This window comes from Vigna angularis, chromosome 4 (genome assembly GCF_016808095.1).
Source record: "Vigna angularis cultivar LongXiaoDou No.4 chromosome 4, ASM1680809v1, whole genome shotgun sequence".
Classification (NCBI taxonomy): Eukaryota; Viridiplantae; Streptophyta; class Magnoliopsida; order Fabales; family Fabaceae; genus Vigna; species Vigna angularis.
In genome coordinates, this window is record NC_068973.1 from 29,151,055 (window position 1) to 29,289,384 (window position 138,330).

Below are 138,330 nucleotides of genomic sequence, written 5' to 3' on the forward strand. Positions count from 1 at the left end.
CTCAAGAAGGCAATTTCAATAAAAAAACAACTATAAATCAAGCATGCTTGCTCATCTCGGAAAGAACACTAAAGAGATTGTGTGGCCTTAGCAAGTCAAACTTCAACTATGATGCTCACAAATAAAAGATTATAAGATAGATGCAATAATTTTTTGAGGGATCAACTTACATTGAAAAATTCTTTTCTTAATCCCATGGAACCATTCATCATCAAATAAGTGTTTCACTTAAGGTCACTAGTGTATAAGGATGTATGTCATTCTCTCTACCATTACAATGTCACACAAATCAACTTTGCCCTTTGTTTCGACCATAATAAACATATTCACAAGCAAGTTAACATCATAAGGAGTTTTATGACTTGTATTGTGACTAGGCTAAGAAGGAAAATTGGTTTTTCTAAATCATAAAAGCACCTTGAGTTAATAGAGCAAATATATTAAAACAAGGTATAACGTAAGTCTCTCTTTTACTTCAAAATTGAATAAATCACTTCTCAACTTATTTCCCAACTTTCATTCATTGAACTCATTTTTCTTTCTCTTCTTCTTCTTTCTTTTTTGTTTCTTTTTGTTATAATTCTCAATACTCCCTTATGAGGTGAATTCCCCTAAACTTTAAACCATTATTATGAACCTGAAATGTATGTTCTTCTCAACTCAAGGTAAGGAGGTAAAAAATATTTCATTAAACTTAAGGTTCTAAGAATGAGAAAGCTTTACTTTAAGGTTCAAAGAGTTTGCATTGACTTATTTGGCTCAAAGTGAAGAAAATGTAGAAGAAAAAGATGACCTTGATCATATGTAGCAAGCAAGTGAATGATTCAAAAAGAGAAACTCAAACAAAATCTATTGTGACTCTAAAGTGGTAGCATTCAATAAAAATTCAGAGGCACAACATCTCACAGGTTTACTTAGGGTTCAAAAATTTGTTAAACACAATGCCAAGAATAGTGACCACAATTAAAACCAACCGTCTATCTAAACAAATGAGAGCAACCATAGTTTATGCTCAACAAGCTCAACCAACATCATCTCAATTAGATTTTCAAAGTAATTCACATAGACAAAGAGCAAACACAAGAGATTTTCATTCAAGTCAAGCACAAAAATGATTCATTCAAGTCAATCACAAAAATGATTCACTCAAATCGCCAAATTATTTGCAAAAGAACTATCTAACTAGACAAGTTCAAAATTAAAAACTAGAACTAAAACTAGAATTGAGAGACTAAAAGCAAATAAATAATGACTTTTAAACTCAGGACTATCCATAAAAGGAGTCTTGCAAAAGATTGGCACTTTGCAGCTCTAGTGCTCATGGAACATTATCTTCACTTCCATCTGAGGCATCCTTCTCTTTACAGCAACCACTGCTCCACCTCCCTTATCAGTAGGGGCTTGGCCCCTAGGCCATGCGACTTGAGCAACAAATTCTTCATGTGATAGGGTGCTCAGCTCTGGCATGACTTAATGGCTGGCCAACAATGGTTTTGAATCTTTTAAACACTAAGAAAGATGTAATCCTGCAAATAGTAAGCTCAAAGTAAAAGCAACATCCCATGGTTAGCAATTAGAGAGAAAGGCCAACTAAGACACTAAAAGGAGTATGTATAAGAGTGCAGAGCAAAGAAAAACTCAAAACTGTCAGAGCGGCAGCAGCGGAATGGTTAGCGTGGAATAACAAACCAAGAGGGGGGGTGAATTGGTTCTTACTAAAAACGTGTGCCTTAAAAATTTCTACTCAATTAAACTTACTTAGCAGATAATAAAGACAATAAAGTAGAGTAAGGTTGAGAGAAATTTGCACAGATGATTTTATCCTGGTTCGGATCTTACCAATCCTACGTCCAGTCGCTTATCTCAAAACAAGATAAACACTTCACTAATCACAAAACTATTACAAACTACAATCACACAGATACAATTTGTAAAAGTTTAGAAAACACCTCTCTTGAAGCCACAAGAGATGAAACAACACCTCCTTTGAATCTTCACAAAGGATGAAACACTTCCTCCGAATACTTCACGAAGGATGAATTCCTCTTCCAAACACTTCCTTAGATGCACTAAGGATGAACCAGCTATTCCTCTATCACCGTAGCAGTATTTCACCAACTCTACAGACAGAGTTTCCTTAGCTGAGCAAGAGCACACAATTCTCAAGAGTTTCAGAGTATTTGAGCACAAGGGAAGAGTTGTTGTGTTGAGAGGAAATGAGAGTCTATTTATAGACTCATCCAAAGACTCTTCCATTTTTCGTTTTCAGCCTTTCTCACTGTGTTAATCGATTAGCTACAGTGGTTAATCGATTAGCACCCCAACGGATAGTCCAACGGCTCTTAAAACGGCTAGTTTTTCAAACGGTCCCTGTGTTAATCGATTAACAGCCCTTGTTAATCGATTAACGTTAATCGATTAACACCCTCTGTTAATCGATTAACACTGCAATGCTGGGCTTCTTCACGGCGCACTGGAACAATCGATTAACACCCTCTGTTAATCGATTAGCACTGCACAGTTTTGGCTTTTTGGTTTATTTTTACATCACTTTTGAATGCATACATAAAACTACTAATTTTCCTATGTTCATACAATTATTACAAAAGGTTACAAGTCTTCAAAGATCATTCTTCATGAGTCTTGTTTGTTCTTGACTTGATTTGGACATCATCAAAACTTCATCTTTTATCATTTTGCTAACAATCTCCCCCTTTTTGATGATGATCAAAACCTTCTTTTTGATTTAAAGCTTTTGGTAATAATCTGTATATAAAACACAACTTAAGGAAGAAACAGTTGTTAGTGTACTTAGAAATAAGTTTAAGGCTTTAAATATTTCTCCCCCTTTTTGATCATTATTAAAAAGTGATGTATAATTGCTCCCCCTAAAGATATTAGAAATTATACTCCCCCTTAATAAAAGCATGTATGCATAGAAATAATAAGGAAAAAACAACATACATTTTATTGAATTTAAAGAGGTAAGCATACTAGGAAATATAAAAGGGCACACACTACTAAAAACATAGAAACATAAAGTACCCCTTTAGATATGCCTCTAATTTTGTAATGATAATCCTCTAGGTTGTTTCCACATTTTGTTTAGATCTTCATCTTGAGGATTGTCATCATACTTCACTTTTTGTCTTCTACAAATCTTGATCATTGCCTGCATGTAATTCAAATGACTCAAGAGGTTTTGCCTCAAGGTCTACAATTTCATCAAAGACAACATGCTCACAATCTTCTATTTCAAATGTTTTCCGTTTGAAAACTATATATGCTTTGTATATTAAAAAATTGTTCCATATTCTTTGAAATAAAAATTTCTTAATTCTTCTTTTCAAATATTTAAAACAAAAACAATTTTAAAAAATTTTTCTTAAATATTGTTTTAAAGAAATTCTAAATTTTAAACAATAGGTACCCAACTATTTTGTATGGGTCCTTTGGGTTAGTTTGAAAATTTGAAATAATTTTACAACCCAAATATATCTACCACTTGGAACACCATAATGCTTAATTTTACATTTGTTAGATGTATGACCCTTTTTCATACAATAAAAGCATGATACAACATTTGTGTTCCTATAAGTTGTTCCTTTTTCTATCCAAGTTCTACGGGTTCTATGATTATGTTTATTTTTAATTCTAGGAACATACTTATTTTTAACAACCTTATTTTCATTAGTTTTACTACATTCTCCTGAGGTTGTTTGTTCTAGTAGTTTCTTAAAATTTTCACAAGAAGCACATTCATCACTACTAGTAAATTTACCCTTTTCAAGAAATAAAACTCTATTTTTCAAAGTTTTATTTTCATCAATAATAGTTTCAAAATTTGTTTTTAAATTTTGATTTTCTTCAAGAGTATTTTCAAAATTCAATTTTAACTCTTTGAAATCCTTTTTCAATTTCTGATGGGCTTTATCTAATTTTTCAGATTCTACTATTAAAGCAGCATAAATTTCATGCAATTCATTTTCACTAATTTGACTAGAATTATCAGAATCGCTGGATGTACTTACTTGGCTTCCAGCGTCGTCATTCACCACTAAACAGATGTTTGCTTCTTCATCTGAGTAGCTTGAATCTGAAATGGTCTCATTGTCGTCTTCCCATGCAATGTATGCCTTCTTTTTCTTGAAGAATTTCTTTTCTTCACCCTTCTTTTGATTTGGGCAGTCTGCTTTTAGATGCCCCTTTTCTCCGCAACCATAGCATCGGTAATTTGAGAAAGATACTAGATTATCTTTCTTTTCGTATCTAAATTTTCCTTTACCTTTAGACTTCATGAACTTGTTGAGCCTTTTTACCATGAGTCTCAAAAATTCTTCTTCTTCGTCTGAGTCTTCATCTTCCGATTTACCTTTGCTTCTTTCAACCTCAGATTTCAAGGCTAGACTCTTTTTCTTAGTTTTTGCTTTTGCTTCTTCTTCATCTAGTCTTCCGAGGTCAAGTTCATGTTCTCTCAATTTTCCAAAAAGTGCCGCCATAGTCATGGTGTTGAGATTTTGTGACTCAGAAATTGCAGTCACTTTTGGTTGCCAAGACCTGTCTAAAGATTTCAAAATTTTTATATTAAGCTCATCAGTATCGAAAGACTTACCTAATCCAATAAGATGATTTACTATGTTGGTGAAGCGTTTCTGAACATCTACTATTGTTTCGCCTTGCTTCATCCTGAACATTTCGTATTCCTGGATTAAGGTATTCTTTCTAGCTCTCTTAACATCATCTGTACCTTCATGGGTTACTCTTAGTACTTCCCACATTTCTTGTGCAGTTTTACAAATAGAAATCCTGTAAAACTCATCAACAGTTAAAGCAGATGAAATAATATTACGAGCTTTTACATCATTACCAATTTTTTTTTTATCTTGAGCAGTCCATTGGTCACGGGGCTTTGGTTCCTGCATATTGTTAGTTGGAACAAAAGGACCAAATGCAACAGCATCCCAAATATCTATATCAATAGATTCCATAAAAATTTGCATTCTGACCTTCCAAAATGCGTAATTTTCACCTGTGAATAATGGTGGTCTATTGATAGATGCACCCTCTGCAAAGGTTTGATGTGATCCTGCCATTTGAATGACTATCAAAGCAAGCTCTGATACCAATTGTCAGAGCGGCAGCAGCGGAATGGTTAGTGTGGAATAACAAACCAAGAGGGGGGGTGAATTGGTTCTTACTAAAAACGTGTGCCTTAAAAATTTCTACTCAATTAAACTTACTTAGCAGATAATAAAGACAATAAAGTAGAGTAAGGTTGAGAGAAATTTGCACAGATGATTTTATCCTGGTTCGGATCTTACCAATCCTACGTCCAGTCGCTTATCTCAAAACAAGATAAACACTTCACTAATCACAAAACTATTACAAACTACAATCACACAGATACAATTTGTAAAAGTTTAGAAAACACCTCTCTTGAAGCCACAAGAGATGAAACAACACCTCCTTTGAATCTTCACAAAGGATGAAACACTTCCTCCGAATACTTCACGAAGGATGAATTCCTCTTCCAAACACTTCCTTAGATGCACTAAGGATGAACCAGCTATTCCTCTATCACCGTAGTAGTATTTCACCAACTCTACAGACAGAGTTTCCTTAGCTGAGCAAGAGCACACAATTCTCAAGAGTTTCAGAGTATTTGAGCACAAGGGAAGAGTTGTTGTGTTGAGAGGAAATGAGAGTCTATTTATAGACTCATCCAAAGACTCTTCCATTTTTCGTTTTCAGCCTTTCTCACTGTGTTAATCGATTAGCTACAGTGGTTAATCGATTAGCACCCCAACGGATAGTCCAACGGCTCTTAAAACGGCTAGTTTTTCAAACGGTCCCTGTGTTAATCGATTAACAGCCCTTGTTAATCGATTAACGTTAATCGATTAACACCCTCTGTTAATCGATTAACACTGCAATGCTGGGCTTCTTCACGGCGCACTGGAACAATCGATTAACACCCTCTGTTAATCGATTAGCACTGCACAGTTTTGGCTTTTTGGTTTATTTTTACATCACTTTTGAATGCATACATAAAACTACTAATTTTCCTATGTTCATACAATTATTACAAAAGGTTACAAGTCTTCAAAGATCATTCTTCATGAGTCTTGTTTGTTCTTGACTTGATTTGGACATCATCAAAACTTCATCTTTTATCATTTTGCTAACAAAAACAAACAACAAAAGTGTGTCAAGCCAAATTTTCCTCTATAATGCTGGCGTTCATACTACCGCTGCACAATATATCAGAAAAAACAAACAAAAACACAAGTTTTTGGTATGACACTCAACATCAAGTACCCACCGTAGGGTGATGGAGCTCTAGAGGCCAATTTTTGTGCCTGACACAAGGCGAAACAGGGTGTGACTGAACGAGCGTCCTTCAGAGTGTATGATTTTCAAAGTTTTGGCCTCTCAAACTATGACCAAAGGAACACAACACTAGACACATGCCCTAAAACTAAAAGCAAGCAAAAACTAACATAAAACACACATAAAACCACAATTACAAGACCACAAAATCATGCAATACATGAATACAAACAAAATTACAAACACTTATTATACAAGTCACAAATGCACATACAAACACAAACATCAAAGAACAACTAAAATAAAGAAACAGAAGGGTTTAGAATTGGGTTCCCTTCTAGAAAGCGCTTGTTTAACGTCACGAGCCTGACGAATGAGGCAATGAAGCATGATTGTAGTTGTTACTATGCTCCTTACTTCCCACCAACACATCTTGAACCACCTTTAGTCACCAACTTAGCTCTCCTAGAATAAAGAGTCTCTATTTCAACTATTGCACCAGCTTTGATGTCTTTAGACGCCCACAACCTATAATAAATCAACATTGACTTGCAAGGCATGAGTTTGTTGCTTCCCATCAAAGAGTGATGGTGACTAGACATTCTCAATTGATTCTCCCTCTCCACTAACTTTTTCAAAGCACACCAGAAGCATTAGCCATAGAAGGGAGAAATAGGGACAACTTGTTGTGCTCAAGCTTTTTGTCTCCTTGTGTTACTATCATTCCTTCTCTCAGGATCTACAATAATGGTTTTGAGGACATAATCCTTCTTGTGTGGATATTACCCTGTATACACTTAGAGAACAATAAGGCTAAAGCCACAAGTCAGCCCAAAATGTGAATATCTATGTACAAGAAAAAGAGTAAGCTATGTACAAAAAGAATAAAGTCTTAATAGGTTAGAAACTGTACAATAGTCTAGTATTTACCATGAGTCCCCGAAAATGACGCCAAAAACTTGTCAACTCTTTGACAAACGTACCAAATTGTTCAAGTAATATAAAATAGTAAGATCAAGTATCGTTTTCCAAGAGACTCGTGCAATACTAAATAATTGTATGCTTAACAACTCATCTAGACTAAGGAATAATACATTAATTTACAACTATGTGCAAGAAGATAAATTTACAAAGAATAAAGGGTGAACTTTAGTAGTTGGAGACACTTAGGAGAGAAAAAAGGTTACAAATGGTATGGATCAACACTGTTGGGTTTAGATTTCACCGGTTTCACTCACGTGCATACATAAAATCATACTTTACATAAGATGCCTATATATAGAGCTTAAAAGTAACTAACTTAAATATCGTGAATCATGTCACGTATCACATAAAAAGAAATTTGTGATGCATGTAACTGTACATAGGATATTTTGAATTTCAATACAAGCAACTAGTAATACAAGTAACTAGGTATACAAGACACTCTCTCATTTCAAGATACACTTCAAAAAATGATACAATCCTTGTTAAAAGACGAGACTTTCCTAACAAATTTATGATCAGTTGCTCTTGATTTGACACATTTTTTACTGTCAGTAAAATCTGTCAATAGATATCTCGATTAGGATTTTTTCTTCCCTTTCATATTCATCTTCCTTTTTCCTCTTTTTTTCTCTTCTTCTTTTACATCTCATCCTCCTCCTCTCCTTGTCGTGCCTCCATTGCTACCATCGTCGTCATTGCCATCGTGTTTGTTGCCACCACCTTAAACCCTTCCCTCTCCTATTTTTTCTCTTATTTTTCCTTTTCTTTTTCTTCCTTCTCATTTTCCTCCTTCTCCAACTCCGACCATCATCGTTGTCATTGCACCACTATCACTTATGCCTTTCTTCCTTCTCCTCCCCTCCTCATTCTCTTCTTTTTTTTTTCTTTTCATCCATCGCTCCTTAATATATAAAAAAGTCTCATTAAACTTAATAGGAAATTAACCACTCATTTTATTGACCAAAAAGTTTGACGATAATAGAAATTGCAAATTAATATTGAAATTTATTAACGGAATAAAGCATCAAATACATTATCAAATAAAATATTCGTTGGTAATTAAAGTATAATTTATTTATGGATCTTACAAACTAATTTTAATGATGGATAATTATCGATGAAAATATTCATTGGTAATTTAAATTCTAAAAGTCTTTTACAGACTCTAGAGATGTCAAAATGAGTTGTGGCTCGCGGGCCAACCCACCAACCCATTTTGACACAGCTCACCTAGCCCGCTAAATTGGCAAGCCAAAGATAGGTCAGTCCACTCCTAATTCATTAGTCTGTTTTGTTTTTTAATATTTTTAACATAAAAACTAAATTAAAAAGATTAATTTTTCTATATTAAAATATAAATATGCAATACTACTATAATTTAAATTATTAACATTTACCAATTGAATTCAAATTATTAGTTATAATAGAGTAATATAAAATGTAAATGTAATAACTATTTTAATTTATCTAATAAAAAATATTAATTAATAAATTGAAATCTTAGAAAATATTTATATGATTAAATATATTTTAAATATTTATTTATAAGTATATATATAAATAAAAATTGAATTTTTTTAAAAAAATTAAAAAATTAGACAAGGTGAATCCACGAACGGGACAAGTTGTAATTCCTGACACATTTTATTTTTCCACTCCTAACAAAATCCAAATGATAACTTGGGTTTACTAAAAAAAATCATTTTTAATTACAAAAATTCTTCTATTCACATATAAATGCATATTAATTATATCTAGGTAGTAAAAACCTTTTTAGAGCTTTTAAAATTTATAACTATGATTTTTTAAAAATTACAAAATAAAGTATCTTTCAATTAAATCCACTTTAATCAAATAGTTTTTAGTTGACTTCTATTAGGATATTATTAACTTTGATCAAAGTATCATATATTACATGATGTTAAAAAGTGAACTTTAAACCTAATTTAATTCTTATAAAACTAACTTGTAAGATGAGATTTGCATCCACTTATATATTATAATTTGGTCTTATCTTTAGTCGATGTGGGATTTCCAACACATGAAAGTACAACTTCTTACTCAGATTTTGATTTCAACCCTCATGAAAACTAAGAAATTAATTCTCTTTTTATATTGGACTAGAATCTCCAATTTATCCTTATTTCATCACATTTGTTATTTAGTAAAGTGGTGACGTGTGGTTTTGGAACTTTATCATTGGATTTGGATTTATGTATATATACATGTGTATTTGCATGGTTTAACAGAATCAATACATCGACTATTGTATTTAGTAGGGACATTCTACCAAATTTTCGGTAGCTCACATTATTTTTTAAATTTGTGTTTTGATATTGTATTAGGTTGATAAGGCCAAATAAATTATAGTTATATGCGCCACTCATAATTTAAGTATGGATCGTGACATTTGGTGAAACATTTAAATGATATGACTTTTCTTCCATCACAGCTAACTTTAAAGAGAGGACTCTTCAAGAGCTTAAATGCTTATCATTTGAATCATTATGAAGCATTGGTGAATGTGAACCTTAAGATGTTATAACTCTTCAAGCATCTACAGTAGCAGGGCATATCTAATAGAATAGTTAAGTAGTTTGATTGTCCACCCTACATAAAATAGCTTTAAAAACTGGGGTTTTGAAGTAATTGAGAATATAAGGGAGAATGCCCACAAAAGTCCACACGGAAGAAATGTCTACAAAAGTAAAAAACGCCCCCTTTGAAAAAAAAAGTCTACAAGACTTTTTCATTAAAAAAAAGTCTAGGATAAAAATGTCCGCTGCTAAGACCAATACAAATAGGTTTGTCAACCTTCAGTCAAACTAATTAGCATTGCATTTACCTTCAATGCATGATCATCTATCTCGATCTTCTATCTGAGTTGAGATAGATTTAACCGAATTCGACCAAATTTTGATCGGAATCAACTAAGTTGAATTTGGTCAAATTTTAGTCGGGAATGAATCGGTTAAATTTGGCCAAATTATAGTCGAGGCCCACTTAGTGGAATTCGACTAGGGCCAATTCAGTCGAATATCAGTTGTGACCCTTCGTCAAATTAGGTCGAATTTTGGTTAGGGACGATTTGATCGAATTCAACCAAATTTCGATTGTGGCCGACTTAGAAGAATTCGACCAGAGCCAAATTAGTCGAATTCGATCGAATTTAGGTTGAGGTTGACTTAGTTAAATTCGACCAAATTTCGGTCGTGGCTACTCAACCGAATTAAGCCTAATTTCAGCCATGGCTTACTCCGCTGAAATTTGCTCGAGATCGACTTCGCCAAATTCGACCATATTTTGGTAGTGGTTGACTAGGTTGAATTCAGTCAAATTTCGGCTTGGACCAACAAGGTCAAATTCACTCTAATTTTGACTTGGAATTCAATGAAATTTCTACAAGGGCCGACAAGATCGAATTTAGCCAAATTTCTGTCAAGGCCAACTCAATCCAATTCTAGTTGTGTTGACTCGATTGAATTCAAGCAAATTTTGATTGTGGCCAAATTAGGCCAAATTTATATCGTGGCTCAAGCCAGCCCATCACACCTTTTGGCTTGGGTAAGTCTGTGTCAACCTTTGACTCTGGTCGATCCATCTTAACCTTTAGTTTGTACTAACCAATCTCGACCTTCGACCCATGCCAAACTAACCTGTCTCGACCTTTGCTTGGGCCGACATGTCTCAACTTTCGGCCTGGCCTGCCCGACTTGACCTTTGGCCCTAGCCAACACATCTCAACTTTCAATCTAGACCAACTCTTCTTGACCTTCAGCCTAGTTCGACGTATCTCAATTGTTAACTTGTCTCAACCGACCCATTTCGATCCTCAATCCAAGATAACTCATCTTCATGATGGTCCATTTCAAATTTCCGTTCAAAATGATCCCTTTTGACCTTCGGTTTAGTGTACCCTGTCAAAGGCTAAGAGACAACAACGCAGCTTGATTTTTAACTCAAACTCAATATATTTTTTTTAGGAGTTAATTAAAGTTTTTTTTTAATGAAATCAAATGCAGCTTAGTCTTGACCTTAACCGTTTGAAAAGAGACCAGAGGGTGGGGTCATTTTTGGGCTCTCATTTTAGAACCCCTAAAAGGAAACTTATGATTATGCATAGGGCATTGACTAAATTGACATCTCTACACGTTATATTTGTCCCTTTTTTTTTTCTGAAAATTTTGAAATTAAAAAATATTTGCTAGCTTAAACATAAAGATCACCATTACTTTGTGCCTTTGTCCTCCTCCACCCATGTTAGATAAAATGAAAATGTCGTTATTAGATTAAGATTGTAAGTTAGTGTGTACATGTGGAGAAGCAAGCAAAGACTAGAATAGAAATATCAGAAGTATTCTACACACTAAACAAGCAAGCAAACACTACATTACCAGTACTACAATAAGTACATAGTTCATTATCTTGGTAACTTCCATGCCGAAGCAACGATCAAGTTTTTGTCTTCCCAACCAAAGTGAAGTGCACCCATTTCCTCCTTAATCTTGTACCTGTCACAATACATCACCTTAATGAGGTTTCTGATTTCATCAGTCACATTTGTGCTCATTGGAGATGAAGTGAAGCCAGCCATTGTGATCCTTGCTCTCCATTTTCCTGCCACTTCATATCGTTCTATCCTATCCTCACCCTCACATGCAACAACATTGACAATGTCTCTGGCCAAGCATTGCCTTTCAACATTCATCCTGTCCTGGCTTTCTCTTGGAAGGGTAACATCAAGTGACTCAAACACAGCAGAGTAGTAATTGTAGGCTTCAACAAATCTAGGCAAGAAGGGGGTAGTGTTTGTGTTCACATCTTGCTCCACAACTGTCACAAGCTTTGGATTCAAGCTCTTCACCAAACGAAGAAGTTGGTCCCGTTCGTTTACTGTTGAAACACTCTCATCAGGCATGTGGTGAAGCTGGAATGCAAAGTTCACCACAAGTGCTTCCCCAGGACTACAGTTGAGCATTGATGGGGTGACAATGGAAGTCCTTGATGCCACTGCTCGGAACTCAAATGGCAGACCAAGTGCCTCTGCCAGTTTTTCTAGTCTTTGTCCTATGTTCTTTAGGCCTCCAACAGATCGCTGCACGGACTCAGGATCATCAACCCCAGTCAATCTAACATAGGGTGGCTTACTTGACCTTGAAGCAAGTGTTTGGATTAGATTAATGTACTGACTTCCTTGGTTGATGTCAAAGTCTATGATATGAATGTTCATGTCATCTTTCACTGCTTCTGTAATTGCATTGTTAGCAGCAATAAATCCAAATTTGAAACATGGGCAAACCTCAAACAGTATCTGCATGGCTGCTAGACGATCTGAAGAAGGTGGTTCCTTGCATCTCAGAGCTTTGTAAATACTTTTGCCGGATTCCGCTAGGCGAGCTGCTAGCCCCTCAACCATATAGGCTGCAATTCTTTGAGAAGGCTCTCCTTGAATTGACACCATCTGTCTGAGATTGTTTATCATGGATGATCCTTCCTCTTCGTTTCCTTCTGAAAGTGCAATAGCACATTCATAAAGCAGCTGCCTTGGGGTCTGAGAAATTTGTGATATTTCTTTGGTGCTGCTGATGATGCTGCTGATGCTGGAATCTGAAGAAGAGTACTCCTTTGGTGAATCATGGAGGACCATATTCTGCATGGAATCAGACCACTCTGCAATGTCTGGATCAATTTCCATGCTTTGAACAGCCTCAAATATGTCTTCCTCTTCAAGCTCCTCCTCCTCAGCCTCACTGTCATCAAGCAATGCCCTCTCTAATGCTTGTAGTTTTAAACTCATTAGACCATCATTTTCACGGGAATCGAGGCTTCCATTCTCCATCAAATCTGATCCATAGTTTGCCTCATAAACATCGTGTGTAACTGTGGACATGAAAGAACAATCAAATGGGTTATTGGCAACCACAGAAGCTTCTGAACTGGCCGTAAGCTGGTAAGAAGAGGCCACATCAGGGGGGATTGAACTTTCAGAGATGCTGGAGTTAGATGGTTCTATCAGTTCTTCTGTTTGAGAGTCATTGAAGTACTTCTCATAACTCTCGCTGGAGTAAGAATCTGTCATGTACATGCTCCTATGCTTATCAGGACCAAAAATTTGAGAGGACAAGCCTGGTCTAACATCAGCAGACCTAACTAATGACATGATTCGCCTGTCATACAATTCAAGCAGAATTTTAGGCTTATAGAAACATAAATAATGAGCCAGTAAAATTCTTTGAAATCTGTAGTAAATAAGAACTATAAATATATATTTTTCCTTCCACACCTTGAGAAATAGTACAGCAGGCAGAGTTGCTCAGTGATGTAATCTTGTTGAACCTTCTAAGATGACTATAATCTGGTAAGAGAAACAAAAGAATAAGAAAAAAAAAGCAGGTGAACTTTCAGGCAGAACTATTAATCTATGTGAATAGGAAAAAGAAAAAGAAATACTAGAAACACTGGTGAGTTTTGTTGCCTCAGTCAACAAATATAGTAAAGTCATCATAAATCAGTTGGATGATTCATCCTGTTCAAATTCACATAAGTTTTTTACATGAAAAAAATCGTGTTCCAGATTAAGAATATCTCTCACATATAACTTGTGCAAGTATCTTTTCTCATCTGTAAAATTGAATCAGTCATATCAGTGTGGCAATGAAAATTTGGTGCTACTTGATTCTCGAATGAATCACCATGGTTGAAATTGTTCAAGTACTGAATATTATCCTACTCGGCCAACCACGAGATTTCAAATGTGTTTTTAAAAATAAAAGTTACTGGATCCAGTCAAACATGAGTTGACATGACAGGTAAAATTCCACCTTAACATAGCAAATACCATTATACCTATCATATTGGCCTCCTCTGTATTTGGAAAAGTAAAATAAATATTAAAAACCTCTTCTTTGCTTTATCATTTAAACTATGATCTTCTATCTGCAATCTGCAGATTCTAGAATCCGATCCACATAAAAATAAAAACACACTCTTGAAATCAACTCACATGCTCCGGAAACCAAAAGAAAAAACTACAAAATTGTTCGATGATTCTTTACACGTTCAAATTGAAGAGATACGCAACATGATATATGTTGACTCAAGCCAGAAATCAAATTGAAATGAAATTCCTACTGCAAATACTAACTCTCTTGATAGCATCTATATCTTTATTTGTCTTTAGCTGGGAGAATCACCGGCCTCAAAATCCACTGTATCCAGTGAGGATCCACAGCATATTTTGTAAGACAACTCGTTTGAAATTGTAGCCCAGTATACGAGTAGATAGATCAAGTGACAGTAACAGAAAAGACTTAACAAAACATGGGACCAGAGACATGTACAAGGAAAAGTTAAAAACTTTCTTAGAAGATTGAATTTTAACAAATATCATCTAAGAGGAAGGACTACAGCCTTCTTTCACATTTTTTTTTTGCAATCACATGCATGCATCACTCTATATAACACGTATCATCTGCTGCTGCAGATTGAAATCAGTTTACTAGGACTGCAACAGATAGTACCATTCATCAGAAGGAGCAATAAGTTTCAGTATTTAAAACACATGATATAGATTTTGTTGATGGAAATTAAGATGAATCACCACAGGGAGGAAGGGTACCTGTGGAATTAGAAAGCAAGAAGCAGACAGACCATAGCAGTCTTCCTACCCTGCCACTGTGTACAGAGACAGATGAGTATGAATCTCAGAACTGTGTTTAGAAAGAGAAGAGAGGTTAGAATAGGTCTTTGACTAGTGTCATAGAGATATAGCCAAGCCAAATAGCAATAACACAGTTTAACAGTTTTCTACAGAAGAAAGTTGGTGGATTAGGAGTTCAGGTTGGTGGAATCGCAACAAATAAGACAAATGCCAAGATTAACAAGTGGGAGCTTTGAGAACCTATATATACTGTTAAGTAACTGTTTAGAACTGAAGGAAAAACCTTTGAAACTCATAATGATTGGACCAAAATATGGAAGGAATTCAACAACCTTAATAGAAAAACAGTGGAAATTACATTACATGTTTCTTTAAGGATGCGTTCAAATAATTTCAAAAATGAAAAAAAAAAAAGAAAACTTCTCTTTAGAAAGATAAATGCTACTAAAATCACTTAATTAGAATTACTTTTCATTTTAGTCATTTTTACTGTTATTCGTTGTTGATCTCCGCGATTAATATAGACTTTAAAAAGCTGAACAAAGTTTAACATACACCTTTGGAGACTTTATCTAAACTTTTTATTTCAATTTTGAAGTTATAACATAGATAATAACACAGGAAAATCTTGGGAAGAGAAATTAGTCATATTCATTCACACTAATTAATTAAGAGGTAACAGGTTATCTTGACAGACCTGGAACCACTTCTGTCACTACGACACCTGTTTCTGCAACACTCTTACAGTAATAACATCTCTAATTTTTTTTATTTTATATTTTTCTCTTACTACATTGTATTATTTATCATTCTTATACTTTTATTTATTCTCTTTCTGCATTCGGGGAACTCCTCAAAAAGATTTAGAAGAAAGAGAAATAGAATAAAATTCTCTGCGAATTTAAATTAATTTATTCACAAATTAAAAAATTACACAATTTTTTTTTTACAAATTAACACACATGTAGATAAGTTATTTTTTTTCTTTTCACTTTTTCATCTGAAAGTTATTCTCTAAATACTGTTTCTTTCTTCATGGTTTGCTGAATATTTTAACATAAGTAAAAAAGGGTAATAAAGATATTCTTTTGATATAGCAAATATTTTTATGAGTATTTTTTTTAAAAGATTATTTCTTGATTCTTTGACCAGTCTCTTTATGAACAGAACTCTGATATGTAATTTACTCTAAGAAAAGCCGAGCTTCTGGAATTTGGTAGTGGCAAGCAAGTGGAAAACTCATGAAAGACTTCCATTAAAAAGTAACAAGACTTGGATGCATTTTGCACAATGTTGCTTCTCCTTTACCCCTACGTTTCTTTCATTCTAAATAAGTCTTAATGTTAATACTGACTTCAAATCTTCCATACATAAACAATAGATGAAATTCTCACTCAATCATCAAGTATATGGTACAAATAAGTCTCTCGGTAGAGATTCATTTATTTTACTGTGCGTATTGACGTAGGGTCTCACGTCATACAACGTCACTGCTCCATTTTCAGGCGTGGAATGTGATGGAAGGGAATGTTGCAACTTTCATTTTTATAATAGCTAAAACATTGAAAATAGTAACGTGAAATGAGCAAGATTTTGTACTTGTTGACAGAGTCAGAGTTAGGAGGGTCCTCTTCTTTCCCAACTTTGGACTTTACTTCCTGCATATAGCAAGACTTTGATTTTCCTTAAATACATTTTTTAGAAGAGAAGACCAATCTTAAATTAAAGTGCTGTTTAGTTATAATGGTTACAATTAAATGAAAATTACATATTGGTGGGAAAAGGGTACTGGGTGAGAATATATAACTAAATAAAATGGTTAGAATATAAGTTTACCTTTTGAAAGATATTTCTTAATTTTGCTAAATTTTTAAACTTGTATTTTAATATTTTAAAAAATGAAAAATAAAGAAAATGGGTCGATGCAGTTGTTAGTAAGCTCTTGTATGAAAAGAATCAAATGAGGCATCAATGGAGAAGTTAATATAATTAACTGAGAATCATTATATAGTTGAAATTGCAGAATGGCTCCAACGAGTAGTACCCACTAGCTTTACTTTTAATAATATGAAGTCCTAATCATTCGGCCCCATCTTATCCAAATAAACCAAATCAGGGGACTTGGATTGTGGGATAAGCAAATAGCAATAACTCACTAAAATTAAATACTCATTCATCATTTTCTCTTTCCATCATCATCATCATCAGATGGATCCATCATCAAACATCCACACATGTTGTTCATTTCATGTGTTTAAGGAGAGTTTCTGGTTCATTGGTCTGGGTGGTTTTGGTTATGCAAGGTTGATGATACTGAAATTTCTATTATTAATTCAGTGTTTTGTCTGTATTTTAATTTTAGAAAATTGAGGTGGGAACAGAGAATTTGAGCAGTATTCAGCATAAGCAGCTATTAACAACAAAATAACCATTCAAAACCTTAGTCTTCATCAAAATTCAATATTTGGGTTGTACCAAACCAACCATATATTTGAACTTAAACGAAGCATTGGCATTTTTTAGGAATTGAAATCGATCAGGCCAACTTTCAGGACCTATGGCTTCAATAACTAAAGCTCTAGTCTAACTCGTTTATAAGAAATAACTTATTTAATTTTTTAAAATCCTTTTAACTTAGAAGATTATGTTTTATAGGTTTAGGGAAAGCATGTTAGAGCAGACAACAATCATGTTTACGCAATAATAGTAATATATCTTTAATGTAATAGTACATATTTTGTAAATATAACATATATATCTTTAACTATTAATATTAATTTTACATTAAAAAATATTATAAATTTAAAATTTAAAAGTGCTGGACATATGAATATATGATTGATCAATTGTACACATGCATGTCACAAGAAAAGCAAAATACATATTTAGAGAATTAAGAAAAGTGAAATAAAAAATATAAGTTGAAATAATACATACATTTTTTTAATAATATTATTTAATTATAAATTATTATTAGTATAAATTTTAAGATAATTATGATAAATATAAAGCTCGCTACTTCAAGTCAAGTTTATTACATCATATTTTTTAATTTATAAAAGTTGAATTTCATTATAGGTCATAAATTCAAACTCAAGTTTATTTGAAATTTGTTAGTTGTTATATTTTTTTATTAAATAATAAGATTATTTTTTTAATATTAAATTTTTAATTTTAGGAGAAAACATACAGGTTAATAGCTATAAAGCTACAAATGTTTAACGATATTAATTGACATAGTTTATTGTTTAATTATTTTAGCTTATACAACTTTTTCTTATTTTTTATTCTATGACAAGATAAGTAGTTAGCGATATTTTGTGGATCTGTTAACTTTTAATATAATGGCTTCTTTTTTTCTCATTTAATATTAGTAATTGAAAATAAAAAATAATTTATATAATAATTAATATCTATTATCCTTTTAGATTTGTTAACTTAGTTAAATTTATTTGTTTATCTATAACTTTTTTTCTTATAAAAACAAGCTACTAACATTTTTTTCTGGTCAAATCACACTTGTAAACTGGTTAAAGTCAAACTATGTAATAAATAAATAAACAAGCCAGATCCAAACTTAATAATAATAACTAATAATAAAAATAATTATAACAGTAATAATAATTAATAATGATGATGATAATAAATACATAGCAGATAATGTCTAATATGTTTCCTTTCTTTTCACACTGTTTATAATAAAAAGTCTTCGCGACAAAGAAAGAAAGCACATAGAAATTAGGTTGTCTCTGACCATCAACCGCTGTATATTTTGCACACATTGGTGAGTTAGTCACAATGATAAGCACTGATCCAAAATATACCATTTTTGTCAAAAAAAAAGTTCAACAAAGTCTAAAGTGAACGCGTCAAAAGTTGTATATTTTGAACAGTGTTCGATTATTAATATATCTTAGAAAGCTAACGTCGAATTAAAAACACGATGGACAAACAAAACAAAGAATAGGCGAAATACATGTATGGTTTTGCCGTTTCCCTATTTTGTTTTTTGTTATTAATAGGGGACAAATTTCAAAGTTGTACAGGTTTAAAGTTCAACAATTGTAGCCTAATTATTCTTCCTCTGACATGCAATGTCTTTTAGCAGTCAGTTTCTTCCCGTATTTAAAAGAAAATTATTTTGTTAATATGAAATCACTTTCATAAAAATAACTTTCAAATTAAACTATTTTTAATTTTTAAATACCTATAAAAAAATTGATTTTAAAATGAACAAAATTTCTTAATAATATTTAAAATCTGTAACAAAATTTTTATATAAATTTTGTCATAGTTATATGTAATAAATTTGTCAATAAAATTTGTCGATAATTAATGACAGAAAAATATGTTAATAAATATTATGATTTGGTTCATTTTTTATCTTTTTTTTACTTTTTTTAGTTTTTTCCAATTTTTTTCTTTTTCTCTCACGTTTTTTTTTTTCAGTTTTACTCATAACACTCAATTAAGTAAGATCAGTGTGATTATTGAAGCAAACTCTTTACTTTGAAAAAGCCACAAAATATTAAATATTAGCGAGTTTTCAATGAGCAAGGAACCATAAGTAAAGGAAACGACTTTGACATGCAATCACCTTGTTCACTTACCCTCTACATCACCAACCGCCATGAGAACCTCTCGTGCTAGACCCTTACCAAGTTGGGTATTACTTGTTGTGAACCTTATTTGTTGTAGTTGCCAGTACAAGTGTCTCTAAGCTCATCATGATTTGTTGTGATTGGTCTCGTTGTTGTTGGTGTTCGCTACCTCATCAGAATAAATCATTGTGCACCGCTCTCACCTTAACCTAGTTGTTTCTCCTCTCGACTTCCCTTAATAAAGCTGCCACACATAACTTCCATAAACCTTCAACTTCTAGAAACCATTCCATTGCATCTCGCCCTTCGGCACTTCCCAAAACCTTAACTACCTTAACTTGTTCTGGTAATTTGGAAACTAACTTGTATTTTTGTTTTGATTTTTGTAAAAGAGATGTATTTAGTTTGCTTTATTTCTCTTGATTCAACCTGTGTGAGGATTCTCTATTATTGTGTTTGTATTTTATGGAGCCAGTGGAATTGTTATGTTTGTTTGCAATATTTTATCATTCCTAATTTTTTGTTTTCATTGTTGTGTTCATGTTTCATGCTCGTGAGTCCCGTTTTGAGGGAAGTGTTATCTGTGAAAAAAATTCAAAATTAAAAGAAGAAATTAATTCTAATTTTTGAGGAATGAAAATGTTGGACAAAAAATTTGTTGTTCTTTTTATCGATAAATTTATCAACAATAAGAATTTTAAATTATCAACAAATTTTATTAACATAAAAATTTGTCGATAATAAAAATCTTTATTACTAATAAATTTGTCTAACAGATTTTTAACCGTTTCTTTTCACCAGTGCTAACTCTATGCAGGGACGTTCGACACACACACATATACACATAGATCTCCACACTAGTAAAATATATTTTGCTTTGGGCCAAATCCTCACGAATTTGCAAACAAAGGACTATGGTTCTCTTTCACGATCCATGGTCACAACACGGTCACCACACTGAGCATCTCTTGCTCTCCACCTCTCATTTATCATGGAGGGACGTACTTAACTGAGCCCGGTCACCAGCCCTGAACCATGGGCTCTGATACCATGTGTAGGGAGGTTTGACACACAAACACATACATATAGATCTCCACATTGGTAAGATATTATTCGCTTTGGGCCAAACCCTCACAGATTTGCTTTTGGTACCACTCCAAAAGGCCTTTTACCAATAGAGGTATTTTATGTATATATAAATCGATGTCCATCTCTTATTTTATCTGATGTGGGACTTTGTTTGTACCCAACATCCTCCCCTCAAACAAAGAACTATGGTTCTCCACCTCCACCTCCCCTACAACAGAGTCTTTTTCTTATCCTCGAGTACATCATGATTAACATTGAGCACGACAAGTATGGCCATTATGGTCAACATTGAACACATATTTGGTATTTAATAATTATAACGTATATTTATTAAAAAAATTAATGTTAATATATAATTAATTATGAAGGGAGTCTTTTAAACATGTGTATAATCATATTGACCATCAATACTATTCAAAGAAAACTATTGAATTAAAGATGTTATATTAAAACTAAAGTTTTTTTTTTGTTATTGTGATAAAAACAAAATATGTACTTGTTGTATTAAATTGAATATTTATCCAAACATGTAACTTTCCTGTTATATTCATAGTCATTTTGTATCTCATCACGTAAAGTCACAAATAAGTCTACCAACGAAATTCCTACTTTCACTTAAGGTCTCCTAGAAATTGAATTAATTAAAACCAAACTCATCATTATAAAATAAAGAAAGGTTAAAACCACGACTAAGAGGACTGAATTGGTTTTCAAAACCAATATATCTCATAATCTTTAATAGATTCCTTTAAAAAGGTAAATATAATGGAGTGATTAAGGATTACCAATAACTAAAAGAATTGAAGATGAAAAGAAAAAGAGACATACAATGGATCAATTCTATTTGAATTTACATCTAATTAATTTAAAAAATCTTAGCTAGGTTTTTCACTAAAAATCTTGAATTAACTCTTATGTAATTAAACAAGAAATATACAAATCACGAAAAATCTTTTAAGAATATATACAAATCTAATAAAAACACTCAATTACCTATTATTACAATCACACCATCACTAGTACACAGTTATCAATATAATTAAGAAAAAAAGGAAAAATACCACTTAGATTGTTAGACTTAAATTAAAAACTTATATATCCACTACTCAATATTGACTAGTGGATATTATTAATATTCACTACATATCTCTTCCAGCTCTATTACTACATAAATAATTATCATTCTAATTAATCACATTTAATAAAATTTAAGATAACATTTCAGTGCATATAAATCCATTCAATAACATAATATACATTTTATAAAATTAATTAATTTATGATGAAAAGGTAAATATAAATTACAATGTAATCGCAACTATTTTAAAAAAAATAATATTTACTACATATTTATCTCTTATAGTTAGAAACAAATAAATAAAACCTAAAGTATCGTATAAAATTTAGGGGTATTTAAAAATAGATATATTAAAAAAATAAAAAAATTTATTTTTCTTTGAATTTATTTTTTCTTAAATTGAACTATTAGCTTGAATTTTAGATTGAAAAATCAAGAATCGAATCAAACTGAACAAAACTATTTATTGCATTTAAATAGGTTATTATATGTTCATGATTAATTAAAATTTAATAAACATTGGTAAGTATGTATCTTGGAGATTATTTTATAATTGTATAGTTTACTTACAATATGTTTACACCTATTAAAAAAATTATTTTAATTTTAATCTATAAGATCAAGTAATTTGTTTAAATATATGAGAAAAAATTGAAACTATGATTATAGCAACGAAAATCATAAAAAAAAAATATGTCTTTCTATTGGACCATTTTGTAATATAAAATATTTAACATTTTTATGATAACACATGTGAAAATCTATTGAAACATAACCACATTAGTTTGGTTTGATCTTAAATTTACATTAAATTTAAATTGAACCTAACTAAATAGAATTCTATATTTATATTTAGTTTAAAGGACATTTTAATAAAATAAAATAAAAACAAATTAAGGTGCAACAAACCCTACTTCCAGGAATGAATCATGACTGTAACATCTCTATTAAAAATCTACAAAGAGCAAATCTACAATAGAACACAATTAAGTAAAAGTATTGAATACGCTGAAATGGTGGATTCAATGTTTTTTTTTATATAAGATTATAAACGTTGAAGCACAATTATTCATGTTTCTGCAGAACCCGATGTATGCTTGTGATTTTTGGACGGTTCAATCTTTATAGCTTCTGTCTTTGGTTTGTTCAATCTCATGGGTCTTTTGTTTGTCCAATACTATTCGGACGACATAGGTAGAAGGTACTCTAATAACTCAATCATATTTTGATTAACATTAATTAGTTTACGTGTAATTATGATTGACTAAGTGTTAATATAACCTTTCATTAGTACAAATTTTACTTTTGAAATCACCTTATATACTTCAATTTTATAGCAAATAAAGCATATAAAAATACAATAATATTTTAGTAATTTTTGTGAATTTTTTTAAGCTTTGGGGGTTGTTGGGGAATTGAAACATACATCATTCATGTTTTGGTTGCATAGGAACCAAAACCTAATAATTTACCAAATTTAAAAAATTGTCACTAAACTCAACCTTTTAGGCTTCAATTATTAGTAAAATTGAAGCATAGGTTTGGTTTTTCTAATAATTGAAGCCTAAAGGTTTGTCCAAACTTAATTTTTGGGAAAATTGTAGAGGTGTCAACTTTAATTTTGCAATTTTCTCCTTCTTTCCTCCACAACGAACCAAGTGTGCACCCTTTGTAGTCACTAAATGTCTTTCATTTCATGAACTTCTCCAACGAAACTCACTGCACTTTCGCAAACGCCATAGCTTCCACTGAAGCTTCCTCCGCCTCCGTCTATGCTCTATCATGACATTGAAGAGGTCTCTGCTATCCGTTGTCATAGTTGAAGGAGTTCTCGAGGACCTCCATTTTGTCATTAAAGCCAACTTGATGACCATCTTCATTCTCGCCTCCGCTCAGTGTCACTAGTGAGTGGTTCTTTTTTTTCTTTTTTGGTTTTTGGTTAAGTTCTACATGTTTCGTATACATTGACATCTTGTTGGAAAACTTGTGTACCTATTGATTGATCTTGGTCCTTATAGTCACCGTAACCATGTAAATCGAGTGCAACAATGTGATATCTATAGGAAGAACAATGGAAGAACAATATCACTAGTGAGTGATTTTTGTTTATATTTATTATTTATTAATGGTGAGTAATGCATGTTCGAAATTTTAATACATTTTGGTCCTCAAACTTTAAGTGAATGAATATAGTCATTTTAACCTAATGACATTTATTGATAGGGGGAGCCTAGACTCCACATATATTGGTTATTTATGATTAATAGTTTTAAATGATTAGAAATAGTTTTAATCTTTCTTGGACAACAAAATGGCATAACAAGTGTTTAAATCATTAACATGTTAGTGCTAGAAGTATCAATCATTTCTTGATTAGTGAAATAGGCCTAAACAGATTGAAAATCTAAGTTTCTCATAATAATCGATTACATAAGTAATATAATCTATTAAACTAAGCCAGAACACTTAGAAAGAAAAACAAGGGCAAAACACTATGTTATAATTGATTACATTAGTTACATAATCAATTAAAACAGAGAGAAATGCATACTTTGTTATATAGATAACTTAATCTGTTAAGAAAAGCAAATGAATGATTAACAAAGCTAAGTGGAAAATAATCGATTATATAAGTTCCAAAATCGATTCAATGGTAGAGGTCTAATTGAAGAAATTTTGCAAAAATAAAAACTCAATTGAAACGAAAAAAACTAAAAGACCTATTTAAGATTTTCAACCCAAATAAGGACTTGGAAAATAAACCTTAATATCACTTACAATAACATTTTTCTCAACATTTTTTTCACTAAATTTTAAACCTTATTATAACTTGATGCATTTAACTTTCAAAAATTTAACAAAGCTAAAGTATTTCCTTCGTGTTAGTTTGTAAGCCGAGTCTGTTAGTTAGTTGGCCAGGACAGCTGTTGATTAACTGTCCTTGGTAGTTGCTTTTTCTTTAATAAATACCGAACTTTTGTGTGTAAAACTGAGTTGATTTTTGAGATCATTTCATAATACAATTTTAGTGTGTTCGAGTTTTACTTTCCTTTCTTTGCTCACCTTCATTACATCTTGTTGGGTCGTTCTCGATCGCCCGTACTGCAGTTGCATGTTCGTAACATTCGGTGCAGGAGCTTTGTCGTTCAGTCAGTCGCGTATGGCCCTGATGCCGATCGGTTGTGACGCACGGTGTAAACCCTCGGTTTTCTCTTGGTTCTAACAGTGGTATTCGGAGCTTCAGGTTCGTGACTAGGAGCTTCTATCCATCTAGGGCTTGGCGGAGGCTTGGCGGAAAGGTGATTGAAGCATAAAGAAGATCAAGACTGTGTTTCTTGGTGGAAGATCATGGGTGTAAAGAATGGCCAGTAGAGATATGTCTGTTAATCTACCTGTTCTCACAGAGAAGAAATAGAGCAGATGGAGCACACAGATGCGTGTCTTGTTTCGTGTTCAAGATGTCATCAGCGTGATGGAAGGAGTGATTTCTGCGTTTGATTTGCGCGGCATAGAGAAAGAGGAGTTTAAGAGGAAAGATGATAGGGCCTTGTTGATTATTCATCAGTGTGTGGACGATATGCATTTTGAGAAGATACAAAATGCGATTTCAGCAAGAGAAGCTTGGAACATTTTGGTGGGCTGCCATGCCGGAGGTGAAAAAGTGAAGAAGGTAAAGCTTTAGTCGTTGAGGAGACAGTACGAGCACCTACTGATGGAGGATGGTGATAAGGTGAGTGAGTTTTTCACTAAAATACTCCCAATTGTTAACTAGATGAAAAGTTGTGGTGACACTGTTACTGATCTCATGGTGATTGAGAAAATCATGCAGTCACTGCCCCCGACGTTTGATCATATTGTGGTGGCAATAGAGGAGTCGAGAGATCTTGAAAAACTAAAAATAGAGGAACTGCAAAGCTCTCTTGAGGCGTATGAAATGAGGATGCGGGAAAGAAATCCCATCAAACGCGAGGAGCAGGTGTTGAAGGTTCAACACGAAGAGAAGAAGACAACCAAGAAATGGAAAGGGAAACACGGTAAAGGAAAGTGGAGAAAAGATAGGAACAAAGATGACCAGAATGAGTCTTCAACAGAGGATGAAGGAAAATCTGAGAAGAATTTCGAGAAGAAGGACAAAAGGAATATTGAGTGTTTTAACAGTCACAAGTATGGGCATTACACTAGGGAGTGCTATGCTGAAAAAGAAGAGCAAAAGAAGCGTCATGGAAAGGAGGCCTACGCAGCTCAAGTGGAGTCTGATTCTGAAGAACCCATCATATTAATGACAACTACATCTATAGTAAGTTCACACTCTCAAGACAAATTGTGGTATTTGGATTTGGGATGTTCGAATCATATGACCTGCAACAGAGATTGGTTGGTAAATTTTGCTGAGACCGAGAGGAGCATGGTGAAATTTGCTGATGAGAGCACCTCGAAGGTAGAGAGAGTTGGTGATGTGGTTATCAGAAGGAAGAATGGCTCGCGTGTCATTCTAACTAGTGTGTTGTTTGTGCCTGCGATAAGGTACAATCTTCTGAGTATTGGCCAGTTAATTCAAAAAGGTTTTATGGTAGTAATGGGAGACTTCAATAAGGTTGAAGTGTTTGATAAAAAGAAAAACCTGATCTTGAGGAGCAAGATCTCGAAGGATAAAACATTTTAGATCCACTTAGTGAAGTCTGCAATGAGTGAAGAATCTGGCGAGATCATTATTGATACACGAACTAGTGACGAGGAAGGTTTGGAGCATGTAGCTATGTTTGCATTCACAAACCCGATCGGTCAAATCGAGGATGAAGATATGTTTGCATGCGCAGAACCGATCGATCAAACCGAGGCCTTGAAGAAGTCCGTATGGAAGGAGAAAAGCGTTGAAGTGAATGCTACCAAAGAAGCATGGAGAGTCGGTGTCACTGGTGAACCGAGACATGGAGAACACCGTTCGGTCACGTCTTTCAGTCTGGGAATCATGGGAGAACCGAGACATGGCGAACACCGTTCGTTCAAGTCATTCAGCCACACCCGACCTCAACATTCATTCAACCGAGCAAGGCGTCACTCAAGAGCGTCAAACTGGAAACCGCACTCAAACCGGTCAGTCATGTCACTCAGTCGCTCTTTCGAACCGTTCGGCCTTGGCCGCACAGCTCGCACAAGTTGGCATCCGCCTTCGTCACGTAATCGACAGGAACACAACGTTTGATCATCTCAACGTGGTGCGCGAGATAGGCTGGCAAGGATGGGTGCTACCTCCCTAAGTGCTCGGCTTAGAGGGGTGTGTTAGTTTGTAAGCCAAGTCTATTAGTTAGTTGGCCAGGACAGCTGTTGATTAACTATCCTTGGCAATTGCTTTTTCTTTAATAAATACCGGACTTCTGTGTGTAAAACTGAGTTGATTTTTTAGATCATTTCATAATGCAATTTCAGTGTGTTTGAGTTTTACTTCTTCATTACATCTTGCTGGGTCGTTCTCGGTCGCCCGTACTACAGTTGCGTGTTCATAATGTTCGGTGTAGGAGCTTTGTCGTTCGGTCAGTCACGTACGACCTTGATACTGATCGGTTGTGATACTCGATACAAACTCTCAGTTTTCTCTTGGTTCTAACACTTCGAACTTTTCAACAAAAAGTTTCATGAGTTTGTAATAAAGTAAAATGTGTCAGATTAAGATAAAAAATAACTTGAAAATTTGTGTATAAGTAAAACTATATGGTTTATAATAAACAACAATTACACTATAAATATTTGACCTCTAATATATTATAATCATTCATGTTGTAATGGTTATTTATTAAGTAAAAAGTAATTGTATTGTTAGAACTTTTGTGATATTAAATAATTCTATTTCAACACACCTTAAGTAAATATTTTATAAAACATTTCTTTTATACATTATACTCATCTCCTTGTTGTTTGATAAATATTACGCTAAATTCTCCATTCGGAACAGTTGTTGTAAAAGTGGAAAAATATTGAGTAATTTTATTCAACCTTGTAAAACAGTTAGTGTAGTTTACTAAAAGGTTTAATACCTCTTTTGGTCCCTCGAAAGGGGGCCAAAATTCAATTCGGTCCTACCTTTTTTTAGAAGTTCAATGTGGTCCCAACTTTTGTAAAAAGTGTGCAATCAAGTCCTTTTTGGAAACGGCGTTGAGTTTTTAACGGAGCAGCTGACAGGGTGGACTGAAGTTATCTACGTGGCTGTGTGTGGATAATACGTGGCTGTGAGAGGGTGACACGTGGCTGTGAGAGGGTAAATGTGATAATATTACTGAGGTTAAGAAATCAGAAGTTAGGTTTTGAAGAGTTGCAGAGAAATTGGTAATTTGGGATTTATCATCGTGAAGGAAGTGTGTTTATCAAACACCAATTTCTCTATCAGACCGAATAACACTCTCACTCTGACTAGAGCTACTTGGACTTGCCGTGACCTCAGGTTTCTGCTTGCTATTTGAGCTTGATCCTGAAGCCTTTCCCAATTTATCATGAGGGTCCAAGATTTGTTGCTTCATCCTTTTCGCGCGCAATTCACTTAGAACATCTCCCTTGGAGGCCGTCCTCTCAGCATTTCTAGCCGATGAATGAACCTTGGCAGATGATGGATGATAAGATGAATTTGCTGCAGAACCAATCTTTGCACTTGCATTTTTGTTTTCCCTCTTCGATCTCATTTTCTCTTTGAATTCCTTTTCACATTTTTTGGTTGCTCTATCAGACAAAATCATCTCCCTTTCAAGTTCTGTCATATTTGCGAGCTTTTGTTTGTCGTCTTCGTTCTTGTAGAGATCACTTCCAACATCAGATTCTTAACTGCTGCCACCATCTCTATCGGGAACTCCATCCTCCAAGTCAGCCCCATCATGCTCATTACGATTACTATTATTACTACTTCTTCTGCTGACGTCTAATCTCTTCTTTAGTGGAACATGGGATGAATACCTCTGTGGTTTCTTGTTTGCACCCTCATCAGAGTCTTCTTCTCTAGAATGACTTCCACCATCGGAGAATGCCGCACCACCATCAGAGTCTTCTTCTCTAGTCACAGTGCAGAGAAATTGGTAATTTGGGATTTATCAAACACCAATTTCTCTGCAACTCCTCAAACCCTAACTTTTGATTTATCACATTTACCCTCTTACAGCCACGTGTCATCCTCTCACAACCACGTATCACCCTCTCACAGCCACGTATTACCCACACACAGCCACATAGCTAACTTCAGTCCACCCTGTCAGCTGCTCCGTTAAAAACTCAACGCCGTTTCCAAAAAGGACTTGATTGTACACTTTTTACAAAAGTTGGGACCACATTCAACTTCTAAAAAAAGGTATGACCGAATTGAACTTTGGCCCTCTTTCGAGGGACCAAAAGAGGTATTAAACCTTTACTAAAACTGGTAGAAAGTAAGACAACCATAGTTATAATTTAAAGTTACTTAAATGTTTATTATATTTCAAAATAAGTATTAGAAAGTGGGACTTCCAACAATAAGTTTACTTGAATCTATTTTAAAGCATGCAATGTATTTCAAAAATGTTTTTTGATAAAATATATTTTTTAAGGTTATTAATTTCGTGTTTTATATCTTCCAAAAAAAAATATTTTAGGAAATATCTTGTAAAGACTTCTAAAAATGGAGAATGCTCGTTTAACCAAAATTGGTGTTTGCCCCATTTTTTTCATTTATATTCAAGCGATTTTCTTTTATAAATAAATATCTTACTTATCAGTTTTTAAAAATAATATAAATTAAACACTTAATATGACTTCTTACTCAAACCTTTATTTTTTCAGACCTCCAATTTTTATTATACCTTTAATATGCGTAAAATAGAATTTTAATTAAATTATAAACCCTAAATTTTGATTAGAATTTGTAATTGTGCTAAGTAAAATCTAGAATCCTTATTATGTGTAGCAAAACATATGCTATAAATATGACAAAACTTCAATTCCGTAGTACTGTAACACCAAGACATTTTTATTCTTTTTAATAAAAGTGGGCCCTATGGCCCAGATATCTTTGACATAATGAAACCCAAACTTTTGACGAGGTTAATCCAAAAGATAATGGACTTGGGTTTAAAACTGATGATAAAATCCAAATTATAAAGAAAGGCTTAAGTACATGTTCCCAAATTCCTAAGATATTAAATACATTTCTAATTCTTTTTACATAAATTTTACTTTTAAAAATCAAAACATACTTTTAAATTTCATCTAAAATTTTAACATATTTATAAATAAAAGTATGGTTAGAAACGTATGCGAATAAATTAATTTATAAAATAATTACATTATAATATAAACTATGCATATTAAGTTTATATTAATCAAAGAGTATTTAACATAGATTAAAATTAAAGTAATATAATTTCTTTGAAATACACTTAGATGTTTAAGTCTAACAAATCTAATAGAAAAAGTAAAGATAATATAAAGTTATAATAATTTAGTGATTGAATTGATAAACATTATTTATTGATAGAGATATAATCTCATAATAGTTGATAAAGATTATACTGTATACTTTGATAAAAATGACAAAAATATGTTGTATTTTTTATGAATTTTATTTTTTAAAATTATTTTAGTAGGTGCTAAACTATTGAATTTTTTTTAATTACGTCTCTGAACTAATTAATTTTAATTGAATCGATGAACTTATATTTATTTTTAATTACGTTCAGGAATGTAGTTGTGACATCCCAAAAATACAGTATTAAACCATAAAATCAGAAAATCACATTTAATAATAATTCAATACAGTATTCCAACTAAAAACAAAATGAAGAAATTAAAATTTAGAACGAACGAACGCTCAAGGACGAACGTCCTTGAGTACTGTTTCAATATTACAGAACGGACGCGCAAAGCCGCACGTCTTCAGAGTTACAAATGAAAAAGCCGAACGTACACGAAACTTGACCGAACGGTTTACACGGCACAAATACCGAACGGTCTATCAGAATAAAATAACAAGATAAGATGGTCGAACGACCACTCTAACACAGGCTACACAACTGGCCGAGTGTCTCACTGCTCGGTCTTCACTTCGACATCAACCAGGTTCTCTTCATTCAGCGCCTCTTCCAAACGCTCGTCTCCCTCTGCTCACATCCACACGGATGATCATTGCAATGACAAGACGGACGTACAAGGACAAAGGACAACACAAGGAAACGAAAGGGTAAGCTTACTTAATTTAACTCATGTATCAGTCATACAATTCATTACATAATTCATCACACATCAAGGCATTATAACGCACGCACAAAATAAGACTCAACACGACTGACTGTCCGGACTGTATGAAATCTGCGTAGTTACAAGCGTTCGCGCACCCGGGTGGTGTGGTAAATGGCATCTTCATCAGCTGCCATCCGAGGTTAGTACGCTCGTCCAAAGTACCTCTAAGGACGACGACCTCCTGTCGTTCCCACGCATGACGTGCGTCCTCTACTTGAGGACGAGCACTCACGGAACATCAGGATCGAACAGCCAACATTAACTTCCCACAGTCATACTTTACAATTTCAACATTCATCTGAGTCGTTCCTACCTGGAACGCTCGTTCAATAATCATAACTTCATTTTCATCTCATATACTGTCCATCATTCGCCATTCATCAATTCATATCCATTTTCATCATTAATTAGGAGGTTACCAAAAACCGAACGTTCTCTCCCCAATAAGACCGAGGACGAACGCTGAAACCGAGCCCCAAAAGACGCTCGTTCAAGTCAGAGTACGAACGGCAGAATTTGAGTTACGTTCAGGAATGTCTGAATACTGTACTGTTCACTGGACGAACGTAATTACCTTGAGAATCAGTTTAAGGAACTGACGCTCGTGAATATACCAGGAATAATTTAAGTGTAGAGGCCCTAGGCCGAATACATCAGATGCGAACGTTTCAAGACTTCAAGGAAACGTTTATAAGGCTTCTCAATCTGGAATCCACTTCCAGTCAATGACCGAACGTAGCAAATATGAAGTTGGACGTACGCTACTTTGAAATAAGAGTACGAGCACTCGAAGTAATACCGAGCGTTATTCAGGACGAACGCTCAGCATAAGACCGAGCCCCATTTTGAGCGAGCGCTCAATATAAGACTGAGCACCATTAGGACGAGCGTTCAGTATAAAACCGAATACCCTTTAGGACGAACGCTCAGTTCAAAACCGAGCACCATTTGGACGAACGCTCAGTTCAACCGAGCACCATTAGGACGAACGTTCAGTTCAAAACCGAGCACCATTTGGACGAACGCTCAGTTCAAAACCGAGCATCATTAGGACGAACGCTCAGTTCAAAACCGAGCACCATTTGGACGAACGCTCAAGCAAAGAATTTTAGTGTGAGGACGCTCGTCCTCGACCAGGATTCTACCCAGATCTAGATGACAGAATCCCATTTCCATGATTTTTGCCAAGAAAACCGAACGGTCAATGACCGTTCAGTAGCGAACGCATACTATCAAAGGGGAAATTTTCTCATTTCATACCATATATCTTCCAGTTCCTTTTTCATCCAATTCTCATAATTTCATACGTTCATATTAACATCCACTTCCATATTTCATACAGGCCAATCTCATGCAAATTCATATACCTCACTTCACCCAAAAATAACGAACGTTCGTGCATCTTCAAACACAGTAACCTCATGCATTATACTCATCCAGCAAATAACGATCGTTCATACAATTCATACGTATCATACATCATGCATCAATTTCATGCAGTAATTTAACGAACGTTCATACAAACATACCACACGAATTAAATCAATTAAGCTTCCCTTACCTGGAATGACCGAACGTCCACTGACGCACACAATTACTCCTTTCCACTACAAATCCTCCGCTCGTCAACGCTCGTTAAACCAAGCTACAATGAACGAGCCCCAACCAAATCAGACTACTCTACTTTAAGAAATATGACGAACGCAGAACTCAGAATTGAGTTTGCATGCATAGAAAACGAACGTCCAGAGAGTGGGAAAAGACTTACCTGCTCAGTCTGAAACGAACGTCTTCTCTGGAAGCCTTGGATGTCGTGCGTCCTTCAAGGTTGCCGGAATACTGGTTGGAGAAGATGAATTGGGTGGTTTCCTTAGAGAGAAGGCAGAGAGTGTAGAGAGAAGGAGGAGAGAATTTGGGATATCAGAAATCAGAAAGAGAGGGTCGAGTAGAGTGAGTGGGGAATATGTTCAGAATTCCCACTCGACACCGAACGCACGTCCACTGTGGCAGCTGCGTTGGCATCGCACTTCACCGCCTCTCTGACAGCCCATAACGGACGGTCGACCACTATGCAGTTGCCACGCGTCTTCCACTACCGCTGATCGCACGTTCGTTCTGACAGTCCATGCCGGACGTCCACTCTTAGAAGGACACGTGTACTCCACTACTGTCGGGCGCACGTTCACAACCTGGCAGCCGGCGCTCCACTGATGCTGCTGACTCACCTCAACGTGCGACAGTCTGGTGTCCGTCAGTGGGTGCGTCAGACGCTGCTGCCTCCATGTGCGCTGCTGAGGTGGCGCGTTCGCCGCTTGCCACGTGGACTCCATGACGCTTGTCAATTAATAATAATAATAAATTTTTTTTTTTTTTTTTGAAACCTCACGGTAGTCATAGACCAATTGAAAAACAAATATAAATTTAAGAATTAAATTAAAAGAATAACTTTCATACTTAATTAAATATTTTAATTATTTCATGGAAACGTTAATTAGATAAATATTATATATATATATATATATGAAAAATCAATTATATGCGGACACTGAATAAATATTTATTTGACATCCTTGACCTCTTTTATCTACATCATCAATCTCAAGTAATTTTTTTCTGTGTTCCTCCTGACCAAGGATAGTTTCGCCATCAAACCACTGTAACTTTTTTCGAAAAAGATCACTAGTTCACTTTATAATATCATGAATTGTCAAAGTCTATGCAGCTATTGTTATGATTATGCTCTTCGTGTCCTCTTCAATTTTGGCACATATACAAAGCTGATGTTCTTAAAGTATCGCTTTCAAGGTTTTGAAGCAAATAAAAATTATGAAATTTAACATGAAATAGTGACAGCTATTGATAAATACTGTAAGGACCTTAAAACTGAAAATAAATTCCCAGAACAACTAGTTTTGACAGAAAACCAGCAAACTATTGCTTTGTCCCATTAACCTGTTCTTAATTGCTCCATCTGCCAATTTACCGAAAATGATTAGACAGACATATGACTCAGCAGAAATAATCAAATATGAGATTAACCGATATCCATTCAGCAAGTGGGAGGTTGATTAAAGAGTTTTATGAACACATACATACAATATTTATCAAAGCTCACTCTGCGTACATTAATGATGTCAGAAGAGAACTATGTTTTGATTTGCGTTCTTAAAAGGGTGGTTCTCAGAATCGGTAGGTAAGACGTCACTCTATTCAACACAATAACATAACATCATAATACTAATCTATTTAACAGTATAAAATCTTTACACTGTTAATATTACACATAGCAGTCTATTATTCAGTGAAAAAGGAGACTGTGAATGTATAAATATTTTTTTTTTCTCAATATTTTTATTACAATACTATATCTGTTTGCCCTGATTTTGAGAAAAAACAAAAAGATGAGTGCAAGAATAATTTGTGATTTAATTTTTCTGTGCCAAGTTGACAGCAAGAAAAGGCATTAAGCATGCCTGGTGTTTCTAGTAACCAACCAATACTAAAAAATTGTTCAATCAAATGATAAAGTAGTATCCTTAGTTCTACACAATGACGGCAAATGGTACAAGTCTTCACCGACTTTGATTTGAACATCCCATCACGTTCTAAAGCACACACCACTGTATCTGGATTAGGTTCCCTACAGAGAACGGATAACTAAAACAAAAAGAGTAATATCTCTACTAAATTTCACATAATTTTATCATATAATTACAAGACAAGATATTTTATTTAATTAATAAAGAGATAAAATACATGAAAAAATGAGCAAAAAATAATTAAAACGTTATGAAGCATGGTGAAGGGTTCGTGTAGGAACGGGACCGGAAAACCCTAATGTTTATGGGCTTGTGGTTGCTAATGAAAGCCCATGGGTTGCACTTGCACATATATTGTTTGAGGAATTGACTCTAAGCATATGTTGGACTAACATTAGTTCATAATTAGTTTAGGGAATTTAAGCGTTGATAAAGTAAAAACGGACAACGAACAGGGTAGCTGTGTAGGTAGGTGAAGTGTCATTGTCTGATGCCACTAATTATACATTTTGGAGGTTTATCACAGCGCAGAATGGGGACGTCGCTTTGGCTGAAACTGCGAGACATTCAAGAAACAACACCACTAATTTGCCAACGAACCGTACCTCAGTGGGCCTATAATAATAAAATAAAATTCCACACTCAATATTTATAATAATAATAAATAATATATGTACAATAATTAATTCAGACTGGTATAATATATATACATATATTGTATGCCTACGAGAGCAAGAAACTGAAGTCTATGACAAAAGTACATTCTTGTGGGTTACTTCACTCATGTCGGATTACACGGCAAAGTGTTCCATGAACCTGTTGATGTATGGCTGCAGGAGTGAATTCAGATTGAACCAGCTATTTCTTCATGCAAGAAAACATGTAAAAACAAATAGATAGGTCCAAGAGAAGGGGAGAGAAAAAATATATTGGAGTTTGGTATGGTTATTTAAGGGTATGATTTCATTTTATTTCTATATATACTTTATGTTATTTATTTTTTAACTCTATACCTTCTTGAGTTTATAAAAAGTCCAATGGGGGGTGTGCTGAACTTTGGCATACTATTTCTGCAACATTTGAATTAATGAAGCCAGCGTGGTTGTAACAGAATATATTTAATGAGAATGACAAAAAGGGGAAGCTGAGGAAGGTTAGGGTCTGCAAGCTGCAGAAAAATGAGTCTATCTCTATATATGTATATGATGATATATGTTATTATTATACAGAGAGAGAGAGAGAGAGGTATGTGGTATCTATATTGATAAATGAGTAGAAAAAAGAGTTGGATGGGAAGAGTCAAAGTAGTTTGTTGAGGATTTTGAGGGAGTGTTGATGTGAAATTTAGGGTGTGGGTTATGATTATGAAAATGGTAGGTTGCTTAGGTTACGTGGGAAGGTGAGTGAGAAAGAAAAGGTGTTATGGTTTTCATACAGAGACAGTTGAAGGAAATGGATGTTTGCCTATGCAAGTTTGCATTCACTGTTTGAAAGCTATTTCAAACCCTTCTATTCCTGCTTCTCCCCACACTCCCACCACGCATGGAGAAAAGAGATAGATGTAGAACTGCTACCATCATTTTAACGGTCTATTTCTCTCTTGTTGTGGCACATATTTTGCTTTGAATCAAGCAACAATATATATATATATATATATTGACAAAACAATTCATGAAAACAATGTTACCTTCTTATGATTCCTTTAACAAACAGCTTCTCTGAAAGACCTGGTGCACAAATTAAAGTTAACTTTTACAACATGTTGCACGATAGTACGTTCTACCTTCTTAACATGACATTTACAACATTCAACCACAAAGTTTATTTGATTGAATATGCTTGTCGGATTAATTATTTAATAAATAGTTTTACAGTGTAAATTGAAATGAAGCCAATTCTCAAAGTTGGCTCCCCCTTGTTTTGAAGTTGATATATATACTGTCGATGACAGCTAACAAAAGTATTACTAAAAATCTTCCTATACTACTATATCTGTTAAATCATCAATGCGAAGTAGAACAAGCACACAACATGAGTAAATATTAATTAAGATTATTTTGGGAAACCAAGGTTTGTCGTGTAACCACCTTTAATTAACTCCATCCCCTTTTTATGGTGGTTTAAGAATGCATTTCATTCATGAGGGTTCAACCTTCAAGGGTTCTGTTGTAGTCACTTTCAAATTTGAGAGACCACCTCAACTTAATTTCCACTTTCTTCTTTCTTAAAACTTTGCTTAGCTAACATTACCACACCCCTTTAATTTAGATGGGTCATCTTTAAATATGCCATTAGGTTTGATTTTATTATCTTTGTTGAGCAGCAAAATATAGACTATTATTAAGACGTCTTCAACTGTAAAAGAAAAAAAATAAATAAACTACTCATTCAAGATTGCATGCACCAAGAAATGTTTGAGTTGAAGAGTCTTCAGGTATATATATATGCAAGAATCCTATTGGTGAAAGGGGTCAATTTTTTTGCTTTGACAGTCTGATCTTCATGAAAAGTCGCGTTAGGCTACAAAAAGGATTAATTTATAATTATTATATGTTAAAAGTTTGCAGGATTATTACATTATGACTGGTATTATTAATACATTGTGACTGGACTTGTTCTTACTTGTGACCAGGCAAAAGCTATTACTAGTTAGTTATGTGCAGCATTTCAATTCGTAATAATGACAGAGGAAGACCAAAATCATTTTTCTAAGATTTTTATTGAAAATAATTGCTTGTAGCTAGGATTTCTATTAAATAATTTATTCTCCCTTTACAGTTACCATTTTTCTTCGTCAAAATCAACCGGTAATTTCCATACCATAGTCCAAAAATAGTTTTTATAATGAGTTAATTATATATTTTTTCGCATGTACAATTACTTGAAGCATTTTTATAATTTATTTTTCTATTATATCTCATTTTATTTTGGTATCTATTCTATCTCATAATTTTCGCCATTTTCTTTTTTTCTCCCTCTTAGTTATAAAAACAGTAATAAAAAAAAAGTGATGAGTAAAACTTCTCAGCAATCCATATCCATGGTTTACACTATAAGCTTTATTGTTTTGGGAGATGTGTGGTATCAAGGGTAGATATATAACAATTTTGCAATTTATAAATCAATCTGAAAAAACAACTGTTTCAAGTAAAACAATATTAGTAATATATCGATCCTTCAGAGATCTAACATTTATTTACCACTACTGCATATGCTTTCCCATCTCAGTTTTTAATGTTTTGGTTGGTGAAAATACAGCTTTTATATATGTTTTATTTTTTAAAAATAAATTTACACAAACCATAATTTAAAAATACGAGAGTTTGGTTGAAAATTTATGTAAACTATATACAAACATGAGATAACGAAAACATCCAACGAGATTTCGATTTATACAATAAAAATCTTCACTTCCAACACGTAGTAAACCCTAAGAAGCAATTGAATGAGTGTCTTCAATTGAGTACACCTTGTGCTCAACTCAGTAATTTTATCATTAAAGAATATGTTAATTTAACTGATAATAAAAAATAATATGTTGGGGGAAAATAGTCAATAGCCTTTCCAAAACTCAAACCTGATATGATTAAGTTAAGACAGAACTATTTAGGGTTTAGGATTCAGTGAATTTATTGAGCTCTATTTCATCCTTTGAGGGTTGAACTAATCCCTAGGTTTTTCAGATGAAATGTTCAGATGAAATGTGTTGCTATCGAAGTGTTCCATTGTTTATATTTATGTATACGCTATAGTTGAATTATTAGAAAGAAGACAATTTGGTTAAGATACAATTCATCTGTTGGATGGATAGACCTAACAATTACAACTGTGAGGTAATTTTATCTTCAAAACACACACACAAATATATATATATATATATATATATATATATATATATATATATATATATATATATATATATATATATATTTTGATGTTTATGGACAAACTGTATTCATATTTTGATGGGAAGATAAGTGTTTGATTTCGTGGGGTATGAAATCTCAATCGGTTAAGAAACACATTAGAATAATAGTTACTTCACTATATGTTTCAATGTTTCATTTGACTTGCCATCTGCATGGAATTGAAGAATGAAAAACAAAGGCAGACGGTTTGGAAGTACTTTTCTTGATGCTATACTTACACGCCATTTGAATTAATCCTTAAGATTAAAAACTGATTTTGACACCTCTCTCACTCTCTAATGCCCTTAAAATCACTACCAATTCACAAAATTCTGGTCGTCTTCACCAGCTTTTGCTCTATCTTCTTCTTATAATCAATCAATTTTAATTAATTAGAGCATCGTTAAACCAGTTAACTTCGTGTGTGTTTGCTTTCAAAACAATTTTTCAAACAATCTTACATCAAAGGGAGATATTTGGATTTGAAACGTTTATTAGACTGTCTTAAGCTGAGCATTTAGCAGATAATAAGGAATAAAATGTGCGGATTTAAATCAACTACGCAAATTCATTCCTCTCCATTTCTCTCTTCTTCTTGTCCGTTGGCCTTCACGTGCGTTTTTAATTTCTGGGACTGCTTTATTGATAAGTCCTCTCTTCAACTCGAAAAAATGGAAACATATTCTTTCCATTTATGGCTGTACTTTAAACGATGCAAAAAGAGAATTAATGGACGCATGAAAATAGGTTTTAATCTGTCAACTTGGTTGTTCTCGTACACATAAAAATGGTTTTCAAAATCAATATACTCTTCCAAGGTCAGATTTATTGAGGTTTCAAGAACTTAAGATCAGTTTGTGAAACCTAACGGTGAAAAACTTGAACCAACTCAAAAAGAAACCTATTCAATATCGACTTTTAATGTAAAATTGCTGCAATACTATAAATGGGCATAAGCAACGCTCCTCTCCCAAAATGGTTGCTGTGACAGCTCTTTCATCTTTCTTTCTTCAATATTTCGATCCAAATCTTTTTAATGTTCTTATACGACACGACGTGTGCAGAATTCAGATTACGAAGTTTAGTAAGAGACCCTTTGAACAATTAATCGCGAAGAAAGACGAGGAAAATGAAAATTTCGATTATAATGTACAACTATTAATCAATGCTAATTAAGGGGCAGTTATCTTAATTTACAGTCTAGGGTTTTCATTGGATTATAACAACGAGCTTAGATGACTTAAAATGTTCAGGACTTGCATAAGAAAAAAAGTATTTACTTGTCTGGTCGATTTTTTCTTAATTCATTATCTAGAGTATCTCTTCTTCAAACACGAGAATTAAACTTCGATAAAGATTTAATGAATATTGAGTGATCATTTTCCAAATTAAATTTTCTGCATTTACAAAAATAAAAAGTAAAAAATAAAAACAAAAATCCAAGAATCAAAGTCCAAAATTTGTGAGTTCTTCGTCGTTCACATTAACTCAAGTTTGTAATAATTTCCCTTTTTTAGTTTATGTATATAATGGCAACGAATTGAAATATTAATACTTGTGTGTTTTATTCTACAAAAATTGATCATCTTGGCTTCAAGAAAGTTGTCCACTTACCAATATGATGAAAGAGGTATTTTAATGAGTTTATTGGAACTTATAATAACATAGACTCATTTTAAGTTATTTTTTATTTTCTTTCATTAATTAAACTTTGCTTGAATGATGAGATTTTTGCTTTCTAACGTCATGTTTGTCTCTTTTTTCTACATGTATAAAAATGACTTATTATACGCAGAATGAATTTAATATTATATGCTTGGTAATTTAAATACTATAGAGGAACAATTATGTTAAATTTTTTTTAGGGGTTTATAGACAACATATGCTTGGTAATTCTTCTGATTTTTTTTATAATGTGTGTTTTATCCCTCAAAATTGATAAAGTGTTAAAAGAAAATTGCTTACCTACCAATATGAGGCAAGTATTTCAAAGTGTTTAATTCAACATATTATTACTGTATACATGCTGCAAGTTAATTTTTACCTTATTTTATTAAACTTTATCGACCTCATCATTTCAGTTTCATTGTTTAATTTATAAGTAAACTCTTAATAAAATCTTGTCAACTAAATACTTAATTGATCTGTTCATCTAAATTCCAACCATACTAAATGTGCATGTCTTTTGTCTTTGATATATATATATATATATAAATAATATGTGTGTATATTTTTCAATGTTAATTTTTAGACTAATTTTTGGCCTTGATTATATTTTTAGTTTTAAGTCCCATTTGAGTCTTCTAGAAACAACTCGTAGAAAATATAGTTCTTCTGTTACTTTTAAAAATATAATTATCAATCAATGGACATGGTATTTCTTATCATATATCATTAACTTTAGTCTAACAGACATATAACTTTAGTCTAACATAGAAATTTAAAGGTATTAAAGTATTTTTAACTAAAAATACTCAATTAAAACTTAAAATATAAACAAGAGGTAAAAATATATTAAGCAGAAAGGAATTCTTTTTCTTTTCAATTAGATATTTTAAAATTCAGTAAGTCTTGATTGATAGTTAAACTTTACTTCTTTTATAAATATATACCTTAAACTATATATTTTTTCAATTAATTTTACATTTAATCTCCTTTTACTAATAAAGACATTAATTATAATTTTATCTCATGTAATCCTTAAAATTTATCATTTACAAATTTAATATTGTTTTTTTTATTAAACCATATAAAGTAACAAAAGGAAAATTTTCAATCGTTTATTTATTTAAATCCCAATAATTTATTTATTTTATATTTATATGAGATCACTTTTCCAAGCATTACAATATAATAGATTCAGAAATAAATAAAACAGACTTTTTTATTTTTTATAAATTCATATTTTTTGTATATTCCACATATGAGAAAAATAAACGGTACCAAAAGGATTAATGATAGGTATTTAATACAAATAATTTAGCTGTAACACAATAAAAGAATACCTATAGGAAAGAAAAACGAATTTGAATGCAGTTTAAGTTCAAGGTATTTATTTATGGAAAAATATGAAATGTAAGGATCAGTTAAAATGAATTTGAAGTTCATAAATCTAATGAATGTGATAAAATTTTGATAAGTTTAAAATATCTATTTATACCAAATTTAAGAGATATGAATACTCTTTACTTTATTTTTTTTTTTAATGAAGTACAAAATCAATAAGTTGGTAACTGATAATATTTTAGGATACACAGAAATATGCAACTCATCATGTAGAATACAAGACACAGAAAAAGGTGCGCAGATGTTTTCTGTATGAGCATTTATTATAGATAGAAATATTTTGGAAGGATTTTATTTTGCATATATAATAATATTTGATGTAAGAATGATAAAATTTCCAACAACTTAGTCTATCGATATTGCTTAGAAACTGCTTCATTTTATGAATGATGTGGGAAATCAACCACAGTCTTCGATCAAGGAGAGACGTCCCTTTAGTAAGAACTATACGGTAACCAAACAAGTGGATTTGATTATTAACGTGGTGAAATGGTTTATATAATAATTGAGGGAATTTGAAAAGGAACGGCAATAGGAATTTCCATTTTTTTTTGTTTTGTTTTTTTTTTTTGTTTTTCTTGTTAAAAGCAAAGAGGATTTTGATAAGGTCTCTATTTAAGTACATGTACACAGGGCACAATCTGTCGTGTGAAGACAACAAAAGTGACTTACCATCCACAACCCTAAACCAACCCCTCCTTCCTCCACTTATATATCTTCTTCCTCACTTCTCTTTTCTGTGCTTGATGTTCAAGATTTCTCGCCGCTACCTTCACCATAATATCTCCACCCTCAACCTCCATCCACAGTAGCCGTCTCCCTTCCTCATTCCATGGAGGATTCTTCAGCAGGTGAAGACCCTAAGACTTGTCCCCGAGGCCACTGGAGACCTGCTGAGGATGAAAACCTTAGACAACTTGTTGAACAATACGGTGCTCAAAACTGGAATTCAATTGCTGAGAAGCTCCAAGGAAGATCAGGTATATATCATATCATATATCATATCATTCATGTATATATATATCTCAATCTCTCATAAGTCTGATTGATTTATCATCAATTTAATTAAAAATCTTAGTTAACACTGGAAGATCTAATTCAAGGGTTTACTATTGATTACCTTTAATTAATACTACTGCACCTGGCTAGAGCCAACTTGATTCATTCCTTAAGCACTTTATATTTAATATCTGTATACATATATAGATAAAGTTGTTAATTATCTTCATAAAAATTGTGCATGTCTCTGTGTCTGTGATTCATAATAAACCTTAATCATATGATCATGTTTTGGTTCCTTAGGGAAAAGTTGCAGATTAAGGTGGTTCAATCAGCTTGATCCAAGAATTAACAGAAGACCGTTCACGGAAGAGGAAGAAGAGAGGTTACTCGCAGCTCATCGAATTCACGGGAACAAGTGGGCTCTCATAGCGAGGCTTTTCCCTGGCCGAACTGATAATGCTGTGAAGAACCACTGGCACGTTATAATGGCGAGAAAGCAAAGGGAACAGTCCAAGTTATGTGGGAAAAGAAGTTTCCAAGATGTTTACAACGATTCCAACACGTTCCTCGAGAAGAGAACACCACACTCTCGTCAAGACCTTTTGTTTGGTACGAGATTTGGGTTTGAGAATGGAAGATTCTTTGACTTTCGGAGCCTCGATAATAATAAGGATAATAACAATAATACGACTGCTAATAATAGGATAGTTGCAGATGCTACTCCCTCTGGTTCTCTGGCGTCTTGGAATTTTGCTTCTGTGCCAACCACCATAAACGGCTCTACTGTAGTGGATAGAAAAGGAGGGAGAGAATATTTCAACAGTTCTTCTTGCTCTTCTAGTGTTTATCTCTCAGAATGTTCCAGAAACTCAGATAGATCGTTTCTTTACAGAATTTATCCAAATCCTGCATTCTCTCTTCCCAACTACAAGAGGGTCGTTCCAACAAGTCCTTTTAGTTTCCTTGATTCTGATAATGATGGAAGGATAAAGAGAAACCTTTTGATGAGTTTTTGCGACAACAACTCATCCACATTCACCAAGTTGAAGGCTTCCACAGAGAAAGATCACCAACAACAAACACCTGAAGATGAGACCAATATCGAACCCAAAGAAGTTCCTTTCATTGATTTTCTTGGTGTGGGTGTCTCTTCATCATAATGACCATTAGATGGTTTAATTATTTAACCTCGTATGATACATCTATGATTGTAGTTTAATTAGATTTCTAGTATTCACCCTCCATTATGAATTCTAGCATTTAGCAAATAGCAATTCTAGTTTATAGTTTTGCAAAAGGCCATCGTAATTATGATGAGGCCTTTCATCATCAGGTTGTGTTTAGAGTGAAAATTTTCCAACTTTTTTTTATGTTTATAACTTTAATGTTATTTCCTTTTCCCCGTCTGAAGAATAAAGCTTTGAGTGTTGATGATCTGATTAAGGGTAGTGATTAGTGTGAGACGCACGTTTGCTGCGCGAGGCTTGGGGTAAATATACCCAGTAAGTGAATATGGTATTCAAAATTGCAGACATTGATCACTAAAATGTCTTGTCTCTATTTTTGCAATGGCAACTTCGATTCAAAGCTCACTAAGAATAAAAGTAGTGGCAGATGCAGGTATCTTTTATGCCCATATGTATACACACACATACTAATTGCGAGATTGTGATCAAATGTAGGTGTATCTTCTTAATGAATGCAATGCATGCATTAACTCTTCCTTGCTCAACAATTCACGAGATTGTTGATGATGATGCCTGAATCTTAGTCATTGATGCTTTGTGTTTATTGTAGAATCTCTTATAGGAAAGTAAGTAGGTCAATGAAATTAAATTTGGTATAGCGAAGCTGACTTTTTATGGTTTTTTTTTTGTAATTTCTGTTATTATTATTTTTGTGTATGAGAACCACTGATAATAGTTAGGTTAATTATAACTACACTGAATTAATGATTTTAATGATATCGCTTTAGTTGTTTTATCAGTATGTTAAAACACCCGGAGTGCTTTCAAAATTATTATTCTATTTTTCATGAGACTATTTTTGGTATGTATAAACACGCAATAGTTGAAAATTAATTCATAATAGGATTAAGAAACTGCTAGATATATTGTTTTATTGATATTCTTGCAAGACTTCTACCTAGATAACTATCCTAAGCGCAGTTATCAAATTCGTTTGTTTTGTAGGCCGGATCCATCATATTGTTATTTATTGCAATATTATTTTATATCACTTAGAAAAATAATATTATAATTGTAAATGGTTCTGTAATTTGGTGGACAGGAAATAGCTTGGTTATAGATAGTATGTGTCCTTGGAACATGCAACAACCGAAATATTCTTTTCCTATTCTTGACATACTTATTCTGACGTAAAATGGTGACTGAAATTAAACAATGACGTCACAACTATCAATTTGGACACGTGCCAATAAAATATAAGGCAGAGGAGGAGTATAAATGATGTGTAATAGGGCATGAATAATTTAAACAATATTTTTATAGTGGGTGTATTGTTAAGAAGTTTAAATTAAAACCATGTTTCAAGATGTCAATAAGCTTTTGCTTTATTGCAAAACGTGCAAGCAATATTGATGATATCTATTTCACAACTAAATTTGTGCAAAATATGTAAATGGTGTGTGTGGGAGAATATGTTCTTTCGTTTCTTACATATCTTTGTAGAAATTCTTCGACAAACAAATTGTTAACCTAGTTTTGATTTATAATTCAAAATTTATTTGGTGGGACTTACTTCCCACTTTCATATGTGATTTGAATTTCCTAAAAGTAATTTCTGACTTTCATTTTTACTTAATCTTTTTTTTTAATCTTCGCATATATATATATATATATATATATATATATATATTCTTTTGTGATTGTTGATTTACTTTTCAACAGCAGTCTTAAAAATTTAACAAAATTAATATATATCAGTAAGGGGAAATCACATTTGGACATCCACTAATCGCTTGACAATTTACTTTTAAAAATATATGGTATCAAAACAACGAATTTTATATTTACAGATATAAAAAGTGGATGGAAAGTAAAATAATAAATGTGAAAATTTATTGAATGTGAAAGTGTACTCCATCAGAAAAGTAAGCATCCTTATTGATGTTAAAGCTTTCAGGTAATCCACAATAAAATGAAAATATGGAAAGATAAGAAAACATAAATTAAGGTTTGGAAACTAGAAAGATCTGTAGAGCAGGTCAATTACAATGAGACAGCTTTCAGAAGAAAAAAAACATAGCAAACTTAATCACTTCAGTCAATTTCAACATTAATCATATACGTTATAATTAATGTTACTTCTTTAAATGATAATAATTATTATTTTTCATCCCCTTGCGCCATGGGTTAATTGGACAATAACAAAACTAAAATATTTAATGCATAAATGGATATATTTCGCATGGTGTATAAATAAAAAAAAAATATACATGTATATTGTAATTTAATTATAAATTTCAGATGAGTGTCGGTTTTTCTTAGTTACTTAAAAGTGATATAAACCATCATTTTAATTAATTAATTATATATATAATAGATAGATAGAGAGAGACTCACTATCAATTTTGATGCTTTTATTTAACCTCTACATTTTACCCAAATTTTTTTGTTTTAAATGAACATTAACACTATAAGTATTTTTATAAGTATTTTGATAGCATTGAGGATACTAGTTAACTTTGATGAATTTGTGAACCCAACTTATCTAAAAACATTTCTTCATAATAAAAGAAAAAAAAAAATACATAACTTGAAAGAGAGATTATTGGTTCTCACTCTCTCCATAAATATTTCAATGAATATTTTATTTTCCTTTCTTTTTAGGTAGAATATTTCATATATAAACTAATACAGCCATTACCAAAAAAATATCTTTTTACCATCTCAAATTACTCACGGTTGCTTTTTATTTATATTCCTGATTTTCTTAGCCTTTATCTCTTTTAGTTTTTTTATTTTGAAATTTTTTTTTTTGTATCATATGTGTGTATAAAAGCTAAAATACGAGCAACAATACATTCTCTAGGTCAAATGAAAAACCACTATGTCACCCAAAAGGTAAAACATTGTTTAAAAGATAAAACATTTAGCGATGAAAATTATTTATAGGTAATTTTGCGTAAAATTCTGAATTCATATATCATTCCAGTAAACCAAGAAAATAACGTTTAAAAAAGTCATTAATATTATTGACAAATCTTAAAGAGAAAAAAAAATAAAAGAAAAATCACACTATTTTTTGTGATGAAGGCAGGGTTGAAGTTGGAAGTAACACTCCTAATATTAACTCATTTAAAATGTGAGAAATTGAACATGTGTCCATTATTAACCAACTACGAGAAAGACCGGTACAAATTTAGTTAGTTCGTCACTCACATCTATAATTGCAAAACATTATTAAACCTAATTTTTGTTGTTCTTATGCCCAACAAAATCCTTCTCACATTAAATTTTTCAAAAAATTTGAAAAGAAGTCGAGATAGAAAATGTGGCATAATACATTTTTTCTGTATAATGAGTCCAACAAATGTATATTATTATTATTAGATCAAATATATTTTTAAGCCCTTAAATATATATATATTGGATTTTACTTTTGTATGATTGTTCTAGAAGAGTAGAAGAGATGGTGAATTCGAGTTAAAAGTTAAAATAGGTAGTGGCGGTAGTTGGGAAGTAGAGAATTAAATAGAGAAAGGTTGGTTTGTCACACGTGTACACTCATGTCATAGCTTTCCTTTCTGCTTTAACCCATAATTTATGTATAAATAGGTTTTATATAGTATAAACGTTTTTTCTGTAAATTGATTACATCATAGCTTCTAGTCATAGCCACTATCTTAGACATATTTACCTATGGAGGTCTTGGGATAGAAAATTATATCGTTGAATCGCGCTAAGAATTTGTCAATTTCGAAACATACCCAATCTTCAATCTTACTACTCTTACAGAAATTAGTTTTTTAAACTAATTTTAGCACACACAAATTGTATACACACTTATTCTTTACTTTGAAAGGAATTACGTTTTCGAAATAGCCTTAGCGTTTCGAGAATTCTGCAAAAGTTATAATTGACGGACGGATAAAGAAGATGTGGTGGTTTTGAGGTTTGTTTAAGAGGGAAATAGTAGTGCCAATCATCCCATTATCGGGTATTGTTAGAATCTATTTTACTGTTTGAATCTATCTCAATAAAAAAGCTTTTTTTTCTTATGTAAGTATTAATAATATTTGTTTTTTTAAAATAAATGAAAAATATGAATAAGTATGTATATAATCATTTCAAATTTATTTTTGATTTTTTGTTTATAGTTTGTCTTAATTCCTGTTCTCGTATTTTTTTTTATTTTAAATTAAGTAGTCTAAAAAATTATAATATTTTTTATACTTTTCATAATTATTTATTAAAATATAAATGTTATACAATTATTTTTATTAAAATTGATATTTTATTAAAATTGATATTTTATTAAGTTAATCAAATTTATGTAATTAGATTATTAAATATTATAATTATGTTATACATAATTACATTTATGGTATCACGAGTTTCTATGATCCATGCTTCACCTATCTGTGATTGATGTGGTATGTTTTTTTTTGCAACGCTTCACATTTCAAGGCTCTCTTGTGTTGTCGTCGCTCCTTCCATCCACCAACATGTTTTCACACCTTCACTCTCTTCCTTCTTCAACTCGTGTGTTGTCCATTCTCTTGTAGTGGTTGTAAGCCACTCATCCCTTCTCACTCGCATGTTGTCCCTTGGTCCTAGAACATGTGCGCCACCACCTACTAACCTAATTGTCGCCTTTTCTTTTTGTTATTCACTCATGTCCCATCGTTGATGTCATGTCTTCAATCAACTTCGATCTTGGCTCATCCTTTTCAAGTAAACTTGAATTTCACCCAACACTCATGGTCATTAATATCAAAATAACATCCCTTTTATGTGGGACATGAAGAATGACCATCATGTTATGTGGATTGGACTTTTTGAAACTCATGATCGGGCTACCAGAGTTCTTCACCATATCATCCCTCAACTTGAGAATAAACGTTTGACTCCAACTGATGTTAATCATGAATAGTAAACCACTCTTGATTCTACTGTACTTCAGTGGATCTACTTTATCTATTCACCACTATCATGGAGAAAGGCTTCACAGATATGATTACCTGTAATTGTTTAGTTTCCATTTTTCAAGACAACCAAAATTCTCGTGGTTTTGCTCTCAAGCAGGATTTCTTTTCCACTCACATGGATAACTTTCCAAATGTTTTTGCAAATTGTCAGGGATTCAAACAAATCTCTAATTAGTTGACGAATGTTGGCTCTCCTGTTAGTAGCCATTATTTGGTTCTCTAACTAGTCTTTAATTTGTTCAATCCCTTTCGTTGTGTAGCCACCCTGATCTGTTAGAGAAATTATTTCCCTTCCTTCCTCCAAGCATGTTCTATGTTAACTCTCAAGGGATTTGGTCTAGCGAAGATGCAAACAATTGCTTCTCACACCACCAAGTACACTTTAGCCCTACGGGACCTTCATCACTCCTTGCCACAACACTCCAACTGTCACTTAAATAATCGTTCTAGGTCATGCCACAATCACAACAATCAGGGTTGTTATGGTAAACATAATCAACATAGTGGATCTTGCTCAAATGATTTATTTGGTTTGTCTACTTCTCCTGATATAGTTCATTCTTTATCATGGTAGCCACCTCATTCTATTTATTGGAATCCTTGGAATTGGACTCTTCCTCCTTGTCCTTATCCCATATCTCGTTAGACTCACCCCGCAAAACCTTCAAAGTAAGCCGACATTTTAGGTTAGTGTTCTCAAGCCCACACTGCCGCAACTTCCTTAGTACCTACCAACATTGTTGCTGATATGCACACCATGTCCCTAGCACCTCCTAACAACACGTGGTATATGGACACTAGAGTCTCGTATCACTCAACGACATCATAAGGTAATTTGATGTCTTATTCTAATTTAATTCATTTAAATCAGATACTAATTGTTGGTAGTGGTCAAGATATTCCAATTCAAAATTCTAGTCACACAATCCTTCCTATATCAAATCACCAAAAACCTCTCAACCTTAACCACATCTTGGACACACCACATATTATAAAAATTTTAATTTCTGTGCAACAACTCACCACTCATAATAATGTTTTTGTTTCTATGTAACTGATTTCAAGCAAAAGATCCCTTATGAAATATGACAATGATGACAACTTTTATCTTGTCACCAGTCCTATTATTTTGCTGGTTTACTTTTTAAAATAGTATTTAAGTTAACTAAACCCTTTTTTGATGATAAACTTTTTTTGTTAGATTTACATCTCATTATGTAAATTTTACTTTTTAATGTTTTTTTAAAATTAAATTAAATTTAAAATCCATATTTATTATGGCAAGATTTCATATGCTTAGTATGATGGCATAAACTCATTCTTAAATTTCAAATCTATTGACATTATCTAGGAAGTTTTAAACAAACCACCAACTGTTTCAACTTCCAATGACATCCATGATAAAAAACAACAAATTCAGTCGACAAGCTGAGACAAAGTTTTAGAGACAAATAAGATTGTAATGGTATTTCGTGTTTGATATAACCTTAAATTATTTATTACTATTGATGCATCTCTTGACTTAATTAAGCAAAAGCAAGGCGTGTCAATCTTTTTGGCCACCGGCCTGCATCTCTCGTTATAAAGCATGATCTCATATGTTTCATTTGATGTATATGTGTTGCTTTTTGACATAGTTAAAGGAAGTAATGAACACAAAGATTTTAACACTAAGTAACGAAATTGTGGACCTAATTAACCGAAAGCACTTGGCTACCCATCTCTGATTTCCATTTAGATGGCTCATCATAATCAGACACATGGGCAAAGCAAAGAAAGAGAAGAACAGCACAGATGAAAGAAAGAAAATAAGAGGCCAATACAGAATAAGTGGTCTCTCTCAACCAACACAGCACCAATATCTCCAATCGTCTTCCTCCACACTTTCTTTTAATTTCTCTCTCATGGGATCTCTTTTTCTTTCTTCCAAAGTATCTTTTTTCATTTTTTCTTTCCAAAGATTAGATGCACTAATTACATTGAAATCATGACCGTTAAGTACGGGAACTTCAATGTTTTTTTATTAATGAAATTTATCAATCAAACATATAATATAACCCAGTCAGTTAGAATTATTTGTTTATTTAACTTTTCGTTAAAACGATTGATTTTGGGAACCTCATCCACCAATTTTTTAAAATATTTATTGAAATATGTTTTTATATTCTTTTAAGATAAAAAAGTTACAAATTCAGTTTCCAATTAATCAGATAACATTTATACAACAAAGAGCTTAACATACATTAAATTTTGTGATAATTTTTCATCATAAAAATCTTTTGACACTTTTATATATTTTGTAAATTTTATGTCCAATTATAAATTGTAAACTGATTGTACCTTTAGATAACGTGGGATATTCAATATACACATTAATACGTTTAAATATATATATATATATATATATATATATATATATATATATATTTTGTGTGTGGTACTAAACTTTAATAGATTATCTGATAGCAGATAAAATAATAGACTCAACAAACAAATTTTATTCAATAAATTTTAACTCATGACTCAAATGCTATGTTAAAAGATAAATTTTAAATCTAATTAACATCACAAATCAATTTGTAAATCAATTTGTATCAATATGTAAATATATATTGTGAATTGATTATATTTTTAATAAATGTGAAACTTTCAATATTAACATTAATATTATATAAACCATTTATTTTTAAACTAATTTAAATAAAGCTAAAATGAGTGAAATATATATTATGTGTAAATAGAGTTAAATTGGATTAAATCATAATTCAAAATATATATTTTTGTTAAGATGGGACTAGAGGTGAGGTCTCGTGATGTTGAATTTTCGAATGCTAGGTGCCAATAGAGTTTAGGTGAATGTGCCGTGTCTACTATATAAGGGTTCACTTATTTTAAAGATTACTTAAATTACTTTAAAAATATCGATGTCAAAATAGTTAATGTGTTTTGGTAATAATAAATAATAATTGTAATAATAATAATATACAAATGAGTTTTTTAAAATAAACTAATATAAATATCTTAAATAAATTTTATAAATGTTAAAAAAATGTGATATAATTACTACTTGCAAACAGTTCTCATAATTAAATATTATTGTTTGTTCTTAAAATATAAAAACCTTTTTTCAAGGAATTAATCCTATTTATTACAAAATCAAGTTTAGAACCAAATTTTAGGATAGCAACATAACCTAACATACTATATATTTTTCATTTAAACTTAGTTTATGTATCTAAATAAATAAATACTGTTTGTAAGCTTTGGGGGATCAGTAATTACAGGTATGAATTGAAATTAAAAGGATGGTTTCGTAGTTGCTCTCACAGTGTTTCTTGTATTATATTTGTAAAGTATGCTTTATGTCATATTCTAGATTATTATTATTAAGCCTTTGATTGGATTCAACCGTGGTAAACTAGTGAATATTCAAATATAAAAAATGCTTAAATAATTTCTTAATGTTCTTCTGGACGTCCCAAAGGGCAGGAAAACCACACACACACACACACACACATATATATATATATATATAAAAGAATAAAAAATATCTGAACATATTGTTAAAATATTTTCAAACTTGCCTTAGAATAATAATAATAGAAAATAATAGTAATAATTATAAAATGAAGACACAAATATTTTTAATATGGAAATATTTAATGAAGTAAAAGTTTACCTACACAAACAAGTTAATTAAGTTTTATTAAGATAAAATATGAATATAAGATCAGTGCTTATAACTCATCAACCAAAGAATGTTTAACCATAAACTTCTAATATGTTAGAACCATAATAATTAGAATGACTCAATAAATATACAAGTCATTTATGATTAGACAAATAATTTTTTCTTTTTTAAAAAAACTAACTAAAAAACTAATATTCTCTTCACTTAAAAAAATTATCCTCGTTAAAGTAAAGTGAAACAAGATGAGTTTACTAATTTAAAATTTTTAGGGACATAATTATAATTCTAATAAATTTAAATGATATTTACCTCTCTATCTCAAGTGATGTGTCAAAGTCATATTAAAAAATTTATAAAGAACGAACTTGATGATATCATATCAAGAAAATCATTAAAATGAATAATATACAAAGAGATATTCTCCAAAGTTCATAAAGGAGAATAATTTATAAGTTTATTTTCTCAAAGTTGGATGGAAAGTTATGTTATTTATGATTTATTAGATTAAAATATCTCTAATCCCGTTTGTGAAAGAAGTGAGGAAGATGGAGAAAGATATATTAGCGGTTGGAAGAAGTGGTGTCCAATCAAATCTTTGGGCTACACCAACTGTCAGCCAAATTATGCAGTCAATATTCCCATTCCCACTTTAATTCTTTTAATCATTTCTTCTTATCTAAAACCTTCGCATAATCTCCTCCGTTCAGCCTCCAAAAATCACGCCACCACTTTTCCAACTAAATTTATCTCCTTTTGTTTAGGGCCACTGCTCATCCTCCAAAACCACTGTTATTTTCTCTCTTTCGTACCAATTATTCATCACTTCCTTATCTACAAAATAAGATATTTCTTCACTTTTGATGAAAGAGAATCTGTTCACTAAATCATACTCATCAGTTATAAGAATGATTTCTCCGATTAAGAGTCATAACGTTCGGTTACTTTTATTTAGTAATGTGAAAATGGATCATCCGGATCATCCAGTCTGATTCGGTTGGATCCATCATAGGTTGATCACTTCGTGAGCTAACTCAACCCGACTCATTTATTATAAATTAGAAAAATTTTAACTCGACCCGACCCACCACAAATTGATAGGTTAAATGGGACTGACTCACTTAATTAAAATTTTTTTAAATAAAAAGAATTAAAACTTTTTGTAATTTAGATATAAATAAATTTCACTTTCAAATGATGTTAAACTAAGACAATTTAAAATAATAATAAAAAGTACAAAATAATCTTTCTTGGCGAGTGAGGAAAGTATTTTTTAAGGTTTTATAAGATAATAAATTAATAAAATAAAATTAGGTAGGTTGGTGAGTCAATGGGTTCAACCCGGATGAGCTTGGTTTAAATGAACCGTGTTCAAAATTGACCCACATAAAAAGATACATTTTTTCAAACCCAACTCGGTCCGAATCCATGGGCCGTTGACCCTTGAGTTGTAATTCATTTTAACCGTTCTACTTTTATCGATATTTTAAAAATAAAAAAGAAAACTATATATTAATTATATTAATTAACTTGACCAATTCTATTTACAACGAGATGAATTGAGTATTTATTTTAATGTAGTTAGTAGAGGCTATCCATCAATCATTAAATTTTCAATGTTGCATTGACGTGTCAGAATTGGAAGGACACGGTTATTAGTTAATCGTTAGACCCCACTTCATCATACAATTGAACAGTTAAAAAATGTCCACGGTGACAGTCATCATGGTGTACCTCTTAGTTGCATCTACTTTAATCAACAAATTATTGAATTGACTGTAATTATTAAAGAAAAGTCAGTTACATGTCCCCATGTATAAACAAAACAATCTTAATGGCCCATAATGTCACACAATCCATTCCATTATTAAAGGGATAAGCCTCAACCCAACCTTGCAAGCCAACACAAGTAAAGTTCGCTTATTTCACTAGTTGTTGTTAAGGTCTGCACTATACAAGAATGTCTCAGGGAAGAGACAGTGCAAAATCTTTGGTTTTGGTCTCTGTGATTTGTCTACTGTGCCTGTTGGTTCTTTCGAAAGGTGCTAATGCAGCAACTTACACTGTTGGAGGACCTGCAGGATGGAGCTTCAACACTGATACTTGGCCCAATGGAAAAAGGTTCAGAGCCGGTGATATCTTAGGTAAGTGAATTTAATAACTCCACACACTGCAAAATGCTAGTTTTAACTTGTTTATCAACTCTTAGCTTTTAAAAAGATTTTTACAAAATAGTGAAGACTGTAATAGAAATTGTGTTATGCTTAGTCTCACCATGTAACTGCATGCTCAATGTGGTAACTGCTGCAGTCTTCAAGTATGACTCAACGAGCCACAATGTGGTTGCTGTGGATAAGAGTGGATACAGCAACTGCAGAAGTACAGCAGGTGCAAGAGTGTTCCGTTCAGGGAACGATCAAATCAAGCTGGCAAGAGGTCAGAACTACTTCATATGCAACTATCCTGGTCACTGTGAATCTGGGATGAAGATTTCCATTAATGCAGTTTGATGCTGTTGAAGACTTGTGGACTTGAAGTAGTTAATTATAAACTATAGCTAGCATTACTAAATGTTAGTGTGTGATGTTTGTATATATTAGTGGCAATAATTTTGTGAAGAAAGTAAGTGTGAGCTGGCTGTGTTGATGGTTCAGTTTGGAATGTTTGTGTGGTGGGAGTATGATAATGGTGCATTAGTCACGGGCTCTTCTTATTAGACATTGGATCTGCATATTTTGATGTTATTCAAGTCTGAGAGAGCCAATTGTCTGTTGTGTTTGTGTGTCGGTGTCACAGTGTTTGGTTGTATTAACAAACACATTTGTAGAATCAATAAATTAAATTTGCTACGTGACGCCAATAGTTGTTTATTAGAACTAGCTTTGAGGTGTTTAATTAAGCTTTTGTTATGAGTGATATCTATCTATCCTTTACTCAAAGTATCGATGGAGTGTGACATAACATGGTTTGAATTTGTGCAAGAGACATGAACCATATTCATGAATCCTATCCTTGAATGACATCAGATACCATGAATTAGTCCACATATAATATTCTTCTTTACTTACTAAGAGTTCCTTGTTTTGAAAGAAATTATCATTAAGCATGGCGAATTGTTGCTGGTAAATTAGTATTTTCCTTAGCATGTTCTAGATGGGATCCCAATCTTCGATTGAATACTTACTAATTAAATCCATTAATTTCTTAATTATAAACTATAACTTTGGACTTACCAATAAATAGTCACATTAATATAAATAATCGACTGATGGCAAGTTTGAAGCTGATCAGCCAAAACTATTATACGTACACACGTTGTATTATGTGATTTTTGCACTAAAATAGTAAAAATTAATGAATATTTGATATTTTAATTGAGTCTTTCACTTTTTGTGTGTTACTCCCACTATCACCACCCCTTCTCCTTCCACCTCTCCAATTTATTTGATTTTCAAAACTATCGTTGTTAAAATTTATTTACTTTTACCATTTAGGATTTTTTAATATATTTCAAAATCTTAATTTTACCTCATTTATTCACTCACGCACCACCACATCTTTCACGAATTCTCTCTTCTCTTTTCATTTCCGTTTTGAGTTTTTGTTCTTCCTTCTCTCACTTTTCTCTCCCTTTTCTGTTCATTCTTTTCTTCTCTTTCTTTTCCGTTCATTACTTTCATTGGTGTTGATTCCTGATGTAGAGGAGTGTAGAGGAGGAGCGTGGACAGAAGTGGATATCTGTTTAACGGATATCCCACAATTCCGATTCTGATTTTTTTTTCTTTTCTATTTTATTTTGTTTAATTTATAATTTGAATATATATATTTATTTCATATATATTTTATTAATTTATTTTAAATCGTAATATAATTTGAATATATAGATTTGATTAAAAAGAACGCTTAGGGGTAGGTTTCATTATGGAAGTAGCATGTAGGGAATATTTTACGTTGGGGTTGATGAGTTGAGGGGAAGGAGTAAAGAGAAATGTATAAGTGTGGAAGAGTTTAGTATTAAAGAAATAAATATGTAGTTGGAATAGAAAGAGGGAGAGACAAAATAGGATTATTGGTTACGGTTGTGAAAAGAAAAGATGGGAGAAGGTGGGTCGTGAGAGGAAAGGACATGATTTCGAGAATTAGGAAAAAGAAAACAAAGGAAGTTTATGTTTCTGGAGTTGAAAAGAAGAGGAGGAATTTTAGTGTTTAAGTGGAGGTGTGAGGGAATAACCCAAGAGTGTTATGGGAACACAAAATGAGAAGGGCTTTGACTGGATTGTTTGTGGAGATGAAAGGAAGGGAGAGCAGAGAGAATTTAAAATGAAAAGAGAATGAACGAAAAAGGGAGAGAAGAGAATAATGAATGGAAAAGGGAGAGAATGAAGAACAAAAACTCAAAACGGATATGGAAAGAAAAGAGAGAATCCGTGAGAGATGTGGTGGTGGGGGTGCAGTGTGTGTGAATAAATGAAATAAAATTAGGGTTTTGAAATATATTAAAAAATCCTAAATGGTAAAAGTAAATAAATTTTAACAGAAGGATAGTTTTGGAAATCAAATAAATTAGGGAGGTGCAGGAAGTAAGGGGTGGTGGTGGAGGAAGCAACACCCTCAGTTTTTTCATGGTTTACCTTTGCAAAGTCATGTGGGGTTTTGCTTTTTGTACCTCCCTAATTTTTTCCTTGCACCCGCTAACTTTTCCAATACCATCATATTTTTATTAGAGGTTTTCAGAACACACATTCCGAAAATATTTATCATAAAGGTATTGATTCCAAGTTATAATACTTATATGGTTAGTTTTGACTTTCAGAAAACACATTCTGGATCGGTAATATTAGTATTCTGAACTGACTATTCCGAAAAACTTTGAAAACAAATTTTCCGAAAGGTTGCTTTAAAAGTTCTTTTTAGATAATCATTCCATAATTATAATATTACTGTTTCAGAATGTGCATTCCACTTTCGAAATGTGTGTTTGGAAAACTTCTACAATAAGTAAGATGAGCATTTCAAAAGTAATTGGGAGAACAGGTAGTAATTATGGAGTTGCAGGAAGAAATATTCTATGATTTAATACTGGAATGGGCTAAGGCCACAAAATGAAATTAGACGACAGGGCCTCATATTTTGGGTTAACATAACTGCAGACTCAAATGAAGTAGCCCATGGTGTAATAGGAGGGTTTTTTTTTATACATTTATAACAAAATAATTTGAATCTACATTTAGAGATAAGTTGTGCCATCTCACATAACTTCAAATGAAGAAGTAATATGAAGAAGTAATGGAGGGGTCTATGACTTTAGTTTAGAACAATTTAAAAAAGTGAAATCGTATACTCTTCACACATTTTTTTTTCATATATAATAGATTAGAAAAAGCTATAATCGATTACCTGCTAAAATCATTAAGGTGTACAGTTTAATATAATTAATTACATATTTATCATAATCGATTACCATTACATGTAATTTGGATTGCAGAACATTTTAATTGATTACAACAATAAAAAAAATGGATAAATTAAGATATATTTAAAATAAAATTAATTATGATTTAAGTTTTAATTACAATTAATTATAATTAATTGATTATAATTAAGATATAATTATCTATCTATTTTTTATGATCATAGTTAAGATATAATTGATTATGAATGATTAAGATTTAAGTTTTAATTACAAATGATTATAATTAAGATATAATTAATTATAAAAAAAATATAAATATATATTTGCATTTTACTAAATGTTTTTTAGGTTCAAATATAAATAATATATAACTAAATAAGATGTCATAAATTCTTACGTTTGAAAGAAAAGTAGATACAACATCTCGATCATACTCAGAAAATAAAATTAAGATTGTTATGACCCTTTCTCACCATTAAACATTTATTCATGTCTCCTTCTCAACATCCATAAGCAAGTTTCAAAAGACTTTACAAGTTATAGAACATTTCCAAGATTGTCTTGGTCAAACTTTTTACAGGAGAAATTTCTTGGACGAAAGATCGTTTACACTACCTATGAGTATTCTTTCTCTCACATCCTTATTATAATTGAATGTTAGAACTCTCTCAGAATAAATATCTAAATATTTGACGCACTATGTATATCTACTAATCAAACAGAAAAAAATTAGTATTGATTAAGTTACCATATTCCCTTATCAATTGCTAAGCGCACTCACTAGTGGTGGTGTAAATTCATTCAAGCATAAGTAAAAAAGTTAATTTTTGATGAATTTTTATTCTTTCAATTAACGAAAAAACCCCAAAAAATTATTGTTAAAAGAATTTAACCAAATAACTTTTATTATATTATAAGTAGTTTTGATCTTAAATTCATCTAGTGGCAATGTTTTGATTATAAATCTGTTCAATGATATTAGTAAAGTTATTTATTGTATTTTTAAAGTAAAGTACGTTTTAGAAACTGAAATTTCATTATGATTTTGTGTTTTGAAAAGTGCAATCAAACGTTAAAAAAAAATTATTTTACACTTAAACGTTTAAAAATTGTTAAACTAGTGATAATAAGTTATTATATATTTATATTGGAAAAAATAGTTTTGGTACAAACAAAGAACACTATTATCGAAGCGTAAAAATTGTGGCAAATGCTCTCGATTCTTTGTCGAGACCCTAATTGTCCAAGAAAAAGAAGCTTGATGAAGAAGGACAAAAACAAAAGCAATATTTATTATTAACAAAGAATTTTTATTTATTAAATTCTCATTCGTAGTTTTCGTCACACGGCTTGGCCGTAACGTTAACGATTATAAGATAATTATTTAATTAGTCTTCGCCGTCCATTATGGCCAAAATACAACGATCAAGTGGAAACCCCCTCCATTTTCACTACAATTACAAACATGCCATTCCTCTGTCTGAAGTTGCTTTCGCTTTTTTGGCTGCTTAAGGTTATTAGCTATGAAAATAAAAACAAAAGTATTTATTAGATTCATTTTTTTTTGTTGTGTTTGTAGATAAATCTTTTGACGTGCCTTGTTAGGACACTCACCTAAAGATATTAATATATTTTATTAAACAATTTTAAAAGTATGTGTAAAATTAGAGCTGTGAAAATAGGTTACTTGGCCCAATTCGGTCCGGCCCACCACGGATTGGTCATTTAGTGAGTCAATCCAATCCGGATCATTTATTAACGAGTCAGAAAAATTTGAACCCAGCCCGACCTTATCACAGGTTGGTGGATAAATGGGTTGGCTCATTGGCTCACTTAATTACAATTTTTTTAAATAAAAAAAATTTACAAACTTTCTATAATTCAAATCTAAACAAATTTCACTCCTAACATGGGTGTTTAATTAATTTTGAAAATAAAGAATTAAAATAATTTTTTCAAGCAAAAATAATAATAAATATTCTTTTATAAAATTAAAATTAAATTTTAATAAAATAAAATTAGGTAGGTGGGTTGTTGGGCCAACCCGACCCACCACGGGTTCAACCCGCATGAGCCGAGTTTAAATTTGACCCACATAAAAAAAATACAATTTTCAAACTCAACCCGACTCGAACCTTTAATGGGTCGGGTTGACCCGCGAGTTGTAACCTATTTTGGCCTCTATGTAAAATAATGTACTGTTTTATTGATATATATAATAAATATATTTGACATCTTTTAGTAAAAATATGCGAAAATTAGGCCTTTATTTAATAACATTTAGCTTCAAAAAGAAAATGTATTAGAGTGTGTTAAATGTTGAACGATTTTTATTTGTAGTGCATTCAATAATACGAACCTTCATTTTTTTTTAAAATAAGAATCAAATTAGATATATGTTATTAATAAAACATCTGTTTTAATTTTTATTTAACTCTTGAAGAGATCTAATTGTGAAACACAAACACTGTTTTTATTTTATTCATATAGTACCATATAGTTCTTTCGTACAACGCTTTGGATGAATTTTGAGCTAAAATGTTATTTAACTTAAATATTATTTATGATTTAATCTGGCTTGAAGTATAATTATCCAATTCAAATCAATAAAGTGTGTTGTAAGTTGAATTGAATATATAATTCAGTTTTATTATCGAATTAATCATACCCTGGTATGTTACGACAAAAAGTAAAATCGAATACTTTCTTATCACTAATAAAAAGAAATGTTATTAACAAAAATCTTGCGAAAAAGTAATATTATAATGTTGAACCCATAGAAAAATCATACTATACAACACATAAATAACTACTAATATCCAAAGTGCTCCTGATTTTATTTATATAAATATTAGAATATAATTTATGTCAATAGTAAGTAATATAACTTTTAAAATAAAGAGCATTTCGAATATATACACACACATTCAATAAATTCATATTTATATATTTTCTTTCAATGGATTGAATTGTTTTCAAAATGTATTTCAAAATATGATGCAATCTAATAATATTTTATTATTTATTGGGGTTTTCATTCGTTGGATTTTTATTTTTTATTTTTTTAAATTGAATATGCATCTGACCGATCATTGTACCGATAAAAGAAAACACAAATTAATCGTTGACTTGATTGCTTTCAAATAATAGCACATAGAACGATAATGTGGGTGAAGAGCAACCGAGTCAAATTCCAGCCTTAGTCAGATTCTTGCAAAGCGTTTCCTCATATATTCTGAACCCATATCACCCCCACCAAACCAAAACCAAAACTCCATTGGAGAATATAGAGAGAGAGCTATGGACAGAGAACAAGAAGAGATGCAGTTCCTGGGGTTCTCTGGCGTCTACAGAGAATCCTACAAAATCATATTTGCATGGAGAAAGATCTTCAGCAAGATCACCCTAACTCTAATCCTCCCTCTCTCCTTCATCTTCCTCATCCACATCGAAGTCTCCAACATCCTCTTCGGCAAGATCGTCAAAAATACACAACAAATGATGGAAACCCCACAAGGCACACCCCAATACCACACCCTCTCCAACATGATCTCTTCGGAATGGACCACCTTCATGCTCTTCAAGCTCATCTACTTCACTTTCCTCCTCATCTTCTCCCTCCTCTCCACCTCTGCAGTGGTATACACCATCGCCTCAATCTACACCGCAAGAGAGGTCACTTTCTCCAAGGTCATGACCGTCGTTCCCAAGGTTTGGAAGAGACTCATGGTAACCTTTCTGTGCACCTTCGCAGCCTTTTTCGTCTACAACGTCATGGCAGTGCTTGTCATCATCATATGGGCACTTACAACTGGGGGAAGGAGCGGCGGAGTTGGGCTTTTTGTGGTGTTGGCGGTCTTCTATTTCGCAGGGTTTGTCTACTTAACCGTGGTTTGGAATCTTGCCAGTGTTGTTACTGTGTTGGAAGACTCGTGTGGGATTGGAGCCATGTTGAAGAGCAACGCGTTGATAAGGGGGAAGACGGGTTTATCGGTACTCATATTCTTGAAGCTGTTGGTTTCCTTTGGGTTGATACAATTTCTGTTCAAGAAAACGGTGGTGCATGGGTGGAGGTTAGGGTCTGTGGACAGAACACTTTATGGGATAGTGTGTCTGGTGCTGTTCTCTCAGTTGTATCTGTTCCAACTTGTGATCCAAACGGTGCTCTATTTCGTTTGCAAGTCCTACCACCATCAGAATATCGATAAATCTGCTTTGTCAGATCACCTTGAAGTGTACCACGGAGAGTATGAGCCTTTGAAGGCCAAAGATGTTCAAATGGAAGAGAGCCATGTCTGATAGCTACATTACTATGTTCTATTATCTGCTATATATATGTAGTTTAATTTCTGGTGCCATAAGAAACTTTTTCCCGTTGTGAAATTATATCAAGCACTTATGTGAGATTGCTGAATCCACAGGATTAATTATCTCCAGCCAGTGCCTTAATTAATTTCATTTTCCGATGTCTGTTAATAAAATTTGGTGGCGGTTAATTTGTCAATCTGTGATCTTGATTTTTATAATCAACGTGTGTGTATTCTGAAAAGTATGACTTGGTCTAATTATAGAAAACAAGCGTTGACTTGCTTTTGCTTAGTATGATCGGCCATTGCCATTCTTTTTAGGTGCTTGTAGATATAGTTTTTATTTTTAATTTACTTTTTTTAATCAGTACATACTAATGGTTAATATATTGTATGAAGATATCAAAGTATTTATTATAGAAGGGAAAATAGTAGTCCGATATATCATTTATGACAAGTTGTAAGGATGTGTGATAATAATTAATTTGTCTCCACGTGAGCGTGGCGTGCAGAGAGGTGGAAGGAAAGACTTGTGTTAAAGTCGTCGCATGTATTACAATAGAGCTTTGAATATGTTTGGTGTAAAATTTTAATCTGAAGCTTCCTTCATTGCCAGCCAGCACAAGTTTATCAAAAATAAATTAGAGAGATCATCATTATTCAATTACCTAATTAAATAGCAAACAAATAAATAGAGAGAATGGTCAAGAAAGGAACAAATCAATTCAGAACATGAAAACGATTTGGTGTAATAATAAAAGAGGATAGAAAACACACTTCATTTATTTATTTATTTTCATACGGCCTGCTTTGAAGGCATAAAATATCTATATATGTTGTCATGATCTGTTGCAAATTCACAATTACAATATCAAGGGCTATCAAATTTCAACAATTTTAAGAATTTATTAACATTTTATAATTAACTATATATTATGATCATTCTTTACAATTTTAATTAAAGGTTAATATATTCATATTATAATAGAAGCTTGCGCATGAAGTCAAGATGACGCCAAAAGAATTAACGAATAAATATATTTAATAGAGATAATAAGGTTTTCTCAACCCCTATAAAAAAAGGAAAAAATAGAAAAATATTTGTTACCATGGTGTCCTCTATCTTACTAAAGCAAGATACTCATTCAAGTTTTTTCTTGTTTATCTTTATCTCCTTACATAATATATAATTTTTTTTAATAGATTATCTTAAAACATGTAAATCTATAACTATTTGACCCTCCTAATAAAAGACAAAAACATGAAAAAATTACACATGACTTCATTTCTCTATAAAGCTCCTTAGTAGTGTATTCCTTCTGCATCCTGTTAGCTTTTCTTAGCGCGAATGTCCTATTTGATGTCAACATATCTCCACATTCCATCTTGGTGATCTTTCGTACAAGTATAAACAAAAGCCACACAACAGTAAAATTTTATTTATTTCTGTAAAGGAATTTTTGTTTTTCATTCTCACTCTCCCTTAAGACATAACTAATCTCAGCATTATAGATTCCAATTTAGAACAAATGAATAACAAGAGTAGACATAGCAAAAACAAAAAGGAAAAGTGAAAAGGAAAGGAAAATAAAAGTAAGCAAGCGTCAATATATAACTATATTAGTTATTCCTACCAGTACATCTCACAGACTAGACACGAAATAGCAAAAACAACATGTATTTACCTGTCAGAAAAATAACGTGTTGTCAGTGGAAAACAATAAATGCATTTTGTCTCACATAATAAATAATAAATATCATTAGGAATTTGTATAATATATCATAATTTATTATTAGATTTGACTGTGGTGAGATATCATGTATCATTATATTTTTGAAATCAAATTTTGATTAGTTAGTAGATTTTCCGAACTAAGATTGTTGAGGAAAGATTAAACGTAGAACGAATATAAATCTTTGTGTATTTTAGTTTTTTTTTTTATATTTCTTTAATTGATTGATTTAAATATCTTTAATTAATGATTTCAAGATTAAAGATTCTTTAAAAATTTAAAAAGTTTTTAAAATCTAATTCAGTTTCTCTTGACTTGAAATATAAGGATTACTATTTTTTAACAAAATACATTTGTAAACATCTTAATTCCATATTCAAGTAAAAAACAAATCACAAAATTACTCAAATTATATTTCTATTAACTTTGAGCTTATGATAATTCATTAAGTTCTAATTTCTTAAATCATGAACAAGTAATCATGAATTAAGTTTAAGTACTAATATTTCAAAAAAAATGTTTTATCCTTGTATACATGTTCTATTAGTTATTTAACTTCATTTCTCAGTTCAAAATACATCAACGTCTCAGTAATCACAAATAAGTCATGAATAACCAAGTTATAACAATCATTAAATACAAATACTAACTTGAATTGATATATATATATATATATATATATATATATAAACATTAAAAAAAATAACTTGTATTTAAAGTATTAATATTTTTCTATATTAAATTTTTTTAATCTTTAATTCTATCTTTTTATGATTTTTAATTACTTAGTTAATAAAGTTAAATTTATAAAATATATTTTACTTTTATTTTTTAAAATAAAATTATTTAAAAAATAATTTATAGTTATTGGTAATACAAATTGTTGACATTGTCATATAAAAATAATTGTCATTTTCTCATACAAAATATTGTCAACAAAATATTACATTTATCTTTTTTATTTTAAACTATAATATAAATATTATTATTGTTTAATATATTTCATATTTTTAGTATCTAAAAATTAAAAATATTATTTAATAAAAAGAAACTAACATTAATAATATGCACATAAAAATTTGTATAATATTTTAAATAATTGTATTTATAATAGAAAAAATTAAAACATTATACTTAATATAGGTCATTTCAAATTAATAAAATTGACAAACTAATTGTTTTAAAATATATTACTAATGCATTTATATTATCATTAAATAAGTTTAGAAATGTATATTATATGTATATTGATTACACAAGTCTAATCACCACTATGTAAAAAAAGGTTTTTTATACCTGTAAAAAAAATTTATATTGGTTTCTGAGTAGATATAAAAACAAAAGGTATTGAAAGTTTTCAATTTTTACACTGGTTATAGAACGTATAAAAAGTTTAACTTTTTTACATCAATTCTGTCAATAACAAGTATAAAAGTCTAATAAAAAACTCTTTTGATACTAAAAAGACCCTCATTTTTTATACTTAGATAGATATAAAGAAGCTCACTTTTATACTTAGTGTTGTTATAATCGGTATGAAAAAATAAAATTATTTATATCATCCTTAGATTTTGTTTTTTTGTTTCATATATTACTAAGGCTTAAACCTAATGAGAAGAGAACAAAATAAACAAAATTACAACATTAGTGTTTTTTTCTATGATTCTTACTCCTTTAGCCATCACTTTTACTCTAGGAGTTTTTTTGTTTGGTTTGATTGAAGATATATACGAAGAAAAGAAGGAAAAAGTGAGTCTTATTGCAAGTTTAAGCAAATTACTAAAAGTAATTTCAGCTTTAAGCAAATTACAGTGAAACAAAAGATGTTGGAAGAAGAAGAAAAACATACAACCCAACAACTCCAATACCAAAACAGCCACTGATGAACCAGAATGCACATTGGCAATATTCCAAGCAACTCCAACACCTACATTTTCATTCCATAAATAGTTAAGAACAATAAGAATCCATTTTAAAGTTTTTTTATTGAGAGAACATAAATAAGTTAGACAAAAATGAAAAGGATAATGATACTTTAACAACATTTTTGATAACATTTTAACATCATCTACGTGTTATTATGTGATTGGTCTAAAATTACTCCACAATCAACAATAATAGTCATAAACACTAACATGGACCAATCACAGAATGACACGTAGATAATATTGAAATGTTGTCAAAAAAATATTGTCAAAAATATCATTATTCAAATGAAAATAAGGTTGAATATATCTAAGAAAATAAAACTTCCTCAGTAAAGTGTAACTTTAAAAAACTATATACTTCAACATTGATTAAGCTGTCAAGTAAACAAATGGAATTAAAATATATATTTCATTCAGAGGGTGTCTTGTGAGGAATTGTTTTCCAGATTGTAGTCATTTCTCTTTATCATAACTAATAGGTTGAAGACATATTGTTCAAGCTAAAATCAGCAACGAATAACACAAGAAACATTAGCCTCTCATTTCTAGGCAATTTATAAATGCACACCGTTGTTGCAACATGGATATTTCTTATGAATTTCTACTAGTTGATAAGATTTTAAAAAAGAGTTAATAATGATAACAACTTATGATAAAATAAACATATTGTTTCTTACTATCAAATATTTTTTGTTGCTAGACTAAATAAATGACATTTTTTACAAGATCTACAAGGAAAGAATTCTCCCTAAATAAGCCTGACTTGTTTTTTTTATTTTATGTTGTATATAAGCTCCCACCATCTCAATTGATGTTTTACCTTTTTAACCTTGCATATGTTCATCCAATTTGGGATAAAATCTCTTTTCTTTTTCATCTGTGTTTCTGCATCTGATTATTATGGTTGTTCAGATAAAAACTACACTAACAAAGCATATGCACACATTAAATTTAGTACAAGAACAACCAAGCAATGTTACCCTATCTAATCACTAACAAAAATTAGGATTCTTTATTTTTCTTACAAAAGATGCACCACCAGATTAATGAAGTAAATAAGTGACCATCCAAAACAGTTTTAACTTCTTTCCTAGTCAATTCATCATTTACCACTATACTAAGGATTTACGTTCTAATTCATCAAACAACACTCAAATATCTATGTACCTTCTTTCTAATTCACATAGACAAAGATGAGATACAAAATATTCTTCTACATTCCTAAACTTACAAATTGGTGATGAATGTACCTTCTTTCATCCTCTCAATTTCTATGCACAAGTCCTTCAGCAAAATGGCCTTTGAAACCTTTTGGTTTGCCTATTAAAAGACAACAAAGTTAAAACTGCTTTTAGAAGAATTGTACAAAGGACAATAAGAGCAGTGGCAACAGACCTCAGGCTTATTCTTTATGCTTTTTGCACGTCTAGCATAGTCTAGTGTACTTAGTGTTTCATCCATACAATAAGCAGAAGGAGAAATAGTAGCAATTATGCATGTCTTTGTTTTCCCTCCTAGAGAGTCTCACAAAATCCTTGTAAGCTTAGTGTCTCTGAAACAACACGAACATGACATAGATAATAAGGAAAACGTTTTCAAATTTTAATTGAACATGTTGTTAACATGAACCTGTAAGGCACATGAGAAGAATGTTCCAGAAGTGCATTTATGACACGTCCCAGGGTGAGTAAGCTCTTGTTTATCTTCCCTGCTTCTCTAGCACGCCCTGTAATTTTATTACTCAGCATGATAATATATCCTGGTTGTAAATGGATATAATAAAATAACAGGGTTGGAAACTTAATGTCAATTCAAAAATAGATCCCAGTCAGGCTTCATACAACAATCCAGAAAAAAGAAAGAAAGAAGGGACACCATGAACAATCAGTAGATAAATAGCTTCTTGGACACTGCTATTCTTACAACTATAGCAATAAATATTAGATGACTCTAGAAATAGAAATATTTACACTTAAAGAATATGCTCGTACAATGATTAAACGAGTATAACAAAAATCATTAGACGAGTTTAGTAATACACAATAAATGAGTTTGTCCATACACTAATTAGATGAGTATAACAAAAAGTATTAGATAAGTCATTTCATACATTGATTTAACGAGTCTAAGAATACATTGATTAAACAAGTATAACAAAAAATATTAAACGAGTTTGTTGATGCACTGATTAGACAAGTTTAACAACACATATTTGATAAATATGTCCATACCATCACTAGATAAGTATAGCAAAACAAATATTAGATTAATCATTTCACACATTGATTAGACGAGTTTATAAAAATACCTATGGATATGTCCATACACTAATTAGATGAGTATGTCCATACACTAATTGATAAGTCTAGCAATAAATGTTAAACGAGTTTGTCTATATAGTTGTAAGACAAGCCTAACTGCACAAGTTTGTCCATACACAAATTATAAGAGTCTATTAAGACATATTAAATGATTTTTTCCAATCATTAATAAAACGATTTTTGCAATTAATACACATTAAAGGAGTTTGAACATACATTGATTAGACAACTTTGTCCATACACTAATTAAACGAGTCTAAGAACAAACACTATATAAGTATGTATTTATATTAATTAGACAAGTCTAGCAGTATACATTAGAACAGTCTCTCCATATATAAGATTAGTCGAGACTATTAATACATATTATACAAGTTTGTTCACTTAGTGGTTAGACGAATTTTGCAATACACATTACACAAGTATGAATATACATTGATTGGATAAGTCTAACAACACACATTATATGAGTGTGTCCATATATTGATTAGACAAGTCCAACAATACATATTAAATGAGTTTGTTGATGTATTGATTAAACAAGTCTAACAATACACATTATATAAGTCTTTTCATACATTGATTAGACAAATATAAAAAAAATTACATGACTATAACAATACACATTAGACGAGACTATCCATACACTTATTAGATAAGTATAAAAAAATATAAAACAAGTCATTTCATATCTTGATTAGATGAGTGTAACAAAAATCATTAGATAAGTCTAAGAATACATTAATTAGATGAGTAAAGCAAAAAAAGTAGATGAGTTTGTCGATGTATTGACTAGACGAGTCTAACAATACACATTAGAGAATCATCATATATTGATTATACGCCTCTAGAAATATACATTAGACAAGTCTTTCCACATAAAATTATACGAGTCTATTAATACACATTATATGAGTCTGATCATACATTAATCATGAGAACAGCAAAAAACATTAGTTGACTATAGAAATAAACATTATATGAGTCTATTCATACACTAATTATACGAGTATAACAAAAAATATTATATTAGTCCTTTCATACATTGATTAGATGTATAAGAATACACATTAGATGAATATGCCTATACACTAATAAGACGAGCCCTTCAACATATACTAGACGAGTTTTTTCACACACTAATTAAATGAGTCTACCAATGTATATTACATGAGTATGCTCATACACATTAGATTAGTCTATTGATACATATTAGAAAACGTTATTCATTATTTGATTATATTAGCCTTGCAATATATATAAGGCAAGTTTGTTTATATGCTGATTATAGATGAGTCTAAAAATACACATTAGACGAGTGTGTCAATATAATAATTAAACAAGTTTAACAATACATATTAAACGAGTTTGTCAATACAATGGTTAGACGAATCTAGCAATACACATTAAATCAGTCTCTTCATACACTAATTTGTATTTTTAGTGAGTTTACTATACATATATGTACATATCCTTTATATTTTTAGAGAGTTTATCCTATATTTTTGCATATGTTTTATTTTTGTATGTTTACAAAGTCTATTATTTATATTTTTACAGACATATTGACCTTTTAAACTTATAAATAAATTTTCACATTAATTCTATTCATAATCAAATTATAGACATAAAAATATTTATTATTTCTTCCTCAATTTCTAAATATCTTTAAATAAACACACTTGTATATGCACGATTTTAAAACTAGTATATATGAAAATTTTACTTATTTTATTATTATAATATTTTACAAAAAAATATAAAAATGTGTCTTGTTTGTAAAAAATATTGTTTTAATAAACTTATATAAATATTTATAATATAGATAATTAAATTTGTTAACATGTTTACTGTCAGACCTCATTAAAAACGCACCCCAAAACCCTTTTTAGTGGAAGCCAAGTGTCGAGAAGAGATTTAGAATTTCAAAGAATGGAAAACAGGTGGCTGCAAGGAATTGGACGTTCAGTTTTGATTGGTAGAAGCAAAATCTGAGTTTCAAAAGTTTACGCAATTCTCTGCATGCAACCATCTTCCTCTCTGATTTTCGAAACTCCATTTTCTCCTTCTCTCTAAAAGCTCTTGCTTCTCTCTACAAAATCTCACCCTTTCTCTTCTCTGATCACCACTAAGGCACCGCAGAAGCACCTCTGGCATCAAGAGCTTCCAGTTAAACCGTTCGGTTTGTGAAGCTGAGCTGGTAAGTTCTTCTCTTCACTCAGTCGTGCGTCTTCCTGGACATGCAAACCAAGTTATGGTTTCATGTGTTAATCACCCTTCTCATAATGAGTGGTTCTGATAGTGTTGGGTTTTCACTTGTTGTAGTTTGGATTGTCGAACGTTGAGGGTAGAAGGACTTGTAGTGGTGTGAACTGTATTCTGCCTCTGTGAACGTTCAGTCACGCTCAGAAGTAAGGGAATCTTATATAATTTGATTTGTATGTTTGTTTGGATTGTATGTACGTTCGTTGAATTGACTGAATTAATATGAAATATGATTGTTGCTATGTTTTGATTGTATGAAGTATGGAAATTTACTATGATATGAATGTATGAAATTATGAAGATAAATGTTGAGAAATGAGTTGAGATAAATAATTCTAAGTATGAAATTCCCTATGATAATGTACGTTCGTTACTGAATGGTCTTTGACCGTTTGGTTTTTCTCGGGAACTCGTTTAGAACTGGATTCTTTCATTTGGAAGGAATTTATGTTGAGGACGAGCATCTTCGTCTAGTACAATTTGTGTACAGGCGTTCCACCAAGGATATCATTTCCTTGGTATTTTAAAATAAATTTAAGTATATCTGTGTAGTAGTATGTCTGTTCGTTCTTGAACATTAGTCAAATGAGATCTTATATTCACCAAGCGCCCGTACGATTTAGAGCTAGGTCTTTCACCAAGCGCTCGTATTATTTAATGCTAGGTCTTTCACCAAGCGCTCGTACGATTTAGAGCTAGGTCTTTCACCAAGCGCTCATACTATTTAGTGTCGGGTCTTACACCAAGCGCTCATTCTCTTTTCTATAATCTACCTTGATGAAAATAGCGTTCGTCCAAACTCAATGGTGTTCACTCTCTACCGTGCTCGGTCTTTGACTGACATTCGGTTTTCTTGATGTTAAACTCAAATAATCTAAGTAATTATAAGCGTTCGATTTCGTCATATAATTCTTTTAAGTACTATTAATTGAATTTCTTGTAGTGTTTGTCTCCATTGGTTTCAGCCTAGAGTCTTAGTACTCGGTTTAGGCTTTAAGGTGTTCAGTCTAAACGCTCATGGGTCAATTCATCAAATTGACTCACGTTGTAAATAACGTTCGATCCTTTTAATCTTGAGAATTATTATTGAACTCGATCTCTTCTCAATCCCGATGGTAATTCTCTCTTGGTTTTGATCTGTTCTGGAACTGGAAACCTCTCGGTCTCAGTCCAAGTGTTCGGTCTCGTTAAGGGTTGAAGTTTTACGTTCGGTATTTGGTATCCTAAGGGATCTTCGTTAAAAATTGAAGTTTGAAAATAAAAGATGATGGAATATGATGTAGATGAAATGAGTATGATTATGAATGAGTATTCCGGGGAGGAATATCTCATGAATGGATATTGGAATTTGGTAAAGTATGAATGTGGGCATGCTAAGCTGGCGGTTCATCCTGATGTTCCATGATTACTCGTCCTCACGTAGAGGAGGGTAAGTCATATGTGGGAACGGCAGGAGGTCCTAGTCCTTATGGTTAATTTGGACAGATAAGACTAACCTCGGGTGGCAGCTGTTGAGGGTATCCCAGTTATTACATCACCCGGGTGAATGAACGTCGTAGCTACATAGAATTCATACAGTCCGGACAGTCAGTCTAGTATTAGGGTTTGCATGAATGAGTTAATGAATTATCTTGGGTGGTTGAATTGTGTGAAATATATGTTGATACATGAATTAAATTACATAAACTTACCCTATGTCTTTCTGTCTTGTCTGTTTTGCACGTTCGGTTGTCTTTCTGTTACAATGATCATCCATGTGGATGTGAGCAGAAGGAGACGAGCTGCTAGAAGAAGCGCTGGAAGAAGAAAACTTAGTCGAGATAGAAGTTAAGACCGAACAGTAGAACCATTCGGTCAGTATTATAGTTTGATAGTAAGGTGATCGTTCGATCACCTTTTCCCTTTTCTTTTGCAGGACCGTTCGGTATAATTCTTTTGTAAACCGTTTGGTCAGAATTGCACCCCTGTACAACTTTAAATTTCTTGTCTTTCCTTGTAAGGTCGTTCGGCCACAACCGTACGTTCTACTTTAATGTAAGACTGATCTGTAATATTATTCAATGTGATTATTCTATCATATAGCTTTAGACTGTGTTTTTGGGATGTTACATTTATAAAATATTTATAATATATATATATATATATAATATAATATAATAAGAAAGGTGAATATTACTTTATTTAAGAAAAGAAAAGAAATGACGTGTATATAACTAAGTTTATTAAATTTAATTACATCCACGATATATTTGTATTAACACGTTTCGTTTTTAATATATACATACGTATGTATTAATTTTTATTTCATCTTTCCTTTTTAATAAATTATTAATATTAATAGAATTCTTTTTATATGAATTAAGTTATTAATTTTTATTTAATAATATACTTTTTATAGAGACTCCAATTAAAATTTATACATTTAATAAACTTATATTTGAATTGCTAAATTAAATAAATACAATAAATTCTATTAAATATGTGTATTTATCTATAAATGAAATACCACACAAGCATTTAATTATTTGTTACATATGACCAAACCAATTAAATAAATTTTATTACTAGATTTAAGTTGAAGTGCAGATCAACTGTTATTATGTATCAACATTTTTTTTACAAATAAATATTCTTTTATAAAATATATTTAATTATTTTATAATTATAATAGTCTAAAAATACTAATATTTATAAATTAAAAAGATAAATTTATTCACGTGTTAATTAATCGAATGGAAAGTAGTTAAAAGGAAAGCATGGGAGGATAGGTATCAAAACGTTTAATGGATTTAAACGTGAATGACATATTGGAGAAGTATCATTAATTCATTGTTATCAATTTGAAGTTTTTGAACTGGTTGAAGAGGTGGTTAATATCATACTTTGGGATAAATGGAAAACTATTTTCTTACGGCTGCATCTAATTTCTTAAATTGAAAAACCAGTGCCATTCCATAACTATCTTGTAAATTAGTAACATTCAATTTAAATATTTTAGAAAATGTCGATTTAAAAAAGAAAAAAATTGGAGTAAATTAACCTTCAATGACTCAATAGAATTATTCTAAGAAATAAATTTGAGCAAGGAGGACAAATAAAAAAAAGTTGGTCGAGAAATAAGGAAAAACCATGTTAATATATAATTCATGACTTTATTATATGTATCAGATTTTACATTGTGCACATTTATTTATTTTTATGGCACAGATGGGTGAGTCCCATTACACGCAAACAGAAGCATACTTTAGAGAACTTATTTTTGTATGAGTTTGAGGGAAGCTAAGTTGGCATCGTCACAATCGGGACCTCTTGCACTTGTAGTCATACTGATATCATCAGCTATACGCTGTGCATCAAAAGCAATGCCATCTAATCCCCTTCTTGAAAATCCAGCGCAGTACAGACCATTCTCTCCCTTCCAGTGATTTGGAAAACCTGGTTTTGGCATTCCATTACTGTTGAACAGTTCTCTATAATCCTGCATTTCAACAACTCACACAAAAACCAGTTAGGGCCAATATCAACATTTTTACTTGTTAATTTTTCTACTGTTTTTATATGCACCTTAAGCCACTTCAGCACAGTGCTGTTGTATCCAGTAGCAAAGATGATGATGTCAAATTCTGCATCTCTTCCATCCTCAAACTCAACCGTCTTGCCCTCTTTGATGCTTGAAAGAGCTGGGAAAACCTGAACACAGAAAGGTGGCAACCATAATCAACGTAAGGTGTTAATTAACATGAAAGAAACACTGGTGAAAGAAATATGAGAGAGAGAGAGAGAGAGAGAGAGAGAGAGAGAGAGATCCCTAGCTACCTTTATTTCGCCTTTCTTGATCCTACCAACGCAACCAACATCAATGGTAGGAGTAGTACCACCCTTTTTCTTCAAAGCGAACGGTCCATCCTTTGGCCTCACCAAACCATACTTAGACATATCTCCGTACTTGAGCTTGCTCATAAGCATCATAAGCTTGTCCACTCTCTCAATTTTCAAGTATTTCAGCAAGGTCATTCCCACGAACACCATTTCTTTAGTGAAAAAGTGAACCTAAAAACACATAGATCAGTACGAGGTTTATGTTTTTAATTATAAAGCTTACCCTAACCTTGTTGAACTTCCAGGCCTAAATATAAATAGGCAACATTTTTTTTTGTCAGTTTAAGAAATATATAAAATGGTATTCAGAAAATTATCGTTAAAATAATATCAAAGCAAAAAAGCATCATAATTTTTAGAATATATATGTGGGTGTTTTAATAAAGGTATCATCTTTAACGTTTTATAGATAAATTTAATATTTCCTTGTTATAGAATAGACGCAAAGGGTTTGCAAAGAGAGGAATGGCGTACAGGGCCTCTGACGACAATGGAAGTATTTGCACCCCAATTTGAGAGATCATAAGCTATCTCCATGCCAGAATTTCCACAGCCAACAACAAGGACATTTTTGCCATACATGTCCCTTCCATTGAGGTAGTTGCTGCAATGCATGTATTCTCCTTCAAACCTTTGAAGCCCTTCAACCCTGGGGACATAGCCTTCACTATTCTCCCCAGATGCAACCACCAGAAACTCAGAGACGTAAACCTGAACAGCATCTGATGCCGTGTCCTTGACAAGAAGCTTCCATTTGCCAGTGTTATGATCAACATAGGCAGATTCGACATTCTTATTATACCGAATGGAAATCTTGAAACGAGAGACATAGCTATCCAAGTAACGGAGGAAGTCAATCCTGGGGACAAAGGTGGGGAAATCAGAAGGGAAGGGCATGTGAGGGAGGCTGCAGAAATCTTTGCCCAAGTGAAGTTTCAAGCGGTCATATGTTCTTTTCCTCCAAAGAGATGCATGACAATCATCTCTTTCAAGGACAAGATTGGGGATTGAAAGTTTGTTGAGACATGCAGAGGTTGCAAGACCAGCAGGGCCTGCTCCCACAATCACAACAGGAACTTCAATCTCCATGACAGAATTGGATTGATATTGGTTTCTGTGTGGGTTTTCACCTTCTTCTGTGCTTCTCCTTTTATAAGCTTCTGCTATTCATGACATTGTTTATTTGACACTTATCATGAGTTGCCAACTTGCCAACCAGGAGTGTGTGATCAACCCAGTTTTAGTTTTCCTTTTTTACTATCATTCTATATTTTGGTCAATAAAGTCAATTGGAAAATTCAAGAAAAGCAATATAATTAATTTTTTCAGTTACTTTTTTTCAAAAATAGATTATTTTTATTGCCTGCCATTTATACAGCGGGATTCAGCTATATCAGTATCGAGCCAGGAAAAGAAAATTTACTGTGGGCTCTTGAGCTTTAACAGTTACCTTTTATTAGTTTTTTATTTTAGTTTTTACATTGTATTTTTGGGCTTTTAACTAATTTTTCTTCAATTCTCAAGTTTTTTATGAGAACAAAAAACAAAATTGCACTGACACGAGATCAAAAACCAAAACAATTAATTAATGTTAGAAAAAACAACATCAACAATTAATTTCAATTATATCTTTAGTTATATTCCTTTTATTCATAATATTCGCGTATTATTTGTAGAAATACGCATTATTAATTAGTGACTTGCTTCTTATATTGATTACAAGTGGATAGTACATATAACATTATGATTAAAATTTAATAGGTAAAGATTAATAGGATTCACTTACTTTGTGTGTCTAATTAATAAATTTGACTTTTTAAATTCAAAATAATCGAGTTGGTTTACATATCTTTCAGAAGAAATAAATAATTTAATAAATGAAGCAAGTTTACTCAATTGTTGTAATTAGCTATTAAATATTTGATAGCCATAATACAAGATAATTAATGCCAGTGATGTGTTTGAAGCATAATAGAAATGAAAAACAAATTACTTTATTAAAATCCTAAACCTTTCTTTATAAGATGGAAGTAATAATTAGGAAATTATTTTTTTTTAAAAGGATAAGTATCACTTTGTTTACCCAGGGATTAGGTTCTTCCTGTATTGATTATGACATAAATTCATCATATTAGTTTACCTAAACTAACAAAAAAAATTTCCATTATCTGTGATGAGACAAGAAATTATCATAGTTTTTTTTTTTTGGTAATATAAAAGTATCATAGATTAATTCAACCACTGAATAAACCATTTTAGTTCGAAGATACTTTTAAAATATGCATATACGACTCGAAGCAAGATAAGCTAAATTCTTATCCACTATAGTTGATAAGTTCAACACAACTAATTAATGTTCAAAAACTCATTTTAACTATGTAGTAATCACTAAGTGAATGTATAAAATGTTAATATTATAAATGTCATCTATAGATTATATTACTCCCTTAAATATTTTTTATAAAATTTAGTTAACTAATTTAATGTGACATTGGTATATTTCATGACTATTAATTAAATTAAAAATGCTTTTGCAGATAAAAACAGATAAAAGAAATGTTTTAATTAGATTATAAAAACAAATAATCTAGTCTTTTATAAAGTAGTAAAAGAAATTATATAATACTATTTGTGTATTGTTTTTAATAAATAAATAAATATATACCAATACTTAAGCACAAAAAATTATATAAATCCTACCTATTTTTAATTAATTTTCATATATAATATAAATTCACAATAAAATAAAAAATATTCATTAAAAAACAAATATTTTATGAAAAAAATTGTAGCAGCGTTTTTACATATTTTTCATTCTGAGACAAAATTTGTTAAGGAAACTAACTTTTTATTTTTTTATTAGATCATTTGAAAAATCGTCACTTAAAGTACTTAAAAAAAATCTCGTAATTCAATATGATTAACAAAGTTAAACAGTCAAATATTAATTAGTTTATGTAATCGGTGAAGACATCGACAATTTTCTATTTAAATATTGACTTTATAATATACTCGTGTAATGTATTTTTACAAAATATTTATTTATTAATCTGTAAATGAATATTTCAATACGCACATTCACATTATCATATCAAGAGTTACACTATTTTACTTTGTTTAAATATTCAAAGAAAAATATATTATATTTTATTAAAAAAACTTTAAAGATTTAAACTATTGACCAATTTTTTACAATCCAGGTTCACTTAATATATTAAAAGAACACATGTTAATAAATATTATTGTAAAAATAATATAGTAAATCGATTGTTGAGTTTCTCAACAATCATATTGTTATTATGTTAAGAAAAGATTCAATTAGTTGTTTATGATGTTGAATTATTATGAGAAATGATTGTTTAGATAGATTGATATTAGTCTTAATGTGTGTTTCAACGTGTTTGTAAAGTAGAGAAAAACCCTTTTAATAAATCATAATCATATAATAATTTATTAGTTTTAATTTAGATGTCATTAATCAAATTCAAAAAAATAAATGTAAAACCTTATAATTTTAATTAATTAAGTTACTAATATAATCGATTAATCCAATAAGTTTTATAAAATGTGGTTAAGATATATTAATCTATGAAGTCACTAGATTGATTAATCTTGACATGTACTTAGTTTTCATTTAAATCTTGTATTTTTTTTTCATTTTTCATTTTAACACTTTAAAAACATAAGGTCAATAATGCGTGTGAGAGAGTTTTGAACATTTTATCTGTGTAAAAAGCGTTTTATTCAAGAAGATTAAAATATTGAAAGAGTTTTCTCTTAACTATAATTTTGATTGTGATATCTTCGTATATGTGATATATTTCTTGTATCTTTGTTATGTAATTCTATACCTTACCTTTTGTGTAAAAGGTTTTAGTGAATACATGAAGCATCACCTATTCTTTATAAGATTGTGGTGATTGTATGAAGCATCACCTGATTTTTTTTCTTGAAGGGTTTCTTAAGGTTTTGCATAGATTTTGGTTTTAAAATTATGTACATGCACATTTGATATGAAATTTTTTATCTTTAGTGAAATTTCTAACTAAAGTTACTAGAAAAACTTAACGTAGATTCATTAGAATCAAATCAATATAAAAATTCTTATAACTTACTAGGCTTTCTTGGTTGTTGATTTAAATGTTAGTAATGGATCTTATGTTAATATTGTTAATTAATTAAAAGAAAGTTTTTAAAATTGTTTTCACAAAGCCTTCACCGCTCGATTCGCTTCGCGTCGGCCATTGTTCGCCTTCGTCACTATTCACAACGTTGCTTCTCACTTATCGTCTCATTTGAGGTAGATTGGGTGCTTATGGAGGAAAATTTTTCCTAATGATACTTCAAACATGAAGTATATTATGAATTTATATGCATAATGAATAAACAATATATGTATATTTGTAACATTAGTGATATTATTTGGAAATATGGTGCAAGCAGGTACATACTTCAACCATGGACACTATGGTATGCAGAGAGCAGCATGGTTGTATGGTTCTCTGATAATGGATTTTTCGAATGAAAAAAAAAACATTTGATTATGATGGTGAGTTCAAGCTTTTGTTGAGCGACTAGTGGCACAAAAGCATACATAAACAAAAGGTTAGTTTCTTTTCCATTCCATTCAGATGGGTGAATGAACCTTAGGTAAATTAAACAAAAACACTCATGCAATTCAATTCTTACAGTTTTATTCTTTAAGATATTGTTTGGAAAAACTTAAGCAACACAATAATGGTTTTTTTGTTTTATGTACTCACATGTTTGATAACCTTTTGCATAACCAATTATCATAATTTGAACCATAATTTTGCTAGACTTTCTTGTTTTTAATACTGATAAAAATAAGACGTGTTTCTTATGCATCTTAGCATAATTATGTGTTGAGTTTAAAAAGTCAACTAAGTAAAAGTTAATGATTAAGATATTAATATAAAACAAGAAATAGAGTCACTTAATATGATGATCTTCCCTGATGTAGATACGTTACAAAAGCGATTGGCTGAACAAGGAAAACATGAAGGTAATAATAAAATTGCATGTGTTATTGTTGTTTTTGTGTTTAAGATTTCAAAAGTTGTCTTCCCTGTACATAAGCTTTATTCTTTTTCCTAACAGGTTATGAGAAAATGGAAAATGGAGATAATGATTTTATCCATTCAAAAATGAGAAATGAGTCATATATATACAAGTTTTTTTCTATAAAATCCTTTATGTTTTCAACAACGATTATTTTAGAATCATTGTCCTGGATTTTTAACGACATCGTCATTATTTCTTGTAACTTTTAACAACGACTAAAATAATAACAGAAACCGTCTTTATAGATTTAATTTAATCGTTGTTAAATATGATTTTTTATTTCCTTCAAGGGGTTTAATTTAAATCTTTGTTTTGTTATCCAATTTATTATTAATAAAAAGTTAATTATGCTATGCAAAACTTTCGGGTCATATAAGGAGGACGACCACCTTGTATACTTCAGTAACCCCACCTTTCGCTCTATGCATGCTCCATGTTCTCAAACACAGACACGTAGGTTTCATTTTTATTCAATATGTTTTGCGTGACCTGTTTGTTTAAGAAAAGATTAGTACTAAAAACATTTATAGTCACTTTTTTTATATATTTATTAATATTTTAGATATAGATTGAGATATTTTAATATCTTATTTATATATTAGTAACTATTGATAAAGAAAATAGTATGAAATTAAACAAACCGAAAAGTCTACATATCAGTTGAATACTGCTATCAGTTTGCCTTTTTCTTTGTTATTTTTCTGGGTTGAAATGAACGTTTATTGAATTATAGAGTATCGATAGACATAACACACAATACTCTCTATTTTTATCCATTTAAAAACTACTTTAATAAATGCATGCTGATTTTAAGATAAAACTTTACAACCAGCTATATAAAGTAAACCAAAGTATAAATATGGTATAAAGTATCATATAGTAGAGGTCCACTCCTATGTCATTTATTATATATATATATATATATATATATATATATATATATATATATATATATATATATGGAAATGATTAAGACGATGATACACAAATTTTATTAAATGAATTTCTATAATATATGAAAATTTTAATAAAGTACATATGGTTGAAAAAACGTACGAGAAGTTATTTATAATGAGTTCTTTCGAAAAAAAAAATCAATCAATTTTTATCTTCTAAATTGGTCGAAGTTAGAAGTTAGATATTACATAGATGTAATATATATCACTAGTAAGAAAAATATTTTTTAACGTGCTATATATGCCTTGGTTTTATTGAAATCGAAGCGTATTAAAGTTTGGTGGCATTTCCGTAAATATTGAATGCTTATATATTTCAATTATATATGAACTGATGTCTATAGATGTTACTGTCTTGGGTAGAAGGCCAACCGAGCATATAATATGAATTTTAAATGATTTAGGCATCGGTTTGTTGTGTAACTGATGCAGTTAAAGGGTTTAGGCACCGGTTTTTCATATAACCGATGTAGTAGCCCTTAGGTTAAAATCTAAAAACGAAGTTATAGTTCTTCTTTCTCTCTCGCACTCTCGCGATTTCTCTCATCTTTGCCTCCATCCCCCTCGCGATTTCTCCTCTCCACCAAACCCCAGCATCAGGACGCCACCATCACCAGCCATTAGGGTCGCCGCAAGCAACGTCGTTCACCCACGCCACCGGCTACCACTCGCAAACCCACAAGCCGCCACCACAGCGCCTTCGTTCTCGTCCAAACTCCATGGACTCCGCGACCATATCTTCATCTTCTCCGCCATGAACACATCCATGACCGTCAACCGGAGAACGCAATCGCAACCATTCCAAGTCGCGCGCAGCCATTACCATCGTCCTCCTCGCGCACGCACCTACAAAGAGGAAAACTCAGACAGATCCAGAAATAGAACCCTAGGCGCGAATTTCATCTACCCCTCTTCTCCACCATCGTGTCAACCACCGCGTTTCAACCTTCTTCCATCACCATCACAGGACCTGCAACTCTACAACAGAAACCCTTAATCACGCCACCGTCACCAGAACGGCGCAACCATCTCCCTCGCGCCTTCATCGTCAATCTGCGATCAGAGAAATCAACTCGCACAAATCTGAGTTCAGAATCCCTAAAGCATGTCGCCGCCGTGGCGAGAGTTGCCATGGTTGTGCGATTATAGTTGATGCAATTCGCGTTGCTTCCGGAGGGCGGTTTCTGAATTGGATCCTTGCGTGATGGTTATATGGTGTTAAATCTGGTTTTTGCAGGTCTGATTATGGTTGCAGGTGGAGGCATGCAGCGACACGATTCTGATTTAGGGTTTTCGTTCAGTGTTCGCACATGGAGGCTCACATCGCCCTCTCCAATCTCTCCTTACCCTCCGAGTACGTCGTCGCCATGGTCCTCCCGTCTCCAATCTCTACTCCTCTAGGTCGTCTCCGATCAGAAGAAGATCTTCTGAGACGTATGCGTCAAGGCCTCCGGCGGCACCAACGACGCCACCCAATTCCCTCTGCTGCCCTTTTTCCTCATCTCGTTCTCCCCCAGCAGGATGGGCACCCCTTATCAATTGCTTGAATGTGAATAATTTTATGGTTCCAAAGGATGACATTCACGGAGGATACCCAATCTGAAGGCTCCCAGAAGGAATCTGATTTTGGAAGAACTGATACTGCCTTGGTTCAAAGAGAACCGAGTCGAATCCTAGACATTGCTTCGGTTAAAGAGAACCGAGGCGAATCCTACTAACTTTTTGCCTTCCCTGCATATGCTTCGGTTCTCAAACCGATGTCTATGGCCGAAAATAACCGATGTCTATTCATTTAACTACACTAGTGTATAGAGAAGAATATGTGTGATAGCTTGATTAATACATTTTGTATTGACACACTTATTAATATTCAGGGAAAGACAAAAGATAAAATAAATGCTGGTTTGGATTTGTTTGAAATAAAAAAACTGAGAAGACTTGACACCAATGGAAGATAAGTTTTTACCAATGCCTAAACAGTGTCAAGTATTACAAGGATACTCTTAAAATATTAAGAGTTTAATGTCGATGCAGAATTTGAAGTTTGTTGACTTGAAGTATCACGATTCTAAAATCTTAATGTAACAATTGATATTGATGGCTATTTGTGAAATTTTTATCCAAAAATGTTAGACTCGTTTGTGTTCATTTTTTTCTTCAATTTGTAGTAAAGTGGTTGTTCCTGTAAAGCTATACTTCAATGCAAGATTGTTATCATCTTGTGTGATTTTGGTACATTTGTCCCTCTATCATTTTTTGACATCATGATACATTTCCTTATTCATTTGGTAAGAGAAATCAAATTTTGTGGACTAGTATACCTAAGATAAATGTATCCTATTGAACATTATATGAAGATTTTAAAAGGGTATATGAAAAATTAATATTCTTCAGTTTGTTAAGATTCATTTATCTAAGGGATGGATTTAAATAATCGATTTTCCAATTGATAATTGAGTACAAGTTGAAATAATTCATAGAGTGAATCTTATATGTTACAAGGTGTTAGAACAAAAGCTTAAGGGATTACCACTCAAAATAAAAACTCACACATATTGTCTCGTGTTGGGTATAGAAAATTTAAGAACGAGTTTTGTAGGGAGGCAGTAATGACTTTTGTGAACAAGTAGAAACTGGACAAAAAAAATAACCCTATTTATAAAGATATAGGTTACAGTTCCTTTAGAGGAATCATAGCCTAAAATGAGAGTCTTAATATAGGCTATAGTTTCCTTATGTAGGTATCAGTGAGTATCGCACAACGGAATAAAAAGTGATTAAAGAGCATAAAAACATGTTACGGTCAATAGCCAAGTTAAAATGTTCCTTTTAAAATCGTGATTTTCTTTTAAGACTTTTAATAAACAGTGAGAATGGCGCCCAGCCCCCCTCCTGGGGCGCCCGGGCGCGACTAGTGCGCAGAACTGGCGCCCGGCCCCCCTCATGGGGCACCCGGGCGCGACCATTGCGCAGAACTGGCGCCCGGGCGCGACTGGTGCGCAGAAACTAGCGCTCAGCCCCCTTTCTGGGGTGCCCAGCTCGAGCACACCAGAAATCAGCTTCTGTGCAGGTGGCGCCCGAGCGCGACCTGATTTTTCTGCATTGCATCGTTTTCTCTTTTTCTGCAGATGTGCTTGCTTCTTGTGGTTGGTTCAGCTCTATACATTGTTGGAGATTCTTCCAAGCACATTATTAGCTACAAAATAAGGGATTATAGATGAAATTACATCAAAGTAGCCCAAAACACCATTATTCATAAAAATAAGATAAATTAGAGGATTAAGCAAGTTACATGCTAGAAAAGAGTTCATTTTTCTATTGAAATGATGCTTAAATAAGGGTAAGAATTAGCGTTATCAGTCGGCCTGGTGGATCGGCCTAATGATTGGCCTGAATGATCGGCCTAGATGATCGGCCTGGATGATCGGCCTGAATGATCGGCCTGGGTGATCGGCCTAGTGATTGGTCTGGATGGTAGGCCTGATGGTGCCGAGCGGTCCAATTTATATTAGTGATTTTTAAATAATAAGAATGATTTAGAATGGTTGGTTTAAAAATTATAAATCTTGTTGCAACAACTCTAATTTAGTGATCAAATAATTAGTTATTAAATAGGAATATTTAAAATTATTAAAACTAAATAACTAACTTGGAATGAAATATAGAATTAAATGATACTAAGTGATGGAGATAGTATATTTATAAGTAGAGGATGGAAATAATATATTTATTAGTGGAAGATTACATAATTATTAAATGAATGAAACACAATTCTCATTATTGTTTATCATTTTACTCTTCGGTGTTTCTTCTTTTAACTATATTTTTTTACTAAAATTAGAACAATTGAATTTTATATAATGTATTTCATTTGTTTAGGAATTTCGATTAGGTAGGTATACAGAATGAAAAATTTAACCCTTTTGCAATCTAGAATACTATTAATGTTTTCTTATTATTTCATCTATCCAAAAGTTTGAAATTTATTCTTGAAAAAATCACTTTCAAGTCCTTTGTCATCTCAAAATATCTATGAATATTTTTTATAACAAACATATTTTTAATTGGCTTTTAAAATGTGCATATGTAAGGACATCTGTAACATGAAAAGAGATAAATAGTATAGTATTTACATTTTAAAATGTATATTTAATTTTAGTTGCTTTCAACATAAAAAATTATATTAATTTAAGTTACCAGTATAGTTTAAATAATAGTTAAATGTGAGGTTTTATTGCATAAATATATCATATTTAGTTAAGCAATGAAGTTGCTTTCAAGCAAGTTTCAATTAATTAAACTGTTAGGAAATGAGAAACAGAGTGCTACATATATCTCAGAGGATACAAAAATATTATTGGTGACCTCACATTTAATCATATGCACACAAAAAAGATAATAAAAACTGAAAATAATATTAGAAATCTTAAAAAGAATTAATTGAATTTTAAATTTTGATATAAATTATATTTTACTTATTATTTTTTAAACTTATTATTTATATTATCTATAAATTTGTTTCCTTTGACAAGAAGTGGTTCTATGGTGTAGTGGTTAGCACTCTGGACTTTGAATCCAGCGACCTGGGTTCGACTCCCGGTAGGACCTTTATATTAAATAAATAATTTTCATTTTATGATTATTAAAAGATATTTTTCATAATTATTAAATTAAATAATAATTATTATTGTGATTTGGTTTTCCTCCATTGTTTTTAATTTTGTGGTTAGTAAAGCTTATGTTTTTCTCATATTTGTTTTTGCAAATAAGTGTTGAAAAAACATACTTTTTTCCCACACACATACTAAATTATATTTAAAATCTCACCTAATACAATTGTCTTTCACAAACAACTCTCACCTTCCCTTCTCACTAAACAACCCAAAACAACTTTCTATTAAGCTTACTTTTAGAATATGTTCATGGCAAATAATATAATTTTTTTCTTCTTTTTATCATTTAATTTTTTCCATTTACATATACTCATTTGTTTTACTGAAAGAAAAATATGTTTATTATGTCTATAGTTGAAATTCAAGTTAAAATTTCTATTATATATTCATTTTGTTGGCCTATGTTAATATTCAGAATACAACTTATTATATTTAACTTTAGTTATAATTAACGCAAGTTTTAAGTTTTACATAAAAACTTTATTTTAATATTAAAATTTAAAATAAAAGCTTTAAAAATAAAGTAGAAGTTGGTTTCTATTTTTATTTTTTTATTTTAAAATTCATTTATTTTAATGTTTTCAATTAAAAGAACTAAATTTATTTTAAGAAAGCTTAGTATAAAGTCACAAATAAAGATAAATTCTTAAAAATTTAGGGTTGTACAGCAAAGCTAACTAAAAAGTTAACTGGTAACTTATATACCTGCTTTTAATTGATGAACTACTTAGTAGCTTATATGCTCCTAATTTATATGTTGTATATGAAATACTATAACTACATCCTTCTTATTTTATTAAAAAAAATTGTTTTTAAACAAAAATATATTATTACGTAATTATATTTAATTTTTTAAATAACTAAATTCTTATTATTTTTTAAGTACTTCTAATTATTTTTGAAAAGTTGTATATGTATTTTTTTTATTTGAAAAAATTATTTTATTTAAATGATTCCATCTAATGAGTGATAATTAAATTTTTATTTGTTTTAAAAACTAAATTGGTTAAGACATTGAAAGGTAATTTAACAAAAACTAAAAATAATGCAATAACAAATTGTATTCATAAAATTAAAATAGGTTAGAAGTTAAAGAAATCGAGGATAATAAAAAAATAATTAAAATATAAACAATAATGATGAAACAAAATTGAATAACTTGCAAGCTAACTAAAATAACTTATAAGCTATAAGCTAAAAAATACGTTACTTTGAGGTATTTTACAAACATTTTTGTGTTGATTTAACTAGATTATAAGCCAGTTAAATAAGTTGGTAGATAGCTTATTGATCTTACTAAAAACACTCTTAATTTTTTTGTAAATTTCACTGCATATTATATATTTCATTACATGTTAATTTTATTATTGTCTTTTATGATATAATTTCCGTTTACATCTTTGTTGCACCACTTATATAATTGTCTCCTTAAGTTAATTGCTATGGATTAGTAAAATTTGGTTTCTATAATATTTGTTATAATTATTCAATTTATTTATTTATTTTTTACTTGATGTGGTCCTATATGTTTTTTCAAAAGACTAAATGTAATAACCTCTTTTATTAGATGTGGTTAAGATGATAAAATGGAAACTCAAAATTATCGCAATAATTATTTCAAAAATATAAATAAAAGGACTACATTGAACTAAAATGAATAGAAAGAAAATATTAAATCATATCATTGATATAATATATAGATATAAATATGGAGACAATAAATATTATTAAGTTTATTTACTGTTTAATTGATTTTAAGTATCTCCTAAAGTAAATTTATTTATTTTTGTGTCATTAGCATTCTATAATGCTTAAACTTTTGCAGAGATAATCAAATTATTTTTACTTTTTTATGAAAGATATTATGAGAGTCTAAATGATATGAAGTAGCAAACCATATAAAAAGACTTAAATGTTTTTTATTTTACATTTATTAGTTATAATGAAGTAGCAAACCATATAAAAAGACTTAAATGTTTTTTATTTTACATTTATTAGTTATGATGAAGTATATTTACAATTATTAAAAAAGATGTGAAAGGAATTTAGTTAGAAGCAAATAATTTATGCAAACAGAAAATACAATTGAACTTTTATTTTCTCTAATTATAGATTATTTCAAAATAAATTAAATATAAAAGATGATAATCATCAAAAGCCCTCTCGTATTCTGCAAGTACATGTGTATTTATTTTATAAGCAATTTCCATAACCTGCAAGTACCGTTAAACATAAGTATTTTCAAACATAATATATAAATATATAGGATAATGATAGTTTGATAATATTTTTAACATTTTAATATTATTTACTTATCATTTTGATAACATGGATTAATCAACGACATACATGTATATAATAACAGTTCAACTGTAGTAGTGAACTATATCATTTTGTCTAAAAAAAAAAAATCAAGGTTCCACACATAACAACAGCTCATAAAACAAGCAACCATATCTTTTTCCATGGGCGTATAACTCTTTTTGTCAAAATTAATTATAAAAATTAGGAAAGTAATATTTAAGTCAGTACCATATCCTGTTTGAAACTCTATTAATATTTTCCAAAAAACTGAAATGTAAAATTAATTTTAACAATTGAAATTCAAAATTGGAATATTTTTTCTTAATTTGTCCAAAAATAACTTTTCTTAAGTTAAGTTTCCACGAATTTAACAAGAGCATGAAATAAGATGTGCTATACAGTTGCCATAAAAGCATAGATACACATTAAAAGAGTCCATGTCTTTCCATAAACTTAAATAGCGTCCAAAATGTCTGGAAGTGAGAATTCAGGGATTAAAAGAAAGCAAGGTTTTTTAAAACACAAGTTGAAGATGTACATGATGAGTCTGTTTCGGCAGGCATATCTACAAGAAGTGACTTCTCAGAGCCCTTGAAAGGCACTTCCTCGAAGTGAAGGTTGAAAATGAATGCAGGAGCTTAATGAGCTGGATGAGGGAAATGGGTGAATACACGGTGTGCATGGACAGCACAGGCACAATGCACAGAGGTCAAGTTGAGGCAGCCACTCATTATGAGTGAGTGCCTCCCTGAGCATGTGTGGAGTGATGGGAATGAGTCACAAACCGCTTGAACCGCAGATGGGGTGAGTGCAGTGCATTGGCTTATGTTCAATGTCCTTAACCCATCCTCATCATTTCCTCCTTTCACAGATATCCTGTTATTCACCTTGCTGTGTGCCAAAGAATACATTGCTCTGTCTGTGATGTTCTTGCAGTAGTACAGTCCAAGAGACCTCAGATGTGGGCATCTGTTAGCCAAAGCAATCACACTATCATCTGCAGTGAACCTCACTGTTAGAATTCTACTCATCATCACTCAACCAAGAAACACAGGGACCAAGACAATGTCCATTTTCAAATTCAAAGTGTATCATTTCATTGAAAAACTATGTATTTCACAATACATAGATTTTCCATTTCTCTTTCAAAAAAGACATATCTCATTTACAATTTATTTTTCCTTTTCCCATGTCTGTCATCTCAGTTTGTAAATATATTCTAACCATTTCAATTGCATGTCTAATCACAATCTACTTAACCATGTCTTTTGGAAATATCATGAAAATCAGATATTTTAAAATGTAAAGAAATATATGATAAGTGTTTGGCTACAGAATTCTGGATTTCAATCATTAAAACCTTGAATAAAATACCTGTTATACGGACACAGCCACACAAGTCAACTATCCTAAGATCAGGGCACCCATATGCTAAAGTAGTCACTCCAACATCACCAACATTATCACACCATCCAAGGTTCAAAGATTGTAGCTGATTGCAGTACTGTCCAATGGCCTGTATATCGTTTAATCAATGGATTATAATTCAAAGCCATCTTAATTCTTACACGATTATGAAACCAACTAGTCTACCACAATCATTCATACCTGCAATGCAGTATCAGATGCAGCTCTAACACATCCACAAAGATTTAGAACTTTTAGTTTTCTGCAGAAACTGGCAAGGTAAGCCAGAGCACCGTCACTAAATGCTGAACACCCACTGATGTTGAGTTTTGTGAGATCGCGACAACCTAATGCAATAGCATAAAGTGAACGATCAGTTAGCTTGAAGCTTTTGCTGAGGTCCAGAATCTGCAATTCATGACAGCACTCTGCAATAGTCTCAACAGCTTTATCCTCTAGTTGAGGCTTGTCTTGACGAAGGATTAGAGTTTGCAATTTTGTGAATTTAGGAATAATTGATAGGACCAAGTTATTCATGTTCTTGCTACACCTGAAGAGAGACGAATTACATGTTATTACTACATTCCATGAACTCCACAATAACTACAAGCACTTCTACTGACAGTTTCTTTCCCATCACGAACCATAACTACAAACACTCCGTACCACTGAATCAAATACATTAACTGAGAGGTGTTCAATAGAAATCCCTTTGAAGAAATCATTTAAGAAAATTAATGAACTGAGAACAAAAGCGGAAAAACATACAATAATAACTTGGTGTAGAGCATCAGGAATTATACTTGCAAGTATTGGCCATACCATTGCTATCCATTATATTACATATTTTTATAACATTTTAAGAAATAGATTGTAGTCAACTAACAAATAGTTGTAATACCAAATTGACTAGTGAACCCTGAGTTACAAAAGGAACATTAAAAAACCCAAAGATTTTCAGGTTAAAATATCGATAGATAAATATAAATATAACATATTAGGCTGAACCAAAAGAGGGGCAGGGGCTTACTACGTTATCAGAAAAAGAAGACACACAACAACTTACAGTATCTTCTAATTTATCCAGGGAAGAAAGAGAGATTTTTAAAGAGCCTAAAATTTCAGACACAAGAACACCTTGGCAAAGAAAAAATTAAGATTTGCAGCACAACCCCACACGACACCTCTTATATCCATTATCAGTTTCCTTAACCGCATACATGTCACGTCACATTCTCATCAGAATATCCCCGCCAATCTTAAAGTATTGAAAACACTCCATCAAACTTACGGATTCTACAATCCCCAAAGCAAGGAAACAACAATTCAAACAGCTCAGCCCCATGGCAAACAAAAAGGAACAAAAAAAAATCATGACAAAAGCAAGAGAAAAAAAAAAGACAGTACCAGTTTCACAATCACATCATAACAAAATTAACTATAATCTGCAAACAAAAGGAATAAAAAACACCTCACCATAACAAAATCCCCAATTGGAGAGAAACAGAAGGCCCGCAGGTAAGGATACATGGCATCAAGAGAGAGAGAGAGAAATATACCATGATAGTGATAAACGAGCAAGGCCAAAGTAGATAGCATCTCTCCAGCCACGACAAACTCCAGAAGCGGTGATCACTGTCTGATCATCCACAAGGGACAAAATTTGCATCAAAAGTTCCACAGGAATATCCTTCCACTCGGTAATCACCCCAACCTTCAAGTTCACCCCTTTCTCACTGTTCCCACTCCCAGCCACCATCATAAGTCTCTCAAAACACAAGTTCAAGTCCTCAGCTCTCAGATTATCCTTGCCAACCATTTCAGTTGCAGCACGACAAAAAGCTTCAACTTTCCCAGCTGTAACAAAAGGGGGAGGAAAACAAAGGATAAGGCATAGAGAATCCCTAGATTTAAAGTATCGAAAACACAGCCTTTAGAAAATTATAATCACCACAAACTAAGAAAAATCCATGGGCACAAAAGGCCCCCCAAGGCAATTTGCAAGGAAAACAACAGAAAGACAAAAACAATTGTAAAAAACTAAAAAAATAAGAGCATAATCCTATTTGAGGGATTCAGCACATTACATAAATACCCGCCACTTATTTCTCAATTACATGATTAAGACTTGGCTGAAAGTTTCAAACTTGACTCTGGAGACTCGTCAGAAAGATCAATTCAGAAGAATGATGACTCAAAAAAAGTCCTTTTTAAAATCAAATTTAGCACACTTAAAATTGGGACAGAGAAACAAAATCACAAAGGAGAAGGGACAAAGAAACCATCAGAAATGAAACTGGGGAAAATTAAAATCAAAAAGCTTTCTTCTAATCAAAGACATGAAAACGGAAAACAAATAGTTCTACATGACTATGAATGCGATCAGAGGAGCAAAGCAAATACCTTTGCCCCTTTTGTCGCCCCTTTCTTTTGGTTCCTACGAGCAGAGAAGCTCTGGTGTGCTTCTCTGAAATAGCGAATGGGAGGAGAAGCTCTATAAAGAGAAGAAAGGAAAAACGAATGAAAGAGGCAAGCAACGCATAGCTGCCACGTGTACGCATGATCAATGCGGCAGCGACAGGTTAAGTGGGTCCCAAGTAAAGTACTCTGTTTTGATGAGAACGGAGGTCAGCACCAGAGTCACCGAAACTAGGAAAGAAATAAAGAAAAGGAAAAGGAAATTTTCTTATAAATTTTTTTTATATGGAAAATAAAATGAGAAATGACATTACTTAGATTTATCTTAGATTTTTTTATAACTCTCGAGTTCCATTTTTAATGTATAAACGTTTTTCATATTTAAATGCAAGATAAATATAAACTTAATCATGAAAAGCTTTGTTAAACTGAGTTTGTTTGAATAACTTTTTCACGAGCATTCTTAGAAAAACAAAATAAAATTTATTAAATAAAGTTATTCTATAAATAAATTAATTTTTTGAATAAAATTATTGCAAGGAAAATTTTATAAACTGATTTTAAATTAAAAATAAGAGTCGAACGAAGCAATGGTGGAAAATTTAGTCGACATATGTCTTTATGCGAAAAAAAGTAATGTTCTTCTAAATAACTTAAACTTTTTATGATAAATAACAATTTTATATTATATAATATATTATTATATACATCAATGACTTTTACTATAAAAGCCAATTAGGATATTTCCAATTTTTTTTACATGTATTATATGCATATTTTATTTTGTTATATTTTGAAATTCAAAACTACTACTTTGATAAATATACAACAGAATAAAAATAGGAGAGATAAATTATTCTTCTACTTATGATAATAGTACATATACTATTTTACAGTATGAATTTTTTTTCCTTCTAAGCATATGCAATTTACATTATTTTGTTAATGTTTTTCTCATTCAAATTATAGATTATTCCTCAAACATAAAAAGAATAATATATATATTTATGTAAACAAATATATAAAAATAAAATAATATTAAAATTAAATTTATTAAAATATAAATAAAATTAGAACACGTAACGTATTGTATTATATTTCCGCCAGTAGAGTATAATCTTAAGAAAGATTAATTGTCATAATTTCGTAACGTGCATTTTCTAGAAACAAGGTACGTAGGTTTCACTCTTTATATTGTTTATATTATTTAATATTTTAAAATGAATTTTGATTTTGAAGAAATAGAAAATATAGCAAAAGAAGTGCGTTAGTGTTTAGTATAGTATACTGAATAAACGTTGAGAAACGGAAAAGTAGTGCGCGTGTGGAAGTGTGTTTGTGAAAAACCGAAACCGCCCCGAAAAGCAGAAAAAATGTGGAGCATCTGAACCGCAAACATGAGGAAGGAAAATAGAAGGAAAAAGAAGCAGTTTTTTGATTGCTGTAACGCAATTACATAATTTGGTTTTATTTTATTTATGTGTCTTTTTCCCTTTGTTAGGATTCTGAAACTGCACCTCACGATTGCATATTTTCTACAACTTGGGCAGTGTTATTTTGTGAATATGTATGAGTCCATCAATCAAAATCCTTATCAGAATGGAAGCAAGTTTTACATGTAGGACACAGGTCACATCGGACGGCTACAAATTAACAAATTTAGATTTCTTATTATGTTTTCATTCTATTTAACATTTGTAAGTTTAACTTACTTCTACAAAATTGTTTTCAAGACTAAGATTTAGATGGACATTATGTTTTATTTGGTTTGAGTTATTTTTCACTACTTATATATTATAATTTGATTTTATTTTTAATTGTTATGAGACTTTCAACACATTTATTCACGTCGAGGCATAGACATCTTAAACGTGAGAGTAAAATTAATGGGTGATCCGACAGTGGTTCGATAATGGATGAAACAGAATACTGACATAAATCTCGCTAGGAAAGGTTCCAACCGGGTTCTGATACCATATTAAAAAGTGAATTTAAGCCTAATTCAATCACACAAAATCGGTTTGTATGATGAGGTTTGCACCTCACTTATATATTATAATTTGGTTTTATCTCTAATCGGTAGTGTGAGATTTCCAACATAAAATAATGTTTATATTTATTTATATACTATAAATTGATTTTATCTGTATTTAATTGATACAGGGCTTCCAACGTAATATTATGTACTAAGTGTCCTTCAATATTGCCCTGATTGAAGGATTGTGTATGCTCGTATTTAGACGTTATAAATGTAATGGATTTTAAGATAACCTAACTACTTTGACATTTTAATGTTAGATTTGAAGGTGAATGGCATGAAATTAGTGTTTGAACTTTAAGGGAAAATATTATTTTATTTTGTGGTTATATTTAATAGAATATGTTGTAAAGAATGTTATGAAGTATGGAGAATATATTATATTATTAATATGAGAGGTGGAAAATGATGTGAATGTGAAATTAAGAAAAGAATATGATAGGTTATTGAAACGTGTAGGCGTAGGCATTAGATATGGGGTTGGAGAGTTTGGTTTGGGTGAGTTGGGATTGCGTCTTGGTAAGCTTTATACGAAAGGAGTGATTTGATGTAATTTTGTTTTATGTTTATCCCTAAATAGCTTTGTGCCTTTTGCATTGTGGAGGTCAATCAACTTGTCATTCTACAAATTTATGTGTTTTCTAGACCTCCAACGTCTACCTAAAATTCTGGCCATTCATCCATCCCATTGTGTAAATCATACATTAATTAACTCTTAATTTTATCTTAGTTGTTATTAAAATAATTCGGTTTTATTTTTAATTTAAAATAAAATTAAAATAGATTTTATTCTTTTAATTTTTTATGTGCTTAATAAGTTGAGTATTGAAAAAGACCGAGACAAGGTACTAGTCAGGGAGAAAACAGCGTTAGGTTTGGTCATAATTATTAGACCTCTTTGTCTGTTCTTTCAAAATCATTAGACAATTTTTAGGATCCATGGTCTAATTTAAGTGAAATATGATTTAAATCAATATCAAATGACAAATTCTATCGTATGATTTTAATTTGTTGAATTTATTAATTTTTTTGAAAAAAATTATGGTGAACATTTAAAAATAAATGTATATAAACAAATTGACACCATTTTCATTAAAAAATTTAAAGCAATATTTTATAGATACTCATTTACATATATGCATTATCTGTTTTACTTATTTCTATTTATTTTTTAAAATTCAGTATGAAATTTTTTAAACTTTAAGATTTTTCAGGTACTTTCTACCATATTCATTTATTTATATAATCACCAATATACTAAAATGTATTTAATTCCTTCATTTATTTTTTCTTTATAAAGTTTTAACACTGAATTATCTTTTACATGTGTGTTACACTTTAACAAGCTCTTTTATGAAAGTAGTTGAAATGAGTATTTTAGTATTTTGGCATGAGAAATTTTACATCATTCATCATAAATGAGAATTTGCAAAGCGAATACTACATGAAATATGAAGCGTGTAGAAAACATTTAGTTAGTGAAAATTAAGTGGTGGAAGTAATCAGAAACTGTCATTCTGGCTCCTTTCAATCATGCCAATAAACAATACCTTGTCATCTTTCCATAGATGAATCATTCAGTCACAAATATCTTTTGGTTTCTCTTTGCTTCAATCATATCTTCTATATGGTATCAAAATTCCCTACTTTTTTTTAGTCGAATTATTTGGATTAAGAAATAAATATATAGCAAAATATACTAAAAAAAAAGATAAAAATTCATGTATCACAAAATAAATATTAAATTACATTATATTTTTTTCGAATTTATATATATAGATTAGTGATTTAATTTCTAAAGTCGTTTTCTGTTTGAATATGATAAGATGAAAAAATATATAATCCATACCCATGCTATAATATATCAATGTTTATTATTAACCATAGTTATAATATGATATTAACTTCGGTAATCAGGAATGGTGACATAACCATAATGATGAAATTGTTTATAACAAAAAAATATAATAATAATTATGATAAAAGTAATAATAACAACTATAATAATAAAATGATTGTTTTAATAGTAAAAATGACAAAAATAATACTAAAGTTTAATTAAATTTTAAGTCTTAAATAAATTTGAGTTTTTTAAATAAATTTTTATTAATTTTTTTTAATCAAATGTGTATTTAAATTTTTTTATATTTTTAACTGTATTTGTGTTTTTTTTTAAATAGGTGGGTGATTCTAAAACGTTATTATTGTTAATGTAAAACAATAAATGATTTATATTAATTGAAACATGTTAGATAATGAAATTCTTATACTATTTTAGGTAAGTGACAACCACAATTATTTATTATTAAATACATTTTCAATAAAAATAATAATTATTATTTATAATTATATTAATAGTACTATTATTTGATATTAATCACAAAATGTCATGTCTTTTACTTTTAGAGTCAACTAACAAGATGACGAGGTCTTATCACCAAATTGTAAAAGATTAAACAATAGAGTTTCAATTAAAAAATATAAAAAAATTAATTATTTATTAAACCAAAAGTATTTAATAGGAATTTAATTAGAAATAATAAATTTATACAAAACTTAAAATTTAATTCAGTATTAATAATCAATATTATTATTATGATAATAATTATGATAATGATAATAATAATAAAATTTATTACAAAAATATTAACCCTGATAATAAGAATAATAATAAAGTAATAAATATTTTCAATCTCACTATAGTTTTGTAATAACTCTAATATGATAGTAGTAATAATAAATAAAAGATATATAATAAAAGTAATAAAAGAAAACATGAAAGTATGGATGAGAATAACAAACCCTAAGTAAAGACAAAGAGTACAAAGATATCCTATGGAATTTTATAGTTTTTTTTAATAAAGATGATAATGCAATGTGGATTATGTAGGCTGATTTGCAAATCAGTAAAAAACAATATGGGAGGGTGAGATTGAATATTTTGGTTTACTGATTCATTTAGACTTCGTCCTGCATAACCTGTAGCGTGCAAGTCAACAATGGAATGATACAAGATAGTCCGTATAGTCTATATTGTATAAATTTGTTCAAAATATGTTTATAACTTATGATGTATTGGTATTAATATTCTATAAATTTATTATTAAGTTTGTTTTCGGAAATATTTTTCGTCATCTTTCAATGATAACTTTAGTCACTTTAAATTTATTTTTTATTGTTATTTTAAGTATATACATCTATTATAAAGTTTTTTAACAAACATGTATTTAAAAGTTTAAAATTATAAAATTATAAATATATGATTTATTTTAAGAAATAGGTTTATAAAATTTTTATTTATATTTAAAACCATAATGAATTGAAAAGGGTTACCCAAGTGGGGATGTGAGGTCTTATTGTTTTTTTTATTATTATTATCACTATTATTGAGTTGTTGCAGCTTTCAGCAATTTGTCATAAGTGCGTACCTTTAATCCATGGATTTTAAAGCTTATCTTTTTCTTCATTTATCCAAACATGTCTTTGCAAAGGAAAGCCGTGAATTCCTTTGTAGTGAGGAATGTGTACTGCTACTGAATCTTGCACAGGTTTTCGTCTCAGTGCATTCCATCAATCATATCATATATCTATGTATAAAAAAATGGATTCATAGCTCTGAGAGGTGGAAAAGACACTGTTATCTCAAATATTACCACTTAACATAACTTTTGTCAATAATTAATATGTACGTAATAATTTCATTTCTTTATTTTAAATGCTCATATAAAAACATCTCCATTGACTTAGCAAACCTTTAAAAAGAACGAAAGCAGCATTTTTTATCATCACTAGTAAAATAAAATATTATGAAAAAATTGTGTTGATCAATGATCATAATTTGATTTTTATTCTCAAAAAGGTAGTACATATATTCTCAATACAACTAACGGAGTGTGATGTAAGGCACAAAGCAGAATTTAGAACTGAGAGTTTGAACACGATGATAAAACATCTAAAGTACTTTTGTTTTTAGCTTTTTAACTAGTTATTTTATTTGAAAGTAGACTTAAAAACTCAATTGTATAGATAAATTACAAACGTAAAACAAAACATGATACATGAAAGAGACAGAAAGTGTGGAAGGTGGAATAACATACATAATGCATTGTTCTGAATTGTGATATTAATAATAGGTCAAAGTCGAAACACAGGCAACGTTTGAGACACAAACAACTTTATTCTTGTGTACAAGGTGATGTGTCTTTTAGAAAGCATTGAGAATAAATGAAGATTGTTTATGAGGTCAAGAACCTTTCGAACAAGTTACCAAAGAAGAAACTGGTTTTAGCCCATCGTCGGGTCTCTGGTACTTTAGCATTGGTTGGCACTCTCTTCACATCAACCATCATTGTCTTACCTATTTCTTTGCCAAGTGCTTCCATAGTTTTCATGTCCACTGGGTTTCCTGATGCATCCCTTACGTAGAACACGTTCAATGCTTGCTCCCCTCTCGTTGATACACCTGCCCTACACACTGTCAACCCATTCTCTCGTAGAATCCTTGTTACTTCAGACAGCAACCCAACTCTATCCTTTGCACACAGCTCAAGGCTAACACCCTGTTGTACACAATCAAGACTAAGACTTCAGATATATTCCATGTTCCCTAATAAGTACTTAACATTATCACCAAAATGCTAACTTTTTACGTGATAATTAAACTCTGTGATAATCTGCATGCCCATCACGACTCTGTTATTCTGTTTGTTATAGGCTTAATTTGAATATGAAAGTGAATAAGAAAATAATTAGTCGTCCTTTATGTGATTTTTTTTTTTTTGTTTTTAAGATGTAGGGAAGTGGATGATATTACATGGAGCATATAGACTCTTAAGCTCTATTGAAGGCAAAAGATCCCATCATTGTCACTAGTGGACATATGATGGTCAGATACAATCTGAGTGGAACTTAGCTCATGTATTTGCCGTACCAGTGCAGCAATACAAGTAGATAGCTGCAGATGCAAAATGTATTCATTCTGTTAAATTCAGAAAACATTCTACTATACAATCACATAGATACTAAGTAGAAATAGTAAAGCCTATCCTAAAATTCATGTACTTTACTGACTAATGTATATAGTTAAAATGAAGATTACAAGAAAACTTCCAAACAAAAAAATCCTTCTTAGAGCATGGGAGACTTACTGGGAGAGGAGATTTTATAATAGAAGTTCATCCATCTTTTTGTTTTTGTTTTTGCAATAGTCCAACAAGCATATAGAAATATAGAAATAAATTCAAATGTGAACGTTACCTCGCTTACTCTTCTTCGAATACCAGCTTCAATGCATTGGATGACCCTTTCTTTCTCTCCTTCAGTGTCAAGGGTGCATCCATCCATATGTCGAATAAAATACTCCTAAAAGTACAACATCATCAACTAACCCTTTTAGTTTACACTTCTGACTTGAGTCTCACCACTTCTAGTGTATAAACATGCAGAACAGAATACCAATGTAGTATACCTGGGATGCATAAGGGCCATCTGATGAAACTGTGGCATGGAAAACAACATATTGCATATCAGTAAGAGTGCAAACAATGTCAAACATGAGTTTTGCCCGATCCTTGCACTTGACTGTGACAACTGAGTACCCTTTCTCCTCACAACGTTCTATTGTGATTTTAGGCCTGAAAGAGAGAGGACAATTAACGTCTCGTGCTACTCTATAACTTTCATAATCCCGATCAGCAAACAACATTTGGTGCAGCCGCCGATCCATGTGGGTGAAACCCATGGAGAAACTAGTCCTAGCAACTTTCTCACCATCACATCCTCGTAAGATGTTGTTGAGCTGCTCCTCCATTAGAGATAATCTGTTTGGCTCGTCCACAGCTCGGTTTGTAGCGTCATTGACATAAAGAACGCAGGCAATTCGCCTGTTATGAGTCCACACTTCTGCTGCAAAAACATTAAAATGGAGGTTGGCAAGAACAGCTGAAATCTCAGACAAGAGACCAGGGCGGTCTCTGCCAATCAGTTCAATGGCTGTATGATCACCGACAGAATGCACTCCAACCCTTTTGCTTGGCCAAAATTTCACCCCTTCTGTGCTCTGGCTCTTTGGTCCTAGAGCCTATTGTAAGAAAAACTGTTATCAAGTAGCTCTTAGTATTTGATATGCATTACTATATAGGTGTTATACTGTATGCAGTTATGGAAATGATAGAGTGAGCCGATTGGTGGTTTTCAGTAAGGGAATCTGATCACTGGTTTCTTACTTTCTTTAACATTTATGAGTAATATCTATATGACGTATCTGATTTATACTACAGTCAAGGTTTTTTAAGGAACGAAAAAAATGAACTTTCTCAATCATGGCTGTTTTTCGAGACAGTTACTCTTCAAAACTCTCTCCCTTATTTAGTTTATTTGTATATGTTCGAGAGTGTTGTGCTACTTCAATTTTCACCAATAATTTAAGGTTTTCAAGTTGTCATTAGCTATACTAAATATAAAAATTAGGTTTAATCCTTTTCGACATCCCTATTTATGTACGAGTCTCAGATGGGTCCTCGTTTTCTAAAGTGTATCAAGATGGTCCTTAATTTTCAAAATTGATATCAATGTTAAGTTGGCTAGACGGGGTTAAAAAAATTGATGAGTGGATGCTGAGATGACGGACGAACGCTCGTCGTCTACAAGCGAACGAACGCTCGTCCACCAGCGAACGCTCGTCCACCAGCGAACGATCGCTCGTCGACCCCTGAACGAACGGTCGTCCAGTGTGGAACGAACGGTCGTCCAGCAGTAAGAGGTCGACGAGCATTCGTTCGCTGGTCGACGAGCGTTCGTTCGCTGGTTCGTCATCTCAGCATCCACTCATCAATTTTTTTAACGCCGTCCAGCCAACTTAACGGAAAGGACTCAATTGATATCAATTTTGAAAATTAAGGACCATTTTGATACACTTTAGAAAACGAGGACCCATCTGAGACATTCGTACATAAATAGGGATGTCGAAAAGGATTAAACCTAAAAATTATATCAGATTAGTTAGTTCAAGAAAAAGGGTTGATATTTACCTTTTCAATGAAGTCGATGGTTTTGTTGTCCGTTATCTTTCTTCCTTGCTGATCCGTGACATGAAATACTGCATTTCATTAGGCGAACAAGTTAGCTGTTGAACATCTGATATAGGAAGAGAGGGCTTGGACACGTGTTAGCATGAAATACTATGTTGTTTGTCTAAAACTCTTTTTATTGACAATTTTAGACTAACTACAAGTGCACGTTTTCTTTCCAAGAAATCATGCAAAGAGAACAACGGGGGATGATGTTCTCACTGTTAGATTAATATAGCAGCCAAAGTTTTTTATAGCTGCCCGCTTTGAGTTAGGACAATAACAACAAGCATGAACAGGACACATCTGAGTGGTTTTTAATGTTCAAATTAGTCACAACATACCATCCATAAACCAACCACCGTCAGAAGATATGTAAGCTTTTGTAATTATGAAGTCAAGGTCGGTCAAGATTTGCACCACTTCCAGCAGAATTCCTGGTTTGTTGACACTATCAACCTGTAGTTTATTATTTATTTATTTTTTTTATAGGGAGAGGATGGTAAAAGTCGATCAGTAGAGGAAAACACTAAAGTAACATATTGCATTCACTAATCTCCAAATATAAAAGATTCTTTCTAGAAATATGAAAAATGGTGATCTCATGACAATGCAGGGAGTATCATATGGTGTATCATTTAAAAGGAATAAACTTATCAGCATACAGAGCACAAATTTTGACAGCGAATTTTATCTGTTGAATTTGTGTCACTACTTCTGCAAAGTGAGAATTTTCTTTTGATCATGTGAAATTAAGTTTGACTACGGTTTTGATTAAGGGCTAATGAAATATCATTTTATTTAAGGTTTGAAAATATTATGTGCTTGGAACATAAATAAAAAATCAAAGCTCTAGGTTCAACAGTTCAAGAAAACTTTAAATACCAGAAGCTGGGCCTCCTAAGAAACTCAATGGCTACATCACAACTCACAAGGTGGTCAGGAAAAAATAGTCACAATTTTTTGGTTTTTTAATTATACCTTGATCAGTGTACAGTCATGACAACTGGTATTGTCCACAGAGACCCTGCAAAGTTGTAAACAGAGTTCATCGTCAACCAATCAATTTTTTAATGGTTCTATAAAGTCATACCTTATTGAGCCCTTTACTCCATATGGGATTGAGTTGATTGTCTCTTTTTCTTTTAACAAAAGCAAGTGAGGAATTAAAGCAGCCTTTTTAAATTTATATTCTGTTCCATTCTTGTTTAGTAAGTAAATGCAGTTAAGTGACACTTAGGGAATTTTTCTTTTGATAAATGGTTAAATATATCCATTAAAATCAACTCTAGAATTGATTTTATGATGATTATGATCAGTGATCCCATCTTCATTTAAAGAGGCTATTTAATTTGCTGACCGTTTAAAAGCGAACTTGTAATTCCAGAGAGTAATTTAGTAAACCTTGGTGGGTTCATTCTATTGCTGAAGTTCTCATACTCAGGATCAAAATATGGCCAACAAACTTTAGCCATTTAATCAACTTCTCCAGTCAATGGGGGTGCTTCGTTTTCCTGCATGAGCATGGAAAACATGCAGATAAAAAACAGTACATCAGTGACAAAATTTATCATTTTAGGGATGCACAGAAGAGAAGGAAACAACAGTTCGTCAGTTACTAGCATATTTTTCAATTTAATTGTTTTCACACGAGTAATTATTCCATGATGACTCTGTTTAATATCACAGTCACACTTTACTAAAATGGACTACATTTCTATTTCTATGCTGGTTATTCTTGATTCTTATCATATCAGACCGAAACTCTCCCTCTCTTATGTTGTGGGTGTCAAGCAGTATAAGGCAGTAAATCGATCAGTACAATGTTTCAGTCACCCACTGACTCACCACATCAAGCATCCCTACAGCAGAATCTAAGATTCTGCATGCTCCTTCTCTTGACCTTTGAACATGATATCAGGAATAAGGTGAATGCTGAGTGTTCCATGTGCATTGTATTAGCAAAAGTTCGGAGAGGGAGATAAGAATAAAGAGTCAACAACAAGAATGCCTGGAGAATCACGGCATCAGCAAAAGTGTTTCACTTTTTTTCTTTTGAGCACACCCAAAAAAGCATTTTGCTTCACAAACTTTCCACCAAGCTGATTTGGATTATGTAGATAGTAGTTGAATGAATCTGATCAATTTTTACGTTTTCTTATCAAAAATTTTCTTTCCCATTTGATACAGATTCGTCTCATTCCAGAATCATCCCGTTCCACCAACTTTCATGAAATGCAAGAAAAAGAAATATAACTAGTATGTGTTTGGGGGCAAACAAATCAATATACACCGAAACGGGGTTATAGAAAAAGAAAACAAAAAAGGTCATATATTTAGCTCAATCTTTACAACAACCAAATCCACTCTTAAAAAGGACCCATTGAAAGGTGTCTTTGAGAAGAGTTTGAATTTTCAAACGAAATTAATATTTAACTTCCGGAAGAACCCATTTTGTGATGTGGTGCTCAAAGGTAGCTTACGCTTTGGTGAGTAAGAAAAATAGATTCTTGAGCCAAAAAGGCAAAAAACATACGAATGTGCCATAAAGACTTGATTCCAATTGCAACCAGAATCCTAATTTTTATTTTGCTTTCCTTGTGATTTCACTCATCCCACAACGTACCATGCCAATTGCCATCACCCCATTATCTAAGATTATTTCAAAATCTGAGAGGGTCCCCGCAATCCAACTTGACGATGACTCTAACCAACGACATATTCTAAAATTAGAAAACAAATTAATTATGAATTAAGAATATAATTGGTTGAGATATATCTACTTTTTTCACAGAAAAATATAATTAGCATAAATAGCTAAAATTTATGGATGCACTTGTTTTCGTCCTTTAAGCAATGTGTTAGAGAGTCTTGCAGATGGTGAGATGAGAAAGTTGGCTTCCCCGAGAAAGAATTAGTTGTGGCTGAGGCGAGTTAAGTCAAAACCATAATTCAAGTTACAAGTTGAACAATACCCGAGAGAATGAACTACTTTTGAACATGGATCATGACGCTTAATTCTATAACTTTTCCACCGTAAAATGTTCACATGTACCATAATTTGCAAGCTGTTCATAATTTTATGTTCTGTTCAGAAAATATTGTCTTTAAATGTATTTTTAAAAAACAGGGAAGACTTTAATGAAATAAAAATATAAAGTTTAATTGCTCGTTTAGTGTACAGAAATAAACACTTTAGCTTTTATCTTTTATACATACAAAATAAATTTGTGTCGGTGTAAACCATTTTAATCTCTTTTATTTTTATAAGTACTATTTTTTATTTTTTTAGTCTCCACGTTCTAAAGTCATAAAGAATAAAAGAGAAAAAATAAAAGTTTCTCACTATTGACATCCCACTTAGATAGGTTCGGAGTTCATGTAACAAAAAAATCTGTATTCCATTATAAAAACTCGTGGAGCACTGTCAGAATATTGCAAACAAAAATAATATTTGATAAAGAGAACAAGAAAGAATCCGTTACACGGCAACGGAAAGAACATAGAATAAAAAAATCAAATTTGTTTGACCATACAAATTAAACGTGTCACTAGTAAAAATGGCAAAACTTAGTGTTGATTATATTCTTCAGTTAAAATAAGAAAAGATAGTTTTAATTCCATGACATCAGGATAAAAGTTTTTTTTAATATAGTATAAACTACCCATATGAAATTACAGTTTTAATTTTAATTAAAAGAATTAAAGAATATCATCAAAAGATATAAATAATTGTTTCTAAGTTTTGTTGGTAAAAAAAAAAAAAGACACACAACACAGACCACAAGCTCTCAAATCGATGTCCTGTATCCACTAACTGATTTTGGCATATTTTACACGGCGAACAGAAGCATAACAGAAAACACTAGAGTAGCTTGTTTTGTTTTTCCACTTTAAAATATAATATATGACACTATGAAACAGTCAACTGAAACGGCGACACACTGCAACTACAGTGAAGCCGCGAAGTATCTCCACGCAAATCTCAACCGCCAACTTAGCCATCCAAACAAAACACAGAGGAGTTCTTGAAATCAATATGAATAAGAACTCGCGAAGAAGCTGATAGGAGAAACATGAGTATATTCATTGTATAATACTATAGCTACTACTACTTCCTTAGACAACACAGTTCCAGTTCACATGAAAAACATACATACCTTAATTGTTGCGAAGAAAATTGTCCCAAAAACCTTGAAGCTCCCAAATTGTCACATGAAGAAGGCCAATATAAAGACAGAGATAAGAGAAGAGAGAAGACTTTAGGAGAAACCTTTGTTTGTGTGTGTGAGTGTGTTCTGGTGTATGCTTTCAACGTTGGAATACCACTCGATTCAAATCTCTCTCTCCTCTCTCTCTCTCTCTGTGGCAAAGCAAATGGAAAGGCTCCGAAGTGGCGTGGCAAGAGGTTCTGGGAAGTGGGAGCCCATTAAATATCAAGATTAATAAATAATGAATGTTAAACAAATAAATAAACTTTAATTTTTAAAATCACCCTTTGTGGAATCATTCTTAATTTAATCAATTTCTAAATTCTGATTCTAGATACCTTTTATACACTGCCCATAATGCTCATGTTTGGAGTCCCCCCTATTTCTTCTTATCTTCTTGTACTACGTACAGAATAAAGTTTTGTGAATTTTAATATACTTTTTTTTAATGATTTAACGGCATTTTTTAAAAAAATATTTTTATTTCTGATTGCTTTATTTATTTTTTTCATCAAATTTTAATATCAAAATATTTTTAAAATAGAATAATAGAATTAAATAGGCTTAATTAACGTAAACATTATTTAGTTTTTCTTGTAATTGATCCAGTACCAGATAAGTATTTTTTTCGCCAAAAAATAAATATATGGAGTACGTTTTTAAAGTAGAGAGTAATTTTAGTTTGTTACTATACGAATCAGTATACTTCACTGTACTCTATTTTGCTCTTATTTTTTTGTCTATGTTTCTAAACTATGTAACAAAACTAAAGATTAATGAGATACATGTCTTATAAGTAAAAAAATAATAAAGATTAATATGAGAAGATCATGAAAAGTATTTTACTTTATCCTGACAAATTTACTTTTGAAGTTAATATTAATAACAAAAACAAATACAACAAAATCAACGATACATGAGTTTTTTCAATTTGTGTTTATTCTAAGAAAATAATCTATACAAGTGTTGGTGAAAGCAAGATACAAAATATTACAAATGTGGTTAATTGGGACATATGAAAAATATATGTAAATTTTAAGATTCTTAAGAAAATATCAAAATTGTAGAGAACAAATAAAATAAAGAACTATTTTTTACAACATGTATTATAATCCACAAATCTATAAAATGTTGAATTACAATAGTCCATAAGACTTATGATGAAGGAGTTTTCAGAATTTAACAAATTAGATATTTCTAAAGTAAGAATTGAGAAAATAACAAAAGTATATGAGTAATTGCAATTAAAACTTAATCAGGTGTCAAATTAATTTTTGATGTCTTATATGTTCTTAAGATTACTCAATTTATTAAGTGTTGTCCAAATGTTAGAAAAAGATTATAAAGTGTCTTTTGAAAACAAATTTTGTATGGTTAGTGATACAAATAACATAAAAATACTCAAAGTTCACAATGAAAGACAACATATTTGTTTTGAATTTGATAAAGAAAAAATTGACTACAAATAAAGATAATATAAAAGAAATTAAAATTAAAAGAAGATAAATATATCTTGAAGACATTTTATGTCCAAATAGACAAAGTAGATGAAAACTCATTTTTCAACATTCATCAAAGATTCAATGCTACTACCATGGAATCAACAATAGACAAAAAAAAGATTATGTTGATAGAAGAGAAAATATAATAAAGAATATTAAACAGAATGAAAATGTGATAAAAAACAAAAGAATTACAAACAAAAGAAAACGGAGAAAATCAAGCATGAAAAGAAGAAAAATCAAATTTGATAATTTGAAATTCAAATAAAAAATTATTAAGCAAACAAGAATGTTAAACATATTTTTTAATACCTTTTTCTTTAAACTAATTTTTATAAATTTTTTCCATTTATAAATATCTTTCATATAAAAAATATATTTAATTATTATTTAGATTTATTTATTACATTTTACTTTATATACATAATATATGAATAAAATAAAATAACAAATTTATCTTGCACACTGTATCTTTTAGATTAAATCATTTTCCTATTTTTAGTTACTCCTATTAAATTTTAATTTCTTCTGTCTTAATTTAGTTTTTATTTTTAAAAAATTGACGCAATAAAATTTATTAATGTTGTATTAACACGTTAAAGAGAGTGTCACATGTTATTTCATATATTTTTAAAATATTTTTTTAATTATATTTATTTTTATTTTTTTAATAAAATTTTGTCATGTGTCAATATGACATTATGCCATGTGTAATGATAGTGTGACGATGTGCAGTGACACTGTCACATATCATTGTATTTGTTTTAATTTAATTTTTGCATTTTTATTTTTTCTCAATTTAATTATTTTATTTTTATTTTGTCTTAATTTAGTCTTAATTTTTTTTAATTAAACAATTTTGTCTCTTTCCAAATTCAAATAAAATTTAATTTGTATATAAGTATTATATAAATATTTGTGTTCTTTAAATATATCTATAAAAGTTAAAAAAACAATGACATGACTGGATTTTTCCAATGATATGGTTTAACGAACTAATTAATGAAGTTAAATTTTATTTTTTAAAAATAAAAAATTAGAGAAAATTTGATGGAAACCATTACTGAATGTTTTCCAATTTTTTATTTTAAATAAATGAATTTTCACGTCATTAATTTTTTTATTGAGCCACGTCATTTAAAAAATTCATACCAGCATATGATTTAATGTTTTTTATAATTTTTATAGATATATTTAAAGAACATTAACATTTATATACAAATTAAATTTTGTTTTAATGTGGGGTGAAACAAAATTATTTAATTTTAAAAAAATATTAAGACTAAATTGAGACAAATTAAAATACAGGAACCAAATAGTATATTCATACGTGACATTCAGTGACACCGGACTCTCGGTGACATGTTTATAGTGTCATTGCTACAAAGCACAATATGAGTTTAACAAGTGCCAATTTTTTTTAAAAAAAATATATAGAAAAATTAAAATTAAAAATAAAAGTAGTTAAAGAATAATTTAAAAACATGGACCGAGGACAATGACACTTTCTTTAACGGTATGAAACTAATGATAAACACCCAATTACGTTAATTTTTAAAAATAAAAATCTAATTGAGATAAAAAAAATAAAATCCCTATTTAAGATAAGTAATAAAAATAGGAACGTCGACAATTATTTAACTATTACCTATCATATCTTAACAATCCTAAAAAATCCAAATAGTTTTTGACAATTTTCACCGATTCTAAAAGCATCCATTTTTTGTAGGTTGATGTGAGATAAAAAGAGTTATGTTTTCCAAATGTGGAAATAGTTTATAATAACAAATATTTCTAACAACGCTTTATACTATTAAGGATCATAACAAAATGTCCAAAGTCGTAGTAATGTGCCCTATAAGGAAAAATCTCGGTAGTAATTAGGATTTTTTTTTTCTGATATAAATTACGTGTTTTTTTTAAAGATAAAATTAACAGTTTTCTACGTAATAATACCTTCTTAAAAGAAATTGCAAAAAGAATCTCTTTCCGTATTGCAAGTACCTCACACGCGTGATGTCTTGATTTGTCAATAGCGGTGAGGAAAACATGCGAGTGAAACTCAAATATTTTATTATATCCCAAATTTACAATCTAAATTAAATTTCCTTACATCAGTTAATTTTCTAAAGTATGCCACTTTAGTAATTTAATTATGTAAAAATAAAAGTCCTTCACATCCTATGCTTTATGACAGTCCAGTGAGAAAAGTATTAGAAGAGCAAGTGAGGGTGCAATGCCATGTATTCTATTAATTACAATTAAGATATGAGTTTTGTTACTATCGAGGGCGGACAACCGATCGGGAAGGTTTAGACAGTGTCGAGCGGATAGAAGCAAGGTTAATATATCCGATCGGGTGTCTCAGCCTGATATGTCCGATCGGATCTCTTAAGAGCAATACGACCGGTCGGGCGGACATATAAAACTATGGACTGGAGACAGTAGTTGAAGGTTCATGAATGTTTAGTTAATGAGGTAACGGTCATTGTCAAGTATCTAAGATGCGCATTGAAAGCCATTAAAAGGTAAATTAATGGGTAATATTCTCTGAAATCATATAAATAACAGTCAAAGGAGAAGTTAAACTCTCTGTTCTGTGATAATTATATAGACTTGCAAAAGTCCATTTTGACTTGAGCGTCGGAGTGTTTGCTGCAGGTCAACCCATTTGTGTTGAGAACGAGCGCGAGGAGAGCGAAGGGAGAAGGACCGATCGGACGAGGAGGAGTGTTTCCGGGCGGAGGCGGCAGGAATTTTCCTCGGTCCCATTCAGCAGAAACATTTTGGCGCCCACCGTGGGGCCGAGGAACGTTGAAGACAACCTATTACAACCGTAAGGATGGAGCAAGACCCGACAACGTTTTTACAGGAGATGAGAAGGAGAATGGAGGCAATGCAAGCGGAAATTCAAACCCTTAGAGCCGAGCGTGATGCGGCCGGAGGGGCGCAGGCTAATCGTCCATCCTCCACACGCGCCCAAACACCGCCAATTGTGGAGATGCCAGAAACCGACCCAGACTCAGAAGAGGACACAGATCCCATTCGTGATAGTTATCAGGGAGAGGCGTAGAGTGAGGCTGGTTCACATCGGACCGCAAACCGTCCGGCCCTGGCCGGTCGGGCAAGAGCGTTGCACCCGTTCACAGCTACAGTCATGGAGGAGCAGATTCCGGAGAGAGCATTTCCGGCACTGGAGAAGTATGATGGGTCAGGGGATCCGGAGGAGCATTTGAGATCCTTTGTTGACGCCATGACTATCTACTCGCCCAGGGAAAATGTGTGGTGCAGAGTTTTTTCCTTGTCAATAAAGGGAGAAGCGCTAGCATAGTTCCACTCGTTGAGGCCTCAAACCATCAATAACTTTGCCACTTTAAGAGATATGTTCGAGCGGCAGTTTTCGGCTGGTAGAGCGTCAAATCTGACATATCTGGAGTTAACCAACATAAAGCAGGAGAAGGGAGAGAGTCTCAGGGACTTCATGGATAGGTTCAATAGAACCGCACGGCAAGTAAGGGGAGTAGGCAAGAAGTTTACTATCAGTACTCTGGCTACTGCGTTAAGGCCCTCCCCATTTGCCGATAACTTGTTTGCAGAACCCCGCTGACACTGGACGAATTGCAAGAGAGGGTCGCTCGGTTCATCAGAATAGAAGAAATGAGGGAGGTCCAAAGGCGACAGCAGGAGCAAAACCCGAGTTCAGGGCAGGAGAAAAAGGAGGGCAAGAATCCGTTCGTACCGGGCGAGCGGTCGAAGGGCCAGAGGTATAGAGATGGGCCGAAGGGAGCTAGGTATGAAAGGTACAGCCCGTTGAACACGCCAAGGGCTAGAGTGTTGGAAGAGGCCCTGAATGCAGATCTGATAAAGGTAAGACCCTCCCGATCATCACCTAGGGCAGATGGAACTAAACATTGCACCTATCATCTAAATATAGGGCATAACACCGAGGACTGCACGGTGTTGAAGGATAAGGTGGAAGAACTGATCCGAGCGGGTCATCTGAGGAAATTTGTTAAGGAGGAACGAAAGACGAGAAGTCCACCCAGGAGGGCTAGGGTGGAGCGAAGTGATAGGAGAGAGGACAGGCGTCCCGACCGTAGGCGGAGTAGAAGTCGCAGCCATGACCGATCGCTGCGGGGAACAATAAACACCATTTCGGGTGGTTTTGCGGGAGGGTCGTCGGCGTCCGCAAGGAAGAGAAACCTGAGGGAGCTTAAAAGCGTCCACAGGGTAGATGTGAGAAAGCGCTCTATGCCGCCAATCACGTTTACGGATGAGGATTTCCACGCTCCCGATCCGGATGAGGATGACCCGATGGTAATAACGGCGGTCATTGCCCGATATAGCGTGGGAAAAGTGTTGGTGGACCAGGGCAGCTCTGTTAACATTCTGTATTGGAAAACGTTCCAACAGATGGACATATCCGAAGATCTGATCGCCCCGTACAACGAACAGATAGTAGGATTTTCGGGGGAGAGAGTGGATACAAGGGGATTTGTGGACCTTAGAACATTCTTGGGAACTGAGAGGAGTAAGGAGGTAAAAACCAGGTTTTTGCTGGTGGACGCGAATACCTCTTATAATGTGTTGTTAGGACGAGCATGTCTGAATGCATTCGGGGCAATTGTTTCCACACCCCATCTCACACTCAAGTTTCCGTTAGACAATGGAACTATTTGCACCGTTCGGTCTGATCAGAGGATCGCGCGAGAATGTTATATGGCTGGGTTGAAGGTTCAACCATCGTCGTCGGATCCACCCAGCCGGCATAGGAGGAGACGATCGGAGGTAGCCATGGCAGATCTAGACCCACAGACTAATACTGACGATCAGATAGAACCAATGGGAGAGACAAAGCCCTTCAGCCTTGGGCGGAAGGAGGAGCAGGTTACTACCATCGGGAGTGAGTTGGAGGAGGATCAGGCCATATTAATAGGCGCTGAGTTGAAGAAAAACCAAGACTTATTTGCTTGGACTGCAGCTGATATGCTAGGAATCCACCCAAAGGTTATGTCGCACAAACTGGCATTATTTAAAGAGGCCCCACCGGTGGCCCAAAAGAAGAGAAGATTGGGGGAAGAGAAGCGATCGGCAGTGACAGTTGAGGTAAAGAAGTTGTTGGAAGCAGATTTCATCCGTGAAATCAAGTACACAACTTGGTTGGCGAACGTTGTGATGGTGAAGAAACTGAACGGGCAGTGGAGAATGTGTACGGACTTCACGGATCTAAATAAAGCCTGCCCTAAAGATTCTTACCCACTACCAAGTATTGATGCGTTAGTGGACGGGGCTTCAGGGTTCCATGTGCTAAGTTTCCTGGATGCGTATTCAGGATACAATCAGATTCCTATGTTTCCCCCGGACAGCGACAAAACAACATTCATCACCGAGCGGGCTAACTATTGTTATGACGTTATGTCGTTCGGGCTGAAGAATGCAGGGGCTACTTACCAACGACTGATGGATAGGATTTTTTTTTACCAGATTGGCAGATGCATAGAGGTTTATGTGGATGATATGGTGGTGAGGAGCCGCTCGGTAGAAGATCATGTGAGAGATCTTGCGGAAGTTTTCCACCAGGTTCGCAAATATAACATGCACCTTAATCCGGCCAAATGTACTTTCGGGGTGTCAGCGGAAAAATTTCTGGGATTCCTGCTAACCACTAGAGGCATTGAGGTGAACCCCGACAAGTGCAGAACAATACTGGAAATGAGAAGTCCGCAGAAGCTGAAGGAGGTTCAGAGGCTGGTGGGGAGACTGACTTCATTATCCCGCTTTATTCTAAAGTTAGCCGAGCGGATAAAGCCGATAGTGAGAATCATGAAGAAGAGTGCGGGTACGGATTGGGACGACCAGTGTGAGCAAGCCTTTAACAAAGTTAAACGCATACTGGTCAGCCAACCGAGGTAATAACCTGGGGACGGTTCTTGCTTGAATCGCGGCCAAACCCCTGTTTTTTTCTTATTTTCATGTAACCTTTGGCCTCGGTTTTACGACAACCGAGGTGATAACCTAGGGATATGACAGCGGTTCTTGCTTGAACCGCGGCCAAAACCCTATTTTTTTTTACAATCATACAATTATCCTACAAAATTACAATCATACAATTATACAATATATTCAACATACAATCAATTCAATCATACAATCAAACAATTAATAAACATTCAAATGATCAATTCAAACATTCAGTCATACATAATTATTCATATTCAACACACACAAAATTAAAAATTAATAAAATGAAAATTAATAAACAGAATAATAAGTCATACAATCAAACAATTAATAAGCATTCAAATTATCAATTCAAACATTCAATCATACATAATTATTCATATTCAACCTACAAAAAATTAAAAATTAACAAAATGAAAATTAATAAACAAAATAGTACGAACCTGGGACCGTGAAAAACCACACAATAATGGAGAAGATGGAACAACCCACGGTCTGAAACGGAACAAATTTAAAAGAAAAAACACAATACCTAAAAAAAGTACAACAAAATGTAAGTTTGATAATCCGAATCAATAAAAAAACGTATCAAACCAACCCAAAAACTAAAAAAAAAACGAAAAAACTCCGACAACCAAAGCCAAATTTGATCGGATACAAACGTAGGTGATGAAAAATGAGGAAGAAAGTCCTTCTACAGTGACGACGACGGCGCAACGGTGGCGTAAGGAAGAAGGGAGAAAGATCGTGGCGGCGTAGAAGAAGAAGAAGTTGCAAAGAGAAATCGCTGGAGAAGAAGAACTGTTCGCGTTCGAGGAAGACGAAATTGTTCACTCTCTGTAATATTTTTTTAACCTAATCAAATGTTACTATCTTGGTTCATTAGAAAACCGGGGTAATAAAGGGGATACGGCCTCGGTTCCCAACTTAACCGAGGCCTATTCTCCTAAAAAAAATTTAAAATTGATCTAAAATGGCAATTTTGAAATTTTTTTCAACCTTTATGCCGCGGTTTCCCGCTTAACCGAGGCCTATTCTCTTAAATATTTAAAATTTGTTCAGATCAGGGAATAGGTCGCAATTCCCCTAAGAACCGAGGCCTATTCCCTGACAGTCTGACTCCAAATTTATTTTAGGACTGCCTTGGGGGCATTCAGAATTTTGCAGGGACAATAGGCCGCGGTTCCCCTCAGAACCGATGCATATTCCCCTGCAAATTTATTTCAGGACTGACTTGGCGGGAATGTCAGAATTTTGCAGGGATAATAGGTCGTAGTTCCCCTCAGAACTGAGGCATATTCCCCTGCAAATTTATTTCAGGACTGACTTGGCGGGAATGTTAGAATTTTGCAGGGACAATAGGTCGCGGTTCCCCTCATAACCGATGTTTATTCCCCTGCAAATTTATTTTAGGACTGCCTTGGGGCAATGTCAGAATTTTGCAGGGACAATAGGTCGTGGTTCCCCTCATAACCGAGGCCGAAAGGCATATACTATCGTGGTTCTGTTGCAACCGAGGCCTATACTATCGATATAATTTCAAAAATGCCACCGCACAATATTATGCTTCGGGTTCTGGTGAACCGATGCATAATGTGCGCGATAATAAATCAATTTTTTACTAGTGTTCTCAACTCTAAAGAGGCAAACTCACCATTGATGAAGATGAAAGCCCAATGGGGAGAAGGATTAACACCCCAAACAACTTCTAAGGGTCTCTTCAAATTGCTCTAAACTAAGGACGAAGTGTGAGAGGAAGAATATTTTTAAAACTCTCATGAAAACATGATTAAATATTCATTTTCTCATTTATAGACTAACATACTCGCCTAACGAGCTGGTCAACTCGCCCATAGAGTGAATAGTGTCACCCAGCAAGTGAACAGTACCAAGTAATATTGAACATGGAATAGTGAATAATGACATATGAATAGTGTAACATCCCAATATCTCACACTGGATAATTCATAATTTATATATTGTAACATTACATTTACGGTAACATCCCGTAATCTCACACTTAAAAATTCATAGTTGATATATGTCTATACATGTTTTAAACTCAGATTTCAACTATAAACTCATAAATATGATTCAAATTCTTCTAACTTATTCTTCGATCTCTTTCTTCATTGGTACTGGATCAGACGACATTCCTTCATCTACTCCCGTATAACGAATTATACGATCATCGTACATACCCAAACACAAACAAGTAGGGTAAGCTAACATGCAACAAATCATTTATAAAACATGCATAATCATATAATAATTATGTCAGACACCCTCATACCATCATACCACAATTCCTATTAGACACTCGTCCCACAATACCCAATAAACACCACAATACCCAATAGACACTCATCCGCAATACCCAATAGACACTAATCCCGACGATATGTTGATGAGCGATTCAATGGGAGGTTCCCCACTTGTGATGCCATTCTTAGTCCCCTCACCATGTCCAAAACCGGCACATAGACCAGGACATCCTGCCCTCCATACCATTCACAAGGTTAGTCCCCTCACTATGTCCAAAACCGACACATAAACCAGGACCTCCCTCTCATCACATAATTCATCCCTCTCTACTTGAGACTAGATGATTATCAGAGTATCAGGATAACCTCCAACTACAGGATCCTCAACCTCAACATATACACAATTACCACATCATTACAGAATCTCTCCACGAGACTCATACAATTCTCACATTCATCAACTCATATTATACCACTACGAAATCTCCCCATAATACTCATATCATGTTCAGACGCATAAATTCAAATCCAATAAATTACAATCATCAATATTAAAATTCATAATTTCGTATCTACCACAATAACATGAATTCATTCCAACGAGATATATTGCACAATAGTTTAACAGTACATAATCTGTTCAACAAGATTTAAGTTAAAAGCTTGTCGAGTAGACTTCCAGGAAAGAGAGGTGCGTTACAATGGACAACTTAAGTACCAAGTCTTTCCTTAGCCAAAATGTTCCTCAACTAGTTTTAACAAATTTCTTATTTACAGATTCAAAATAACAGCATATAATATTAACACAGAAATTCAATATAAATAAATATACAGTAAGCATTAACAATATTCACACATAATTTCAAGACATGCATACTAATAAACAATACTAAATCAGAATATAAAAGCTTAGAAATGTTAGCTCCCCTACCTCTATTCTAGACTTCTCTTGCTCCGAATTTGTTTCTCCGAAAACTTTTCACAACCTCTACTCTTCTTGCAACTAAAAATTTCTCCCTAACTCTTTCTTCTCTATTTCTCAAGCTCTCACTTGATTCTTCTTCTTCTTGGTGCAGAATACTCTTCCCTCCCATGACTATTTATAGGTAAAAATTTTTACTATTCATTAATTTTTATAAATATTATTTATTATTTTAATATTATTTTAAAATAATATTTTAATCATCCACTTGATCAAATCTGATCCTAACTTCTTCCATGCTACATAGGAATTCTTATCCTTTCAATTTTTTTTTTACTATTCACTTTTTACTATTCACTATTCACTATTCACTTTTTACTATTCAATTTTCTTAAAAAAATCCTAAATAAGTTATCAAAAATTTGAACCTCTCCTTCTAGAATTACTATAATTTTATATCCAAATTATCCATTAAAATTATTATTACTAATAAAATGCTAAAATTTACTATTATAAATATTTTTCATGAATCTTACAAATAGTGCCACCGAAATAATTTTGTTTGCTCATTGTGTTTGTAACACTGAACATGACTATTGTGACATTTAGTGCAAGTATTCACCAAAAATTCATTTTTTGTTGTCTAATAATGCTTTCTTGAGTTTCAACTTGTTTTCCTCTACCAAATTTTTTTCCTATTTTTTTATTTCACACACTCAAAGAAAGATTAGAGGTAAAACAAATATATATTAACTAAAACACAAGAAAACATGAAAATACACTAAACTTAAAAATAAAACAAGATGACCAAATTGAGATTTCTATATAAATATGATGAGGGTTTTAATATATATATATATATATATATATATATATATATATATATATATATATATATATATATATAATAAAAAAGTATTTTACTTTTGTGATTTATCTTAATTTATTTTATATTTTAAATAAAAATGATGTTTTATTAATGTTGGATAGATATAGAACAAAGAACGAGGTGTCTCTGTATTACCACCCTTATGTTAAATATCTAAAATTAAACTTTCACGAGTTTGAGTGGCTAAAGATCTCGTATGTATCCTTCATTAAAGATGGGTCTTCTTGTTCTCATGACCAATCCCACTTCTCTCCTCAACTTCACTGCCACTATTCTATTTAATGCTGTGTTCTAAATTTGAATGAATAAACTTTTATCTATAACAACCAAATGATCGTGCACATTTCAATTAAGGGGATGGCGATTTCGCCAAGTTCAAACTTTAAAAGTGTTTTTCCTCATCTTGAAAATCATTGAAATGAAATATTTCATGAGAATCATGTAGTGCACTAAAGCAGCTTATTTGGAATGCTAATGTACTTTGGTAACGAAAAAAAGAGAGCAATGGATACATGACATGACAAAAGCTGTAATTTGTTTGGAAAAATGATTACGTATCTTATCCAACCCTATGCCTCTCCTGTATCCTCTGCTTGTTGTTACACGCTTGCTCCTCATTTCCTGGAACACTTTCCATCATTAGCGTAGCTAGTAATTTCGTGGTCGGAACCCAATTGTTAGAGAAGAAACCAACAGAGCAAATACAATATAAATATATAAAGAAATTATTGAAAATAATTATCTTAAATATATTTGGTAATAGTTATGCTGTCTATTCAACATGAAAGATTAATTTTCCTACACTGATATTGATAACTTTTTGGCAAGTATATCAAATCGTTACAAGTAATAGTGATAAGTAAAAATGTATCGTTCTCCCAAGGGAATTTGAGTTACGTATTTCAATAAAAATTATTTATCAAGATCAATTACTGATGATATTTGTGATTTCAACTTGGATTTAAACATGAAATTTACAACGTAAACAATTAAGATTTAAAAATGCAATAAAAGATCACTGGAATTGGTCTTTGACTAACATTACAGTAAGATCCTGAACAACATATATTCTCTGTTCAAGCATTCACATGAGAGTATCTTGATTTAATTCCTTAAAACTAAGTTCTAAAATTATCCATTGAATTATTAATTCCTTAATTAATTCATCAGATAATTTTGCATTAAGTTCAGATGTTAAGAATGACCAGAAGCACATAACTATTCCTAGCGTAGTTACTTTTAATTTCTTTCCTTACGTTTCTGGTTCTAAAAATACTTCCCAGTACAAAAGAACTTTTATAAAGATTAATACTTCCGTATAATCAAAAGCAAGTCAAGAAAAGAACATGAACAACAACATATATTGCACAGGAAATTTACATTAATGTTTCGTCATACAACCAATTCCAATGAACAGAAAATTTAGCCTATCCTAGACATCTCAAACGTACTCTTTACAGCAATTCCTTGCAGAAAGTGAAGTCTTGATGTCTTGAAAGGTCTCCTGCTCGTCTCCTGAATTCTCCAGTATTTTTCTGGCTATTTTCGTGTGTCAGAAGATAGTTTCTGCCTTTCTGTCACGTCTTTTAAAATCACATAACGTCATTAATTCGCTCAGCGCACAGGTGTGTGTGCGCTATGCGAATTTCGTGTAACTGCTGCCTCTCAACTGATGTTATTCGCATAGCGCACAAGTAATGGTGATAACATAAATAATTAGAAGATTGAGATCATTTATAAGTGTAAAAACAACTTTTTTTCACACTTATCATATATACAAAAATTTACACTGCAAACGGATTAACGATATTATTATTTGAGCCACTTTTTATTAGAATTCCATAAGGAATCCTAACACGAGTGAAACAAGAGAGCGTGTTGTATTGAAATATATTTGGGGTTTTGGTTTTTGTTTTGTCTGGGGAAGGGAAGATGATGACGACGTTTTCAATGGTGGAAATGAAGGAAAGGAAAAAGTAAGCGAGACTTCCAGTGGTTCACGGCATAAACCAGGATTTTGATACGTGGAGCAATTCACAGAACACTAATCATTCCTCTTCTATTTATGCTCACTCCTGTCCCTCTATTTTTTTAAGGATGCTGTTCATCAGTCTCGCTTATGTGGATTGCACATGCCTTTTGGAATCATCCTAACACCATTTTCATCCTCATCAATTTCCCTTTTTTCTAATAAATTACGTCCTAATTATTAATCCATAAATAAATCAGTATCTTAATGCAAATAAGATAAGGTGGGGTCAAAGTTGTCTTCAAGAAATCCACTTTTAGGATTTGTTTCTTACGAGTTTTTTCATTATTCGAAACTAAGTCCATTCTTGTTACTTACGATGCAAATTATATATGCGCCTTTGAATATCAATTGAACTCAACTAAACTCGCCTTCAACTTATTCAATACTTATCTTAATTACTTACACAAAAGTATAAATTTTTTGTTCATTGATGAAATTCGTTTCAAACCACACTGGCTAATGAGAAAGTTGGGTTTATATACACAAATGTCACAGCAATGTTTTTATTTGTCCCCTTGTTGGGGACTCATCACAAGAATCATAATTGGGCTTGGCGTTTCGGGGTATTTGATTCAACTTTGCACAGTACCATTTCCCTCCACCAATCCTAATAGACGATGTTCCGTGAAAGCAATTGCATCAATGTTGATAATGGAATCCACAAATATTCCCAAACGTTTGTAACTTTTGAATTTTTCACCCTTGTTTGATCCCTCCACTATGCCAATACTATTCAAAATCCTACTAGTTATTCCATTCCATGCTATTGCATGGGTCGTACCCAGCTAAGGACGTTTATTATTATAAAAAAAAAGTTATTTTGACACATAATTTCGTCTTTTACCATCCTAAATAATATTAAAATATTAAATTAAAGGTTTAATGTCTCGACAGGTTCCTATTTTCGGCGTGAATCTCAAATAGGTTCCTTTTCTTTTCGGCGTCTCAATTAGATCCTTATTTTTGTAAAATTGGAGCAATTAGGGGTCTGCCGTCAAATTGAACAAACGCCATTAAGGAGAGTATTACGTGGCATGCTGACGGTGTAGTTTTAATTTACGTGGCATTAAAAACGTGTATCAATTATATTTTTTTAATTTTTGAATTAAAAAATTAAATGTACATGGTGGAAATATAATTTAAGCAAGGACAAAGTTGGAAAATCAAAATACCGAAAGCCCTATTCTCCTGTGTGGTGAACGGGTTCCTCGAGCAGTGGCTTCTAAGCCTGCGGAAGATGGTAGAACGACGTCCTCGAGAGGAGTGGTGAACGGCCCCCACCATGTTTATAGGTCCAGTGCTGATCTATTGGCTTTGAATTTGGGTTTAAATGATGGTAATCTTGGACCAATCTCGTCTACCCAGCAAGTTATTTCCTTCGAGGAAGAGTCTGTGGAGTTCTTGGAGAGGCAGGAGACAGCTTTTAACTTGATTGCTCACGTGCTGGAAAATGTCCACATTGAGTCCGGACTTTTGGAGCAGGTTAGGTTAATTGGGAAGAAGCAGCCCTATTATGCGTTTCGTGGCAAGGGTTTTCATTTGGGGTTTTTGAGTTCTCTGTTTTCGCGTCTGGCTCGCGAATTGGGTGTGGTGGTTTTTGATTCCCTTTCTGCAGATTGTAAAATGATTTGGAATTCAACTGTTACAATTTTGGGGTTAGGTTATGAAATTGGATTTGAAAATTTCTTTGAAGGGCTTGAATTGGGGAATTATTGGGGTTTCTTTTTCTCTCCCACGAACCCTAATTTGGAGTCCAATTTTTTTCCCCAATCTGATTTCGATTTCTCAGTTGCAGCTGCACATCATTTTTTTTCCCAGTTTGTCCTTAAGTTACATGATTTAACATCTGTGCAATCCATTTTTTAATAAAAAAATCAATTCATACTCGTTTTTTTAATGTCACGTGTGATTAATCAATACAGTCATCATGCCACCAAACCCAAACTTAACTGTCGTTTGTTCAATTTGACGGTAGACCCCTAATTGCTATAATTTTACACAAAAAAGGACCCAATTGAGACGCCGAAAAAAAAAGGGACCTATTTGAGATTCACAAATTAATAAAATGAGTTGTAAGGTAATGAGACGAAATTAAATCATTGTCAATCAATCACTCAACCAATAAAAAAAAGTACAGTAAACTGACGCATTACCATCCTTTTCTACACAGAAAATGGGAGAAACCAAACCGAAGTTTCTGCTAAATACACAAAAAGAAAGAAAATAAAGTGACTACACACATAGTATGCAGAGATGAAGCTTAGCCGTTAAAATTAGGTACAAATTGATCTTCCAAAGAGTGGAAGTGGCTACTTTCTCCCTCGAGAAGTCGCACAACCTGAACAAAAAGCTAACATTAATTGTAATAATCTGCACCAATTACACAAAATATGCAAGATATTAGAAAGAGCCTTCGTCTCTTATCATGTTCATGTTCTAAATAAAAATAAAGGTTAAACTAAGTAAGAAAATGGAATATGTTTCAAATTAATTAGATATATTTTAGTTCTCAAATTCATAAAATAAATGTTAAAAGAGATACCAATTTCAATTTTACATCAAAACTAAAAAATATTTAACTCAAAATTAAAAAATGGTGAAAGCAATTAGGTTAAATTAGGTACCTCTCCCATTGAGGGACGCATCTCAGGCTTCCTTTGCACACAGAAGTATGCTGCTTTGGCCATGAGGTACAGTTCATAGGTGTCATATGATTCCGCTAGACGAGTGTCAATCAGTTCATGTAAGGCCAACTTCTCTATCATTGGCTCAGCCTAATGTTTCCACACGTAATATTATTTAGCAAGGTCAGTGACATTCATGTTGATATTGCTATTGCAAACAAGTAAAGTTTCTTTCAATGGTTAAAGAGGTAAACAATCAAAGATACCCATTGTCGGAGAGATTGTTGTTGTTCTGGATTGTTGGAATTGCCCACCTGGCGTCCTGATATCAATTGTAACAGGATAATGCCATAAGAGTACACATCTGTTCCCTCAGAAACAATACCGTCTTCAGCATACTCAGGAGCAAGGTATCTACAGTAACAAACAAACTCTTTGTTTTAGTTTTTATGTTCGGAATTTAAGGTAGTTATAGCTAACAAAAATTCTCACCCTAATGTGCCCATTATCCTTGTTTGAGGAGTTTCATTATCAGTCTTCCATTTAGCAAGGCCAAAGTCACCTAGCTGCACTTATAACCAACACACCACTTAATTCAAAGCACACACAGCTGCCATCAAACCATTTATAGTCAACATGCCACTTTAATGCGAAGACAGAAAAGAAGCCTCTCAGAGAATGATAAGATATGGAATTTCCTAGTTATGTAAATGTTGTGAAACCAAAACATTTTATACACTGTATATCCATGAAACTTGTCTTGTTATATGATACCTTACCATGGGAACAATATCGTGGGTGAGAAGTATATTGCTTGGTCGCATGTCCCGATGAATAATAGGACCACCACGGCATTCCTCGTGTAGAAAACGCAATCCCTTTGCAATCCCAATGGCAATAGCATACCTCTGGTGCCACTCAAGAACTGCTGCATTATTTTCTACAGAAATGTATTCATAAAAGTTAAACCTCATTGGGTATATTGAGACTCAGAGAATAAATAAACTATAGCCAACTTACCAAATAAATGCCAATGGAGAGACTTGTTGCAAATATATTCATAAATGAGGATGTTTTTCCTTTCTTTGCAACAATAACCCAACAGCATCACTATATTCTTGTGTCGCGCAAAACTTAAGACGTAGACCTCAGAATGAAATTCAGAAAATCCTTGTGAACTTTCTTCTTTCCTTACCTTTGCCGCAATTTGCTGTCCATCTTTAAGCACGCCCTTGTATACGTGACCGTAGCCACCTTCACCTAATAAGTTGTCCTTTGAAAAGTCATTTGTTGCAAGTTGTATGTCAGAGTAGTTGAACTTCACTGAGTCTGAGATAGATAACTCAGTTCTTGTCCCACAGCCAGTACAAAGAAGCGGTGCGTCTGAATGTTTTGGCAGAAAGTCACTTTGGTTTGGCTTATGGTCAATCTGAGAACTGGTGAGATACCTATATTCTCCTTTAATGCTTATGCCTGCATCAAAGTTAAAACTCCTATTTATTACAAAATGCGATAGGAAAAACAATGGATGTTAACCTGCAAAAACATCGATCTCTTCTATATTCAACTTTTGTACGCGTTTTAAAATGGTAAAACGAACTTAAATACACAAAACCAACAAGTTGATTAGTTTGGTATTGGAATCTGTTCTCATAAATAAGGTTTTAGGTTCAAATCTTCTAGATTAACAAATTGGTGAAATACTCTGTACCAATAATAACTTAGTTATAAACAAATAAGTTTCTATTCAACAAAACAAAAGGTAATCATACTTAAGCTACAAAAATAAGAACGATTAGTCCACAACTAATTACTGATATAAGCTGAAACAATCTCAATTAAAAACAGTTCTTATTTTCTCCCTCCAGTTTAGGAGTATGAGATGCAATTAACTTACTATTCATCATTCTATCTTCTTCTCAGCAAGAGAATGAAATCTACATTTGTCTAAAAATTTAACTGAGCCTAAGTATGATGTTAAGTAAAAGTGAGAAACTTAAGTATCATAAAAAAAAAGACCCGTAAATTCATAACTCTAAGTTTTAGGTTAGAGATAATGTGAATAACTTATGTCTTTCCATTCCACACCACCCCTGGCAACCAAATAGCATATTAAAATATTCCACGAGGAGTGATAATCATGCTTAAAAAAAGACTTTCAGAAAGAATTTTATGATGATATTTTCCAGAGAGCCAGTGATAAATGCTCATTTAAAAACACAATGATTCCATATCATTGCAAGAAAAGCTTACATGCGTAATTCCTAAAACTTGTAAGACAGGCTTAAAAACAATTAAACAGGCTTCCTGATCACCTGATCTTTCTTGCTTAGAAGAGGATCCAAATTCTGATACGGAACTGTAATCGCGCGACCTGTTAACACTTGACTGCTTCGTATATCTCCTAATCATACTACTGGTATCGGAAGCAACTATAGAATGGGGATAGCTTTTGAAAGAGACAATTGAGTGCTCAATGTCTTCGATACAATGACAATCTGATAGCGACACAAACTTTGATAAAGAAAATACAAACTTTGTTGCTGTGATCTTTGTGTCATGTGTATTATGAGATTTCCAAATTTCCAGAGACAAGTCGTCTTTAACCAATGCAACCTTACATGGCAACTTGTTAAGGTGGTATCTCAGGTCGCGCCGAAGATGTCTGTTGGAATTCACCCAATAAAGTTGAAAACCATCAGAAGAAAATAAGCAGGAAACTAATTAAAGTGATGATTTTCTTAACATATGCACTACTAGCTACGCCTATTGCCATAGAGGACAAATTTATTGGATAATATCCTCATCGACTAATGGAAATCATCGATCAGTCAAATGCAAGAGATAATGGTTATTCACAATCTGAGAGATAATAATACCTGTCAAGTATTATCCACGATGCATTATAGTTTGTAATCTCCTGTAAAACAACTTGTTTAATTGGAAATCCTGCCGTGACTTTAATTTCAATAGTAGCCTGCACATCAACTTATAGTTAGTAGTTGGGAGCATTGTTCTAATTGCAGAGTTATAGCATGCATTTGTTAAGAGTACTTTGGAAGCTCTCTAGAACTTAAACAATGTACCCCTTCACTTTCAAAATCTTCATAACATGATAAAAGCTCACTAGCATACGTATCAACTTTCTTTTTGACTTCTTCCTCCATTGTACGAAAGTTGGTTCCAGCAAATGACTCGGGACATGCTAATGTCTGGTACCCCACTATTAATCCAAAAGGAGGAAAACAAGTCATGCAATGAGCACTCAGAAAATTGAAGGAACAATCTATATGCATACAAACTGATGCAGATCAACAAATGATTGAAGAGATAATATCCTCAACGCATTGGTAGATTCATTTCTCTTTCTCAAACAGATTAAAGAACTGCAATATTAACACTTACTGGGGTGAGACACTTTGTGCAACACACAAAGCACAAGCAGCTTGTCACCATGAGAGAGAAAGGAACCCCTGGCCCGGACATGATCAGCAACGAGTTTGATCTCGTTTTCAGTGCGGTCCCTTGTGGCATCACATGCAACCACGACGTAAGAAGGAGTAGGAGGGCTTTCCATACTCAAATTATTATTCTATTCCCTAATTAGCAGCACTGCACGTCTTGTTATGATTGGTGTTAAAGCTTGAACGTTGTTGACACGAAATGTGGTGATGCAGAAAAGCACATAATACGGTGATATGTTGAATAGAAGAAACGATCGTCCAATCAAGACAGAAGCATTCTCATGCCTTGTCTGTCCAAAGCAGCGCCACCAGTCATGTTTTCTCTGGCTGTGGAGGTTGAGACAATACCAAGATAATATGCTTGAGTATATTCGGGGAGAGAGATGAATGGAAGGATGCTATGCCGCCTTGGACAGTGCCAACATGGGGAAGAGTACGAGGAACTTGAAGACAGTTTTTGGTTACTGTTTGCTTGGACATGCTTTTCAAGATTCTAGATTCTCCACTTTCTTCACTTATAAACTATTTGAATATGTTATTTCTCAGCTTAAACTATTATTCCATATTCCTCTCTTCTCAGCGTTGACGCAATCAGCATTCGTTTCTTTCTGAAAACCAACATATGCATAAAGGAGTATCAATCAAATTAAAAGTACTATGTTTATCTTTAAGCTGGGAGATATTTTGGGGAGAGTGAGTAGATAAATCTGAGAAGACTGTAAATTTTTTTATTTGTAAAAATTAAAATAGAATTTGACTAAAATGAGTGATAAAAAATGATTTAATATATAAAAATCGAAAATTACCAAAATATCTTTAACAATAATATAAAATAATAATTATTAATATTATATATAATTGTACAAATAATTATTATAAATAGAGAAAAAATAAAAAATAATTTTTAAATTCCATTATTATTATTATTATTATTATTATTATTTTATTTCAATATGAATGAAATGATTCAGATGTGTGAAGGTAATAAAGTATATAATTTTATTATTATTATTATTATATAATATTATTATTATTTTATTTTAATATTTATGGTTATTTATATGTTATTATCAATTGGAATGTATTACCTATTTTTCTAGAATAGATTCAGTACTTTCTGATTGAGTTTTCATATTATCTGTCAACTGTTAATGCATTTTATTTAGGGGTATAAATGGTTTTTCCACCATATTACCCTCAAATTTTATGTCATCCGCGTAGACGAGAAAAATCGTAAATCTCTCAAATCATCTCATGATTTCCTTGTTTCCAAATTCATCAAAGTGAACACATAAACAATCATAAATTTGTCTGTTCCAATCTTCATCTACAGTTTCATCCGCTGAAGTGAAGAAACCTTTAACAACTTTTTTTAACAACAAAAATGTTTTTTAACAGCTTTTTTATAATTTTTCTACAAAAGCTTATGTTGATGTAGTAGCTCGTGATTGGTCCGTTTTAAATATACAAATCAATAAAATAGTGACATAAGTCTATTGTCAAAAAATTGTTAAAAAAAGTTGTTAACATATCATAGTCCTTTTGACATCTTAATTATGTTAACACCTCAAAGTCAATCAATCATTTGCTATCACATAAAAATTTAATAAAAATAAAAAATAAAATAAAATAATACAAAGCATGAGGATCATACCAAAGCGATGATAAAATTTATATTTCACCATACATATATAAATTATAGATATTATGAAAAAAAATTAAATAAATAAATAGAGTTAAAACATTAAATCACTTATATTGTTCTCTATGAATGAAGGTTAAATTAACCGACATAATGATTTTCTTCACACAAAAAAATGTGAAACTTCAACGTCATCTCCTTCTAAGACTCTAAAGAACCGCTTATTGATCCAAAAATCATAATGTACTAAAGAAGAATCATTTCCCAATCAAAGTCTTTAACAACCTTCCCTCCAAACATGATTAAAAACTAAAAAATTATCAACATATTCACTCCAATTTTCTTTAAAAATATCAACACATGAAGCCAAAAATTGAAGTTAAATTAAAGAAAATTAACAAAAATTATAACTGAATGAAATACAATATACTGACACTAATATTGACTAAACATGACATTGACATTGACTTGACATATGACATTGTCACATGACACAATATTGACTTGACATGAAAACAACATTTTTAAAATTAAGAAAATATCACAAATTAACACATGGTATCATCCATTAACCATTTAGACGCACTTCTCAAAATAGACCAAATTAAACAAAATATATTAAAATGAAAACCACACAAAAGTCTTACATTAAACAAAGTGGAAAAAAATAGAAACTAAAATATATTTTAAGCAAAAAAAATAAAAGATATATACCATAACATAAGAACATTCCATCCCTTTAAATTAAGAAAAAAATTAAAAAAATAATATTTTTTTTCTAAATTAAAAACATATCATAAATTTGACACATGATCTCGTCCATTAACTATTTAGATGACATTACCAAAAGAAACTAAATTAAACAAAATATATCAAAATAAGAATTACATCAAAAGAAAAAAAATATTCTCACATCAACAAAATTGACAAAAATATAAATTAAAATAATATTTGAGCAAAAAATAAAAGATATATACCATAACATCCCTTTATTTTACATTTTGACAGTCAGATTTAGAATACAATTCCTTGTTTCGAATTGGCAATACTACAAAGGAACATCAGAAGGGTAGTCCTTCGGATGCTTCTCGATGGATTTCCTTAGTAATCTTTCTTGCTCCTGAAGGTTTGATGGCACTTGGTCATAGACATCAGTGAACATGTCCTCGAGCGGAGGTTTTTGTGCTTTCTCTGCCACCTGAATCCCATGCATTAGCTGTACAATAGTAGCATAAATCCAGAAACAAAAAATGTCAGAATAAGTTGGCCAGAGCAAATTGGACTAAATTTCAATATGAAAAATAAAATTAACAACCTGTTTCCTAATACTGCTTCTAAGCTCCAATTCATCCTTGTCACTCCACCAACCATTCCTTTCCACCCATCTCTTGAATCTACTCACAGGATTTCTTGTCATCTTCCAATATTCAATCTCATCAATTGCCCGGTACTTAGTTGAATCATCAGATGTAGAGTGATGTCCTACTCTATAAGTGAGAGCCTGAAGGTTATATAGCAGTTATCATGAGATTGGTGGACACTAAAAACGGGAGTGGTATCAAACAATGATCATCTTAGCATGAAGGGAGCTCAACATACCTCAATTAAAACAGGTCTTTGTTCTCTTATAGCGATTTCTCTAGCAGTGTGAACTGCACTATAAACTGCAAGAGCATCATTTCCATCAACTCTGATACCCCAGATGTCATAAGCTTTACCTTTCACTACAATTCCATCACCTAACCACACAGGGAAAAACATTTGTTTCCATCTGAAACAAATCAAATACTTGAACTTGATATATTTGATAAAATAAAAAGAGCATACTTGGATACACGATAAATACTTATATAAAAGAGGAAAATGAAAAGTTCATCGTATACATACTTCGAAATTGTTCTTGTACAGGTGTACTGATGGCCCATCCGTTGTTACGACAGATGAAAACAACAGGGGCATCCATCACTGCTGCAAAATTCATGGCAGCATGAAAATCTCCCTGCAATTAATGATGTGGTCAAGTAATAGAAAATAAGCACGCGGTGTTCCATTTTGTTACTAGCTAATATGGTTCGTTACCACACTAACCTCACTGGTGCCACCATCCCCACAAAAAGTGACTGCACATGCACTTTTGCCATCCATTTTAAGAGAATACGCAGCCCCCACAGCTTGAGGAAGTTGTGTTCTGAAATTCTTGCCAAACAATATCAACTTGTTGAGAGATCATGTCACCAATGAATGGACAATATAATGAATTGCAATTATTCAAACATACTGTGGACTGTATCTTACGCAATGGGGGATGAGACTGTGAAGTAATTGTGCTTAGTTGATCCATAATGTATGGGCATCTGTCTGCCTTTCCCCAAATCATAAGTGTTTCCAAAGCACTGATGGACAAATTGTTGCAGTGTAAAACCACGCCACAGTAAAACTCCAGGTTCTCGGTACTGAGGCAATACGATATCATCAGGAGCAAGTGCAGCTGCGGATGCAATGTTAACTGCTTCTTCCCCCATTTGGGTGACATAGAAGGAAATTCTGCCTTGCCTCTGCACTTCATAGAATATGCTGTCCATAGTTTGAAGAGTGACCATGTGAGAATACATCTTCACACCCATTTCCTTGCTAACCTGTTCAATTATCATTATTCAATCATCACATATGCGAAATGTAAACTAAATTGGATTAAGAATGGTGGTGTGAACTGAGATACCTGCACATAGTTGCTGTATTTAACGAGCTCACCATTGTCATCAAGAACACGATAACAGGGCACCCTTTTCTGAGCAGTCTCAGAAATGAATCTCATTTCAGAAGTAAATCCAACTTTTCCTCCAGGAAAATCAATCGCCTGATACGCCAAGAATTTCGGAATATTAATAGTTAAGATTTAGTGGGTTAATATCATGAAATTTTTTATTTTTTATATTTTAATTTTATTTTAAAATATTTTTTTAATTTAAAAACACAAATGATCACGTATCAGAATATACTGTGTTACATATAATAATACTGACACGTAATCATGTAACATGGTCATAATCTGACACGTAATAGTTAATATTTTTTATAAAAAATTAAATAAATTTTTTGGAAAAGCTTGAAATTTTATGAATTAACGTGATATATATATAGAAACACGGTATTAACGTCAATTTAATTGAAGAAACCGTTCTAAAAAATAAAAAAGTTAAATTAAACCTAAAAATAATAAAAACACCATAATCAACCAAAGGTAACACGTCATACTAATAAAGCCAAAAGCAAAATAGCAAGTTGCTTATTGATCCTGGTAAATCAGTTAGGTATATCTATTTATTTAATTAGGTTTATTTGAATAAAAGCTTTATGGGTCGTACAAAAGGACCCACTGGTCTCCAGATTGGTCCACTGAGAGGCTCATTCATAGAGGTTCTTTCATTATTTTATTGCACTAAATTCTAGATAACTTAATTTTATTTGTTTCTCTTACTCAGAAATTTTGTAAGTTACACGAGCATTGAGTGAAGTATATCTGAAAAAACCAAAAATATTTAGTTGAGAAAATAAAAAATAAAGTGTTTGTTTTCTAAATTATATATTTTAATTTATGATAACTAGGGATTTATTAAATGTAGAAAATTTATTACGATTTACCATATAAAAAAGTAATAGAAAAAAGATAAAACGTTTTGCAACAAACAAAAGAAATAAAAAGTAGTTTTAAATTAAAATGAATTTTGTTTATTTTATCTATAATCAAATAATATATTTGTTTTTCTTTCTCTACCGTCGGTTCAGTTCAATAATTTTTTAGTTTACAATTTCTGAAATAAGAGTTGGAAAAAGATGTGAAAGGTTCCAAAGTAAGGCTGATTTAGACGTGAAACAAACATTAACTCGCCACGTGAAACTGAAGTCTGTACGTGAAATCATTTCACTGTAGAGACAGGCTTGAATAAAATTAAATTAAGTTTTAAGGAAAAAGAAAAACGGAATTTTATACGAAAATCATATTCAGTTATATTAGAAAGGAAATTTTGCTAGAAGATGACACAAACAGCATGTCTATTCGTATTATTTAATCACAAAAGACTTTGGTAATATGTAATGAATTAATTCATTGTTTAAATTAGTAAATAAAGCATGCCCTGAACAATAAATTGTTGAAATTTCAAATTTTAAATTAGTAAATAAAAGCACGTTCCAAATGAATTAATTTTTTATTGCATAATTGCACGGTCATTGAGTGTTTTATTGGCTAACATCCAATCCAATCTCCAACTCCCCAAACAAATAACTTTAATAGACTGATAACCTCGCACGTTTTTCTAACTTATGTATTGGAACCAAAATACTGTAATTCTTTGACAAAAAGATCATGACTTCTTATTTAACATTTCCTTTTAATTTTCCAAGCGTTTCTTTTCAAACTTTTTAATTGTTTTTTCTACACATTAGAAATTTTTCAATGAAAAAACCATCCTTTAAGTAAGGATGTATATCAATAATTGCAAATTATTATGCATGGTATATTTATAATAAATTATTATTATTATCATCTTAAATGTCCTATTTTCTATTTGATCTCTTAAAACATGACAGATTTATGCTACTCTGTTCTCTAACGGGAGTAAGAATGAAATGAGAAATTCGGGATATTTAAAAGAATAAATGAAAAAGAAAAGGTTTTTGAGAAAATGATTTAGAAAAAAAAACAGAAGGTGAAGTGAGGAAATGGTGAATTGTTAAGGAAGGAACTTAAAATTTGACTAAGAATGAAACTAAAGAGTTGATCCATCCATTTAAAGGTCTGACAGAGTCCATAACACTTACCTGATCAGCGTCGTCTTCGGTGAGATCATGCTCCAATTCCAACTGCGCATCAGCTTTGGTTGATTCATGACGCGAGAAGCAGAAAAGGGTTGGTGAGTTTCTGTGAGGCAGTGTGGTTGATTGAAAGGAGGAAGAAGAGGAGTGGTTAAGAAATGGTAGGAAGAAGAAGGGTTTGCTGCGTTGAGGAGTAGAGAAGAAGATTCTAGACCTTGCGAACAACCACGATGCCATTGTGGTAATGTGTAAAAGATCGAAATGAAAGAGGTAGAAGCAGAAGGACGATGAGCTTGAGGAAGAAGGATGGTGATGTGTGGCTGTGGCAAAGTTGTACTCACTCACTCATCAATTGTTTTCTTTAGTGAGATTGGCATGGATGGGCATGGAGGTGGCTACCTAAAAAGTTCGTATATATCAAACCTTTCAAGATGTTATCCTTGTCGTGGGACCACGTAGGATTCTAGATTGGTGTTATCTTCGCACCAAACCATTTTTATTTTTCTATTTTTTAATTCTTATGAACACCTTTTATATAGTTAAATAATGTGAATTTTCTCCGACTTTGCCAGACTAATTTTTATGTAGGCTTAAAACTATTTTTAAAATTATTTTTTCTCACAAAATTATTAACATTTAATTTACTTTTTATCCTTTTTAGCTTTCTAACGTGTAGAACTGGTTCTTATATTATCATTTAATACTTTATAAACTGTTTCTTCATTTTGCAAAAGTTCATTATTTCACGACACGTGTGGAAAGTTGTCTTATTAGTGGAGTGGAAAAGATTACGGATAAGTTTCTTAATAAATAATATGTATACCCACCAACTCAATTTTGTTGTTAACTAGTTTTTTTATATGCAAAGGATAACTTATAAACATGATAAATGAAAATATAATGCTATATTTTAATAAGAAAATCATACCATATCCAAATTAAAGTATTAAGAGTTTCAAATATTAATATCTATGAAAATTAAATTAATTCTCAATAATTTTACATTATGACGTAACTTTATATTAATACAAGAAGGTATTCATTTACTTGAAAGTTTATATTGATGTCTGTAACGTCCCAAAATACAGTAACACCATATAGTAGAATTAATTACATTTAATGATAAACAAATCAGTCTTAAATTAACGAAAGCAAGGGTTTAGGCTGCACGGCCTTACAAGAAGTTAAATAAGAAAAACACGCTCGACATAAACGTACCCAACCAACGGTTACAAAGCACAGATACATACCGATCGACCAAATAATATAAAGGTCGATCCAAAATCAGTACAATGAAACATCTAATCTAAACAGCTAACCGAACGTCTACTGTTCGGTCTTCACTTCAACATCTACAAGGGTTGCTTCCTCCAAATTTTCCTCTTCCAGCGTTTCCTCGAGCAAGGCCTCACCATCTGCTCACATCCACACGGATGATCATTGCATAGACAGGACGGACGTACAGAGACGATCGACAACGCAAAGAAAAGAACACAGGGTAAGCTTATTGAATTTAATTCAAGTAAAATCACTCATTTCATAATATATCAAACATATCAAATATTTCACACATATAATTAAATCAATCCCTTAACTCAAATCAATTCCTGATACTAGACTGACCGTCCGGACTGTATGAATCTGTGTAGCTACAGGCGTCCTTGCACCCGAGTGATGTAGTAACTGTATTACACTCGACAGCTGCCACTCGAGGTTAGTCCGTTTTTTACGTCGCCCATGTTAACTTATGGACTAAGGACCTCCTGCCATTCCCACACATGAACTACTCTCCTCTACGTGAAGATGAGTATCATGGAATATCAGGATGGACCAAGCCAGCATTAGCATAACCACAGTCATACTTTACAAAATTCCATATTCAACCATGAGTCGTTCCTCCCTGGAACGTTCGTCCAAAATTCACAATCATAGTTCACCTCATATAATGTTCATCATTTATAATCTTTCACTTTTATTTTCATTTTTGTCTTTCTGTCCAAGTACATAAACATCACGACCTCTTTATAACGAGAACGAATGTGAGGAACGAGACCGAAGAACTTGCCCCGTTCCAAAATAAAGTAATACCGGCTTCAAGATAAAAGGACGACCTATATTACAAGGTGGCTCGACACGGTCGGTCGACCCAGATGGACGACCTACATTAAGAAGGGTGCTCGACACAGATGGACAACCTGTATTACGAAGGTTGCTCGACACAGTCAGTCTGCACAAATGAATGACCCGTATTAACAATGGTTGCTCGACATGGTCAGTTGACACAGATGGATGATATGTGTTATCATGGGTGATCAACAGGGTGGGTCGACACAGATGGATGATCTGTATTAACAATGGTACTCGACACTGTCGGTCGACACAGATGGATGATCTGTATTAGCAATGGTACTCGACACTGTCGGTCGACACAGATGGATGATCTGTATTAACAAAGGTGCTCGACACTATTCATTATGAGCTCTAAGTAGAAGACCGACACACATCCTCAACCAGAATTCTTCCCAAATGAAAGAGTTCAACTATTTCAAAGGAGTTACTGAAAATACCGATCGGTCAAAGACCGTTTCGATAACGAACGTTCATTATAATAGAATTTCATATTTAAATTCAACTTACGGTAACGCATTTTTCAGTATAAACTTTCATACATTAAATTACTTATAACATAGCACAATCCATACTTCTCATACATTATCTCATCACCAAAATCATATAGTAAAATCTGATACCATAGATCATTCTCAATAAAATTCACAGAACATGCATCCGACACAGTATAACTCACAGAACATTCATGCATCGCAGTATAACTCAAGAATTAAATTTTATAAGCTTCCCTTACCTGGATCAGAAGTGAACGTCCTAACTCAAGGTGTTTGGTTCGTCCGCTAACAGTTCTCTACTCTTACAGGATCCTTAACTCTTCCAACCCGATCTAACCATAAAAACCAAGAAATATTAAGAACTTAACCCTTCATGCGACCAGGATCTGGCTTTGCATGAGACAGAAAACGTTCGACAAGAAGAGAGACTTACCAATATCAGAACGTTGAGGTGATCGGTTCAAAACGAAGCTCACGACACCAGGAATGGTTCTACGGTTTCTGAAACGTGAACGGAGAAGAGAAAGAAGAAGTTTCAGTAGAGAGAAGGTAGAGGTTTCTAGAGAGAAGGTGAAGAATATGAAAAGTTAGAATCTGAGGAAGAAGAAGAGTGCATGCAAAGAGTGATGCGGACTTCAGAAAAGTCATTTTTGTTTAAAAACCAACGTCCGTTCTCTTGCTGCCACTTGTCTTCCACTACTGATTTAAGAACATTTCATCACGACACCTGGCAGGAAGGCAGTGAGTCTAGAAGTGTGTTTTCAATGCACACAGAAGGGTTTTTAGAGCAATTAATGAGGATGAGACAGGGAATTAATGGTGCTCGTTTTTCTAGGGTCTTACAATGTCTCTCCTATCTTATTAATTTACAAAGTAACTCAAAACCTAATTTGATAAAAGTTCCTTTTGAAATAAAACTCAAATAATATGTGTATTGTAAATGTTGTATGTGTTTTTTTTCCAAGTTTTCAAGATTCTTTGTAGATAATATTTTCAGTTGTAGTACTTACATTTCCATTTTCGTACAATTAGGATTTTTCAATCTTTTATTTGTCTTGACTTTTGAAACATCAACAAAGACTTGTCCATGTGTAAATATTAGAAGTGATAGGTAAAATCCAACTTTGGTAAGAGATTGTCATTGATTCTTATTGATTCATTGCAAAATAAAGTGATATTGAAAATTGTCTTTTTTGAAATTTAAAAGGCAATTCTCACTCAAAAAGTATTAAATTCATTTTTTGTATAAATATCTCTTGTTCAATGTTTTCCCTTATGATCATAGTAATAAAAATCACATTTTTTCCTAATTCGTTAACTTATGTCATTACAAAGACCTTTAAAAGCATAATTGACATACTTGCTTTATGATTGTTTGTATACGACTACCAAAAAGAGTTAAATGAAACAACACAAAGACTCTAATTTTTTTTTTAGTATAACTTAATTGATTACCAATCATAAACAATAGTGCAACATATAATTTGTGTTGAACTCTACAATTTTTTTTACTCTTGGATCTTTATTTTCTCTCTTTTTTTCAATATATATTTATTTCTTTTTTACTTGGATCCATTATATTTATATTTTTTTATTATTTGGCAACTCAACACACAAACAAAGATTGCCTTTCAAACATCAAAATCATGACAGATCAACTGTTAATTAGGACTACGATTGACAGAAAAACATAAAATTTCCATAAATCAAATGTAGAAATACACAAATTAAAAGAAAACATAAAAAATACCAAAAATTAAAAACTCAATATAATTGGATAAAATATTGGGTTTTTTTTAATATGACAGAAAATTAAGATAAAAAAGGATATTCAAACTAGAGTCTTGTTCTAGATACCAGATGATACTATCCCTATCCAGAAAAAAGTACAATCTTTTATGAATTTGAATCCTCAAGGACACGACAAAAATAAATTAGAGAATAATGCAAAAATAAGGCAAAGATGGAGACGCCACAATATAGCATATTGATAAGTCAAGGAAATATTTATCACAAAGATGTTAATCTTTAATAAGAAGCAGAGTTCTAATCCAAGAATCAAGAGAATTCTCTCTAAAAAAATGGAAATATATTATAACTGAAAAGTATCTACATATGTATTTGGTGTCCCTATATATAGAGGTACAAATGTTTAAGGCACCTAAGAAACCGTAAAAGAAAGCCCAAAGACATCAAGTCCAAAAAAAACTTGAAAAATTAAAAACAAAAACAAATTTTTTGCAATTAAAATAAAATTACAATTTATTTAATATTTTAAATTATTTTTCAATTGTGCTCATGATTTTCATGTTGTTTAAATTTTTTTCTTCATGGAACATTATAAGATTTAAGGAGACGTGTTTTGATCTTTGAGCTTGTTGTGGATCCTTTGAATTGCAAATGTTCTTCTTCAAATTCTTCTAATATATGTTTAAGGAGATAGTCTTCTATCTTCAATGTTCTATCAAATGCTTTAAAGCATAGTCTATTCATCATAGGTACTTCATCCCATATATAATTAATTTGGTTTCTATTTGGAGTTAGTAAAAAGACTACCTTGAATGATGTTATAAGTTAATTCTTCATTTATCAATATTAATATGAAAAATGTAAAATGTATTGTTCCCACCGTGAAATAATAAAATACAATCTAACTTTAAGTTACACATTTGCATCTCACTTGACAATGTTTTCCACATGAAATTTTTATCTTTTCCACAATCTGAAAAAAAAAATTACAATACAAAAGCCAAAAGAAACAAAAATAGGACACATGAGACAATCTTGACAACACAATTTTAAATTAAAAAAAAATCATATTTTCATTACCATTTTGAGGTTTTTTTTACGTATATAGGCAAAAATGGGGTAGAATTTACGTATATGGGCAAAAAAAATTAAATTACACATTTAGGCAAGTCGTGGGGGCCCAAACGACTTCGTATGAGGAAGTCGTGCCCCCTACACGACTTCACCCTGACACAACAATCAAACGTGAAGTCGTGCACCCTCAAAACATGTTTAGGCTATGGTAATCGATTACCAGACCTTATAATCGATTACACAATGCTAAAGTCGTGTAGGGGGCACGAGTTCACCTATAACCCATTACACCCCTTTTGTAATCGATTACAGGACGTGTAAATGGACATAATGATGGAAGAGCGCTCCGAGAAAATGACGTTGAAAGCACAAGGCTAGCTTATGCTCCTTGAAGCTTCCTCCGACGAGTAATACGCAGCGGAATGTAGATGAAACACTAGATCGAGAGAGAATTTGAAGAGAACAAACCAAATTTGAGAAGGAACTCAGAGAACCAAAACCTAGACCGACGGAACCCTAGAAAGGGGGAGAAGCTCAAAAGGAACCGATTAATCAGTTCAAACCAAAGATTGAACGGTGGATAATGAAGATCAAATGCACTGAAGGTGTTTAATCAGCTATAATGGAGAAAATGTTGAAAAGAAGGGAAACCCTAAGTGAAGGATGAAAATATTCGGTGGAAATGGAAGAAGAGTGAACGAGGGTGATGAATCTGTGAAGAGATGAGGCTTACCTTAACGACGAGAGTCTCGCGAGGTAGTGAGAAATTGGAGATGCGAATGAAGGCTCTCTGAAGCGCGAGAGAGAAAATGAAAATGACGATGTGGCTGAGGCGTGATGGAATGAAGAATGTGTTTCTGATGCATGAGAGGTGAAAATGTGGGAAGCTGACGCGTGCGCTATGGAGACGTGGCTGATGCGTGCACGAGAAGCTGAAGATGTGGCAGCGGAGGAGTGGTTTTAGTGTGGAGGATGAGAGAAAATATAAGCACCGTGGAAATGGAAAATGGAAGTGAGAGAGTGTGCTTGAAAGGTGGCTAGAGGGAGTCTTTGGACTCTCTAGCCTTTGACTTTCAGGAGAGAATAGTTTCTGATTCAGAAAACTTAATTCTCATTATTCTCAAAAATGTCAAATACAAGAGAGGAAGTTGTGTATTTATAGTAACCCATGCTCCTTGCAAGCTGATACACATATACAATAAAATGTAAAATTATAAAAGGAAAACATTGAGGAAGGTATGTCACGCAGGATTGCATCACATAAACTCTCTGGTAATAGCTTACCAAGGTTGTGTAATAGCAAAAATGACTCTAGTAATCGATTAAAAGACTCTGGTAATCGATTACCTAAGGGTTTGAATGTTGAAACAATTAGTTTTTTAGTCGCTAACCATGTATATTGTTTATAGTTTTTTATTACATTAAGAAACTTATTCAACATATCTATGTTTATTCTTGATTGTATGTTTTTAAATATAATGAAATAAATATATTTGATAGTATTAATTATGTTTCTAATTAAATTATATTTGTTTTCTAATTTTGTCAATTAGTTAATTATGTACAATAATTATTGAAATTATGTTATTAAAATTATTCTTATTATATGTTTTTACATATAATGAAATAAATATATTTGATAGTATTAATTATGTTTCTAATTATAATTGATAAATTAATTATATTTCTCATTATAATTGTTACTATTAATTATATTTCTAATTAAATTATATTTTTTGTCAATTAATTAATTATACACAATAATTATTAAAATTTTGTTATTAAAAGTATTCTTGATTATATATTTTTAAATATAATGAAATAAATATATTTGATAGTATCAAGTATGTTTCTAATTATAATTGTTAGTATTAATTATGTTTCTTATTATAATTGATAGTATTAATTATGTTTCTAATTAAGTTATATTTGTTTTCTAATTTTTTCAATTAGTTAATTGTACACAATAATTATTAAAATTCTGTTATTAAAATTATTTCTGATTATATGCTTTGAAATATAATGAAATAAATATATTTGATAGTATTAATTATGTTTTTAATTATAACTAATAACATTAATTATGTTTCTAATCATAATTGATAATAATTAATTGATGTGCTGAATAAGTTTCTCAATGTAATAAACAACCACAAACAACACACCTGGTCAACAACAACAAAAAACTCATTGTTTGAACACTCAAACTCTATGATAAACGATTATCAAAGGCCTGAATCGATACTTCCTATAATCAATTAAAGAAAGCGTGTAATCGATTACAAGTGAACTCGTGCCCTTTACACGACTTTAGCATTGTGTAACCGATTACAAGATAATCGATTATCAGAACCTAAAAACGTTTTGGGAGTATACGATTTCACCTCTGACGAT

At 32.1% G+C, this 138,330-nt stretch overlaps 11 protein-coding genes and 1 non-coding gene across 17 annotated transcripts; 5 read left to right on the forward strand and 7 right to left on the reverse strand.

Annotated features, from left to right (window-relative positions):
- Positions 1-11,577: 11,577 nt before the first annotated feature.
- Positions 11,578-15,204, reverse strand: LOC108332097 (scarecrow-like protein 1). 2 transcript variants are annotated; one of them, XM_017567212.2, is made up of 3 exons: positions 14,936-15,204; positions 13,601-13,672; positions 11,578-13,484 (listed from the first exon to the last, which is right to left on the reverse strand). In XM_017567212.2, the coding sequence occupies exon 3, from the start codon at positions 13,475-13,477 to the stop codon at positions 11,738-11,740; it is 1,740 nt and encodes a 579-aa protein (XP_017422701.1). In that variant the 5' UTR covers positions 13,478-13,484; positions 13,601-13,672; positions 14,936-15,204; the 3' UTR covers positions 11,578-11,737. The 2 variants fall into 2 exon arrangements, with proteins under 2 accessions (XP_017422701.1, XP_052732581.1); XM_052876621.1 differs by lacking the exon at positions 14,936-15,204 and adding an exon at positions 14,462-14,895.
- Positions 15,205-25,178: 9,974 nt separating this feature from the next.
- LOC108330427 (uncharacterized) lies at positions 25,179-26,408 on the forward strand. The gene is made up of 2 exons (XM_017564911.1): positions 25,179-25,415; positions 25,518-26,408. The coding sequence occupies exons 1-2, from the start codon at positions 25,179-25,181 to the stop codon at positions 26,406-26,408; spliced, it is 1,128 nt and encodes a 375-aa protein (XP_017420400.1).
- A 15,763-nt stretch (positions 26,409-42,171) lies between these two features.
- Positions 42,172-44,158, forward strand: LOC108331276 (transcription factor LAF1). Its single transcript, XM_017565926.2, has 2 exons — positions 42,172-42,487; positions 42,810-44,158. The coding sequence occupies exons 1-2, from the start codon at positions 42,340-42,342 to the stop codon at positions 43,667-43,669; spliced, it is 1,008 nt and encodes a 335-aa protein (XP_017421415.1). The 5' UTR covers positions 42,172-42,339; the 3' UTR covers positions 43,670-44,158.
- A 10,095-nt stretch (positions 44,159-54,253) lies between these two features.
- Positions 54,254-55,223, forward strand: LOC108331169 (basic blue protein). The gene is made up of 2 exons (XM_017565810.2): positions 54,254-54,513; positions 54,680-55,223. Exons 1-2 carry the CDS (start codon positions 54,330-54,332, stop codon positions 54,877-54,879), a joined length of 384 nt encoding a protein of 127 aa, XP_017421299.1. The 5' UTR covers positions 54,254-54,329; the 3' UTR covers positions 54,880-55,223.
- Positions 55,224-60,939: 5,716 nt separating this feature from the next.
- On the forward strand, positions 60,940-62,286 carry LOC108331213 (uncharacterized). The gene has a single exon (XM_017565860.2). The coding sequence runs from the start codon at positions 61,083-61,085 to the stop codon at positions 62,079-62,081; it is 999 nt and encodes a 332-aa protein (XP_017421349.1). The 5' UTR covers positions 60,940-61,082; the 3' UTR covers positions 62,082-62,286.
- Positions 62,287-65,628: 3,342 nt separating this feature from the next.
- On the reverse strand, positions 65,629-67,299 carry LOC128196259 (kinesin-like protein KIP1). The gene is made up of 3 exons (XM_052876509.1): positions 67,146-67,299; positions 66,982-67,070; positions 65,629-65,749 (listed from the first exon to the last, which is right to left on the reverse strand). Exons 1-3 carry the CDS (start codon positions 67,209-67,211, stop codon positions 65,629-65,631), a joined length of 276 nt encoding a protein of 91 aa, XP_052732469.1. The 5' UTR covers positions 67,212-67,299.
- Positions 67,300-73,557: 6,258 nt separating this feature from the next.
- Positions 73,558-75,316, reverse strand: LOC108331314 (probable indole-3-pyruvate monooxygenase YUCCA11). The gene is made up of 4 exons (XM_017565969.2): positions 74,690-75,316; positions 74,153-74,386; positions 73,901-74,026; positions 73,558-73,814 (listed from the first exon to the last, which is right to left on the reverse strand). Exons 1-4 carry the CDS (start codon positions 75,302-75,304, stop codon positions 73,590-73,592), a joined length of 1,200 nt encoding a protein of 399 aa, XP_017421458.1. The 5' UTR covers positions 75,305-75,316; the 3' UTR covers positions 73,558-73,589.
- A 9,476-nt stretch (positions 75,317-84,792) lies between these two features.
- TRNAQ-UUG (transfer RNA glutamine (anticodon UUG)) lies at positions 84,793-84,864 on the forward strand. Its single transcript has one exon. It is a non-coding gene; the product is annotated as a tRNA-Gln (tRNA).
- A 2,788-nt stretch (positions 84,865-87,652) lies between these two features.
- Positions 87,653-91,198, reverse strand: LOC108331909 (F-box protein SKP2B). Its single transcript, XM_017566914.2, has 5 exons — positions 91,044-91,198; positions 90,200-90,497; positions 88,842-89,190; positions 88,608-88,749; positions 87,653-88,230 (listed from the first exon to the last, which is right to left on the reverse strand). Exons 2-5 carry the CDS (start codon positions 90,457-90,459, stop codon positions 87,872-87,874), a joined length of 1,110 nt encoding a protein of 369 aa, XP_017422403.1. The 5' UTR covers positions 90,460-90,497; positions 91,044-91,198; the 3' UTR covers positions 87,653-87,871.
- A 5,987-nt stretch (positions 91,199-97,185) lies between these two features.
- LOC108330016 (ACT domain-containing protein ACR3) lies at positions 97,186-104,585 on the reverse strand. 5 transcript variants are annotated; one of them, XM_017564456.2, is made up of 9 exons: positions 104,324-104,583; positions 101,568-101,677; positions 101,145-101,190; positions 100,508-100,622; positions 100,125-100,192; positions 98,564-99,175; positions 98,353-98,457; positions 98,027-98,050; positions 97,186-97,655 (listed from the first exon to the last, which is right to left on the reverse strand). In XM_017564456.2, exons 2-9 carry the CDS (start codon positions 101,636-101,638, stop codon positions 97,332-97,334), a joined length of 1,365 nt encoding a protein of 454 aa, XP_017419945.1. In that variant the 5' UTR covers positions 101,639-101,677; positions 104,324-104,583; the 3' UTR covers positions 97,186-97,331. The 5 variants fall into 5 exon arrangements, with proteins under 5 accessions (XP_017419945.1, XP_052732583.1, XP_017419946.1 ...); XM_052876623.1 differs by having other exon boundaries at positions 98,009-98,050; XM_052876626.1 differs by having other exon boundaries at positions 97,517-97,655; positions 97,910-98,050; positions 104,324-104,585.
- Positions 104,586-120,204: 15,619 nt separating this feature from the next.
- LOC108330428 (proline-rich receptor-like protein kinase PERK10) lies at positions 120,205-124,145 on the reverse strand. Its single transcript, XM_052876510.1, has 10 exons — positions 123,974-124,145; positions 123,655-123,791; positions 123,448-123,545; positions 122,884-123,233; positions 121,589-122,041; positions 121,348-121,508; positions 121,061-121,134; positions 120,835-120,982; positions 120,569-120,718; positions 120,205-120,282 (listed from the first exon to the last, which is right to left on the reverse strand). Exons 1-10 carry the CDS (start codon positions 124,143-124,145, stop codon positions 120,205-120,207), a joined length of 1,821 nt encoding a protein of 606 aa, XP_052732470.1.
- Positions 124,146-126,597: 2,452 nt separating this feature from the next.
- Positions 126,598-130,889, reverse strand: LOC108332201 (2-oxoisovalerate dehydrogenase subunit alpha 2, mitochondrial). Its single transcript, XM_017567385.2, has 8 exons — positions 130,496-130,889; positions 128,394-128,531; positions 127,970-128,310; positions 127,763-127,862; positions 127,562-127,673; positions 127,274-127,413; positions 126,990-127,175; positions 126,598-126,890 (listed from the first exon to the last, which is right to left on the reverse strand). The coding sequence occupies exons 1-8, from the start codon at positions 130,724-130,726 to the stop codon at positions 126,723-126,725; spliced, it is 1,416 nt and encodes a 471-aa protein (XP_017422874.1). The 5' UTR covers positions 130,727-130,889; the 3' UTR covers positions 126,598-126,722.
- Positions 130,890-138,330: the final 7,441 nt, after the last annotated feature.

What these genes read in the sequence shown, in the direction of transcription:
- LOC108332097 (XM_017567212.2), bottom strand. Translation starts at nt 13,477, where the DNA reads ATGTCATTAGTTAGGTCTGCTGATGTTAGACCAGGCTTGTCCTCTCAA.
- LOC108330427 (XM_017564911.1), top strand. Translation starts at nt 25,179, where the DNA reads ATGCGTGTCTTGTTTCGTGTTCAAGATGTCATCAGCGTGATGGAAGGA. An exon ending in GAGGTGAAAAAGTGAAGAAG is followed by an intron (nt 25,416 to 25,517) that starts GTAAAGCTTTAG and finishes ATTGTTAACTAG; the next exon opens with ATGAAAAGTTGTGGTGACAC.
- LOC108331276 (XM_017565926.2), top strand. Translation starts at nt 42,340, where the DNA reads ATGGAGGATTCTTCAGCAGGTGAAGACCCTAAGACTTGTCCCCGAGGC. An exon ending in GAAGCTCCAAGGAAGATCAG is followed by an intron (nt 42,488 to 42,809) that starts GTATATATCATA and finishes TTGGTTCCTTAG; the next exon opens with GGAAAAGTTGCAGATTAAGG.
- LOC108331169 (XM_017565810.2), top strand. Translation starts at nt 54,330, where the DNA reads ATGTCTCAGGGAAGAGACAGTGCAAAATCTTTGGTTTTGGTCTCTGTG. An exon ending in CAGAGCCGGTGATATCTTAG is followed by an intron (nt 54,514 to 54,679) that starts GTAAGTGAATTT and finishes TAACTGCTGCAG; the next exon opens with TCTTCAAGTATGACTCAACG.
- LOC108331213 (XM_017565860.2), top strand. Translation starts at nt 61,083, where the DNA reads ATGGACAGAGAACAAGAAGAGATGCAGTTCCTGGGGTTCTCTGGCGTC.
- LOC128196259 (XM_052876509.1), bottom strand. Translation starts at nt 67,211, where the DNA reads ATGGATGAAACACTAAGTACACTAGACTATGCTAGACGTGCAAAAAGC. An exon ending in GCATAAAGAATAAGCCTGAG is followed by an intron (nt 67,071 to 67,145) that starts GTCTGTTGCCAC and finishes GTCTTTTAATAG; the next exon opens with GCAAACCAAAAGGTTTCAAA. An exon ending in GGTACATTCATCACCAATTT is followed by an intron (nt 65,750 to 66,981) that starts GTAAGTTTAGGA and finishes ATGAAAATGTAG; the next exon opens with GTGTTGGAGTTGCTTGGAAT.
- LOC108331314 (XM_017565969.2), bottom strand. Translation starts at nt 75,304, where the DNA reads ATGGAGATTGAAGTTCCTGTTGTGATTGTGGGAGCAGGCCCTGCTGGT. An exon ending in CCATTGTCGTCAGAGGCCCT is followed by an intron (nt 74,387 to 74,689) that starts GTACGCCATTCC and finishes ATGTGTTTTTAG; the next exon opens with GTTCACTTTTTCACTAAAGA. An exon ending in TCAAGAAAGGCGAAATAAAG is followed by an intron (nt 74,027 to 74,152) that starts GTAGCTAGGGAT and finishes TTCTGTGTTCAG; the next exon opens with GTTTTCCCAGCTCTTTCAAG.
- LOC108331909 (XM_017566914.2), bottom strand. Translation starts at nt 90,459, where the DNA reads ATGGTTGGCAAGGATAATCTGAGAGCTGAGGACTTGAACTTGTGTTTT. An exon ending in GCTCGTTTATCACTATCATG is followed by an intron (nt 89,191 to 90,199) that starts GTATATTTCTCT and finishes GTCTCTCTTCAG; the next exon opens with GTGTAGCAAGAACATGAATA. An exon ending in CATCTGATACTGCATTGCAG is followed by an intron (nt 88,750 to 88,841) that starts GTATGAATGATT and finishes AACGATATACAG; the next exon opens with GCCATTGGACAGTACTGCAA.
- LOC108330016 (XM_052876623.1), bottom strand. Translation starts at nt 101,638, where the DNA reads ATGGCTAAAGTTTGTTGGCCATATTTTGATCCTGAGTATGAGAACTTC. An exon ending in AATAGAATGAACCCACCAAG is followed by an intron (nt 101,191 to 101,567) that starts GTTTACTAAATT and finishes ACAACTTTGCAG; the next exon opens with GGTCTCTGTGGACAATACCA. An exon ending in ATGACTGTACACTGATCAAG is followed by an intron (nt 100,623 to 101,144) that starts GTATAATTAAAA and finishes AATAAACTACAG; the next exon opens with GTTGATAGTGTCAACAAACC.
- LOC108330428 (XM_052876510.1), bottom strand. Translation starts at nt 124,145, where the DNA reads ATGGAAAGCCCTCCTACTCCTTCTTACGTCGTGGTTGCATGTGATGCC. An exon ending in TCTCCATTGGCATTTATTTG is followed by an intron (nt 121,509 to 121,588) that starts GTAAGTTGGCTA and finishes ACATTTCTGTAG; the next exon opens with AAAATAATGCAGCAGTTCTT. An exon ending in TGCGTCCCTCAATGGGAGAG is followed by an intron (nt 120,283 to 120,568) that starts GTACCTAATTTA and finishes CTTTTTGTTCAG; the next exon opens with GTTGTGCGACTTCTCGAGGG.
- LOC108332201 (XM_017567385.2), bottom strand. Translation starts at nt 130,726, where the DNA reads ATGGCATCGTGGTTGTTCGCAAGGTCTAGAATCTTCTTCTCTACTCCT. An exon ending in ACAGTCTCATCCCCCATTGC is followed by an intron (nt 127,863 to 127,969) that starts GTAAGATACAGT and finishes CAAGAATTTCAG; the next exon opens with AACACAACTTCCTCAAGCTG. An exon ending in AAAGACCTGTTTTAATTGAG is followed by an intron (nt 127,176 to 127,273) that starts GTATGTTGAGCT and finishes TATAACCTTCAG; the next exon opens with GCTCTCACTTATAGAGTAGG.